General features: G+C 47.3%; 3 protein-coding genes across 9 annotated transcripts; 2 read left to right on the top strand and 1 right to left on the bottom strand.

The window, feature by feature from the left end:
* Window positions 1-59,238: 59,238 nt before the first annotated feature.
* On the bottom strand, window positions 59,239-83,227 carry Urb2 (URB2 ribosome biogenesis homolog). 2 transcript variants are annotated; one of them, XM_048367835.1, is made up of 10 exons: window positions 83,099-83,227; window positions 81,514-81,652; window positions 80,027-80,203; window positions 74,657-77,984; window positions 70,972-71,132; window positions 68,952-69,062; window positions 67,907-68,149; window positions 66,610-66,697; window positions 62,799-62,938; window positions 59,239-59,591 (listed from the first exon to the last, which is right to left on the bottom strand). In XM_048367835.1, exons 2-10 carry the CDS (start codon window positions 81,637-81,639, stop codon window positions 59,394-59,396), a joined length of 4,572 nt encoding a protein of 1,523 aa, XP_048223792.1. In that variant the 5' UTR covers window positions 81,640-81,652; window positions 83,099-83,227; the 3' UTR covers window positions 59,239-59,393. The 2 variants fall into 2 exon arrangements, with proteins under 2 accessions (XP_048223792.1, XP_048223793.1); XM_048367836.1 differs by lacking the exon at window positions 83,099-83,227 and adding an exon at window positions 82,660-82,842.
* A 47-nt stretch (window positions 83,228-83,274) lies between these two features.
* On the top strand, window positions 83,275-108,783 carry Taf5l (TATA-box binding protein associated factor 5 like). Of its 3 annotated transcripts, none has more exons than XM_048367843.1 (5): window positions 83,275-83,431; window positions 93,089-93,233; window positions 95,784-95,888; window positions 99,202-99,926; window positions 106,683-108,778. In XM_048367843.1, the coding sequence occupies exons 2-5, from the start codon at window positions 93,092-93,094 to the stop codon at window positions 107,478-107,480; spliced, it is 1,770 nt and encodes a 589-aa protein (XP_048223800.1). In that variant the 5' UTR covers window positions 83,275-83,431; window positions 93,089-93,091; the 3' UTR covers window positions 107,481-108,778. The 3 variants fall into 3 exon arrangements, with proteins under 3 accessions (XP_048223800.1, XP_048223801.1, XP_048223802.1); XM_048367844.1 differs by lacking the exon at window positions 83,275-83,431 and adding an exon at window positions 83,662-83,824 and having other exon boundaries at window positions 106,683-108,780; XM_048367845.1 differs by lacking the exons at window positions 83,275-83,431; window positions 93,089-93,233 and having other exon boundaries at window positions 99,068-99,926; window positions 106,683-108,783.
* Window positions 105,806-139,649, top strand: Abcb10 (ATP binding cassette subfamily B member 10). 4 transcript variants are annotated; one of them, XM_048367841.1, is made up of 14 exons: window positions 105,806-105,817; window positions 112,117-112,121; window positions 114,909-115,160; window positions 115,930-116,132; window positions 119,645-119,779; window positions 120,916-121,062; window positions 122,173-122,308; window positions 131,525-131,620; window positions 132,630-132,839; window positions 134,198-134,277; window positions 136,060-136,240; window positions 137,684-137,727; window positions 138,688-138,722; window positions 139,317-139,649. In XM_048367841.1, the coding sequence occupies exons 3-14, from the start codon at window positions 114,935-114,937 to the stop codon at window positions 139,546-139,548; spliced, it is 1,725 nt and encodes a 574-aa protein (XP_048223798.1). In that variant the 5' UTR covers window positions 105,806-105,817; window positions 112,117-112,121; window positions 114,909-114,934; the 3' UTR covers window positions 139,549-139,649. The 4 variants fall into 4 exon arrangements, with proteins under 4 accessions (XP_048223798.1, XP_048223797.1, XP_048223796.1 ...); XM_048367840.1 differs by lacking the exons at window positions 105,806-105,817; window positions 112,117-112,121 and adding exons at window positions 110,048-110,165; window positions 110,208-110,509 and having other exon boundaries at window positions 114,960-115,160; XM_048367839.1 differs by lacking the exons at window positions 105,806-105,817; window positions 112,117-112,121 and adding an exon at window positions 110,048-110,509 and having other exon boundaries at window positions 114,960-115,160; window positions 132,633-132,839.
* Window positions 139,650-141,850: the final 2,201 nt, after the last annotated feature.

Below are 141,850 nucleotides of genomic sequence, written 5' to 3'. Positions count from 1 at the left end.
CTCCCCGTCACTCCATCTTAACAGTCATATATCAGGGAGATTATGACCCTTTGTTTTCTGTGTTCTAGGCTTGTCTCGCTCAACATTATTTGTTCAAGTTCTGACCATTTAGCAGGAACAATTCTAATCACAGAATAGAATATAAGAGGGCCAAATAGAGTATCAAGAAAGGAACAATATAACTGATTTTAGAAACTCAGTGTGAATGGGTTAAATAACAGGTCAGATGGAAGTGGACCTGTGGCTCAAGTGGTAGAGCACTAGCCTTGAGAAAATACAGCGGAGCAAGAGTGGATCCCAGCTCCCCACCTCCCAGGCCCGAGCGCTGTGCCACCTGTGACTCTCAGAGGGTGCCATCCCCAGGGGCTGTGACAGGGACCCCATACCACAGAGCCACAGGCCACACCTGTCATGCCATCTGTCTATGGGTTCAACTTGGCCCCTTTTAGAGAATCTGTGCAAGCATAGCAAAGCATATCAGCCAGTAAGGTTTAAAGTGAACACAAAATTCTGCTATAAACTTCACATGTAGGAAGCTGTTGCATACTGGCTCGGGGGGTGGCACTTGGGGATGGTGACTCATCCACCCAGGGCCGTGGCATCTAGACAGACAGCAGGCCACGCAGCAGTAACCCACTTCCTCTTTTTGTTGTTGTTCAAGAACAGCGAAGGAAGCAGGCAGCCGCGTCCTCCCCAACGCTGGTCTTCTCTCAAGGCTGTGGCTAGCTGGGCTGTGTGCGCTCCGCCATGGACAGCTGCACCAGGCGATGCCAACAGAACCTCTGCCCACCGGCCCCACCCCTGTGGAGACCAGGGGTGACCTCCACGCAGATCAACCTTGTCCTTTGCTTCCCCTGAGCCCTGTGACCAGCTACTGTGCTGATCTGCACACGCTGGGGCTTCTCGTGCAGGGGTGAAATAAGAAGAGAGACAAAGACTTTACCTCATTCCGCAAGGAGATGTTTAAGGAAGCTATGTTCAGTGCAAGGAAGGAAAGCCTGGCTTTTTCACAGAATGCCTTGGGAAATAGCGGTACCTGTCATCCAATGGGATGGCACAGACTTTTTTCATACTATATTCATAATGAATTTGTTTATTTAGGCAAAATCCACAAGGTGCTAACTAAAACATGGAAAGAAAATCAGAATGAGAGGAGGAGGGAGATGGCAAGACAGAAAAAGAAGAGGTGAAATGGGCAGCTGAGTGCTTGTTATCATGATAGGTTATTGAAGACCTGTGGGGGGCTGGGCCTCCGGAGGGCTCAGCCCGTGGCTGCCTGTGTCGTTACAGCTGGGGACGCCTGGCTCTGGGACCAGCTGCCTCAGACCTTGGTCCCCACAAAGACAGGAATGCTGAGGGATGTCAACTAACTTCATGGAGCTGAGGAGCTATGGGTGTCTTCTGCAGCAGTTCTCCACAGTCTCTCCCAGGGCCACTGGCTCCCCGCCCCCCTCACTGAACCCCCTCACATGTTGGCTCTATTGGGTTCCATGGCAAGGATCCCAACCTTGACACCATCTCGACAACCTCCCCTGTTCTTGACCCCAGTCAGTCCTGCTTTCGTGTTCTCTGAGTGTGAGTCACCACCATCCTCGGTACATGCGCATCTCTTCTGGGCCTAGTGTTTTATAGCTCAAAGGGGACACGGACCATGGTTTGCTTTGTCCACGGAGCCCCACTGCTCAGAACAGAGCTGGCCTCACGGAGATCATCGTCCAGACACACTATCCAGGCAGGAAGCGAAACGGATCTCAAAAATAACCAGTACAAAAATAAGCCACTATCATAAGTTGCAGTCAACAAGCTACTTTGAGAATTAGCAGAAACAAAAGTCTATAAATACCACCACAAAAATGCAGATATGACAACCAGGAAACGCAGAAACCAAAATAAGTATTAATATACTTAGTATTTCACATCTAAATGTAGTCATCTACATTTAAAGAAATAAGGAACACCAGGAATATCAGGAACAATTCTAATCACAGAATAGAATATAAGAGGACCAAATAGAGTATCTAGAAAGGAACAATATAACTGATTTTAGAAACTCAGTGTGAATGGGTTAAATAACAGGTCCAGATGGAAGTGGACCTGTGGCTCAAGTGGTAGAGCACTCGCCTTGAGAAAAGAAGCTCAGGGACAGTGCCCAGGCTCTGAGTTCAAGCACCAGGACCAGATTAAAAAAAAAATCTGACAGAGCCAAAAAGAGAATTTGCTAAGAAAACAAAAAAGGCAGGGGCTGGGAATATGGCCTAGTGGCAAGAGTGCTTGCCTCGTATACATGAGGCCCTGGGTTTGATTCCTCAGCACCACATATACAGAAAATGGCCAGAAGTGTCGCTGTGGCTCAAGTGGCAGAGTGCCAGCCTTGAGCAAAAAAGAAGCCAGGGACAGTGTTCAGGCCCTGAGTTCACGGCCTAGGACTGGCCAAAAAAAAAAAAAAGGCAGAAACTCAGACAAAGAGAGGAAACAGCTATCAGGACCAATGATAAAGAAGATGCAAAAATGTTATCTTTTTAGAACATACAAAGAAAATAATAGAAATAGAAGAGAAACCCCATATTTGTAGAAACAACAACCAAGAATTCTCCGGAACCCATATAGAACACTAATCCTCAGATTCTGCAATTCCCATAAAACTCATCAGAACTCTACACAAAGCCTTGTGGAGTAGAGCACCATGCACCAGTCCTGGCACTGCACTGTTTGCCAATCCTTATAGAGAACCAGAGACTTGGTGCCCTTGTCAAAGCCCCCAGCTCTCCGGAGGACACTCTTTGCACCCTCACCCAATGGGGCAGCAGTTCAGTGGTAGTATTTGCCCAGGTTTCCACCGTCAGTACTGAGTCAGAGAGGAGAATGTGACCAGAAAGAGGGAGGAAGGCAGGGAGGGAGTAAAGGAGAGAAAGAGAAGAGCTGAATACAAGATTTAACCATTTCAAACTTAACAAAATAGTTCCAAAATACATAAAATAAAAATGGGCAAACTACAAAGGCGATAGGTAAGTATGCCACTGTCAGTGAGATACCTCAGTTTTGCTCTCAAGAGACAGAGAAGCAGGAACAATATGGAATATTAGCACATCTCTGTCTTTGGGAGTCATGTGGAACACAGAACCCATCATTTCAAGAGCACTCATGCTCCTCCACGTTCTGGTGTGGGGCCCATCTGGCAGAGACCCAGGCATCATTCATGAACATGGACCCTATGTTGTACCTGTACAACACAACAGACAGACTTCAAAGAACCTTCCCCCACTTCCATTCTGAGCATGGTTAATAGCTCCAGTGGCTGGCGAGTGACTGAGTCGTGAACAGGAGGGGAGCGCCTTCAGCACCCACCTGGGGAAGGGCAATTCACCAGGCATGGAGCCGATTCCAGAGGGGATGGCTTTGAGGGATGGATGTCCGTCTGCATGGATCTCTGTCTAAGAACTGTAACAAGGAGGGATATGGAGGAGGTGAGGAGCTGAGGAAGGAGGCACGGGTGTGTCTCAGTGGGAATGCCTTAGGTGAGTCAGAAGGAACATAGCTGTGAACACAGACAAGCCCTGAGTTCATCCTGTGAGTCACCTTCAGCCCTGCTCCACCTCAGAACCCCGGGCCACTCATGTTAAAATACACAGCAGCTTGCTAGAACACAGAAAACAAAGGGGCATGATCTCCCTGATATATGACGGTTAAGATGGGGTGACGGGGAGACAGTAGAGACCAGGTCAGTGAAACCAAAAACTGCTTGTCAAATGGTATTTCCCACAGGATTGGGTCAGCGACCCTACATTATGTAACTAAAACCAAACAACTAATCAACATATAAGGGTCAAAAATTGACCTCTCAGTGGAAAACAATAGCTCAAAAGCTATGTATGTACGTTCATATAAGACTACTGTTGACATATTGTCTAATGTCGACATTACATTTAAAGCCCTAGGCGAATTTTCTTGGGCGTAGGCCATGTGGCTACTGTATATGTTCTTGGTACATTGTGTATTGTATGTCTACCTGATCTAGGGAAAGGAAAGAAAAACAGAGTGTAAGATATCACAAGAAATGTACACACTGCCCTACTATGTAACTGTACCCTTTTTGCACAACACCTTGTCAAAAAATTTGTGTTTAATTAATAAATAAATTACAAAAAAATACACAGCAGCTTGGAATGGAGCTGTGTCAGGGCCATGTGTAGGTCAGGGCTGAAGTTAAGGTGCATACATTAGCATTCCTATTATGCAGTTGCAGGGTGTCAGGGGGAAGTACAATGCAATGGAAGATAATGAAACCACAGCGAGCAAAAGAAGAACCTAAAATTGTTATAATTATCCCTTTGATTGTTAGCCAACCTCCTAAAGCAGACACACAATGGAACTCAATTATGCTACCTTAGCGTGGGGCTCAGACGCCTTCCGCATCCATTCCTTTGTCCCATTGTCTCCTCCCATTCCCGCTGTGTCCTCCCGGCCTTGCCTCTGTCAGAGCTTGTTCACAGACTATTCGAATACATTTTTCTTATTAATATTTAATATATGTGCATTGTGCACTATATAAAGTATGTTCATTGTGGCAAAGTAAAAGGAAGAAAATAACAATCGTCTGTAATCCTCACCATCCAGAGAAACCCACTGAAGGTTAACATTTGTGTGAACACAATTCCCTGTCTACATGAATGCTATACCTAGAACTTTATTAACCTAGTAGCTGGCATGAGCATGGCTCTCAGGAGGATGACTGGCTTTGTTAGAAAAGACAGGAATACACGCTCCGCTCCAAGTTGATAGCAGTCGAGAGCCCCAAGCTCCCCTGACACCTGGAGCTGGGGGGAGGGGGGCGGGGTGACCCGCTGGGCAATTCCAGGCAAGCAACCCTCATTCTGGGAGAGGGATCCAGAGCAGAGAGAGGGGGGATTCTGGGGTCCTGTGGGAGGAGGACAGGTTGGGTACCCCTCTTTGACTTCTTCATGACCCCCAAATCCTCGACAACATTAGTTGAGCTCAATAAAGCTTGATGTGGCTTGTGTGGGCTCAATGAAGGAACACAAGCTTGGCATCTGGTTCCATCCCCAGCACACACACACACACACACACACACACACACACACACACACACACACACACCTCTTATTATTAATCTTTTGCAAAAGTAGAAGCATATTACTTACAGTTACAGTTGTGATGATGGTCTCTTCTCAGCTGTGCACGTCCACCCTAGGACCCAGGTATACACAGGAGGACCATGCTTTGCACAGGGGTACCAAGCCATAAATGTGCATGGCCATGTAAGCTAAAATGGCAAATCATCAGAGGGAAAAATTACGTCTATTTCATGACCCTAAAATTCTCTCTAGTTGGGGAGAGAAGCTTCTAATTGTCAGTCATAAATATATAGGGAGATGGTGGAAAGCTGGTAAAACATCTAGTTGTCACCTTGATCCCTAGGGCTGCAGGGCCTCTCTGGGGTGGGGGCCCAGTGCTGCAGGGACTGGCAGTGGGGGGGGAGAAGGCCTGGGTGCCCAGTGCTGCAGGGCCTGGCCCCGGGGGGGGGAGGAGGGCCTGGGGGCCCAGTGCTGCAGGGCCTGGCGGGGGGGGGGGGGAGGGCCTGGGCGCCCAGTGCTGCAGGGCCTGGCCCCAGGGGGGGGGAGGGCCTGGGGGCCCAGTGCTGCAGGGCCTGGGGGGGGTGGGAGGGGGAGGGCCTGGGGGCCCAGTGCTGCAGGGCCTGGCCCCAGGGGGGGAGAGGGCCTGGGGGCCCAGTGCTGCAGGGCCTGGGGGGGGGTGGGAGGGGGGAGGGCCTGGGGGCCCAGTGCTGCAGGGCCTGGGGGGGGGGGTGGGAGGGGGGAGGGCCTGGGGGGCCCAGTGCTGCAGGGCCTGGCGGGGGGGGGGGGAGGGCCTGGGCGCCCAGTGCTGCAGGGCCTGGCGGGGGGGGGGGGGGAGGGCCTGGGCGCCCAATGCTGCAGGGCCTGGCCCCAGGGCGGGGGAGGGCCTGGGGGCCCAGTGCTGCAGGGCCTGGCGGGGGGGGGGGGTGGTCGGGCCTGGGCGCCCAGTGCTGCAGTGCCTGTGAGGGGGGGGAGGGGGGAGGGCCTGGGGGCCCAGTGCTGCAGGGCCTCCGGGGTGGGGGCCTGGGAAAGGACACTCACTGTTCACAGCAGGACACAGACACTGTGCCATTGTCTATAAAATGGAGAAAAAAATCCCAAGCAGAGTTCACCAATTAGCATCTCCAAGGCTCTGGGGTCAGGGGAGCCATTTAACCTAGGAGAGGCTCTGCCACAGGAAAAGCAGCCCAAAGGCTACCTGAAGCCCAGAGAATCTCAAATGTTCCCTGTGAGTCAACCCAGTGGGCTGGAGGCAGAAGGGGTTTGTGTTGCTCTGATAACAGGTTTCCCCAGCAAATGCTTCATGTCTGCTTCAGGGAGCTTGAGGAGCAGATGCAGAAGCCCAGCTTCTGGGAAGAATTCAAGGAGATTTGAAAAAGGAACGCAAATGTATGAAATCTCCCCACTGCCTCATTTGGGGTCATTAGGGCTCTGCCTCCACCTACTTCTAATGGTCTCTTCTTAGGGAGCAGGGCATCAGAGGCAACTGAGGCTGTGGAAGCAACTGAGGAGATGCGTGCCTACACCACACTCGGCAATTCACTTAATGGCTGCCCTCTAGCCCCCATCAGGAGGGAGTGGCCAGGAAGGCCCCAGTGCAGTGACTTTTCCATGTGCTGCAGGAGGAGCCGCTGACTGGAGCTGCCACAGACACAGCCCTGCTTCTCTGAGAGGGTCAAAATTGGAGGACTTGAGGTACAGCTCCCAAAGTGGCTGGGTACTTTCCCAGAATGCATGTGTGTGAGGCCCTGAGTTCCATCCCAACAGCCAAAGGAGGAGGCAGGGAATTTTAAAAAGTTTGGTAATAAATGGAGTCTTATGAATATGTTCCTGTGGGGGTGGGGGTGGGGGGAGGCACAAAATTTAAAAGACACCTGAGTTGAATGGCTACAATTAAGTTAGATTAAATAAACGACTCCATTCCAGAAGAGCATATGGGATTACTACAGATACGTGGTGACTGCAGAAACATTCGGTCCTTTCCCCCCACTGGTTATAAGTTGTGGCTCTTCAGTCACAGACCACAGACCCTCACCAGTAATGGCAGGTTTTAGCTTTACCCCAGATGCAGAGATTGGAATCCAGGGAGACAGGCTGGCCAGAGGGCTCATGCCTGTACCCTAGCTACTCAGAAAGCAGAGATTGGGAGGTTCATGGCCCATAGCCAATCCATGTGTAGTGACAACTGGATTTGTAACAAAGTGCCTATACCCACAGACAATGAGAAGGAAGAGTTGCGTGCAGGTGCAATTGTGAAGGGTGACATGGGACCACATTCTTATACAGTATATAAAAATCAGTGCAGAGTGGGTTTTTACCTAAATAAAGTTGAAGCACAACCATAAAGTTCTCAGATGAAACTAGAAGTCTCTGCCTTTGGTTGAGCAACCGTTTCTATGGAGCTGGAGTTCTCTGACAAAGCTTCATCATCATGAAAGCTCTGCAGGCTGACCCTGCAGGCTGAGGAGAAGGCCAGCTCCAGTTCTAACAGTGGAGATACTAACTACCAAAATCACTTCTGCTATCTTAGTGCCCTTCATAGCCACTTGCTTTCCACCTGTTTCAGACCTGAACTCCGTGACCATGAGCAAATTCCCATGTTGTCAAGCCTAGCAGACCTCCCATCTCCTCTCCCTTCTGTGGCGAAATGCATCCTTCAGGCCAACCAGAATCCACATTCCCCCTGCCACATCACTTGCTTGGTTCAATTCTCTAATCTTGAAAACAGATTCTTAGATAAGACACCAAAGGTACAAGCAACCAAAGGAGAAGCAGGTGAGCTGGACTTGGTCCAGATGGAGCCCTTCACACTGGGGAGGGTATCTAGAAAGTGGACAGGTGGCCCCAGGGGGGAGGAAAATAGTTGCTGGTGGGGGAAGGGACAGGAATATGTGTCTGAAATACATAAAGAACTCTTGAAGCTCAATAAGAAAAAGATGTTCCAAATTAAAACAACAACAAAACTGGTAAAGAATCTGAATTCTCCAGAAAGGGCATGCTACTGTCCAATGCACATAAAGGAAGATGCTTGACATCATGAGTACTTAGGAAATGTACATCAAAAGCACAAGGAGGGCTGGGGATATAGCCTAGTGGCAAGAGTGCCTGCCTCGGATACACGAGGCCCTAGGTTCGATTCCCCAGCACCACATATACGGAAAACGGCCAGAAGCGGCGCTGTGGCTCAAGTGGCGGAGTGCTAGCCTTGAGCGGGTAGAAGCCAGGGACGGTGCTCAGGCCCTGAGTCCAAGGCCCAGGACTGGCCAAAAAAAAAAAAAAAAAAAAAAAAAAAAAAAAGCACAAGGAGCTACTGCTCCACAATCATGGAATGACTGTAACAGAAGAAAAAAATACAGATTTGGTCTTTATGCCAGGCTTAAAATACAGAACTCGTAAGACCCCGGGGAACTTCTTTTTTTTTTTTTTTTTTGCCAGTCCTGGGGTTTGAACTCCTGGCCTGAGCACTCACTGTCCCTGGCTTCTCTTTGCTCAAGGCTAGCACTCTGCCACTTGAGCCACAGTGCCACCTCTGGCCGTTTTCTATACATGTGGTGCTGGGGAATCAAACCCAGGGCTTCATGTATATGAGTCAAACACTCTCACCACTAGGCCATATTCCCAGCCCCACTGGGTGACCTCTGAGATGGAGCCATGTCTTTTTTTTTTTTTTTTTTTTTTTTTTTTTTTGGCCAGTCCTGGGGCTTGGACTCAGGGCCTGAGCACTGTCCCTGGCTTCTTTTTGCTCAAGGCTAGCACTCTGCCACTTGAGCCACAGCACCCCTTCTGGCCATTTTCTGTATATGTGGTGCTGGGGAATTGAACCCAGGGCCTCATGTATACGAGGCAAGCACTCTTGCCACTAGGCCATATCCCCAGCCCTGGAGCCATGTCTTTTGTTGTTGGAGGCAGCCCACTGTCGCTGAGGCCCTAGGGAGCCTCAGGACAACAGTTGTATAGCCAGGGAACCAACCATGTGATCAGAGGATTGAAGATGTCCACTTTACGTTCCCAGAGAGATTGCATTCAATCAACAATGACCAACAGCTTAATCTATAATACCTACTTAATTAAACTTCAATTAAAAAAATCTCTGAAACAAACCACTGAGAGAGCCTCTGGATTGCTGAACACACAGCTAGGTTGGGAAGCTGTGGTACCCAGAATCCACCAGGAGAAGGCTCAGACTCTCTGCCCTCCCAACCCCATGCATTTTTTTTTTCCATTTGGCTAATTCAATTAGTCTCCTTCATTATAAACTGCCATGACAGGTAGGGTGTCACTTTGAGTCTCATGAGTGGTTCTGGGGAATTATAAACTGAAGCAAAGCTTGTGAGCTCCCCCCATACTTATAGCCCTTCAAAAGTGTGATTGGGCTGGGAACCCCATTCCAGTTACTGTCTGAAGTAAAAGCAATCTTGTGGAGCTGAGCCTTGAATCTTGGAGTCTGGGGCTAACACTGGGCCATTAGTATCAGCAGTGAATTGGATTGAAGACACTCAGTAGTGTCAGGAGATTGGAGAACTGGCTGCTGTTTTGCAAACACAGAAGTCTGGTGAGGATGGGGTATAAATAGAATGGGAGCTGTGGGAAAGTCTTACAGCTCCTCTAAAGGTGATGGAGTTACTGCAGGACACCTAGGTGCACATTCCAGAGAGAAAAGCACACAACCACACAAATCTTAAACATCAACATTCACAGCACTGAAACATGGAACAGGCCCAAGTGTTCACTTGGTGACTGGATGCATGAACCATGGCATGATAATGGAACAAATATAACTTAGCAATGAGAGGGGTGCAGTCCTGATTCCTGCCACACGCAGGAGCCCCTCAAAGACACCCACCGGCATGAAAGAACTTCATCTATGTGGGAGGATTTCTTATAGAAATGTCCACTGCAGGCAAACATCCAGCTACAGAAAGCAGATTAGTGGTTCCAGGACTGGGGGAGTGTGGGGTGGGTACTAGGAACTGGATGATAGTAAGTGGAGTTTCTTTTAGGTGGTGAAAATCGTGTTCTAAAATTAAATTAGTCTGGGAATGTACTCAGAACCACTAAGCTGCACACACTAAATGAGTGAATCGCATGGTGTGTAAATTATATCTCAATGAAGCTATCTCTGAAAAGTTGTTGGCAAGCCATAGCATTTTTTCCCTAGCATTAGTGTGAGTAGTAAAACAGAACTGAGGATTAGAAATCTGTTTCGTCACGATTCTCAACAATTAATTAATAATCACAACTACAGAGCATTTATGTCTCAGTTGACCTGTAAGTTGCTGTTTAGAAACCCCATCTCCCAGCAGGCCCCAGATGCTCAGCCGTGCTGGAGCTGCCTGATCACTAAGATGGGGCATGCTGGTGTCTCTGGTCACACAAGACTCTCTGCATGAGCCATGCCTGGTGCTGCTAGTGGTCCAAGAAAGTCGTGTGCTGCACAGAACACGGACTTCTTATCTCAGAAATCAGAGGTTCAACTTCCACTAAAAAACTCTGTCCACAAAGTAACAATGAGGTTCTCTTCTATATAACTAATGTAAAATATGTATTTTTAACTCTGCCCACATAGCCATCTGGCAATTGTCAGAGCCACGTGATGGAGAAAAATCCCTGTTTATCCAGTCCACCAGTGGCTAGTCAGAAGCCCTGCTACTTCTAAGCCCACGATGGCTAGACTCTAGGTACCTGGCAGCTGGCTCTCCTCCCAGTGGTTAAAGTTTGCTTGAGTCTGAAGTTGGACTGGGAGGAGGAAAGGAGAGGGTCCCTGTTGGGGTTCAGCTTTGGCCTTGAGGGGGAAGGGCAGAGGAGAGCGCTCCCCAGACGCCGCCCTTCCCCCAGCCCTGGGGGAATGCGGAAGCAGGCCACGATTCTCTGGGTCCGGAACCAGAAGAACTGGCTTTGCGACCAGCCCCCCAACTTTCTCGCCAGCCCATGTGCTCCCCATTCTCGCGGGCTTTTGCCCCTGGGGTGGTGCTATCCAAGTGACGTTAGCTCATGAGGGGGTCCTATGACAAGCTCGCCAGCCTATCGCCAGCTCTTTGGTCGATCACCCCTTTTCTCGTCACCCCCTACTATATCAACTGTTAGCCACTTCCTTATTAAATCAGATTTGCTCTTGAAGCTGTCTCTGAGATCCGTGTGCGCCTGGCTTTCTTCAAGGGTAAGGAGGGAGGACAAGGGATCTCGTAAGGCCGCGTGCACCTGAGGTCTTTCCTGAGCCCCCCACTCCACTCTGGCCTTACCTGTGGGTCGGGTGACCAGGGGAGAGGGTGAGAAAGGGAGCGATTGGAGTAGAGCCTGACGCCCCGTGCCAGGGGAGGTGACCCGAGCCTGGCAGGTCCTCAGCCTGGACCACCCCTCCCTGCAGAAATACAATCCTAGCTCCGTGGAGGCTGCACATGGGAGGATTTCAGTCCCACCATCTCCCTGGGTACTGGTGAGGAGGGCACCGAGGGCTTGTGGGTGGACCTCCCCAGGAGGGCCTGGCCCAGGCGGGGCCATGGTGGGAGGTGTCCTTCAGGGAACGATGTCCCTAGGAAGTTGGGATATCTGATCTCTGAGCCCAGGTCACACTACCAGGACTGCACACAGCCCTTAGGCTCCCCAACCTTGTTCTTCCAGACATGGGCAAAGGCAGTGACCATGCTGACTAAATTGCTTTGAAAGTACATGGTGTGTGTTGATAACCCCTGGTGCTATATAAATGCTAAATAGGACAGAAATTACTCTGCTGTGTTTTCTCACCCAAGCCATCTCCCAGATTTAGCTGCTTTTAGTAAGTCCTCAATACAATTTTTCAAAAACGTAGACTCAGCCTTTGAGTCCTAACCAAAAAGCAACATGCACAGAGCCAAAGGTTAATTCGTTGATTCAGGACTTTCTCTGGCCTTTTCCTCTTGTGGATGCTCAGGTGGAGCCCAGGGAGCCCTGGCCCAGCGGCTGAGGCTCTGGTGGAGCCCAGGACCCAGGACACCCTGGCCACAGTGGCTACTGACACCAGTATTGAACTGAACAATGGTGAGTAGAACACAACTCACCCGGCTTGCCTCTCAGAACCATCAGGCACAGATGGGAGGACGCAGTCTGATTTCTAATGATCTTATGTAAGTCCTCCTACCTTCCATCCCCACCTCCTCCCCTCACTTCCCATCCCCACCTCCTCCCCTCACTTCCCATCCTCACCTCCTCTCCTCACTTCCCATCCTTACTTCCTTTCACTTTCCTGCCATGCTCATCCTGCTTCACCCACTTCTCAGGTTTCCAGACCTCTCCTGATGTCCCTGGGATGGCACAGTGGAAGCCTGGCTCTGAGGCTGGAGCTTTCCTGTTCCTCCAGCTCTTCCTAACAGCCCTTCCCGCCCCTCCTGGCTCACTGTCCCAGTGCTCCTGCCAGCCCTTGTGGCAGGAATGTCCTTTTGTCTCCTTTCCTTTCACTCACGCTCCCACACATCTGTTTTGAATGATGTCATTGAGATTTGTCTGTTTAGAAGAAGGCTTTCGGGAACCTGGAGAGATCTGCATCCTTAACCCATCCACGAGAAACAGGTGGACAAGGTGGAGGTGGCAGGAGTCTCACCCATCACCTCAGTGATGGTCAGAAGAGTGCCCATTCCTTTTATTAAAGAAGCTTTGAGTTGTTATTATGTATCCAAACAATAGAGAAAAGTAGAAAAAGCAAATAGCAGATCACTCAAAATCCTAACTCCCAGCAATAACCAGCCGTAACAACCCACACATTTCTCTCTTCACTGCCTGTGTCAGGGAAAGGTCAGGTGGCGGTGTCCTTGTTGAGCGTCCCCGGAGGCCTGTTCATTGTGGGCTCAGTCCCTGAGGAGGTGCTGTCAGGTGTGGACACAGTCCCTGAGGTGCTGCTATCAGGTGTGGGGCCTGTTAGAGGGGCCATCATGGGGGGGGGGGGTCCTTGGGTCTTTAGAGGTCTGATTTGAAGGGATCAGGGCCTCGACCAACCATGGACTAAAACTGAAACTGGGTGCCAAAATACACCTTTGTCTTTCTCAATTAGCTCACAGAAAGCTGTCCAGTGCCAACGGGGAAATAGGCAGGTAGATAGATGGTGAGAAAAGTGCTACCTCCAAGATATCCATTCCCTTTAGAGCAAGAAAATAGGCATTTAAGCCTCATGGGCTCCCAATGATCTCATGATAGAAGGCTGTATAACTGCTGAAGGAGACATGTAATTCCACCCACTGTGCCATGGGAAGAAAGTAAATGCTTCCTGCTCTTCCAGACACGACACTCCAACTTCAGCCCAGTTCCTGTGCCTTCCCACAGAACAAAACACTGTGTGTACGCGGGTCAGCAATCCTAGGCATGTTTGGAGAAGTTATACTGACCAATCTTCTAATGGGGTTATCAGATTTACAAAAGAACGAGAAAGAAGGGAGGGAGAGGAAAGGAAGGAAGGAAGGAAGCAAGCAAGGAACTGCAAATGTGTTGGGCATGGCTTGGCGGTGAGGGGCGGTCCCGAGAGGCCGCCTCTTCTCCCGCCCTGGGGCTGGGGCTGTTAGCCACGCCTACCTTTCCCCCGGGTCCGGAACCGGAAAGGCGGCTCTAACCAGCCCCACCTCCCGGCTCGGAGCCCACGTGTGTCAGAACGGCACCGGCGGAACCCCGGGGGCGGTCCCGTGGGCGGGGATCGCCGCCTCTGGGGGAAGTTCCGGGACGTCACTGTGACGGACGGCCCAGGCCAGCCTGTCACTAGCGTCGCGCTAGCCACTCCAGATCCCGCCCCTTCCTGCCGCCATTACCGTCCTAGAAACCCCGCCCCTGATGACATCGGCGGAATTCCGCGAGGCTTGCCCCGAGAACGCCCGTGTGTCCTGCGTCCTCGTTTAAGCGTAAGACGGTGGGCGGGCATCTTGGCGTCTACGCACAGTCCAGGGCTTTCACGCGGGGCCGCACCCCAGCTGTTCCACCCACGCGCGAGGGTGAAAGGGCCCCACACAAGTGCACCAGTGGAGTCAGGGCCAGCTCGGTGTCTTTCAAGGGCAGGCACGGAGAGCCTCTTGGAACCTTCACGCACCGCCCACGTGAAGCCTCTCTGCAAGGACCTCCCACCAACTCTAGGAGCAAGTCCTGGAAGCTTCTGACAGCGGGTCGCTGCCATCACCCCAGGGTGACTCCTTGCATGAGGTTATTTGTGGCAGCTGATGAGAGGAATTACATTTGACTGGTGCTGTGGCTTGGATAGGAAGTGCCCTGCCAGAGGCTCACCTGTTCAAGGCCTGGTCCCCAGGCAGTGTTCCAAGGTGAGGCTGTGGGGCAGCGTCTCTGATCGCATCCACAGATGCATACGTAATCGGATGCATTGTTAGGAGGTGGGCTTAGCTTGAGTGTGTTTGGAATGATATGTCTCCTCCCTGGCCACCCTCCTGCCCCCACCCCCCACTGCTGCTTCATGGCTGCCACAAAGTGAGGAGCTCTGTTCCACACAGCCCCTGCCACGATGTCCTCCCTATAATGCACCATAGCCTGGAAACGACACCTCTGAAATCAGAAGCCCAAATGAATCCTCTTCAAGTGGTTTTCTCGGGTATTTTGTGTCAGCAATGAAGAGTGATTAACACAAATAGCCATAGCTCCTACATAGCTTCTCAACATCCGAGGGAGAGCTTTAGTGGAGATAGAGGAAACCCCCAATTAAACAACACTCAAGAGCTTTTCAGAATGAAGTTAGGCCTCTGCAGACCCCAGGCCCTGTCTGGCCCTGAGTCCCAGTCACTGCTGTCAAGCAAGGCAAGGCCAGACCATACACAGTACCAAGAGACTCAATGCACGGGGCAAGAGGTTATCTGGCTCTGGTTTTATGGGCATTTTTTTTCTAAGCATGCATGTTCTTTTCTTCCTTGTCACATTCCCTGTCACACAGCACCTGCTCCAAGTCTAACAGAAGTTCCCCACAGACGATTGTTTTCTGCTTCATAGTAATCAACACTGTTTTCTCAATATAAGTTCTAATCCCCTGGAAAACTGAGAACCATTTGGGTCTGCGTTTCCCTACTTACAATTCCTAAAACTTGTTGTAAAATCCCTTGCCCTTTTGTGGTTCCTGAGTCTGGGTTGCTCTTCTCAGGATTTCCGGTCTGTGGAGAGTGGAGCAGAAGCTCACCAGCCACTAGAGGGGAAGAGAGGGGAGGGGAGGGGAAGGGAGGAGAGGGACAGGAAGGGGAGGGACAGGAAGGGGAGGGGAGGGAAGGGGAGTAGAGGGAGGGGAGGAAAGGGGGCAGGAGGGGTAGGGAGGGGAGAAGTGCTGTCTCTACAGCAAAAGGGCTCACTGGAAGCCTGTGAGTGTCAAGAGATGGCGGCCCTGTGGGGACGGGTAGCAGCACTCTGGCCAATGGCAGCATGTGTTCATTTGTTTGTTCATTCATTCGTTAGCTTGGTGTGGAGGGAGCCACACTGCATTCCTTTCCATGACTCCCTGAGACCTTGGGCCTCCATGGTGGAAACAGGCAGAGAGGGTAAGAACTGGTGAGTTTGCTGTGGAAACTTGAACTTCCCATCCTTGAGTGGAGGAAAGCTCTGTCATTGGTTTCTTAACATAAAAATAAAACCTCTCCCTGTACCCGTAATTTTAAAGAGGTGACCTCCAAACGCAAAAGACAGCTAATACTGCCAGAATTAAGTCTGCCTTTCAATTTAATCAGTGAGCACAGGAGAGGCGGTTCAGAGGCATCCAAACTCAATTTCCCCCTGACTCCCAGGTCTAGGGATTAAATAGAAATAGAGGAGACTTCAGATTCAGACAAGACCTTCTGGCTAATCTGTCATTCCAAAAGCAATTTATTATCAAGTGGATGGAACTACATGTGTTTCTGGATAGGAACTTAAATATTCAAATTCTCTTCTAATTCAAACATGCAGTCGCTACTTCAATGACCACATTCCACACATTTCCAATGTCCTGTCCCCTTGTCCACATAGGAATACAGAACGTATGTAAATGATATTCTGAAAAGAACTCATCTTTCATGCAGCCAGTGGTTCAATGCTGCCTTCTCCAAGGTGAGCCATGGCTGGTTCCCCAAGGGGCACTTAAGGGCATTGCCTCTGACCTCTTTGCTTCCTTTCCTTGAAGTGAAATGACAAGCTTGGGATTGATGATGGACACAGGCTCTGCCCACTACTGCTTGAGCCAGGGAGGAGAGGCTTCGTGGCACTGGATCTAAGCATCTCCTCCTCAGGTCTCTTCCCTCAAGGCACGTCTTCAAACACAGGCTTTTCATAAAGCCCTCATCTTCTCAACACCAGCTGTGTCTTCATTCTACCCTGTCAGACTTCTGCTGAGCAACTTCTGCACACACTGTGCCCCTGGCCGCCTCCCCAGCCCTCCTCACTGCCCTGCCCTGCCCTTCCGTGGCCGCCTCCCCAGCCCTCCTCACTGCCCTGCCCTGCCCTTCCCACAGCTCTGCACTGTGTCCCGTGCACCTCTGTGTCTGCGGCCTCCTCATCTTCCCAGCCACTCCTTCTGCAATGGCCGCCCACAAACCTGAAATCCAAAACCATTCGACATGAGAGCGCAACTAGAAAACCCCACACCTGGCCTCAGGGGACCGCTGTAGTCAAAACAGGTTCATGAAAAATGTGGTGTAAAGCCACCTGAAGGCAATGTGGATAAGGTGTGCATGAAAAACAAATGACTTTGAGTTTAGATTTTGGTAGAACTGGGTCTGAGGCTGACCTTGGGCAGAAGTGTGACACCCTGCCTAACAAATAACTAAAGGAAAATGCTGAGTTCAAACCTTAGTATCATCCATTTAATGCAAGAAGACAACCAGACACAAGTGGGTCTGGTGTCAGATGAGCCCATTCCTGGCTCATGCCCAGTGTGGCTCCTGCCTGGTGTGTCTTTTGTGCCTGGTGTGTCTTTTGTGCCTGGTGTGGCTTGTGCCTGGTGTGGCTCCTGCCTGGTGTGTCTTTTGTGCCTGGTGTGTCTTTTGTGCCTGGTGTGGCCGTGCCTGGTGTGGCTCCTGCCTGGTGTGTCTTTTGTGCCTGGTGTGTCTTTTGTGCCTGGTGTGTCTTTTGTGCCTGGTGTGGCTTGTGCCTGGTGTGGCTTGTGCCTGGCATGCCCTCCGTATGCTCAAGCAGGGACTGGTGGGAGGGGGTCTTAGGGTCTTTTACAAGGACACAAACCGCACTCATGACTTCACCACAAGGCCCCACTCAGCTCAGGAGGGTTGAGATTCCTACAGTTTGGGAACTATAGCATGGCCATGAGCATCCAGCCACAGCACCCAGTGGCCCACATTTCCCGCCCATGGTTCCCTTTCAGCACCTGTCTGCACCTGGTGAGGCCCAAGGCCCAGGGCACTGTCACTCAGACCCCTCACCCTCCCATAACCCCGGGGCTCCATTTCCAGTTCAGATTGGATTGACGGAAGCATGCCGGGGGACCTCTTGAAGGGCTCCTTAGGAAGCAGATGGGATGGCAGAAGCCCAGCATCCAACCTGGGCTGCAGACAACCCTAGGCATGGAGGCCCTGCAGAGATGGTGGGGATACAGGTAGGAGGTTCCTGGAGGACCAGGTAGTCTCCACTGTGCTTACCCAGCTGTGTGGAGCTTACTCCACACAAGTTCATTTGAGTCTTCTCTTAACCATAGGATGGACAGTCCTAGCAGTGTGCAGTGTTGAGCCCTGGTATGTGCGCTGTCCGGTCTCTTGCCACTGAGCAAACCAGGCTGGTAGCCCGGGCCCTGGCATCACTGCAAGTAGCTCTGAGGCAGCCGATCCTGCCGAGCTGTGGTCAGCAGAGATGGAGCCAGCTTTTCACTGTTTTAATTTGTGTTCTCAGGAGGGCTGAGGGGTAGCTTTGTGAGCCGCTCCATGTGGGTGACAAGAAGAGCAAGGGCATCGAGCAACACAGGTAGGAAAGGCGGTTGGGCTGGAGTAGCAGTGATGAGTGTAAACAGAGAGGACCTGCAGGAAGCACAGCTCATCCACCAGGCAGCCCCCAGCGTCACCATGGTGATGGGACCGTTGCCATGACGATGCTGGCGTCTGGAGCACCTGAACCCCAGCAGATGCACCTGCCGTGCTCGGCCTCAGCCAGCGACAGGCACTCTGAAAGCTTCTGTTTAATCTGGAAAACTCACCAACATTCCCTCTAGGTTGTTAGTATATTTGGTTTCATCTAAAAATGCATGGCTGTTAACTCCACAAGTAAAACGGCCACCTGTTTGAACCACGAGCACTCACCCTCCCCAGGCAGGGACGGCAGCGCAGGGCCTCGTGCTCTTCAGCAGCACCTGGCACACCGTTCCCACCCGGAGGGGCACAGCACCAGGCCAGGAGGCAGGCAGGGGTCAGAGTGCCCCCGGGGCAGGTCAGGGTGAGGGCCCCCACCAACAGCACCTGGGGTCCTCCTGTCCCCAGTGATGCCTCCTTGAGCTCCCTGGGTGTTGGGGACGGCTGCACCTTTAAGAAGGGACAGCTGGCTTTAGCCCGTCCCCCCTCCCGCCTTCAACCGGAAGAGAAGCCCCCGCCCCTGGGGGCGAGCACGTGTGTAATGGCGGGGACCCCAGAAACCCAGTCCTTGGGGGGCTGTGGTCTCTGCCCATAGAGGAAGTTCCGTGACATCACCTGAGGGACAGTTCTTTTAGCCAATCGTTAAGATCCAGTACCCCCTCTCCTGCATGCAACTCTGGGGGTATAAATTGTTGGCCTCTCCGTTTATTAAACCAGAACGCCCCTGAGGCTTTCTCCGGGACACCCACGCGCCCGTGTCTTTCTTGGGCTGGCGGGCATGGGATCCTGCGACCACAAGCGAACTAAGGCTACTTGGGGTCCCCGCTCCCGCGATTAATCCCTACTGGCCAGGGGACGTGAGAGAGCGAGGAAGGACCACACACGGAAGAGGCAGACAAGCCCAGGAACCCCCCACACATGGATGGGGGGGGGTAGAGCGAAGCCCAGCACCTGGGCACTGCTAGGTCATCTCTTACTTGTGGATGACACACAGTTCCCCAAGGTTGTGCGTTTTTAACGAGGATGAAAAACATTTATCTAGAAGGTCAGTGGATGACAGACATCTCCAAACTGCTGTTGCATGGATCATTCCAGAGCTGGTAAAGGGTAGAAGACCCCCAGAGGGAGGCTCCGAGGGGAGGCCATGTCTGCCGAGCTCCCGTGCTGATTGAACCTGCCAGTCTGCACATGGAGGCCTGAGGGAGGCCTTTCCACTTCACCAAGATTTGTTCAGGATTTCCTGAACAAAGTGAATGAGGGACACTTGTTTCTTGGCTCACCTTGGAGCTCACCTGCATTACCTGCTCACAGATGAACAGGTCCATGCCTACCGGCCAGGAGAAGGCCCTCAGCTGGCGGTCGCTTCCCCAAAGCCTTCACTGCTCAGAGCACGGGTGAGAAGCCAAGGGTTTCCGCATCTCATGCCCTGCTGGCATTCTGCTTGCAGTTGCTGGCTTGGATCAACGGTCTGGATTTCTCTCTGCAAAGCAAGGACAGCCGTGTTTTCCGCATAGCAACACTATGGAAATGACTTGTATTTTAGGGAGCAGAGGGCTGGTTGTTAATCAAAGAAGAAACTTAGCGTCTGGGAGCAGGGGAGACTCATCTCACTTTGTATTCTGGCTCAGGCTTGGATTGAGATGTAGAATGTTAAAATGTGTGAGGACTGGATTTTAAATTATGTAAATTATATGAATATGAAAGTTAAACTTGTGATTAGCAGAGGAGAAAAAGGAAGCTGAAAGGAAGTAAATGAAAAAGAGGCAACTGGAGATGTAGCAGGAGTCAAAGGCCATGATCAAAGGTTATGCTTCAGGGGTGGCCTTGCCATGGGCAGCAGGGCCCCACCTTCTTCCCGGAGGTGTCAAGGAAAGGTCTGGCTTGTGATGCTTCAAGAGAGAGCCTTTCCAGCCCTGTCAGCAGAGCCCTGCCTCAGGTCAGGAGCAGGAAGCTGGGAAAGTGCCCCACCGTGCGGGCCGCAGGCAGCCGGCAGCCACGGGAGGCAGAGGCTTGAGGGGAGGCACAGAGGGACAAGGGGAGGGTGCAGAGGTGTGGGTGCCCCAGAACCTGGTCTCCGCCCTGATTTCGAGGAGAGAAAGTAAAGCTCTGAGTCGTTAAACTTAGGATAGATGTGTTTGCCCTTCAGCCATTTCAGATACTCTTAAAAGTCAAAGGCCAGGGATAAATAATGAATAACAGAAACACTGCCTGGTGCTAATGGGTCCAAGGCCTCTGAGTCCGGGGCCGCCAGGGTCCCGCTGACTGTCCCCTCCCAGCTCTGCTGCGCGAGGAGCTTTCACACCTACCACAGCAAGACGGCAGAGCAGCGGCTTTCTGCCTTAGACTCCGTGAATGAGAAGAGTCTGAGAAACAAAGAAAAGATTAGACTTGGAAAAGCAAAATAAAGGAAGAGCACAGAGAACCGTATGGAGGAACAGGACAGCTGGAAAATGTGGTGAAACAGGGAGGTAACAGTAAATGGTTTGCAGGTCCATCCCACCCTCCCTGGGGCCAGAGAGGCTGGAACCCCACCACAAGGTCTGTGGGCAACCTCCACAGAAGGAAGCAGACCTGACTGCAAGACAGATCCACACCTGCACAGCATCAAACCCTAGTAGAAGGCAGTGACTTCCCCAGTGTCTGATGGGACCATTGTTCACACCCCATGTCTCAGAGATGGGCAGCCTGGGGCCGTCTTGTGGGTCCTCCTGTCTGGGACACATACCCAGGTATCAGATCTCATTCATAGCTCTCCAACTGCCTGCAGTCAGCCACCTGTGGAGACAGGGACACAAAGAAATGGACAGTGGATGATCAACATGCTCTAGTGCACCCAGCCAGTGCCCAGCTAGTAGACTGCCATCAGAGATGGACAGAAAGGAGGAGTTCAAGTGAGGGCAACCCCACAGCCTGCAGCTAGCCATTCTTTTATCCAGAAGCCTGCACATAGAGCACTGGTGATGACTGAGAGACCAGAGACACAAACCAGTAGGAAATGTCTCTGGAAATTAAGGAACCTTTGGTGATTGGGAAAGCTAAGTCACAGGATCTCCACAACCCCCTGTACTACACACATAGATACGCACAAAGTATGAAGTCTTTATTACCAATTTGTTTTGTTTTGATCTTTCCTTCATTTAACCATCTGTTTTTTTTCTTTCTTTCTTTCTTTCTTTTTTTTTTTTTTTTGCCAGTCCTGGGCCTTGGACTCAGGGCCTGAGCACTGTCCCTGGCTTCTTCCCGCTCAAGGCTAGCACTCTGCCACTTGAGCCACAGCGCCGCTTCTGGCCGTTTTCTGTATATGTGGTGCTGGGAAATCGAACCTAGGACCTCGTGTATCCGAGGCAGGCACTCTTGCCGCTAGGCTATATCCCCAGCCCCCCATCTGTTTTTTTTCTGTTCTGGCATAAGCCATTTAGTTTTTACCTTTTATTTATTAATTTTTTTTTGCCAGTCCTGGGCCTTGAACTCATGGCCTGAGCACTGTCCCTGGCTTCTCTTTGCTCAAGGCTAGCACTCTGCCACTTGAGCCACAGCGCCACCTCTGGCATTTTCTATATATGTGGTGCTGAGGAATCGAACTCAGGGCTTCATGTATATGAGGCAAGCACTCTTGCCAGTAGGCCATATTCCCAGCCCCCACAAGATACAGTTTTATTTGGCTTTGCCCACCCCCTCCTTTACTGTGAAAGACATCATGTCTGAATCGCAACACCTGCCTTTCAGTATTGAATTTTAAAGCATATTTTCATCCCTTTTCTTTAGCCTCTGTGTGTACTTTCAGGCTATCTACAAGTGGAACTATTCTTCTATTCCTGTTTTCTTCTGTCTCCACTCTAAAGTCTCACCTAGCAACTAGATTGTCCAAATACCGTATTTTGCTTTGTTTTTGTTTCCTGTTGCTTTGAGTTTTGTTTGGAGGGTATTTTTTGTCTTTGGCATTCTTTTGTTCTGTTTGTGTGTGGGGGGGGGTGTCTATCCATTCAATTCTCCATTTCACTTCTCCTGTCTGCTCCTCAACACAACACTTAGCTAGGTCTTCCTTCTCCTTGTGTCACTCCACTTTCTCTTTAACCTCTTCCACTTCTTCTCTCCCGGTATGACTAAACTGTTATTCATTAGCATTCCCCTCCATGTCTTGTTCCCAGTCACCATCCTGATTAGCTCAGGTCTTCCTAGAGGTTGAAGATGCATTCTGTGCTTATCTAAACACTGGAGAGGTAGTGGTGACTGGTGCTTGCTAGGGTTTGCCACAGACACAAGGTGTGATTTATCAATGGCAATAGCTCTGAAGCTGAGCATTCTTACCTGGAGTGGAGAAGGGCTCTGTACACAGAGTCTGGGTTGATTATTTGATGATGGAGGCACACCCCTCTGATCTAGCAAAGGAAAACCCAGCACAGCTCAGCCACTGCCAAGTCTTCAGTAATCTGTGAGAAATCATCAACTAGGACAGAGGAGAATGACATCTCTACCAAAAACTTAATCGTTGCATAAATACCAGCAATAAATCACTAAATTCATGAATAAACAAGGCAACATGTCTCTCCAAAAGCCAACAATTCCAAAATAGAAGACTTAAATAAAAGAGGTAAGGATAAACACCTGAACAAATTCAAAGAGGATTCGAACAAACAACTGCACTAATCAAAATACCCGAATGAAATAAAGAAAACAATGCAGGATATGAAAGAGGAATTCAATAACCATGAGTATAGAAGGAGGAGATACACTCCCAGACAGAATAAACAAAACAAACAAAACCAGAAAAGTCTCATACTACCCAGGAAACTAGAGACTGGGGAATGGGTGAGCAGGGACCACCTACCTCCTCTCAGCCCACTGCACAAGGAACATGGCACCAGAATGTGGACTGCTGGGGCCACGCTACTTAAACCATGCCCAGATCACAGCCTGGCTTCTAGCATGGCTCCCAGAATTGGGACAGGACCACTTCCATGCACAGCTGATGGCACATGTCCCACAGGGGTTCTGGGGCCTTGGGGTGATGCTGGAGCCACTGGACCAAGAGACCACATTGTTCCTTCTGTAAATGGCCATGGAGACAAGGGTCTGAGAGCTGTGATTCTGAGATGTGAAGCTGCAGCAAGCATTGGCCTGAACAAAGAAACGAAACCACTGAGAGACACATTCAGTGGTTCAACTGTATTGGTTTAGTCTTATCAGTATTCCTAAGTACTAACAGTATTCCCAGGATGGTCCATGGCAGTGAGGCAGAGCGGCTCAAGCCTCAACCTTAGGCTGCCTGGGAGGCAGAGATTGAGGGATCACAGTTCAAGGCCAACCTCACATAAAAGTTCATGAGACGCCCTCTCACCCCATGACTGAGCCCTGAGCTGCACACCTGTTGTCCTGGCAACCAGGGAAGCATGATAGCTGGACTCAGAGCACACTCCTGACTTCCCTCCTGACATAGCTGCATAAGCAAGAGCACCAGATCTCAGACCACGTGGGCACAAAACAAAACACTACCTCAAAAATAACCAATGCAGAAAGGGGCTGGGCCGTCGCTTATGTGGTAAAGTACTTGCCCAGCAAACACATGGCCCTTAGTTCATTCTCCAGTACTGACACCCACAAAATATTAAAGAATTGCCCAAGGCATAATAATCATCCCCTCTGTTCCAGAAAAAGAAGTATGAATCATTGGCATTAATCCCAATGGAGTCAAATCACAATGTTCAGGTTTTCTGAGGCACACACAACCATCTATTTCCACTTGTCTTAAAGTCCTAACCTGGATGTACTGTGCGAATTATCTCTACTTCACAGACAGGGAGCTGGGAGCAAGGAGATATGGCATGAATTGCCCTGAGTCACATGAGTTAGGAATCGTGATTATCATGGCAATTATAAAGTTATTATCATTGGCAATTATAAAGTTATTTTTCTACCTGGAGAAAGAAAAAAAGCTCTTAGCAATATATGGCTTAATTCATTGTTTCAACAACAAGTGAACATTTTAAGATATAGTTATTTGGTAGCTAATTTTATAACCATCCAGCTAGATTGGATGAAACGTTGTATTTAGCATTACATTAGAAAATGGGCTTCTGAGATCTCAGCATGAGTTCCGGGCAAATAAGTCAGGTCACAACTGTCTTGGCTGAATCTCTGCCTCCCTTCCCCCAAGTTTAACCAGAGCAGAGCAGTAGATTGTTGGGGTCTGGCTATACCTAAAAGGCAGGCCCCTTCTCCCGCCCTGGGGCTACTTGGCTGTTAGCCACTCCTACCTCCTCCCCGGGTCTGGAACCTCCCCTGGAAGAGGGAGCTAAGCCAGCCCTACCCTCTGTCTGTAAACACGTGTGCCACCATGGCGCCAGCCGAGCTCAGGGGAGGCAGTTCTGTGGGCCATGGTCTCCGCCCATAGAGGAAATCCTGTGACATCACTATGATGAGCAGTTTGTTAGCCAATCGCTAGTACCTCGGTAGGCAATCCAAGCCCCTCCCCTTCCCGCCTTCATCACTGTAATAAATGCAATTGCCCTCCCCCTGAATAAACGGAAGTCCACCAGACGGCTCCCCAAAATCTCTGTGTCCAGAGTCTGCTTTAATGTAAGGGGGGCTTTGGGATGGGTGGTTTCACCGGCTCGACCCCATCTTGGCTTAGTCCCAATTGGGACACGCTCTGCCCTCCTGCTGGCGGGAGTAGCGCACAGAGCTGAGTGTCCCCCACAATTAGTGAAGCCCACAGTAGATAAGAACTTAAGTGAATGAGTCGAGTTTATAGCAAATCAAGAACAGTTCTTACTACAGTTAGCTCCATAACCTGAAGTAAAAAATCTGAATAATCCTGTTTGTTCATTATAGAATAGTGCTGGCTCCCACAAGCAGATTCCAGGGTGACGGATGAAGACATGTCCATGCTGTGGTAGTTCATATTTAATATTTTTGTATTAAATAATTAACATTCCAATACTACAATGAGGCAAGTAATGTGTTAACCAACAAATGGTTAAACTGAAGATTCTCTCTTAACCTCTGCTTTTCTAAGTTCAGATTGGCCCAGGGCCTTCTTCAGGGAGTTACAGGAAAATAAGCAAAAGGGCAGCCAGCGGGTAGATAGGAGAAATCAGAAAACACTGAGGTGACTCACACAGGGCCTCCTCTCTTCTGACAAGATTGCTGCAGATGGTCAGATACATTAAACTGGCTTCACTGGGACACGCCGGTAGGTGTTGTTCAAACAGCAGTCGTGTCTTCTGAAGTGGCACAGTCCCCACGGGGTGCTAAGATTCCTGCAGCCTAGGAAGAAAAACTCAACGGTTCAGGCTTGTGCTAGAGATCAGGGGTCCAGCATGGTGTCTGACCAAATACCTACTTAATGAATGGCGATGTTAGCATTTATACCTATTGTAAAGAGAGCGGCGGATAAATGTCCAGTTACTTAAGCAAGAAATTGAGGTAGCAAATGAAAGGAAAGGTCAGTACAGGCTGGCCAGCCAGGTTCACCCTCTCCTGAGGGTCCCCAGGTGGCACCCACAGGCGGGCAGCTCCTAGTCCAGCACCACAGTATGCCAGCCTAGCGAAGGTAAAGAGGGCTTTCCCCAGGTTGGACCTCAGGGGTGGGGCCAATGTGGAGAAAGATGGGAGCTGGGAGAACTTTTCCACCAGCCCAAAGACTAAAGAAGGAAAGTGAGCATGCAGCACACTAGAAGCCCTGGGCACCCACACGGGGAGGGCAGGTGGGAGGGGCCTGGGCCAGAAGGGAAGAAGCAGAAGGAAAATGTTCTAAGAGACGTCTCCTCTGGCTCGTGGGGCTGGAGGATGGAGCCAGGAGCACGGCCTGTGAGTGATTTCTTTTGATGGAGAGACTGCCTGGGCGCCATGGCCACTGGCATCTGGAGAGAGAACCACAGAGAACATGGCCAGCCTTCAGAAGATCATAGTTTCTACTTGATGCACACAGCTTTAATTTCTTCTAAAGTGAAAAAAACATTTCTCCTCCTCTCTTCTCCTCCTCCTCCTCCTCCTTTTCCCTTTGAGACAGAATCTCTAAGTAGCTCAGGACAACCTTGAACTTCAAGAACCTTGGTCTCCCAAGTGCTGGGATCACAAGTGTGCACCACCATGCTCAGCAGAAGCCCAAAAATCTTCAGTCAAATATTCCAGGTTGGGAAACCATCTACATAGGATTCCTGTGCTGGAAACTCGAAATGCCAGCAAAAGAAATCTAAATGAGTCTGGCTTGTGCCTGTCATTCCTGGTAGTGATGGTTCCTTCACTGGCCCTCGCCCTCTGTTGGTCACAAGGACAGCCCATTCCACCCACTCACACATCAAGAAGTAGGCATCAGGAAGGAGAAGCCTGAAGGTCCCCTGCCCAGAGGCCTGACTGGACAGCTGTACTGAGCTACAAGCACTGAAGGTATTGGAAAATTAGACACAAAGAAACAGAGAAGAAACTGGCCCCCAGGAGAGAGGTCAGCAGCTGGAGCCCCCAGGACCCCAGGAGAGGGGTCAGCAGCCACCTGCAGCTGGCCACCTGCTCTTCAGATGGCTGTGTGTGTGTGTGTGTGTGTGTGTGTGTGTGTGTGTGTGTGTGAACCTGACTATGTGAATGTGCTATGGTATGCAGTGTGTATGGGTGTTGTGTGTGTGTGTGTGTGTGTGTGTGTGTGCTGTGTAGGAGGGTGTAGGAGTCTGTGTGTGTGATGTGTAAATGTTTGTGAGCGAGTGTTGTGTGAGTGTGTGGCAAGCATCCCCTCCCCTCCCCTGAGCCCTTGGTTTCCTCGGGGAGCCTCCTTTCCTCCCTCCAGGGCCCCAGGTGAGGCTGTGGCCCACGGGCCCCCTGCGTCTGTGCTCCCTGTGGTCTCTGCTCCTGCCCTCTGTGTGCAGAGGCATTCCAAGCATCCGTGTGGGTGATGGCAGAGCTCTGCATTGCAGCATGGTACTGAGGGGCTATTGCCTTTCAGAGAGACCCTCACAGGAGCAGAGACCACTGAGGAGTAAGGGCAAATGTAACATGGTGCCGACCTGTACGCACTGAGGAGGAAGGGGCCAGTTTCCAGCCAGGAGGGTTGACAGGTCACAGCCCCAGGTGCCCAGGGCAGTGTGCAGTGCCCACAGGTGGGACCCTGGCAGTGTGAGTCCCTCAAGCACAGAAGCCTTTCCAACATTTCCACTGCTGTCAGCACAGAGCAGTCTGCAGACATACAGTGAGGCTGAGGACCCAGTTCTGGCCGTGGCTCTTATCAGAGGCAGCCAGGCTGTCCCAGGCCAGCTCTCGGTGGAAGAAAACCGCATCCCTGTAAGGCAATCACACTCGGCAATGCGAGTGCAGCAGCTGTGCCGGCATTTAAGTTACTATGCTATAGCCCACTCGCATCATCTTGAAATGACAGAACCACAGACTTGAACTAATGAAGAAGCTGAGCATACACCTTGATATGTGGTGAATGCTGGCGTGGGGGCCTCTGGGCAGGGCTGGGGACCTCCAGGCATTGCAGAAGGGGACCTTCGGGCAGTGCTGAGAGCCTCCAGGCAGTGCTGGGGTCCTCCGGGCAGTGCTGGGGTCCTCCGGGCAGTGCTGGGGTCCTCCGGGCAGTGCTGGGGACCTCTGGGCAGTGCTGAGGTCCCCCAGGCAGTGCTGGGGTCCTCCGGGCAGTGCTGGGGACCTCTGGGCATTGCAGGAAGGGACCCCCGGGCAGTGCTTGTCACTGGCAGTACTGGGGACTTCCGGGCAGTGCTGAGCACAGTGCTATACCAGTGCCACAGTGGCTGGCACCAGGCATTTAAGGTTGAATAGGCATAGTTTCATGGGAAGAAGATGAGTCTTTGCTCACAGTTTTCCTGTCCAGGCCACAGGGGGGAGCCTTGAGACATGGGCCCATCTTTCTTCCCTGCTAGTGGCCAAAGAGGCACAAAGACCTACTGGTCTTGGTCCTAAATTTGCAGGATGAGGACAAGAGATGGTGGAGTAAGAGCGGAAGCTGATGAAGGTGAATACAGCCGACATCGGTCCTTCTTGGGGGCGAGGGCTGGATTTTGCCTGATGTCTGCTTGGCAAAGAGGAAGATGAGTGCAATAGTGAGCAGATCTCACAGCCAGGATGCAGATTCCTGTTCCTCTCACTCTACCCTCTCTGTCCATCCTCACCACACTATCTTTGCTCTGCCCCCTCTGTCCTTCCTTTTCACCACACTGTCTGTCTGTCACAGACCCACCCATACAGGTTTACTCACTCTCAGGAGTTGAAGTGTTTGGACTCCATGCTCACCAGCTGGTTGTGTGCAGTCACAGAGTCAGTATCCTTGTCCACCACACAACCCACAACCCTGAAACCATATCACTTGCTCTGGCCCCTCATCCCTCCCTCCTCTCACTCTCCCCTCCTGCCCCAGAGGAGCCAACACAGGCTGCTCACTTGGTTCCATCCTCCTGTCTCACCCAGCCTGCAGCCACATTGTTGGGAAACCCTGGTTCTGAGTATTGCTCCATTCTCAGCCCTGCTGGCAGGTGTTCATTGTGAATGGTGAGCCCTCCACACTGCTCCGGCCAGGAGGAATCACAGTTACAACCCCATGGCCAGGGGAGGTCTGGCTGATTGCAGATCTGGCTGAAAATGGTGCAAATCCATGGAGGGCTGCACTGCTGTTTCCCCCACTATTGGTACTGGTGATGGCAGATACATTTTCCTGTGCTTGGGGTTTTAATAGGGTCCCTAATCAAAACCCTTGCCACCCATTCATCCAACCAGTGGATTAACTCTTACATAGCCAACAAGCCAGGGCCAGCTCACGAGGTACAGTTTTGGATGTACACACACTTCCATACCACATGGTGGGAGGGGAAGATAAATGGCCCCTAACAGGAAATGAAGAAGAATCGCCATGGACTTGCCTGCTGTCACACACCAGGCCATCAGAGGCAGTGAGGGAAAGGCAGCTCTGAGAGGCCCAATTTTCAGCATGCACCTATTTTTCATGTGTTTTTATTATTCTGTAGCTTTACATTCCACCGTTGTGACTCTGTTGGTCACCCGGCTCCTCCTACACATCCTCCATTCAAGACCAAGAGCAGTTTGTGAAGAATGCCCAGAAAAGCTGAGAAGGTGGTCTCCCCCATGACACCCTGGGTGGCGGCCTCTCAGGGACCTTCCGGAGAGCCACAGGGATGCAAAGGCATAGAACTGAACGTCACAAGAACTTACTGGAGACTCTCAGTAGACCTTTCACCAGGACCCTGGCAGCACTTAGGATCTCTACGTGACTCAGGTGCTCAGCCTCCCTTGTGTTGAGCCCTGTGTTCAGACTTACCATGCATTTATTTGTTTGTTCATTCCTCCATCCATCCAACAAGTGTTTGTTAAGCTTCCACTATTTTTCAATTGAATAAGGAAAGACAGAGTTGTTACAGTTCAACATGCAAAATTATCAGCCAGTCTGCAAGTTCTTGGCAATTCCCAGTAAAGCTGAGAATATTCATGTACAAGTTTTTGTGTGAACTTAAGTTTTTATTTTTGTAGTAAAAACTACCTTGACACAGATTTTCTGGGAGCTACCGCATGAGCGAGCAAGTGTAATGTTTAGTGAGCGAGCGAGTGTAATGTTTTGAGAACACGCCGAGCTGCCTTCCAGATGGCTGTTATTTTACACTCCTGCCAGCATGTCTGAGAGTCTTGTGACGCCTCACATTTGTTTTCTGATATGGGGAATTATCGATTTGCAATACTCCAGCCATCTCAGTAGGTGTGTGATATTTCATCGTGACCGCAGCCTTGAGTGCTGGGAGTGAGTTTTGCAGGTAAGTTTCCATACAGCAGTGCTTCTCAGTCTTGGATTCAGGAAGCTTAACAACACCTATGGGCAGAAGACACACAGTGAAGACACTTGGCGGCACACTGCAGCCAAGGTGCCGAAAGCCCAGGACGAGGAGGGAAATCATGGCAAAGAACGGCATGCACTTCACAGGGAAATAAAAACAAGAATGATGGCAGACTTTTTGTCAGAGGGAGGCAAGCCTCATGACAGTCAGGCAGCATCTCTTATAGGCTGAAAAGAAAATCTGTCAACCAACCTTGAGTGCCGCACCCAGTGCAATGATAAAGACTTCTGGGTGAGCTGCAGCTGAAAGATTTCCTCAGCAGTAGACTTCTGCTACAAAAAAGAAAAAATATTCTTCTTAGAATTCTCCAGACAGAAGGAAACCTCAAGAAATAAAAATACCATATATGGTGAACACTTGAGTTAGTAGTAGACGTTTTTTTTTTGGCCAGTCCTGGGCCTTGGACTCAGGGCCTGAGCACTGTCCCTGGCTTCTTTTTGCTCAAGGCTAGCACTCTGCCACTTGAGCCACAGCACCACTTCTGGCCGTTTTCTATATATGTGGTGCTGGGGAATCGAACTGAGAGCTTCATGTGTAGGAGGCAAGCACTCTTGCCACTAGGCCATATTCCCAGCCCTAGACTTTTTTTATTTTTAAATTCCTTAAAGTTGACCATTTCAGACACATTAAAGACTACACAGTAGAGGATTTACACCATGTATAAAGGTAAGATTAAAACAATAACATAAAAATAGAAATGGGACAATAGAGATATTTTGTTGTAAGTTCTTATAACAGCTTGAAGTAGAATATTTGAAAGAAATTCTGATGAGTTAAAATTCATATTTTAAGTCTTAGGGCAACAACTAAAAAATTTTAAAAGCCAATAGTAGAAATATACATGGAGCACTAAAATGTATCCAATTAATCCAAAGAAGGTAGGAAAATAAAACATGAAGACAAATAAAAAGCTAATGAAAACACTGTAGACCTAATTCTAGCCACATTAGTAACTATACTAAAAAAAACAAACAAACAAACAAAACAAATACTGGGGCTGAGAATATGGCCTAGTGGTAGAGTGCTTGCCTTGTATACATGAAGCCCTGGGTTTGATTCCTCAGCACCACATATATAGAAAAAGCCAGAAGTGGAGCTGTAACTCAAGTGGCAGAGTGCTAGTCTTGAGCAAAAAGAAGCCAGGGACAGTGCTCAGGCCAGGAGTTCAAGCCTCAGGACTGGCAAAAATAAACCAAAACAACAAAAACCCAACCAACTAAAACATCAAGCCCCTCAAAACAACAAGAAAACCCCCCAAATACTACTCTCTAAAGTCAGATACCTCCAGGCTAGTGTAAACATTGAGCCCCAATTATTCACAGCCTAGCAGTATTCACATTATATCATAACACAGGTAATTTAGAAGTGAAATAATGCAAAAATATATGCTACAATCAGGTGCCAGTGGCTCAGGCCTGTAATCCTAGCTACGAAGGAAGCTGAGATCTAAGGATCATGGCTCGAAGCTAGCCCCGGCAGAAAAGTCCTGGTGAGATTCTTATCTCCAACTAACCACTCAAAAACATGAAGTTTAGCTACAGCTCAAAGTGGTAGAGTGCTAGCCTTGAGCAGAAAAGCTCAGGGACAGTGCCCAGGACCTGAGTTCAAGCCCCATAACTAGCACCCCCCCCCAAAAGAAAAGAAGTTATATGGCAGGAAACAGATGCTCCCTAGCAGGACCATAAAGGACAGAGTCTGGAGGCCTCCTCCAAGGTCAAGAGGCCCTGTGGGCAGTGGGAAGCTCTGAGTGCTCAGAGGGCCCCTGGGTGGGACAGCTGCGGCCAGCAAGGAAATGGGGGAGCTTTCCGCATGCGTGAGTGGAAGCTCCAGGAAGGCAGGGGGCCTGGCTGCATCCACCACGCATCACCAGACCCTGGCACCTAGCAAAGCCTCCACTCCCACCTGCTGCATGAATGAATGAGTCAATCAGTCAATCAACAAATCCTAGAGAGCAGTGGCTCTTATCTGCATCACATGTCTGGTGTTGGAATGTATCCACTTGGTATCAGAATTTCAGGAACAGCCTCCAAGTCCCGACGGAACCTTCCCTCAGCTCCTGATCAGTAGTCACTGAGCCTCTGTGTTCCTGGTGCTGCTGGCCAGAACCACACTCAGAACACAGATGGAGAAGAAGGAAGAGCCAAGCTCCTGCTTAGATCTCCAACGAAACGTGCAAACTCGGTGTTCTTTCAAAAATCCTAGGCTGAGAGCCCCAGGTAGGTTAAAGTGGAATTTCTTGTCACCTCGAGGGGGAGAGAGGGCTTAACAATGGATTTACTTTGATCTAAGGAAAAGCAACACATTTTTTCTTTTATGTGATGTTGGGGTTCAGCTTTGGCCTTGAGGGGGAAGGGCAGAGGAGAGCGCTCCCGAGACGACGCCCTTCCCCCAGCCCTGGGGGAATGCGGAAGCAGGCCATGATTCTCTGGGTCCGGAACCAGAAGAACTGGCTTTGCGACCAGCCCCCCAACTTTCTTGCCAGCCCATGTGCTCCCCATTCTCGCTGGCTTTGCCCCTGGGGTGGTGCTATCCAGATGACATTAGCTCATGAGGGGGTCTTATGACAAGCTCGCCAGCCTATCGCCAGCTCTTGGTCAATCACCCCTTTTCTCATCACCCCTACTATATCAACTGTTAGCCACTCCCTTATTAAATCAGATTTGCTCTTGAAGCGTCTCCGAGATCCGCGTATGCCTGGCTTTCTTCAAGGGTAAGGAGGGAGGTAAAGCGATCTCGTACGGCCGCGTGCACCTGAGGTCTTTCCTGAGCCCCCCACTCCACTCTGGCCTTACCTGCAGGTCGGGTGACCAGGGGAGAGGGTGAGAAAGGGAGCGATTAGAGTAGAGTAGAGCCTGACCCCACATGCCAGGGGAGGCAACCCGAGCCCGGCATTTTGGCGGCCCAACGTGGGGAACAGAACCCACTCAAGGAAGTCAGTGGCTCCCATTAGACCCTCAGGGAAATTGGAGTGGAAACTCCGGGACGCGCGGTCTCCTATCCAGGTCAACAAAGATGATGGGACAAGGTCAAAGTAGGCGAAGTAATTCGCCCCTTGAAATCCTGAGGTTAACCCTCTGAAACGCGGGGACAAATATCTCAGAACCCTGAGCCATGCTTATTTGGCAGGAGCTAAATCTCAGGGTCCCGTGGCTAACTGGAACCAAGCCACTTTCGTGGAAAACTTGGGACCGGCTAGAGCAGGAGCTAGAGGAGACGGAATGGGTAGAAGAACTCCCACCTGTGGCCCTGTAAGCTATTAAGACCCTCAAGGCTTGCTTCTCCTCAGACCCAGGGGAGAGTCCCTGGACTCAGGAGAGGGCAGCCGGAGGGAATTTTGGTCCGGAGGGGGCCCCGACGCCCTGCTCCGAGAGGCCCAGGGACGAGCGCGAGCTTAATTCCCAGGACCCCAATCCAGACGCCATTTCCGAGAGGTGGGCAATGCTGCCGGCTCGCTACCCTCCCCCTCCGGAGGCCCAACTCGGCTCCATACATATGCAGATTCCGGGAGCCCCGCTGAGTGGCTGCTTCACAGCTGTGGCAGTGGTGGCAGCGGCGCTCTGCCACCGAGCACAAACGGCCCTGCCGGTTTTAAACTCGGAGCCCTTACCACTTCGTGGGAGTTGCAGGAAACTAAAGATTTCCATGAGTTCAGGAGGGTGGTCCTTGAGAGAGGCGGGCCGAACACGCCCTGGGTGGAGCATCTGCTTTACGGCCTGACTTACCGATTCTCCACCGACCAACGGACCATATTAAAGAAGGAACTAGTGCCTCCGTGGTGGGACCTAATCCCCGGCCCCCAGATCTCGGGGGTGGAAGGCACAGCTGAGAGTGAGACAACCAGGGACTGGCTCCCCTGGGATGACATGAACGGTGGTAAGGGAATAGTGCATCCCCTGATAATAACAGACTCACCAGATAACTTGCTAGGATGGGATATCTTGGGAAAGATTAAGGCCGCGGTCATCACAGGCCAGGACCTGTCAGGTGGCCCTAGTGGCTGCTAAAAAGCTCCTCCCTCTGAGGCCTCGGGGCAGTAGGCTCCTGATTCTTCTACAGGGCCTCACCCCCAATCCTAAGGGCCACTGTTCCTACCATCCCCGCCATTCGATGGCACCGGGCGCCCCAATTTGGGTGGAACAGTGGCCTATTCCCTCAAACAAATTAGAAAAGTTAAAGGAAATACTATCAGAACAACTGTCCCTAGGGCATATTATACCCTCGCTGAGCCCTTGGAACAGCCCTGTATTTGTTGTACAAAAGGCCTCAGGTAAATGGAGGATGGTACAGGACCTAAGAAAGATTAATGAGTGGATAATTCCCGCTGGCACTCCTTTACGGGGGCTGCCATGGATCCCCTCTATTCCTCGGGATCTTAATTTCATTATAATTGACATCAAGGACTGTTTGTTTTCCATTCCCCTTGACCCCCAGGATTGTGAGAAGTTTGCTTTCTCTGTGCCCTTGGTTAACTATCAGGGGCCAGACCAGAGGTATGAGTGGGTAGTCTTACCTCAGGGCATGGTTAATAGTCCTGCCTTCTGCCAACATTATGTGTCACAAGTTCTTCAACCTCTTAGGAGCCAGTCAGTTATTATTTTATATGTTTATATGGATGACATCATTATTGGAGCAGCAGATGTCCATATACTAAACTCTGCCTATAACAAGGTGCAAACTCTCCTACAAGGAGGAGGACTGCATATCGCCAGTGACAAGGTTCAGAAAGTATACCCCTTTATGATCTTGGGGGCAGAACTTAAACTAGACTCTGTGTGCCCCCTTAAGCCCTTCCAGTCATCTTATGCTCTGCCCTTATGCATCTTATGCTCTGGTGGAGATGCAAAGACTGTTGGGGGAGATTAACTGGCTAAGACCCTGGCTTCACCTGCCTACAGAGGAGCTGCTTCCGCTCCATGACTCTTTGAAGGGCAAAGCGCCCACTGATGTTATTACAATAACTCCATCACTTCAGACAGCCTTCCAGAAAATCCAAATGGCCCTAAATATGGCACAGCTGGCACACTACAAGCCTGAATGTCCTCTTTGCCTTTGGATCCTCCCTGGATCCGAACTTTCCGCAGCCGCTATTACCCAGTCAGGAGAGCCCCTTCAGTGGGTGCATGCCTCAGTGGGGGGGAGCTCCCAGAGTTTTTTCCCAGCTAGACCAGCTAGCTGACTTGGTAATTAAGGGCAGGGATACTTCCCTGAGGCATTATGGGAGAGATCCCGATGTGCTAACCATTACCTACCGGCTGTCAGATTTTGAATGGGTCAGAAGGAATAATGCACGTGCGTTCAGTGCCCTGGAGGGCTTTATGGGAAAGGTAGATTGCCACTATGGCACCTCGAGGTGGGTGACCTCATTTTCCAGGCTACAATGGACACCTCCTGTACTTTTCTCTACCAGGCCTCTTGTCAAGGCTGCCAATGTTTTTACAGATGGGGGAAGAGCGGGGGTCTGCCATGGTGGTACGCTCTGCCTCGCCCCCTGCCGGTGGGAAAGAAAACACCCATTACTTTGAAGCAGTTACTGGATCTGCACAGTTTAAGGAACTGTACGCAGTTGCCCTGGCACTGACCCATGTCAAACAGCCAATGAACTTGTTTTCTGATTGTATGTGGTTAATTTGCTACCAAACCTGGTATTCTCATACATTAAATTAGATGAAAACCCAATCACCCCTCTGATGATCCAAGTCAGGTCTCTGTTAAAAGAGCGGGCTGAGCCTATATTTTTACAGCACCTTCGTGGACACCAAGGATTGCCTGGGGACCTGGCACAAGGTAATCATATGGCAGACCAGCTGGCCACTAATGGGACCATTATAGCTCTGGCCATTGTACAACCTCAAAACCTTCAAATGGCCCAAGGACTCCATGAGTGTACTCACTTAAATTGTAGAGGGTCACATCAGAGATTTCCTTCAATTCCTATAAAAGACTTTAAAAAGATTATAAGGACTTGCAAATCATGTATGCCCTTCCTACAAGTCCCTCCTCTGCAATCTCCTGGGGTTAACCCCAGAGGCCTAAAGCCCAATGTTATCTGGCAGACTGATGTAACCCACTACGCTCCTTTTGGAAGGCTAAAATACATATTTATGTCTATTGACACACATTCTCATGCCTGCTGGGCCTCCGTGCATGCAGGGGAAAGAGCACGGCATGCTGAAAGCCACTTCTTACAATGTTTTGCTATCCTAGGGCTTCCTTTACAGGTGAAGACAGATAATGGACCTTGCTTCACCAGTAAGCCTTTACAGGCCTTTTTCAAAATGTGGAATATTAAACATACCACTGGAATACCATACAACCCAAAGGGTCAGGCCATAATTGAGAGGCATAATAAGACCCTGAAGGATCAATTATTAAAACAAAAAGGGGGGGGAAGCCCCCATGACCAGCTGAGGGCAGCAATGTTTACATTGAATATTTTAAATTTCTCTAAGGACCAACCTCTGTCAGCTTTCCAGAGACACTGGTCAAGCCAAACACCCTACTTAAAGGTGGAAGTCCATTAGAAGGACCCCCTCACAGGGGCATGGCGAGGCCCAGACCCACTTATCAGTGTGGAAAGGGGCTTCGCATGTGTTTTCCCAACTGAGGAACTGAATCCAATCTGGATACCAGCTAGAGACTTAAAATATTGTTCATCAGAATAACCACCCAAGGGCACCTGCCCTTGAGGGATGTCTCTCCTTGTTTCCTCTCAGGAAAGCAAAAACCGTGGTGGGTTTTTCTATGGAGAAATGGGAAAGCCTGCCTGTACCGGCAATGGACCCAGTGTCGGCCCTGTTTCTTCCCTGGATCTTGCCTGGCGCCCTTTGGAGTAATGTTTGCTGTGGCAGCATGGCCCACAGCATTGCACAAGAACCAAAGGGAAATTTTGCACACTGTTGTTCCTCCCTTTGCTCCCCCCTTTGCTGCTTATCTTAGGGGCCCCCATTGGAGGGAAATAGGAGCTAAAGGATTTGGACACCTTAATGTTTTATGATAAATGTTTACAATAAGCAAGGGATTGGCACCTTGCTGCAATGTTTACTATAAAGTGTTTACTAACCTCAACCGTTAAGTTACCAGCACCCTGGCTGCCAAATCGCCAGGACCTGAACCTACCTCTACCTCACCATTGAGGAAAGGGAGAGCCATCTGCACTACCTTGAGTGACACCAGAATGGATCAGGATTCCTCTATTTCCTATGGACTAAGCCAGATAAGAGACCCTCCATTGCATTGTGCCTGTGTTGTAATAGCTCATGTGTTACCGTTGCTCATGTTTGCATTTCCCTTGTATGACGATTGCTTATGCTCATGTCTGCTTTATGCTCCCATTTACATTATGTTTACATTGTCCTGTGCTAGACACATGGGTCTCTTATATTGTAAGCGATGGGCCAGAGCTGTCTAGATAACAAGTGGCCTTTGGCCTTTTAGCCATCTAGGAACCCCATGAGGCTCGTCACTCGACCATTAGGACCTGCTGCTCACTGAGGTCCACTGGCATGAGAGAAAAATTATCAGGGCTTTCTTTCAAGTGCCAATCCCACTCTCCCGAGTCCTCTCATCGGGCTGGCTGGCCTGGCAGGGAGGTTAGCCTGAAGAGCAAGGCCCAGGACGGGTACAACTTCCCATGGGGGGTGGGCAACCTAAGACATGGTGCGCCCTTGAGTAGGGCGCCTCCTGCTGTTCAAAGAAAAAATAAAAAACAAAAGTAAAAGGGGCAGATGTTGGGGTTCAGCTTTGGCCTTGAGGGGGAAGGGCAGAGGAGAGCGCTCCGAGACGTCGCCCTTCCCCAGCCCTGGGAGAATGTGGAAGCAGGCCACGATTCTCTGGGTCTGGAACCAGAAGAACTGGCTTTGCGACCAGCCCCCCAACTTTCTCGTCAGCCCATGTGCTCCCCATTCTCGCGGGCTTTGCCCCTGGGGTGGTGCTATCCAGGTGACGTTAGCTCATGAGGGGGTCTTATGACAAGCTCACCAGCCTATCGCCAGCTGTTGGTCAATCACCCCTTTTCTTGTCACCCCTACTATATCAACTGTTAGCCACTCCCTTATTAAATCAGATTTGCTCTTGAAGCGTCTCTGAGATCCGCGTGCGCCTGGCTTCCTTCAAGGGTAAGGAGGGGGGTAAAGCGATCTCGTACGGCTGCGTGCACCTGAGGTCTTTCCTGAGCCCCCCACTCCACTCTGGCCTTACCTGCAGGTCGGGTGACCAGGGGAGAGGGTGAGAAAGGGAGCGATTAGAGTAGAGTAGAGCCTGACCCCCCGTGCCAGGGGAGGCGACCCGAGCCCAGCAATGTGACACTGAAAGATTTACTTCACGAAGCAGGTAAGGAAAGCAGTCCCTAAAAGATTGTCCTGGCAAGTCTGTGTGGGTGAAGACAGCCACATTGAAATCCCAGGCCTCCTGCTCACTGGCTGTGTGGTGCTGGGTAGACACATAGCCTCTCTGTGTTGGGGATTCATCTTGGGCTTAAGGGGGAAGGGCGAGGAAAGCGCTCCTGAGATGCCGCCCTTCCTCCAGCCCTGGGGCAGTGTGGAAGCGAGCCACACCTATCTCCTTCTGGGTCCAGAACCAGAAGGGGTAGCTTTGAGATCATCCCCCACCTTGCGCCAGTGAGCACGTGTGCTCCCCTTTCGCGCGCTTTGCCCAGAGGGTGGTACTATGGGAAGTGACGTTAGCCCATGAGGGAGGTCCTTGGGAGCTGCTCTTGGATGGACAAGCTCACCAGCCTATCGCCAGCTCCTGCTCAATCCTCGTCATCATTACTATATTACTGTGAGTCCCTCCCAATTAAATTGGATTGCTCTCCGAAGCATCCCTGAGATCCGTCTGCGCCTGGCTTCCTTGGTGGGTAAGGAGGGAGGAAAAGGGGATCTCGTTCGGCCATGTGCACCTTAGGCTAGCCCGTGTCCCTTGCTCCACCTTGGCCACCTGCTGGTCAGGTGCCCAGGGGAGAGGGTGAAAAGGGGAGCACTGATAAGGGAGTAAGTTTAGCATCCCTGCACCAGGGGAGGTAAATCTAGCCCGGCATCTCTGGACTTTGAGCACCAGACAATTGAGCTGGTAGCAAACCCACCAGTTGTCACATGGCCTGAATGAAATAAAGTAAACTATAGCAAAGCTCTCTTGCCCTCAGACCACCTTGCCCGCTGAGCTGTCCTTTCCACGTGCCCCATGCCATCTGCTAACTCTTAGCCATTTGCCTGTGCTAGCCTCACCTGCCCAGGTGAATTGTTCTAAAACCAGCTCACCTGACTACACACAGACATTGAATTAAATGGCTACCAGATTTGTTAAGTGGGGAGGTGAAAGTCCAGAGATATGCCCCTGCATATACACCCACACACAATTCCAACACCACTTAAAACCCCTGGACTGGAGCTCTCAGATGGTGGGCTACAGGCGTGGCTTACATGACTATGATTTGGAACACCAATTATGAACCCACTCTCCAAGATGGAGGCTTACCCTTTAAGAACGGTGAGAGAAACTGCTCTAGCTTGTGGCACTCTGCCTCTGCTGACTTTTCAGCAGACCGGCTCTGTTTGCTGTGGACAGAGAGCTGTCACAGGCCTTGGCACTTACTAAATGTTAACTCTCTCCCACCACCTCCTCCATCTTGGAAGTCTGGTTTAGTCTCACACCCAAATGCCATCGGCCCTCCGACATTTCCCTGGTGCACTGATGGAGCTGGAGCATCTGGTGCACCAACCCAGTGCTATTTGAAGAGAGCACTTGCTCAGTGGAGAGCCAGAGCTGAGGCCCAGCCCATTTCCAAAGTCCCTGGCCCGGCAAAACCCCAGCCCAGGGAAGGTGGAGGAGTTCATGAATAGTCATCCAGTGTTTAATAAAAATAACAGCAGCCTGGCACTCTGATGATGATGAGCCCTCTGAAGACAAGGTTAATCTCCTGGCACCCCTCTGTGCTGGATCTGCTTGTTCTTTTCCACTTAGAAGGTCAGGGAGTAAGAGAACAAAGGTTAATTGACTTGCTAGAGTCAGCACCACAAGTTAATAGAAAAGATGTGGGAGAGGAGAGGTGGCAGGGTTGTGCTGTATGCTCTGGCCTCAGGCCTGTTGCTTCAGCTCCTTCCTAAGATCTCATGTGGGTTACTGGCTGTGTGTGCTCATGTGTGTGCTAAGTGTGAGTGTGTATGTGCATAGGTGTGGGCCCGGTGTGTCTTTCTTCTGCAAGAAAGCCCAGAGAATAAATTGTTCCATGATGTTTATCTGCAACCCATTTCTCCCATCCCACTTCTGAAGCTGAGCCTGACCCTGTAGCCCTGATGGACAGCATGTGTTTCAAAAAAGCAGCAGCAGCGAAGGCCAACCATACACACCTGTCCTGCCCAGCCCCCCCCCCCAGTCGTGGAGAGGCCAGGGACACCACACACACCTGTCCTGTTCTCTCCTGACCCCAGGTATGGAGAGGCCTGGGACACTGCACACACTTGCCCTGTTCTGTCCTGTCCTGACCCTGGGCATGGAGAGGCCCCTGAGAGGATGACCAGTCATTTCTACACCTGTGTGGTATGTGTGTGTATGAGTGAGTGTGTCCAGCTGCCTCCTACACTGTGTGATGTGCACTGTGCATGTGCACCCATGTGTATGCTTGGATTCCAGAACAAGCCATGATATCCTGTATGTAGATGGCAATGAGACTGGGTCAGGCCGGCTAATTAAACTCGGCCACTGCCATCTCCTGAGATGGAAGCAACTGTGTGGCCAGCATGGGAAACAATTAGCCCCACTTGAGTTCAGAAGCTTGTGAGAACTCATTTCCCCGCTGGAGCCACTAATGATGATTCTATTGCTTTCCCCAAAAGGCACTCCCATCTTAGCTTCTTAAACCATCCACATCCATTTGTCAATCTGCACAGCGCCCTGACTGGCAGCCCAAATGCAAATTTGGAGAGCACACCAGAGGGCACGCCAAGCCTGGAATGCTCACATCTGTTTCTGTGGAGTTGCGCCTTATGCTGGAAAGATACCTCCGCCTAGCTAATGTGAAGAGCAGTACTAAGCACTGCCAGCAAGAAACCTACAGGCACCAAAAATCCTCACAGATGTAAATGAGTGTGGCTTGCTTGGCAGGGAGAGGGAGTGTGTTTTAATGAGAACACCTGGGGCGCAGTAGGTAAATGAGAGCCCGCCCCTTGTAGGTGTGCATTGGCACCTCAGACCTGGTGACCGATGCTGAGGGCTTGTAATTACCCCCATCCACAGCACTTCTGACTTGACCTGGCTAATCTATTGAATCTATATGTCCTAATATTGTTTCTAAATATCAGCCAAGCAACATTCATGTCCATCTGTCTTAGTCTGCTTTCTGTTACTATAGCTAACTACCTGAGGCTAGAAAAGTGTTTACTCAGCTCATGGTTTTAGAGATCCAAGGGCATGGCTCCAGCATCCTGACTCTGGTAAAGCTTTCTGGAGACATCACAACCTAGCATATGTTAGCTCATTGGTTCCAACTGCTCTAGAGGACTTCCCAGCATTCATCTTTTCCAAGAATGGCATCCCCTTGGCCTAATCACCTTCCAGACCACCTCTTAAAGGGCCACCTCCACCACTGGCCACTCACAACCAAGCTGCCAGCACGTGACCTTCTAGAGGACACATTCAAGCCATGTCCTCACCATTGCACCATTCTAACCTGTCTTAAGGACAATGTATGAGAAGCTGGGTGGCAGTGGCCCATGCCTGTTCTCCTATCTCAGGAAGCTGACATCTGGAATCGCAGTTCAAAGCCAGCCATGCAGAAAAGTCCAGGAGACAGTTATTTTCAATTAACCAACAGAAATCTGGAAATGTAGGCCTGGCTCAAGTGGTAGAATGCCAGCACTGAGCTAGAAAGCTAAGTGAAAGTGTTCAAGGATCTGAATTCAAGCCCCAGTACCAGCGAAACAAACAACAACAACAAACAAAACAAACCAAGAGTGGGGGAGGCAGAAGGATCATTGAGTTCCAGGCCAGCCCAGATAAAAACAAAAACATGTAAGCAGGCCATCTGGGTGGTGTAGTGCATGTCTGTGTTCCAGCAGTTTGGGAGGTGAAGGTAGTAAGACTGTTGTCCCAGGCCAGGTGTCAAGACACTATCTGAAACATAAACCAAAAGCTGGGGAGTGGCATAAACCATAGAGCACTTGCCTAAGCTCAAGGCCCCAAATCCAATCCCTAGTACCACCAAAAATACCAAAAGAATGGGCTGGGGCCACAGCTCAAGATCCTGGATTCAATTTCTATACCACGAAAAAAGAAAAAAATAGATAAAATTCAAATTTAGGTCACAATGTTATTTTGTTTTCTTTCAATTGTCTTGAAAATGAATATGGTGACTCTTATTGTTTAATAATAAATAGAAAATGGGGTTCATAAATTAACTGTCAGGGGGGCTGGGAATGTGGTTTAGTAGTAGAGTGCTTGTCTAGCATGTATGAAGCCCTGGGTTCGATTCCTCAGTACCACATACACAGAAAAAGCTAGAAGTGGTGCTGTGGTTTAAGTGGTTAAAGTGCTAGCCTTGAGCAAAAGAAGCCAGGGACAGTGCTCAGGCCCTGAGTCCAAGCCCCAGGACTGGCATAAATAAATAAATAACAGGAGAACAAAAAGAATCCAGAATGGGGTGAAGTTGGTGAGGAAGAGGTGCTAGTAGAACATACATCAAAATATATGAAGATGTCAAATGAAATATTACTTGGAATGTCAAACCAGGTGATAGCCATCGTGCACTTAATTTAAGGTATGGAACAAAATAGATGTTTCTATTTAAGTCAGAAACACAATGAAAAGTAATATGCTGGCTGCCAAAAAGTGATGAATTCATAAATTGATACATCAAGAAGTATTCATGGGTTTAAACATAAAAGCAAAACTATTAAATCCATTTGAGAATCATCGATGATGGTTTTTGCTTGTGAAATGTTTTTCATTATACAGGCTAGAATTCACAGTGGCTAAGATCCAAGGGCTGTGCAGAAGTGGAATGTGTTAAGTGCAAATCTTAATGATAAAGAAAGTGGGTGATGACTGGTGAGAAATGCTGGTGTCTTTAGAAGACTAATTATGGAAGCCAAAAAAAGTTCACTTAGAAAAATGGCATATGGTGAAGAAAGTATGTCATGTTTAAATTATGATGCAAATTCCTCAATTTTAGTTTTACCTGGAATAAAAACAATGTAGTTAATGATGCAAGGGGTGACACCAATCAAGATGTATTGTACTTATAAGCTGATTTGTTGAATGGTAACTTCTTTGTGCAACTACTTAAAGATAATAAAGATATAATTTAAAAAATAGTAATGTAAAAAAATAGTCATGTGAGTTGGGCACCAGTGGCCCATGTCTGTAATCCTAGCTACTGAGGAGGCTGATATCTGAGGGTCACAGTTTGAAGTCATCCCAGGCAGGAAAGCCCATGAGACTTTTATCTCCAATTAATCACCAGAAAACTGGAAGTGGAGCAGTGGCTTAAAGTGGTAGAGCAATAGCCTTGAGTGAAAAAGCTCAGGGACAGTGTCCAGGACCTAAGTTCAAGCTCCATGACTGACTCTCTCTCTCTCTCTCTACACACACACACACACACACACACACACACACACACACACACACACACACACACAGGTTAAAATACTCTCCTTTCAGCATCATTTGCATAAAACCCCAGGACTGGAACACAAAAGACAACATTTATCTGTAAAAAGAACCCAAAAGATTGAAGACTACTAAGTAGTAATCAGGACGTGGGGTGTAGTATCAGAGAGTCATGACATAAACATGGTCACAACCAAGAAAATCATTTTCCTAATTATTTTTACATGTTGCTAGGAAAACATATATAATTCAATGAGGATCTGTGAAACAGGAAATAGATTAAGGTTTTTAACTTTTCTGAATTCCATACTAGTAAAAAAAAATGAGTTCCATGAAGCAGAATTATTTGGGGGCTGAAATAGATGGATGCATAGAAGGACAGAGAGATGAATGGATGGGTGATTGGATACATGCATGGATGGATGGATAGATTGATGGATTGATGGATAAGTAAATGTATGAATGGGCAGGTAGGTGCAAAGATAGATGGGTAGGATGGTGGATGGAAAAACAGAGTAATTTAGGGATGGATGAGAAGTCCAGCCATTTATTTTTGTGTGGAAGAATTTGTTGGTGCTGATCCAGCATGATCCCAGAGAAAGAATCACTGGATATTGCAGAGGCATTCTGGTCACCAGAATGATATCTCTGTTTTGGGACAGAAATTATGTCACTCAGCTTTGTCACACATTAGTTCAGTTAACAGCAGTAATGGTTTGCAGAGTACTGACTACTGGATAGTGTCAACACTTGTGGGTATTTGTTGGGATACAGAATCAACTGTGATTAAAAGAACAAAATGAGTGTTGGCTTAAGAGGCATAGAATTGTCCTCCCCTGCTGTCCCAGACTGCTGTTGCTCCCTGCTTGGTGGTGATCTCCCTAGGCCAAGCTTCCTCAAGAACCCGGAGACCTCAGGGCTTCTTGGGAAATGAGATGCTTTGCCTCTTTCCCTCCCCTCCATGATGGTGGCTGCTGGTCTGACCATGCCCAGGGAAACATGTTCAGCGATAGCCAGGAATCTACACTGATTCTTTGTGCCGAGCATGAGCCAATATGAGGCACATGGCTTGACAAAGTCAGCCAGTAAAGTGACAACTAGTCCCTCTGCATTTAGACCATTACCACTTACACTGGCAGTAAAGGAAGCAGCATCACGGATGTCTGCTCCTGAGGTGCTTGTTCCACACACTGAAAGGAAGACTGGAACAAGAGGGGCCAGGGAGCAGCTCCTGGGCTGAGGCATCCCAGGTACCAGGAACCAACTCCCAATTTGATCCTGGGTCTGACAGGAAGCCCACATGTCCTCCAAGCCCCAGGGGCAACAGGAAACCACACAACAATGAGCAGAAAGAGAGGCTGTGCCATCTCCATGTCCTGCAGGCTCAAACTCATTGCAGTGCAACCCTCTCCACCTCAGCAATCACAGGGACGATGCAGGATCCTGAGTAGACACCTGAACTCTTGGCTTCACTTGCCTCCCACCTGCACTGGTGCGGAAGCAGCATGTGTGTCCTCAAGCCTCCAGCAATCGCAGTTCTGCACGACCTCGTCTGATGGCAGAAGGCAGGCACTTCCCACGTGCCGGGAACCGTGGTTGCAGCCTATCCTAGCAGGCACAACTCTCCAGGCTCAGAGCCTCTCTCTGGTCTCCACCATCCCCCAAGTTCATCTGTGTGGTCCAAGGTGGTGGTCCTGCAGAAAGAGGGCGTGACTTTGCCTCCCCTCCTCTGCCTCAGCTCCCTTCCTCTCCCCTTCCTGCTTCTCCCTTCCCCAGGAACCCCCAGCCACCAGGAGAAGAGGCTGATGTCATGTGGACTCCAGTCCTGCTGGCCACTAGGCTACCCACCTGCAAGGAGGACTGAGAAACTTCTTCATGGGCAGAAACACTGTCATTCACAAGGTGCTTCCCAGAGACTCTGGGTCCAATAAAAATTAAAACACCAAAGTTTGTGAATGCTTTGTTGTGGGTTGTGACATATACATTTCTCAGTCATTTAATTTTAACATGATTTTGAGGAGGAGGGGAGCTGCAAGTGGCACCCTGGGTGAAAGTCTCAAGGGCCCTGGGAACCATGAAGCTGCCCAGATGACACAGGTGGGTGAGTGGAATGTGTTACTCCATAAGGGGTTCCAGCCTGGCATCCTGGCCATCTGAGGTGAACCTCACCCTGGCAAGACTTTCTGATTGGTGATCATTATTCTGAGCTGGCCCTAAAGGCCTAGCTGGGCCAGGTCTACTGGGCCAGGACACAGCTTGCATGGGTGCTGTGTTGGGGACATGCTGCCTGTTGGTCCACAGCCCCTGTTGACATCTGCTCTCCTGGGTGTTTCACGTGGCCACAAGAGCTAGCTGGCCTACTGGCCTGCAAATGTGTGCATTGGCATGATGGTCAAGCACAAGTGCTTTAGGAGGGCGGAACATTCACGCAGCTTCCGTTTGGGGCAGGAAGACTGCTGAGGCCACCGATACACACCATGCACAGGAATCCCCAAGGGCCTTTCCTTAGCACTAAAAATAAATAAAATAATACAATAAAAACAGAGAACTACATTTTAGTATTTCTAATTTAACATCTCTGATCTGAGATCCATTTACTAAGAGAGAAAAAGATCACTTACCAGTACAATGCAAATAAAATAATGAAACTTCAGTTTTAAGAACCCAAATTAGAAATACATTGCAAATATAATAAAAGTCATAGAGCACCCTGACTGTCAATTTTCTTAAATGATCTTTTCATGTTCTGAGGAAATTACAGACATAGCTATTCTCAATAAATGTGTGATCTGGATGAAAGAAGCCTAGAAGAGCTGGCATCTCTACCAGCTGATTTTCAGAAGTTTCTAAAATGAAAAGCTCTGAAAAACTGAGCTGTTTTGAAGATGCAGCAAATAAACACGGAACACCTGCAAATCCTGCAGAGGGCTGGCACAGACAGCATCAGCATCAGTTGCATTTGTGATTTCACATCAGGAGCCCAAAAAGTCTTCCTTCCTTTCTGCCCAAACAACCTGTTTGTCTGGAGCTAAGGGAAGAATTGAAGCATGACATCCCAAGGGCAGAGACCATGAAAGGTCCGACACCCAAGGGGCTTCCGAAACTTCACTGTGTGTGTTATTACCATTCATTCTGACGTAACAACAACTTCTGACTTTGGAAAGTGACTTCTGTGTCTCCTAAAACACCCACAAACCCCATCTCTGAGCTCTCCTCACCTTGAGCTTCTGCTCAGCAGTAGATTGAATATGGCTGGCCTCCTGCCCTTGCTACCACCCAGTTCTCTGAATACCAGCACCCTGCTTCAGCCAAACCTCCTCCAGGACTGTTTCTACTAACTAGCTTTTACTGTCCTCCAATGATGGAGCCAGGAACCTGGCAAGCAGGTGTTAAAGCCTCAGCCATCTGACATCTGCCAGGTGAGGGATGGTAAGTCCATGAGCACCTGATGGCAGCCCTGAAACACCAGGCCAGGGTGTTAGCAGGGTCCTCAACAGAGACCCAAAGCTGCACAGAATGTCCACAGGAAACAGAAGAGGAGACTGGGTTCAGGTTCCAGTTACCACAGGCAGGAAGGAACCTCAGCCTAAGACACTTGTGAGTGAGAGAAGCCAGTGAGCAAGGACAGTCCAGACACGGGTGGTGACTACCTCAAAACAAGATGCCCGGGGCACCAGGTGCAACACAGGAGGAAACATGAGGAAATCAGGAAAGGGAAGATGAAAGCAAGACAGAAAGGAAGAGAAATCAGAAGATGCTTATCGGAATGAGCCAGTGGGAAGCAACACCATTGCCACCTCTCTAGTGGCTTTTACAAGATAGAGAGTGACCATGAGTGAGCATGCGAGAACATAGATGGGACTATGGCCTGACCTGTTGGCATGTAGAGTAGTCTTGTAATTATGTCAAAGATCAGAATGAGAATCAGAGAGATGAACACTCCACACAGCTTCCTGTCAGCATGCCTCCATGGTTTTCCTTCCCTGGGTTTTCACCTTGGTCCTTGGTATCCAGGAGTTTCTGAAGACCCCAAGCAGGAAGGTATGAGGGAAAGTCAAGGTTCTGTTGTCAGCCAAGGAAGCCACAGAGGACAGACTCCAAGGGACCCACCCCCTGTAGCCCATGGACTTGCCCACTTGCCCAAAGGCTGGGGGGAAGGGAGGTGGCAGCTGCAGCTGCTTTCTGAATGCTGCCCAACTGCCTAAGCACCATTGTATGGATGACTCAAGGCAGCACCTGTTAGGAAACAGCTAAGGGAGCAGGGAGAGCCTTCTCTGCCCCCCAACACTCCTCTCTTCTACCCTCCCTGAGAGTTAGCAACTTTCACCCGGTCGCTACTCCCAGGTCTGAGCTTTGCTGCTTTGTTCCCACCCAGCAATTCCTCCGGTGAGAGAGCAAGCTCCCCAAGGACCAGGGCTATATCCCCCTCTGCCCCTCCCACACTGGCCTGTGAAAGAGGCCACAGGTGACTGAGCACTGTTGGGTAATCAGGTTGGGGGTGGGGGGAGCCACAACAGGTGCACAATGAACTGTCTCTGTGCTCAGCTCTTCTCCATCCTCTTCACCTCTGCTCCTCTGCCCAGGCAGACTCCGTGGGGTCTCCTCTCAGGACAGGAATTAACACAGCACAGCTTCCATTAAGTGCCAGGAGGAAATGCTTCTTTTGCCCTACTAATCAGCAAAATGCAGTTAAAAATGATTTTTCTCTAAGGAAGGTTTAGAAACTACATAGAAATGATGGGAAGGAGCTGATGGCCACTGCCATAATGGGACCCCTGCAGAGTCCCAGACTTCAGCCAAATCCTGGGCCCCTTTTCCAAGGCCTAGTTCATCAGCTATGAGCTGCCTCCGTGGCCCCACAGCGCCACCGTCAGGTCACCTGAGGACCTGCAGCACATGCTGCACCTGCCCTCTCCCGAACACCAACAGAGATCAGAGATACCTGGACCCACAGCAGCAGCAGCTGGGGACTCTGCAGGCATTGCTCTGGGACCTTCCGGGGGGTCTGAACACCTGCATCAAGACGACCACAGCTCTTTAGTTCCCATTGCTCATAGTCTGGGTCCTTAAGATTGCCTGCTCACTACACAATCCAACCACCTCTGGGTGCACAAGTATCCCTTGAAGATTCTGCAGGAATTTAGACAGGAAAACCACCATTGATACAACAAGTTACCAAGCTACCAAACCATTTCTAGTTGCAAGACTCTTTTTTTTAAATTTGTTTATTAATTGAACACAAATTTTTTTACAAGGTGTTGTGCAAAAAGGGTACAGTTACATAGTAGGGCAGTGTGTACATTTCTTGTGATATCTTATGTCCTGTTTTTCTATCCCTTCTCTAGGACAGGTAGACATATATACAATATACAATGTATCAAGAACATATGTAGTATTCACAGACTTGGTCTCTACTGTCTCTCCGTCTCCCTTTCTTAACAGTCATATATCAGGGAGATCATGCCCCTTTGTTTTCTGTGTTCTAGGCTTGTCTCGCTCAACATTATTTGTTCGAGTTCTGACCATTTCCCTGCAAATAACAATATTTCATCATTCCTAATCGCTATGTAGTATTCCATTGTGTATAAGTACCATATTTTTTGGATCCATTCGTCTGTGGAGGGGCATCTGGGTTGTTTCCATATTTTGGCTATTGTGAATTGTGCCACGATAAACATGGAAGTACAAATGTCTTTTTTTTATTAATTGGACATAAATTTTTTTACAAGGTGTTGTGCAAAGAGGGTGCAGTTACATAGTAGGGCAGTGTGTACATTTCTTGTGATATCTTACGACCTGTTTTTCTATCCCTTGTCTAGGTCAGGTTGACATATATGCAATATACAATGTATCAAGAACATATATAGTATTCACAGACTTGGTCTCTACTGTCTCTCCGTCTCCCTTTGTTAACAGTCATATATCAGGGAGATCATGCCCCTTTGTTTCCTGTGTTCTAGGCTTGTCTCACTCAACATTATTTGTTCAAGTTCTGACCATTTCCCTGCGAATAACAGTATTTCACCATTCCTAATCGCTATGTAGTATTCCATTGTGTATAAGTACCATAGTTTTTTGGATCCATTCGTCTGTGGAGGGGCATCTGGGTTGTTTCCATATTTTGGCTATTGTGAATTGTGCCGCGATAAACATGGAAGTACAAATGCCTTTTTGATACCTTGGATTTTGCTGTTTAGGATAGATGCCTAGGAGTGGTATGGCTGGGTCATAGGGTAGGTCTATATTGAGCTTTTTGAGAAACCTCCATACTGTTCTCCAAAGTGGTTGTACTAATTTGCACTCCTACCAACAATGGAGAAGGGTTCCTCTTTCCCCACAGCCCCTCCAGCATTTGTTGTTTCCTGAGTTCAGAGTATAGGCCATTCTAACTGGGGTGAGGTGGTGTCTCAGGGTTGTTTTTATTTGCATTTCCTTTACTAGCAGGGATGTTGAGCATTTCCTCATATGTTTCTTTGCCATTTTTATATCTTCTCTTGTGAAGTCTCTCTTTAGCTCTTTTGCCCATTTCCTAATAGGTTTATTGGGCTTGGAGGGGCTTAGTTTTTTGAGTTCTCTGTAGATGACCGATATCAGGCCTTTGTCTGTTGCTGTGCTGGTAAATATCCTTTCCCATATGGTTGGCTGTCTTTCTATTTTGGTGGCTATGTCCTTAGCTGTGCAGAAACTTTTTAATTTGTAATAGTCCCATTTGTCGAGTCTTTCCCCTATTTGTTGTGCCCCTGGGACTCTATTCAGGAAGTTCCTTCCTGTGCCTATAAGTTCTAGTGTCTTTCCTACTCTGTCCTTCAGTAGTTTCAAGGATTCAGGTCTGATGTTGAGGTCCTTGATCCATTTTGAGTTGATCTTGGTGCATGGTGATAGGCTTGGGTCTACTTTGAGTTTTCTGCATATGGCTGCCCAGTTCTCCCAGCACCAGTAGTTGAAGAGGCTATGTTTATTCCATTGTATGTCTGGGTCTTCAGTTCTAATCCATTGGTCTTCCGATCTGTTTTTATACCAATACCATGCTGTTTTTGTTATGATGGCCTTGTAGTAGAGCTTGAAGTCTGGTATTGTGATACCTCCTGCACTGGTCATGATGTATAATTTTCTTGATCAGTTTCTGGATCCTGATAGCTAATATTTTATTGAGGAGCTTTGCGTCTGTGTTCATTAGTGATATTGGTCTGTAGTTCTCTTTTTTTGATGGGTCTTTGCCTGGTTTGGGAATGAGTATGATATTAGCTTTGTAGAATGAGTTTGGGATTTCTCCCTCTGTTTCTATTTCGCGGAAGAGCTTGAGGAGTATTGGTATTAGCTCCTCACTAAAGGTTTTGTAGAATTCGTTGGTGAATCCATCTGGGCCTGGGCTTTTCTTAGTAGGGAGGTTCTTGATTACCTCCTGTATCTCACTGTAAGTTATTGCTTTATTTAGTTGATTTATTTCTTCTTGGTTCAGTTTGGGCAGTTTATACTTCTCTAAGAATTGATCCATTTCTGTAAAATTATTGTTTTTTGCTGAGTAGAGGTTTTGGAAATAGCTCCTTATGATTGTTTGAATATCGTGTGTACTTGTTGTAATTTTTCCGGTGTAGTCCTTGATTTTACGTATGAGTCTCTTCTCTTCTTTTTTTTTTTTGTAAGTCTTGCAAGGGGTCTGTCAATTTTATTTATTTTCTCAAAGAACCAGCTTTTAGTCTTATTTATTTGTTGGTCTTCCTATTTTCAATCAGATTTATCTCTTCTTTAATCTTTGTGATCTCTCCCCTCCTAGTCGTTTTAGATTCTGTCATTTCTTGTTTCTCCAGTTCTTTTAGTTTCAATGTGAGGTTATTCACCTGCTCTGCTTCCATTCTTTTAATGTGAGTGCTGAGGGCGATGATCTTGCCCCTCAGTACTGCCTTAGCTGTGTCCCATAGGTTTCTTTGTGATGTATTTTCATTGTCATTGTGGCTTATGAATTTGTTGATTTCATCTTTAATTTGATCTGTGGCCCAAGTGTTGGATAGCAGTGTGGGGTTTAGCCTCCAGGAGTGTGTATAGCCTCTGTGGTATCCTTTGTTGTTGAGGGTTACGTTTAACCACTGTGATCAGATATAATACATGGGATGACGTCAATACTTTTGTATTTGCTGAGGTTCTTTGTGTGGGCTATGACGTGGTCTATTTTGGAATATGATCCATGGGCTGCTGAAAAGAAGGTGTATTGGGTCTCTGTAGGGTGAAAGGTTCTATATAGGTCTGTTAGATCCATTTGGGAAATTGTGTTATTTAGGTCCTCAGCTCCCTTACTAATCCTCTGGGTGTTGGATCTGTCTCTTGGGGAGAGAGGGGTATTAAAGTCACCCACTATAATTGTGTTTGCGTCTATCTTGTTCTGTAATTCAGTGAGAATTGGCTTGACATATGTAGGGCCTCTTTTGTTCGGTGAGTATACATTTATCACAGTGATGTCTTGATTCTGGATTTTTCCTTGTATTAATATGTAGTGTCCTTCTTTGTCTTTTTGAGTTGACTTTAATGAGAAGTCTAGCATGTCTGAGATCAGAATGGCTACACCTGCCGTTTTGGTGGGTGCATTTGCTTGGTAGATCTTGTTCCATCCTTTCATTCGAAGCCTGTTTTTGTCCCTTGCTGTAAGGTGGGTCTCTTGTAGACAGCAGATGTCAACTTTTTGTTTGCGAATCCATTCTGCCAGTCTGCTCCTCTTTATCAGGGAGTTTAAACCATTTATATTTAAAGAGATCAAGGATAGGGGTGTTTTTTCTCCTTCCATTTTCTTGTTGGGCTGTTTTTTATTCTTTTTTTTTCTTGTCTTTAGTGAGCTGTTCTTTCCGTTGGACTTTGGCTATTGAATTTTCTTTCTGATTCTGTCTGTGTGTCTTTTACGATCTCTGTTGGGTGGGGCTCCCCTCTTAGAATTCGCTATAGGGCTGGTTTTTTATTCACATACTCCTTTAGCTCTTCTTTGGTGTGGAAAGATCTGGTTTTCCCTTCGAATGTGAACTCCAATTTCGCTGGATATTTGATCCGAGGTTGCAAATTGTTAGCTTGAAGTACTTGGATGGTGTTCTTCCACTCACTTCGAGCTTGGTAAGTTTGTGTGGATAAGTCAGATGTTATTCGAATCCTCTTCCCATTGTAGAAAGTTTCCTTCTTCGCTTTGGCTGAATTCAGGATTTGCTCTTTTTAATCTTGAGGTCTGTAGTCTTGAATATTATGTGCCTTGGGGTGGCTTTCCTGGGGTCTGGCCTGCCAGGTGTCCTATAGGCTCCGGTTACCTGGATGGGGTCCCCTGTGAGATTGGGGAAGTTTTCTGCAATAACTTTATTGAGAACATGTTTAAGCCCTCTGCTCTGGTATTCAGCTCCTTCTTCTACTCCAATTGTGCACAGATTATATCTCTTGTCTTTGTCCATTAGTTCCTGGATTAGTCTTCCCTGAAGCTTCACCTTTTCTTGGAGTGTGGTCATTTTCTGGTTGTTGTCGGCTGCTTTATCGTCCAGGCGAGAGATTCTGGATTCCATATGGTCCACTCTTTGTGTTATGGTTTCAATTGCGGAGTTTATGGATGTCAGAGAGCTATTTATGGTTGTCATATCAGCTCTGATCATGGAAATTTCTTCCTTTAAAGAGTTATATTTTAAATCTATTTTTTCATGCATTTCAATTCTCAGGATGTGGAGATTTTCTTTAAAGGCAGCTTGCATTGTATCCATTTTTGCTTCCATTTCTTTAAAGGAGGTTTGCATTGTATCCATTTTTGCTTCCATTTCTTTCATGGCTTCCTGGATGTCCTTCCAGATTTCCGCTCTAAACTCCTGGAATTGTTTTCTGATTTCATTTCTGATGCTTTCCATCATTCCTGTTAACATGGCCTCATTTGCTTTTTTAGTCTCCATCTCGTCTTCAGTTGTGCTGCTTTTTGGAGCTGGTGAGTTGGCTTGCCCTTTGATGAACTGTGTTATGTTTCTTTGTGATTTGCGCATCTGGAGATCTGTGGATGGTTTCTCAGGTTTGATTTGTAGCTCTTCCCTCCCTCCTGTGTAGGCGTGTCTACGGCAGCAGGTGCTGCCTCTGTGGCCCCGCCCACCAGTGCAGGGTACGCCTACCAGAGCGGGGGCTGTCGCCGGGGGCCCCGCCCTCCTTTGCACTATGTGTCCACTGCAACAGGCACCTCGGCGGGATATGCCTCCCAGAGCAAGTCCCGGGTTGTTGGGTTGTGTTTGCGCCCTCCCACGAGTCCGTTGGGGGGGGCGGTATGTGTGGAGCCCCGTGGGATCGACTGTCCTGGTGTGGGTTAGCACCCTCAGACCTCGCCTCTGCTGGGAGGGGGGGACGTGACCAGGCCCAGGTGTCCCTGCTGTGCTGGTATTGCCCACCAGCACCTGTGATTTTAGTTGTAAGAGTCCGCGAGGTCCTGGTGCCTCGGGTGGGGCTTGCACTGCCGGCCATCTCCCGGCCCCTGTTGGGAAGGGAGCGGGGCTGGTTCTGCCAGTTCAGGAACCTGTGGGGCCTTGGGGCTGCTCCGCCCTTCCCCTGCTAAACTGACTTCCCAGCACCCGAAGGGAGCTTCCTGCCTGATTTGGGGGTTCTTTGTTCCCACAGGGTGGGGAGGGGGAGGGAGGGAGATCTAGCTTCTTTGTAGGGCTTGGGTTTCTGATATCTGGTCTCCCGTTGGGTGAGGGAGTAATGGGGGACTCACTGATCCTGCATTGTGTGTGTGTCCCGCACAGCCGTTGGTCCCTCAGGGGGTGGCGAAGTGTCGTGGTGGCTTCCCCGGTTCCCTCCTTCTGCCACGCTGGATTCCCCTGTCCGAACCCGGTGTGGACCCGAACTTCTCGTCACTGCTGTTGTGTGTCTTGGTCCGCACCCTCCCTAGACCGTGGGGTCTCCCGCTATCTGGATTCTGCACTCGCGGCAACCTGTCTGCCGATCGCCGGGTTCCCCTTTCCCAGCCTGGCCCTGTTTGGGCCAAGGTCGGCTGGTGGGGGGAGGGTGCCCCGGAGATTCTCCGGCTCCGTGTAGGTTTTCGGCTCTTCTTTTTTGCTTCTTTTTGTTTTCCTGCATTTCTCCACTGTTTCTGGGTGCTGGTTTTGCTGGGTTCTTGATGGGGTGTTGGGTGTTGGAGTTCCCAGCTCGCTATTCAGTTGGAGCGAGTCGGGGTGCCTCCCTACTCTGTCGGTGCCATCTTTCTCTCCTCAGTTGCAAGACTCTTAAGGCTTGTCTCAACAAAAAGGAAGGACAAGGACCATCTCTCTCCAAGTCAGCCAGTATAGGAAATAAAAATCAGATGAGACACAGGCTGGATTTCATAGAAACCCAAAATATCCCTTTTCATATTGTATTTTCCAAACATATTTTTTGGGGGGCTGATCCAGGGCTTGAATTCAGTCAGGGCCTGGGCTCTGTCCCTGAGCCTCTCTGTGCTCAAGGCTAAGGCTCTACTGGGCCACAGTGCCTCCCCGTCTGGCTTTGAACTGTGAAGCACACCTCCAGCTCTAGAGGCATCATCCCAGCCTCAGCTTGCAATAGACTTCTTAAATTACACTCTAGCAGCCATTTTCACCCAGGCCACTAGAGGAAAACTTCCTGATGGCCCAGCAGGAGGACCGCAACTGAATCATTCTAATAATTGGGGAAAATACCTCCGTGCTAGAGCAGAGGTAGGCTCATTTTTCTGAGTCAGCTGACCCTTGGTGTGGCAACATTAAGCCCAATAAAAGGTCTCTTGAGTGTTCTTTTCTTCACTACTTTAGCTCATCACCTGCACAACAGTTGAACTGGTAATCCAATGAGGTGTTAGCAACAGTAGCAGTAACACAGGTGTCAGGCAAGAACTTCAGGCCCCAGCTTCTACAAGAGTTCTAGAGAGCTGCTAAACCTTATGGGCCAAGGGTCTTGACACTGGGCTCAAGACCTGTGGCACTACTTAAGAATCAAATGTCCCAACATCAGTAGCCTGTTTGAGACTGTCTGCTGCTCATGCTTACTGCTGATGGAAGCAGCTGCCAAGTGCGGGGACCATGAGAAGTTGAAGCCCAGAGCAATAAGCCTCCAATCTGAGGCTTCTAAACACTGAAGCAATGGACTCCTAGCTCTCAGGGCTCAGGTAGTCAACGGTCCAGAGCTAGAAGAGCTTTTCCTTACCTGCTATGATTTCTTCTATCTGAGCAGACAGGATCCCAACCAGTTGACTGGTAAGGATTCACAAGGGAAAATAAGCTTAATGCATTATCTGGACGGCAGTTGATCAACCTTTAAGGAGGTCAGTTAAGACTACTATGGTTTTCTCATCCGGCTTGGTGGCACCCATCTGGAAAGCCAGCACTTGGAAGGCAGAGGCAGGAAGGTTATGAGTTCCAGGCCAATCTGGGCTACCTATCGAGACCCTGTCTCAAAAAAGGAAAAAGTGTTCCTGTTTTTTCTTTTTGTCTTGTTTATTCATCTGTCTTTAGGAGGGTAGGTAGGGGTGAAGGCACAGAAATGGAGGGACAAAAGCTGAACAAATGCAGCAGTGGTACGCATTGTACAGCTTGTGGGTGGAGATAGGAGAGAAAAGCTGGTAGATCATGAGGGAAGGGGTGACATTACCCCAAAAGCAATGTACTCATTACCTGACTTAGGTAACTGTAGCCCCCCCCCCCCCCCCCCCCCCGCTACATGACCTTTATAGTAACAATTCAAAGAAAACAAAGAAACTGGGTACAGTATTCCGGTGGTAAGAGTTCATGAGAATTCACCTATGGAAACAATCCAACCACAAGCCCCATTTCCAAAAGAAACTCGGTAAGATCCTTGTTACACTGTGGGGGACTTGTTATATAAACAGCCACACATATTCAGTGTACTATGCAGTATTTAGAAGAAAAAAAAAAACTACATCTAGGGTGAGTACCTGGCACCTGGGTTTGCTTTCCCTTTTCTGCCTCCTCCACTCATGGCTAGCACACCCACAGGACTTCTGCCACCCACAGGCAAGAGGGGGACAAAGCCTGAAGTGCTTCAGGATCAAGGTGAAAAGGAGAAGCCCATGTAGGAGCTTCAAATTTGCAAGCTCTGCCACACATTTGTGTAGGCAAGAGTGGAGACTGACCAGGGCAGCCCAGGTACAGGAGCAGCCTACAGGGCCAACCCCAGGATTTCCCAATGCTTAAAGACTACAAGACCCTTTAGCATCTGGAAAAAGGTTCGAAGGTGTGGGAATACCACTAAAAAACAACAACAAAAACCCCTAACTTCTCAGGTACTGGAGAAGGTACTGGCTTTACGATCCAGGAACACATCCATCTGGACATCAAATATGATCCAAGCATTTGGTATCTATACCTTGATGCTAGGTTTCAGCATCACAGACAAGCAGCGCAGGTTCCCACAGAAGTATGATATAATCATCCTGCAAAGAAATCCCCATTGCTTTCCAAAGGCCAATAAGATGTTCTCAGTAAAAAAAAAAAAAAAATTAAAATTAAAAAAATACATCAATATCTTTATTCAACCACTGAAATAATACACAGAAAAATGAGTTTGAATCAGTAAGAGGGGAAAGAGGTACAGGGGTGAAGGTTATAGAAATACGTTATACACAGGTACAACTATATATATGTATATAATCAGCACAGTTAGACATCAAGAAGTTAAAAATGAGGTGGTAGAGTGGTTAGGAAAAGTCACACAGATGGAGGAATCTGATCAAAGAACATATGCAAAAATATCATAATGAAATCTTTGTACAATTTATGCTAATAAAAATTTAAAATATAAACATGTCTATATACATAACAGCACAGGAACTAAAGACACTTTCAGACCATCCAAGTTGCCTAGATAGCTGATAACACAAATGAGTTTGTAAGTATTTTTCCCCTTCCCCTTCAAGTTTTTGGGTTGCTACAATGAAAATGTATTGTTTAGGTAATAAGAACAATTAAGATTCTTTTTTTTTTTTTTGCCAGTCTGGGACTTGAACTCAGGGCCTGAGCGCTGTCCCTGGCTTCTTTTTTCTCAAGCCTAGCACTCTACCACTTGAGCCACAGCTCCACTTCTGGCTTTTCCTATATACGTGGTGCTGAGGAATCAAACCCAGGGCTTCATGTATACGAGGCAAGCACTCTACTACTAGGCCACATTCCCAGCCCCTTAAGATTATTTCTTGCTGGGCACCAGTGGCTCATACCTATTATTCTAGCTACCTAGAAGGCTAAATCAGAAGGATCTCGGTTTGAAGCTAGTCCAAACACACACAGGATTATCACTTCTCAACCAACAGCTGAGCATGGTGGTACCTATCTACCACCCCAGTATAGTGGACAGCTGAGTTTGAGGATCACAATTCCAAGTCAGTCCAGGGCAGAAGAGTCCTTGTGAGTCCATCACAACAGAAGCTGGGTGTACTGGGGCATGCCTTTCACCCAGACACAACAGGAAACATAAAGTGGATCGTGGCCCAGCATGGGCCCAGGGGGAAAAATGAGACTAACTCAAAAAAAATAACCAGTGCAAAAAAGAGCTGAAGGTGTGACTCAGCAGGGGAAACCTTGCCTGGTAGATGCAAATCCCTTAATTCAAACACTAGCACCAAACTTATTTCTTCCTGTTTTTTGTTTGTTTGTTTTTTAAAGGACACTTCTTAAGCTAAAGAATTCTAGATGAGACTTCACTGAAACAGAAAAGTGCAAGCAGGAGCCAAGTGGGGCTCCCTACCTCAGTTAACAGGACTCGCTGTTTCTCCAGCACCATCAGTATTCAGAGAGGCACTGCCCTGGCAGCTTGAGAATACCTCCTGTGATAGGTGAAGAATTCAAAGAGCAGAATAAGGTAAACAGGGTTTAATTAGAGACCCAGTACTAAAAGTAAAACACCAAGGTCTGTATTGTTACTAGCTGGGAGAGGAAAGACAAGAGCTGCATATGACATAGTCACAAGATCAGCAATGTTTCCACTGAATGATCCTCACTCCAGGGACTACTTCCTTGATTCCCATGCAACAATTACACACAAACCTACATACCAGTGTACCCACTGGACAGGGTGGTGGTGAGACAGGAGGAGTCCAAGGCCAGCCTGACCTACACACAGCAAGACAATCTGGACACATACACATGCACGCACACATGCACACTGGGCCGGTGGCGGTGGCTCATGCCTGCCATCCTAGATACTCAGGGGGCTGAGGTCTGAAGATGAGTGTTCAAAGTCAGCCTGGGCAATAAAGTCTTTGAGACTTGTCACTAGTTAACTACCAAAAATCCAGAAATGGATCCTTGGATTAAGTGGAAGAGTGTTAGCCTTGAGCAAAAAAAACCAGGACAGCTCTCAAGGTTCCGAGTTCAAGCCCCAGGACTAACACATGGAAAAAAAAAAGCTAAAAAGCATTGGATTGGGGAGGTAGTTAACTAGAAGTGAGTGTTTATAATGGACAAGGCCCAAGGACAACAAAGAAGCCATTAAATGTATTAAAAATATATATATATTTTATACATACATACATACATACATACGTGTGTGTGTGTGTGTGTGTGTGTTTGCCAGTCATGGGGCTTGGACTCGGGGCCTAAGCACTGTCCTTGGCTTCTTTTTGCTCAAGGCTAGCGCTCCACCACTTGAGCCACAGTGCCTCTTTTGGCCTTTTCTATGTATGTGGTGCTGAGGAATCGAACCCAGGGCTTCATGTAGACGAGGCAAGCACTCTTGCCACTAGGCCATATTCCCAGTCCCTATGATATGAAAATATATGGCACAGCTCCCAAGGGTTTCACACAGAAGACATCAATCAACATTGTGATGAGAGCATCTGAAGTCTTTCACTCTGGAGGCTCAAGAGGGCAAGGCACAGCCCCTGCAAGGTGTCCTGCACAACCATGCTACAACGTGGCCTATGCAGTGTATCTCCTCTCTCCTTCTTGCTTAGACTTGTGGTACTTGAGGTAGTCACTGTACAGCTCCTTAAAGACATCGCGTGCTCCTGGCTGCAGTGAGGCCCGCAGGAACTGGACATTAGGCTCGGTGCAGAGGTCCAGGATGAGGTAGATACCCCCTTGCAGCAAGTCCTTTACACCTGGGTACAAGGTCACCTAGAAAGAAAGGCAGAGTTCTGAGCACAAATGGAACAGACCAGGAGTGTCACAGGGCAGAGTGTCACAGGAGTGTCACAGTGTCCAGAAGGGGCCTGTGGCATGAAGCCGGTGTTAGGTCTGCCCAGGAGAACAGCTCTCTTCCCCGCTTCTCCCCTTTCATGAAGGACAGCACATAACTTACTAGAAATCACCTGCCTGAAACTGGTAATCACCTACTGTGAGTCAGCAAAAGGACCCCAGGCTCTGAGGTCTCTTTTGCATTCACTATGGCCACACTTCCTCCTCGCCTTTCCCTATATAATCTCGCTCCACCATTAGCTCTCTGCTCTGCACACCTACATCTGGTGCAGGCTGGCGGTTTGGTAAACTCTCTTCTCCTTTTGCCAACCATTACAACTAACAATACTGTGAATCTCTGGGCTTCAGATGGCTTGCTTTTGTGCTGGCACTGGGGTTTGAACTAGGACCTTGTGCTCTCGGCTTGGCTTTTTCACTAAGGCTGGCACTTAACCACTTGAGACACATATCTACTTCTGGCTTTTTGCTGGTTAACTGGAGATAAGAGTCTCACTGACTTTCCTACCCAGGTTAGCTTTGACTCTTGATTATCAGATGTCAACCTTCTCAGCAGCTAGGATTACTGGCCTACACCACCAGCACCTGGCCTAGATGGCTTATTTCTAAGGCAGAGTTTCTCCCAACACTCAGACTGCTAGACAATGAATGAAAACTTCCTTCAACTTGAAATTTCCTTGGAGAAGATGTGTAGTATAAGCTTCCTACCCCAATTAGCAAGAGAATCACACTGGTAAATTTAATCTGGGGATAAAAGAAAAGATTAAGTCATTGCGAGTTTCTGCTTGGGCTCCTCACTATGTGTCTGCTAGTTGCCTTATTTATTTATTTTGGTCTCTTATAGCCCTATACCCCCCAGCTGAGGACCAAACTCAGGGCTTTGCACTTGCCAGGCACGTGCTCTTCTGCTGAGCTAAATCCCCAACCGTGCTCCTCACTATGTGAAGAGCATAAGACAATGGGCCTGGAGGCCCTAACCTATCCTCACAGGGTCTCACCAGGCTGCCTACCTGTGACTCAAAGGTTTGCCCAACACACCCACCTTGAAGAAGCATAAGGAAATGAATGGGGCTTGAACTCATTTTCACTCTTGCTAAGCAAGCACTCTTAACCACTGAGCTATGCCTCCAACCCTAGAAAGCAATGTAGATGTGTACCAACATGTACAAGTGGTTACACACAAATATGCTGTTATCTACCTGATATTCTGTCTTATATACTGCATCTAACACTGGCATTCAATTAAACTAAGGTCTCTTTTTTTTTTTGCCAGTCCTGGGGCTTGAACTCAGGGCCTGTGCATTGTTCCTGGCTTCCTTTTGCTCAGGGCTAGCACTCTACCACTTGAGCCACAGCACTTCCGGCCTTTTCTGTTTATGTGGTGCTGAGAATCGAACCCAGGGCTTTATGCATGCTAGGCAAGCACTTTGCCACTAAGCCCCTAAACTAAGGTTTCAATAGTCCCGTTTTGGGCTCTTTTTTTTTTTTTTTTTTGGCCAGTCTTGGGACTTGAACTCAGGGCCTGGCACTGTCCATGAACTTCTTTTGCTCAAGGCTAGCGCTCTACCATTTGAGCCACGGCACCATGTCCGGCCTTTTCTGTTTATGTGTACTGAGGAATCAAACCCAGGACTTCATGCATACTAGGCAAGCACTATCACTAAGCCACAGACCCAGCCTAAATAGTACAGTTTTTGTTGTTTCAGTTTTATGGAGGAGCACAGCATAAACAGGAACTTATACTCTTGCAGTTCTGGAGGTAAGAGGTCTAAGATCAAGTTGTGGTAAGACATGATGTGACCTCCCTCTGAAGGCCAGAGTAGGGACCTGTTCCTACCTCTCCTTGGCCTGTAGACATCTTTTCTGTTTTTCTTTACATTATCGTCCCGCAATGCATTATCTCTGTTTCCAAAATTTCCCTTACCACCACCCTTTCTTTTCTGCTGAATGATTTCCCTTTTTTGTTATTGTTGCTTTTGCTTTACTCTCTTGGTTTAAAGGGGCACATCCTTCAATCACATCAGTTCTGGAGGGGCCAAAGATGAGGTGCTGGCAGGCTTGGCTGTGTGGTGAGAGATGGTATCTCTGGGGAGGGGAGACAGGATGTCCTCCCCATAGCAGAGGACAGAAGTCGTCTGCAGTCCAGTGAGCTTGCCATGGACACCAGGTGTTTTAGGGAAGTTTGATATTCCAGAGTGAAGTAACATATTTTTTGGCAGTAGAAGGTGTCAACTCAGGGTTTCCTACTTGCCAAGGAGCTATGGTCTCAACCACTCTGCTTTAGTTTTATTGCATGTGTGTGCTAGTTCTTGAACTTGATTCTTGTGCTCTTTGCTTAGTTTTTGTACTCAAGGCTGGCACTCAGGCCATACCTTCAGTTCCTGCTTTATTTTTCACAGGGTATCATGCTTTCTGCTCAGGTCAACCCAGATTGTGATACTCTTATGTTAAACCTCCCACAGCTGGGATTTCCAATGTGAATTGCCATATCTGCTTGTTTGTTGAGATGGGGGTCTTGCTAAAATTTTGCCCAAGTTGGTCTCAAACTGCAACCCTTCCATTCTCTGCCTCCTACTTTGCTGGGAATACAGACCTGAGCTAAGCATATCCCACCCAAAGCACAGTAACTCTTAGATGAATTCATAATCCAGAAGACTAGATTTGGACAAAATTTGTTGTGAAAAAAATCTCCCATTATGTTCACCTTACCATCTGCTTCAAGCATCTGAGTGCTACTGAGTCTGATGGATGACAAACCTAAGAAGTTCAGATTCATGAGATCCTGTAGCTAGGGGCCCAGGCCAGGGATTGGACCCCTCCTTCCTGCCTGCACTGTCTTAGTTCTTCCTTGTTCTTGGCCCTGGGTGACATTTTATTTCCCCATCAGATTCTAGGACACAGGTAAAAAGAAAAGGTTTCGTGTTTGTGGTGGAGCCAAACATATGATTGCCTTTAGCATGGGGGTCAACTGGGCCTTCACATGCGGTTCTGACCACCACTCCACAAGGAGGCTTCCCGCGACTACCCACACAGGACAGCAGGCCCGCTGCAGGCCCATTTGGGTAAGAAGCCATGCTTAAGACTGGGAATAGGAATTCCTGTTGGGAAGACATTCAACCTGGACTTTACCTTCTGTGCCTCCGTCACATACTCTGCCAATAGGAAGGGGGAAAACATGGCGAACTCCTCAGCACGTGCAGCAATGTGGCTGTACATCCGTTCTACCAGGCGTGCACACTCCAGGACCATTGGCAGATCAGCCATGCTTCCTACAGACAGCACACAACCCCAACTATTAGTTCAGAAATACCCCTTACATGTTTAATATACACAGAAATTGCCTCAAGCCTTCCACCATTTCTATATTAACTGGCTTCTTGGAAAAAAGATAGGCCAAATAAGTGTCCACATAACAAAAAGAACAAGATAGAATACTGAAGTCTATAAATTTTTCTAGGGATCTCACTAGAAAAAAATCAAGATTTTTTTTTCCCAGAATGAAATTTAGAATTGTTATTACTTTAAAATTAGAACTTCTATTACTTTAAAAAGATATTTTAGGGGCTGGGAATATGGCCTAGTGGTAGAGTGCTTGCCTTGCATACATGAAGCCCTGTGTTCGATTCCTCAGCATCACATATATACACAGAGAGAGAGAGAGAGACAGAGAGAGAGAGAGAGAGAGCGCGCGAGCATGAGCGAGCCAGAAGTGGCGCTGTGGCTCAAGTGGCAGAGTGCTAGCCTTGGGCAAAAAGAAGCCAGGGACAGTGCTCAGGCAGAGTCTAAGCCCCAGGACTGGCAAAAAAAAAAAAAGGTATTTTATAAAGCAGGTTAAATGGAAAATTATCATCAAGAAAGTGGCTTATGGGCTGGGGATATGGCCTAGTGGCAAGAGTGCCTGCCTCGGATACACGAGGCCCTGGGTTCGATTCCCCAGCACCACATATACAGAAAACGGCCAGAAGCGGCGCTGTGGCTCAAGTGGCAGAGTGCTAGCCTTGAGCGGGAAGAAGCCAGGGACAGTGCTCAGGCCCTGAGTCCAAGGCCCAGGACTGGCCAAAAAAAAAAAAAAAAAAAAAAAGAAAAAAAGAAAGTGGCTTACAATTCTAGGCAAAAAAAGCAGTGCAGGAGGTATCACAATACCAGACTTCAAGCTCTACTACAAGGCCATCATAACAAAAACAGCATGGTATTGGTATAAAAACAGATCGGAAGACCAATGGATTAGAACTGAAGACCCAGAAATAAAACCACACTCTTACAGCCAACTGATATTCGACAAAGGAGCTAGAGACATACAATGGAATAAACATAGCCTCTTCAACTACTGGTGCTGGGAAAACTGGGCAGCCATATGCAGAAAACTCAAAGTAGACCCAAGCCTATCACCATGCACCAAGATCAACTCAAAATGGATCAAGGACCTCAATATCAGACCTGAATCCTTGAAACTACTGAAGGACAGAGTAGGAAAGACGCTAGAACTTATAGGCACAGGAAGGAACTTCTTGAATAGAGTCCCAGAGGCACAACAAATAGGGGAAAGACTTGACAAATGGGACTACTACAAATTAAAGTTTCTGCACAGCTAAGGACATAGCCACCAAAATAGAAAGACAGCCAACCATATGGGAAAGGATATTTACCAGCACAGCAACAGACAAAGGCCTGATATCTGTCATCTACGGAGAACTAAAAAAACTAAGCCCCTCCAAGCCCAATAAACCTAATAGGTTTATTGGCCTATACTCTGAACTCAGGCAACAACAAATGCTGGAGGGGGTGCGGGGAAAGAGGAACCCTTCTCCATTGTTGGTGGGAGTGCAAATTAGTACAACCACTTTGGTGAACAGTATGGAGGTTTCTCAAAAAGCTCAATATAGACCTACCTTATGACCCAGCCATACCCCTCCTAGGCATCTATCCTAAACAGCAAAACCTAAGATATCAAAAAGACATTTGTACTTCCATGTTTATCGCGGCACAATTCACAATAGCCAAAATATGGAAACAACCCAGATGCCCCTCCACAGACGAATGGATCAAAAAACTATGGCACTTATACACAATGGAATACTACATAGCGATTAGGAATGATGAACTCGAACAAATAATGTTGAGCGAGACAAGCCTAGAACACAGAAAACAAAGGGGCATGATCTCCCTGATATATGACTGTTAACAAAGGGAGATGGAGAGACAGTAGAGACCAAGTCTGTGAATACTATATATGTTCTTGATACGTTGTATATTGTATATTGTATATATGTCTACCTGACCTAGAGAAGGGATAGAAAAACAGGACGTAAGATATCACAAGAAATGTACACACTGACCTACTATGTAACTGTACCCTTTTTGCACAACACCTTGTAAAAAAATTTGTGTTCAATTAATAAACAAAAAAACAAACAAACAAAAAAAGAAAGTGGCTTACTGCTGATGCCAATCATTTACAAAGCACCCAAATAATGTCTCTGATTCCCTAAATTCAGAAACTGTAATTTGTCTTTTATAGGAAGATGGACATGATGCACAATTACCATGGGTCCGTCTTCCATGATACCCTCCATCAATTGGTCTCTCATGGAACTCTTTTTTTTTTTTTTTTTTTTGGCCAGTCCTGGGCCTTGAACTCAGGGCCTGAGCACTGTCCCTGGCTTCTTCCCACTCAAGGCTAGCACTCTGCCACTTGAGCCACAGCACCGCTTCTGGCCGTTTTCTGTATATGTGGTGCTGGGGAATCGAACCTAGGGCCTGTGTATCCGAGGCAGGCACTCTTGCCACTAGGCTATAGCCCCAGCCCCCTCATGGAACTCTTTATTGTGCTTAATACTTGTGTAGCACAACTTCAAAACCATGCAACAGCTGGGCGCTGTGACTCATGCCTGTAAAACCAGCAACTCAAGTGGCTGAGATTTGAGGATCATAGTTAGAAGCCAGCCTGAGCAGGAAAACCCATGAAATCTTACCTCCAATTAACCACTAATAAAGCTGGAAGTGGACCTGGCACTGGTAGCTCACACCTCTAATGCTAGCTACTCTGGAGACTGAGATCTGAGGATCCCAGTTCCAAGGTAGCCTGGGCAAGAGAGGCAATGAGACTCTTACATACAATTAACCACTAGAAAATTGGCAGTGGGACTGTGGCTCAAAGTGGTAGAGTACTAGCTTGGAGCACAAAAGCTCAGGGACAGTGTCCAAGCCCCGAGTTCAAGCCTATGACCACCACTCCTCCCCCCAAAAAAGGAAGAAAAAATGAAAAAACAGCTGGAAGTGGAGCTATGGCTCAAGTGGTAGAGTATCAGCCTTCAGTGAAAATGCTTAGGGACAATGCCCAGGCCCTGACTGGAAAAGATGCCCAGTAATGGCATTAAAAAGAACAAACAAACAAACAACAACAAAAAACAATACATTTTAGTTTTCTAGTCATGAGAATCTCCCAAAACTCAGAGATGTAGCAAGAAATGATGCATGCACACAAACTGTGTGACAGTTTGTGACTGTCTGCTTGGCAAGTGTGACGGTGCCATGGCCAGGCTGGAAGGGCAGTGCAAGGCAGGGACATGCAGAGTCTCTGGTTGAAGTGAGAAAGTTCTGTGGCACCTCTTCCTTTGTCTTCCACTAAGCCATAAACCCCTTAAGGGCAGGAACATGACTGCTGTCATTTTAAAATCTCTTATATAAGCTATGTGTTCAATAAAAATTTTCTAAATTCTAGATATTTTTCTAGAAAACTATTTTAGAGAGAGATGCTACATGCACCTACAGTAAGTTTGAAATTTTTTTACGTTGATTTTGAATACTCATTTGATAATCTGAACAGCTCTTTCATTTGAACTCAATGGAGATAGTTTTGTTTTTAGAAATATTTGAAGCTGGTGATAACATATAAGAAATATACTTTAAACTGTGTACCTACAGTGTTAGCCTGGATTACCTTTGTCTTTCTGCCTTCCTTCATGCATAACTGAAAACAACAGCTTATTACAAGAGTTCAAGAAAGACGGGATGGCCTTCAGCATCACCTGCAAAGAACACAAAGGTGTTGTGACTCACCTGCTTGACTCCTTCACTTTGCCTAGCAGGACATAGAACATCCTGTGTGCTCAGCTACCAGGCAAGGGCATTTCACACCTCACTTGCTTGTGTGACTGCTCACCCACCCTGGGCTGACTCTTACAAAGTTTGAGGTACAAGTTCCATATGACATAGCTTCCAGAATACGTGGGGCAATCCAGCTCACAACATGCTGAGTTTACGCTTTCTCTAAACTGGTTCTAATCCATCCTGGGCACGTGCAGAAGTGAACCACAATTGAACAACAATTATTCAAGTAGAATTACTCACTTATTCAAGTAGAATCAATATGAGAGAAAAGTATTACATGAACAAATTCACTTAGATTGGGAACCAAAACTGCTAAATTAAGAGGGACGAAAAGGTCTGCTTGGGAATGTCTTGACAGTAAGACTAAAATGACAACAACAACAAATGCTGCTTTTGTATTCAACCATCTCACAATGTCAAACCCAACAGCCATGAGCCCATGTGGCTACCATTTAAACTAGCTGGAATACAATTAATTATTCAGGTCCTAATGTCTAAGATACCTGAGGCCAGTGGTAGCCATGCTGGCAAGTTAGGTACCTCTTGCTGCTCTAACCCACAGGACAAAAAGTAAAACAAATGTCAGAACAGTTCTCTCTGGTAGAATTAACCCAACAGAAGTCCTGGGTTTTGTTTGTTTGGGGTTTTCTTGTACCAGTGTGAAGGCTTAAACTCCGGGCCTGGATGGGCTCCTCTGCTCACAGCTGGTGCTCTACCACTGAGCCATACCTCCCCAGCAAAACTCTTCATGTCAAATGACTTTTTGCAGTATGCTGAGGAAGAAGTCATTTTTGCAAAAATTATTTCACATTCCCCAAGACATCTCCAAATCCTTGTTACTGTACAGATAAAACACACACACACACACACACACACACACACACACCACACACACTGAAACTCAGGCCAGACTATGTGGCTTCCATCTACCTCCTTCCCATCCTTTCTCCCCTCCCTCTCTCTCCTTTCCCCACTTCCCCACCCTCTTTTTCTTTTGTAGTGCTGGTGATGGGAGGGACCTGGACACTCATAAGTAGGTAGCACTCTGCCACTGAGCCCCACTGCTGCTTCTCTGGAGATGGTTGTCAAGGCTCATCCCCAGCAGCTGTCAGCACTCCTCCCCTCACCTTAGGGTGGCATTGCAGGATGGAGAAGAGCACATTGTGCATCTTCAGGAAGATGAGGCCGTGCTCTGGTGGCTTCAGGTGGTCCAGAGGAACTGTCAGCAGGATACTGAAGGCCAAGCTGACGTGGTGCGGGTTGCTGATGGCTTCCTCCCCCTGTCGCAACAGGGCAGCCAGGACATCTAGAATAGGCCCAACCACAGCAACAGCCACTGGCTGCTCCTGACAGGCCTCTCGGTGTTGCAGCTACAAGGAGAGTGAAGGAAAAAAAGTGAAGGCCATACTTCAATGAAATAACAAACACTGAAGCACCAGGTGACAGACTATTCACTCTTCAAAATTAGCTGCCGTGGCCAGTGCAAGTCTGAAGGGATTAAGAAGCCAGCTCCAGTCTCCAAGGGTGACCTACTATGGCCTTGGCTGCTTCAGTCCATACTTTTGTTGGTTCTTCTGGTATGAAGAGAAGCAATTACCTGTGAAGAGCTAATAGTGCTAATTTCTCATGAGAAAGCTGCATGTCAGAACGTATACTATTTTCTCAAGATTGAGAGCAGGAACACTGACAATGGCCACTGGAACCAGGCTTTGTTCTGGTGCAACAGAGTGACTGCTAGACACAAAACCCAATGCTTGGGTGGTATGGGATACTAGCCTGTCTGCAATGTCACCCTCCACAGAGTGCTTTCCCTCATTGTTATCACAAGCTACATACACACAAACCCCTCCAAACAGAGGCACCCTGACCTGACCACAGTATTTTGTTAGGATAAAGAAAGCCCTGGGATCCCCCTCACCTTCTCTCTCTAGTTGTACAGTCCCAAGTAACTTGTTATCACCAGCCTCCCTGTTTATCTGTTCCTCCTTGCCGTCACCATACCAGGTTGCTACTGTCAAGCAGTATGTGGATGGGACATAAACCAGGCACCCTGCTCATGGCTGCCTCCTGAGCCGGTCCTAGAACCAGCAGACAGAGAAGCCCAAAAAGCTACTTGTCATCTCACAGAGGAGGGGAGAGCTAGAGGTACATTTGCACAGGCTGGTCACTCACCGTCAGAGCAGTTACTATCTGGGGACTTGCACGCCACAGCAAACTTGCTTTCTCTCTGCTGAGTGGGCAGTTTAGCAGCAGTTTGAGCAATCTGACAGCAGACAACACAGCCTGAAACAAAAAGGGACTTTAGCATAGAAGCAGTTAGCCCTAGATGGCCTTGGGGTTGGGAATCAGACAGGGCCTGGGGCATGCAGAGGATGCACTGAAACTGCAGAGCTCTGGCAGAGCAGGGGCTTTCTGGAGTGTCTGTGTAAACCAGGTCTATAGATGGCTTGGGACAGTGACCTCAGGGAGAGACACAGAGGCCATGCAATCACACATGGTCACAGATAAAAGGGTTGGCAAATGGTCACAGGTGTGGTCACAGCTGACAGGTTAAAACCAGAGCATAAGTTGCTGGAACCTGCTTTTACTAAATGCTTATAGTAACCAACGCCTGAGTCAGGTGCCACATTTTACATCTTCACACCAATTTCTTCATCCTCTTTAACACGATGAAGCCCCACAGCCCAGACCCTAGTCCAGGCCCTGACCCTGGCCTTTACCCTGTGCCCTGTCTTGCCCTTCCCTTCTCTTCCCCTGACCATACATGTCTGCAAGCCTGTCTGTTCCTGCTCTCCCACTCGTTAGAATGTCTATATGGAAAACTCTGGGCCCATCTGTCTTCTCATACTTGTTTACCTTTCAACACAACCAGCATCCTCATATGCTGTGTGCCTTAATCCTTAATTCTCAACTCAAGCCTCTGTCTCTTTCTTAGTGAGGCTTCCTTGATTACTGTCTAAATAGAAACTTGGGACTTGCTAAAAAGAAGCCAAAAAACCCAGAATCTTTCTCAAAACTCAGGCCCAATCATGCAGGAAATACCAAGTCCAAAGAGATGGGCAAGTATGGCAGGCAGTGGGTAGGAGTGGCATAAATGCCCAGGCCTTTGTGCTTCCAGTTCAAAATAAATTCACAGGTATAAGCTGTGGCCAGGAACCTGTTTCTGTGGCCAGAAACCACTCTTAGGTAGAAAAAGCCTTGGTCAAAGTCTGAGGAGCCCATGTCCTCTAGTGTACTGGATCGATCAAATGCCTGAGACCATCCAAAGGAGCCAACTCTCAGCATGTGTGGGCCCTAGCTGAGGTGTCCCATAAAGGCATGAAGGGCCTCCTAAGAACTGTACAGAAGGGGCTGGGGTTATGGCCTAGTGGCAAGAGTGCTTGCCTCTTATACATGAGGCCCTGGGTTCAATTCCCCAGCACCATATATACAGAAAATGGCCAGAAGTGGCGCTGTGGCTCAAGTGGCAGAGTGCTAGCCTTGAGCAAAAAGAAGCCAGGGACAGTTCTCAGGCCCTGAGTCCAGGCCCCAGGACTGGCCAAAAAAAAAAAAAAAAAAAAAAGAACTGTACAGAAAATGTACCAAGCTCCTGAGTCCACAGGCTTCTTAACTGCTAGACCGTACTACGTGGACAAATCAAGAGTGACTCCTTAAACATACAGCGGATGAACAGAGAACTTGACTTTCTCTTGGGTCAATACTATAAATATGTAATATCCAGCATCTCAGGTTTGCAATCTCAAATTACCATTTTGTGTGTGTGTGTGTGTGTGTGTGTGTGTGTGTGTGTGTGCTGAGTCTCACACTCTTGTTGGCTTTTTTTACTCAAAGCTGGCATTCTATCACTTGAGTCACAGCTCTAGTCTTTTTGTTTTTTTGCTGCTTAATGGGAGACAAGTCTCACTAATTTTTTTGCCCAAGCTGGCTTCAAACTACAATCCTTCAGCTACTCAACCTCTTGAGAAGCTACTGTTATAGACATGAGCCACTGGTACCCAGCTTCCCTTCTGAATAAATAAAGCCAAGGTCAGGTAGCCAGCCTCATACCAGGCCCTTCCCTTAGGCCCTTGTTCTACCTTCACTCAGTGGGAATTTGTCTAGATTACTTTTAGGGATGGAATCCTAAATAAGCCTTATCATTGAAGCAGACCTCCTCTGGGTCTCTGTAAAAAGGGAGAGGGAGGTTACTGGCCTGTAGGTCTGCTCTCCATGCATGACTAACATCCAGCCCCTTGAGAATAGACTGCATCACCAGCCCAAAGTCCTCCATCGTCCCAGCCTCTAACATCTGGGTGAAAAGTGCTTCCAAGTGAGACTCAATATCCTGAGTAACCTGGGCAGAAGTGTCCGGATCTGTGAGAAAAGAAACCAAAAGCATAGCAGACAAGACACAGTGAGCCATAGTGAGCTGTATGATGAGAACAGCTATGCAGCCATTCAAAACCCTGATTTTAGGCTGGGACCCGGGATCATGTCTTATATCCTAGCTACTCAGGAGGGTGAGATCTGAGCAGAGACTGCTGTTTGAAGTCAGACCACGCAGGAAAGTGAGACTCCAATTAATCTCCAATTAGCCACCTAAAAACCAGAAGTGGAGTTGTGGCTCAATGTGACAGAGTACTAGCTTTGAGCAAAAAAAGCTCAGGAGCAGTGCCCAGGCTCTGAGTTCAAGCCCTATGATCCATCAAAAAACAAAGCCACTTTGAGGGGGATGGTCATATAGGCAACTGGGCAGACACTAATGGGTGGTGACCCTCTCATTCAAATCTATACCTATATACACAAACAGGACAACATGCTCAGGAACTGGTACTGCTTGACCATGCCAAACTGGTGACTGTTACTTTGTAACTTCCTTTTTTTCCCCCATTTCCTTATAAAGTCAGTTTCAATAGGAAGGGGTTATTTTTAAATAGGATACTAGGCTGGGGATATGGCCTAGTGGCAAGAGAGCTTGCCTCGTATACATGAGGTCCTGGGTTCGATTCCTCAGCACCACATATACAGAAAATGGCCAGAAGTGGTGCTGTGGCTCAAGTGGCAGAGTGCTAGCCTTGAGCAAAAAGGAAGCCAGGGACAGTGCTCAGGCCCTGAGTTCAAGACCCAGGACTGGCCAAAAATAAATAGGATACTAAAAAGATTTAAAACAACAACAAAAACGAAGCCTCTGAACTTCCTAGGACCGTTTGTTGAGTCACCCAGGTGTCTCAGGTGTTTCCTGGCATCCTCAGGGACCTCTGGCCCATGGTCTCACAGTAAAGCCTAAAGCATTCAAAACTCCTCCATTACTAACCTCAGACAACTCCACATTACCACAATAGCTTCTTTCACTTTCTGGCTTACACCTGGCAGGAGCCAGGAGCTCTGAGCAATTAAGTTGTAGGTCCCAGACTCCTACAAGCTCTAAGACTACATTCGTGGCCTCTTTTAGCCTCAATTCCCTCATCAGCGAAATGGATAAAGCAGAACCAACAAGACAAGGATGCAGCACCTACAGTAAGAGCCTCCCCTGGGAGGGTTCTCTACCTCCTCCTGCAAGAGCCTCCCCTGTGAGGGTTCTCCAACTCTACTTTTGCAGCCACTGATGTGGCCTGCACACACCATCTCAACCCAGTGTGTTCTGGTTGGGTTTTTAGCATTCTCACACACTCTTCCCTGTGATCCATACAGATTATTTGTTAATTCGGTCAAAACACCAGGGTTTTCCTCCACAGCAGGGGACAGTCCTATTCAGAGGACGAGATCTAAAGCATAGCACCCACAGTTGGCTGAAGCTGTATGTTCTACTGTCAGGAGTGCTCTGCCTGTTTAAAAGCTACCATTTAAAAGCCAAATTTCCCAAGGATGGGGGAAAACCACAGCACTGCATGGTGACCCACCCTCATACTCCCTCTCCTTCCCCAGCACCTTGGGGGTATCCTAGTGGCATTCCTTCCTACCCCTTACCACTCCACACTGTCAACTAGACAGTCTGATAGCTCATATGTGGGAATGGGTCCAGGCTGAGGCTGGCCTTACAGGGCTGAGGCCTGTTACTGGGGTCAGAGGATGTTAGAGCTCCAGGCTGAAGGCTCATCAGGACTAGGCAAGAAGGAGACATACTGTTCTGCTTAACAAAAGGGCAGTGGCCAGAGCTTCAGATGCCAGCTGCATCCCAGGATGTTCACAGAGAATGCTGCCACTAGCCTTAACAAAGGACTCAGTTTTAGCCCCACTAAGAACAGCAGTCCCTAAAAGAACCAGTGACAGAGTTAAGACAGAACAATGTCACGTCAGTTTTTTGGCTAATCCACACTTGAGCTCAAGATAGTAGGGTCATTGACAAGGAGACAACCACAGCACTGTTCAGGCTACACACCCAGGTCTGGCACGAGCAGCACACCAGGTGGCCTCACTTCCTAAAGGCCCCACTAGCCCTCCATATTGAGGTGTTATGGAAACACCTCAAAAGACCTTCCTATAACTCTTCAACAGCTGCCACAGCTAAAAAGAAACTCTGGAGCCTAGTACATGTTGTCTTAGAGCCAAGAAGACATTAATATTAACCTATCTGGTTCTGAGGAGAGTAAAGGTATGTTACATACAGTAACAAGAGTAACAGATCCTAATGGCCATTTACTATATTATCTAAATATAGCCATTTTTAGAGTAAACAGGCTCTCTACAAACATTAAAAGTATCAATCTAGCCATTCTTATAATAAGTTGAATTAAATCATGGAAAAGTGTTGCTTTATAATGATTAAAATACTTGGGAATATTAACCTTTAAAGATGAGGATGGCATAAGAACATAGCAACAATTATAAGACTGTAATGATTATCTTGATTTTTGTTCAGAACTCTTGAAAATATGCATGTGCATTTAATGACATTGTAATCACGGTGTTAACATTTTTACATTGTAGATTTGTTTGCTTAACACCATTTTTTTTGCATATTTCTAAACAGTGTTTATAACATTCAATAGCCCCATAACTTTTGACCTGGGGGATTTAGAGGTCAACTGTTCACAAACACACCAGCTCTTGCACTATGCTATCAGAGGTCCTCTTGTCTGGCTAAGAGGGTGACACCCAGTGGATACCACAATGAGACTGGGCAAAAATGCCCCCAACCATACCCTGCAGACAAGCACTACACTGAGTGTGAGCTGATTAAGGCTTAATAGAAAGAAAATTATTCAATTTTTTTTTTTTTTTTTTTTTGGCCAGTCCTGGGCCTTGGACTCAGGGCCTGAGCACTGTCCCTGGCTTCTTCCCGCTCAAGGCTAGCACTCTGCCACTTGAGCCACAGCGCCGCTTCTGGCCGTTTTCTGTATATGTGGTGCTGGGGAATCGAACCTAGGGCCTCGTGTATCCGAGGCAGGCACTCTTGCCACTAGGCTCTATCCCCAGCCCTCAATTTTTTTTTAAGTTGGCAGATTTTATGTCTTTTTAAAAGATGCCAAACTATGGCAAACAAGCCTGATGCCTAGAAGCCTCATAAGAATGGAATTATCCTCATGAATAATCCATGGACAAGGGTGAGTTTAAGGCCAACAACAAGAAGACTAAGTGTACAAACTTAAAACACACACAGGACAATCTCTAAAACAAGTGAGGACCCATGGACCAGAGGGGCATACCTATAAGACTGCCATGTGTACAGGGTAGGGAAAACAAAAAACTTACATGCACCATTGGAAGCAGAGAAAATGAAGTCCCAAGCTCTGGGACGGGGGACAGGATCCCACAGCCCCCATGGAACATCTTCTGAAGACACCAGGAATCACATACCCTTCTGTAAGTGAGGAGGAGGTCCAGCAACTCTGTGAGCAGCTGCTGGGCTCCCATTGACCTGGGCAGGTAGTACAGATTCAGCTCAAGAGGAAACTTACCTGCAAGAAGTTTTCTCACAGAATGAAACATGGAGGCGAAAACAGATCCCTTCTTGGGATGAAGGTCAGGAGCTGAAAAAAACAGAGTCAGAAACCGCAAGGCTGCCTGGAAAGATGGTATATTCCCTGCGAGGGCCACCAGCTCTGACAGCAGCTGAGTGTAGACATCCTGGTACAGGGCAGTACGTGAGGGAAGTGCTCTCTCTGCCATTTGTGCCATGTTGGGCCCTCCATCCCTAGGGCACTGGCTCAGGTCCACTTCCAAGACTGTGGCAATGGCAGAGAGAAGAGCTGAGGGCAGGTGGCAGCCCCCTGGTCCCGGCGTTGAGCAGAATTGCATCACAGTGCCTGTTTGTATCATGGCCTGCTGCAGCAGCTCAGGCAGTACTGCTGAGGCCTCCTGAGGCTGCCTCTGCTCACTGACAAAAGGCCCTAGAACTTGGCACAACTTGGTTAGAGATACCAGTAGCAGCTGGCTGCCCAGAGGGCTCTGGATTTTCAGCTGTTTGCTGGAAGCTGTCTCAGGGTACAATTTGCACCTTGAGAGGAATGCAGCAATTTTCCCAAAATTGAGCACCACGCTCAGCTTTAGCTGGATGAGCATCTGCATTAGCTGTTCCAAGAATGTCCCCACCTCTTGGAGGAGCTGCAACCAAGATGAGTCATCCACCTCAACAAGAAGCCCACTACTTGCCTGCAACAGTGAAGTCAACACAAGCTCAAAAATATCACTGACATACATAACTTTAAACACAGAGCGGGCACTCCTTTCCCTCTGTAGGCCACAAAGAAGTCGGTAGCAAGTAACTAAGAACTGGAGGGCCAAGGAGGAGTGAGAACACCTCAGTGTGGTGACAGCCATAGACAGTAGCAGAGTAAAATAGTGCACATGATAGAGTGGTGAGAAGCTATCCAAGTGCAGAGTGGAGATGACCTCCATGAGACCCAGAAGGCCTTCTAGTTGCCCTTCCTCCAGTTGGATGGGGAAGTCCCTCTTGACAAAGAATAGTAAGTTCTGGGCAACTTCTCCTCTTGGTTCTACACTTTCAGGCCCAACCTTTACAAATCTGGTTTCCCAATATGCTTCAATTGTGTGGTTGTCTTTTTCGAAAAGCCAAGGCAGCTGCTGACTGAGAAGATCCAGGTCACGGTGGGCACCAGAACACAGAATGCCAGAACATGTGGCAGCAATGCACATCAGGAAGGCAGAATGGAGAGACTGCATCTCAGGGAAGAGAGGGCTGTGAAGGAGGGCTGTGGATACTTTCTCAAGAGTAATAAGTGGTTCTTCATCTGCTAAGCATTCTTGGGCTTTGTTCCTTGGTAGAGTTCTTAACAGGACAGTGGCTAGGTATTTCACATCATCTGGACAAAGGCAGGGTATGAGAACTGTGAGATTTGATACAATCAAGTGCCAGTGTGCTATGGGGTATGTGGACACACTCACTGTCCCTATCTGCCCATCCCAGGAAGCTGTTGTCCCCTGATTTAAGCTATCTCTGCCTAAGCCAAGAATGTAGGCAGCATCATGCTTCAAAATTTGAAGAGTTTCTTCAGACCCAGAGCCAATCTTCAATAAAGTCCTTTTTATTTTCTGCAGGTAGAGCTGTTCTAAGCAATACCTACTGAGAGAGCTAGACTGTAACATGAACTTCTCTACTTTCTTCCAATGCTGTATTTCCACACCTGGGAGCAACAAAGGAAGATCTGAGACGTCCAGAGCAGCTCCAGTCAGGGGCCCAGCCACAGAGCAATACTGGCTACAGTTCAAACTGAAAGTGGCATCCACCTGGGCCCAGGTATAAGACAGGAGGAATGTGGAGTCACACACCTTCTGCCACAGCTCAGGCTCTCGGTTTGGGGGATCGAGGAGAAAGGCCAGCAGTGGCTTCACAAGCTCTCCAAGCATTTTCTCCATCATGCACTGTGTCCGTCTGATGACTGGAAGGGGCATGCTGCTGTCCAGGCTCCTCATGTTGAACATGATGCAGTGTAGCAGTGAGCTCAGGGACAGGGCCTTTAGGGCCATGTCAGTATCACTCTGCAAACCAGGCAGGACTAAAGACTGAAACTTCTCTAGCACAAGCAACCATGTGTCCAGGACCTGATTTGGTGGTAGCTCCAGGAGACATTCACAGAGGGCCATGGAGGGGCCCGAGGCTAGTATAGGCTGCCTCAATGCTTCAGCAGCGGGACGGCAGATCACTCCCAAAAGTTCCTCAAACAGCTGTGGCACCTGTCTGAGTTTGGCATATGTCTGGAAGAGGGTGTGAATAAGCATCTCCTGGGCTTTTTTGGTTCGAAACTCTGTTACTTCTGCATCGATCCAAGCAGAAGACAACAGGTCATCCAGGTCTGGCTCCAAAATCAAATGATTCAAACAAATCAAAATCTTGAGGCAGCGGAACCAGGCTGGCACAGGTGCTTGTGAGTGGTTTATCAGCAACTCAGCCACACGGCGATAGAAGTGGAACTGCACCTCCCCGTGCCGAATCCGGTCAGCAGCCACATTGTAGATATTATTGGTAGCCACCGAGTTTAGAAGCTGCTCTACAGTCAGAAGCTCTGTGGTCCAATCTGATGTAGACAGAGTTTCCATCTCCCCTTCTTGAAGGTGTGAGAGCTGCAAGCAGCCAAACAGCTTGGGAAGAGCCTGGAAGCAGAGAAACTGGTTTCCTTCCTTGAGGTATGAGTCCAGAAAGAGTCTATACAGCAAGGCCACTGAACTGGCCACAACAGAAGCATGAAGGTCTGGTTTACCGTCACCAATATCCATCAACCTAGTGATCACAGTGTCCATTGGAGTGAGAAGATTTTTCAGGGCTCCCATTTTTTTGTCACTTTGCTGCTGGTCCAAGAGCTCCTCTTTGTAAGATGAGAGCAGATCAAGCCGAAAAATTCCACCTTGAAGCAGAGCTTCAATTTGACTCCTGACATCCCGGCTTAGCACCTGCCACTGCTGGCCCTGACCAGCCCGTGTCCACACGCCCCCAGAGAGCAAATGCCTCAAAATGAGGCAAGGCTGGAGCAGGTGCCCTGTCATATCCCCAAAGACACGTCTGGAGTTGGCCTGCTGCTGCTGGAGCAAGAGGTAATGGCCAAGGGCCAGATGGATGACCTTGAACAGATGAGTTGTCACTGTTTCTTCTGGCTGCTGGCAGGCTGACCAGCAGAGTTGGCTCAGCAAGGTCACCATCAGCTCCTGTTTGGCTGTGTAGATGACAGCAAGGGCAGGTGTCGAGAGGATGCCCTCACAGCAGTGCAGGACAGCACAAATGTTTCCATGGTGTCCCGAAAGAGCAAAGTCAGTTATCCTCTCATTTATGATCTGAATATTAAGAAAGAAATAAGACACACAACTACTGTGAAGCAATATACACACAAAAAATATAGCACAATCAACTGCTCCTCTCTCCCATGTCAGTGAAAAAGTAAATCCCAGATCATCAAATCTGCAAGAATTTGACTTGGCTTACTGCATCAAGAAAGCGATGTCCCTGTTTTAATTTCTTCATACACCCATCACCTGACAATATCAGTTCTGAAAAGGACTAGTGCTTTTGAAGTTTAGTGACCATTTTTGTTTGTTTTGGTGTGTTTGTGTGCTGGTACTAGAGCTTGAAGTTATAGCATCAGTTACAGCTGATGCTTTAACACTTGAGCATACCTCCAGGTCTCCACTCAGTTTGTAAAGTTCAAATGTCAGTAGTCAGTACTTGGACCCCAAGTCTGTAACTCAGCTCAGCTGTTCCCATGTAGATGGATAGAGACACTAAGGCCATGCATGACTAAAGATACATTTTTACTTCAATTACACTTTTCCTATTAAAAAACAAAACCAAAGTAAAGACACTCTATAAAAAGGAAAGCAAATGTGGCCAGTTACTACTCATTTAATTTCCATCCAAGCCACTGTTCACTGTATTCAAGACTCCACAATTTAATGAGTTGGACACTGGTGGCTCACATCTGTAATCCAAGCTACTCAGGAGACTGAAATCTGGAAGAGCATAGCTAACCCAGGAAAAAGATGATTGGATTTCCCAAATAACCAGCAAAAAGTATGGCTGGAAGTGTGGATCAAGTGGAAGAGTGCCAGTCTATCAAGTGCAAGGCCCTGATACTGTACCTGAGAGTCAGCCAGATGCCTAAATTTCACTGATGGGCTATGTGACTTGCCCCTAGCCTAATGCCACTTAGGAATCAAATCTGTCCTGGATTCTAACCTATCATCAGCCCTGTTAAGACAATCATTACTATTTCCACTCAAGTGCTGGCTTAGAGCTTCAGAGCCTCACTAGAAAAGCTATGGCAAACACATCAGGTCCTCAGGTAGCAACACACCACCAGTAGGCTCTGTATTTTTTTTTTATTATACAGCTCTTTAATGGGAGTCTTCAAAATTTACACCCAGAAGTATAACTTGTTTATATGTCATACACCTGTTATTCCTTATGTTCTAAATCTTCCTGCAATGTTCTGAAGGACCAGTCAGAATGACCAATAATTTTTTAAATGACACAATGAAGTAGTCTCAAGAACCACCCACAGTTCACCTGCACCTTTGTCTCTGCAATCAGGTTTATCTAGGCTATCATCCATATGACAGAAGGCAAGCGACTTAGCATTTCTCAGGCCATCACACATTAAATGCTTCCAATAATGTTTTTAAAAATTGTGATTAGGGATTCTCATGATGACTCAAAATACAGTGAACGTCATACTTTCGGATCTGAAACTTTCTGCAAAGTCATTTTCAGACAAAAACCTTCTGAGAAAATTCCTGTTCAGACTTTGGCCTTTAATCTTGCTTAAGACCAAGAAAAAAGGTGTGGTAGAAAGGAAATCAGATAATTAGCCAAAAATTGCTGACAATCTTTTCTAAGTAAAAAAGTAGTAAAAGCCTGTTTATGAAATAGTTTTAAGCTTTTACCATCAAACAATATAAAGTGCTTATTACAATACAATTATACCATAGGCATTCAATTAATTTTTTTGTTTTTGGTCAGTCAGTCATGGGGCTTGTATTCAGGGCATGAGCACAGACCTTTTTCACTCAAGGCTAGCATTCTACCACTTTGAGCCACAGTACCACTTCCAGTTTTCTGGTAGTTAACTGGAGGTAAGAGTCTCACAGACTTTGCTGCCCACGCTGGCTTCAAACTGCAATCCTCAGATCCTAGCCTCACCTGGCTCTGAATTCAATAAGTTTATTATAATTCTGATAATATTTCTACTTCCTTTTCCTCGCCTTGAAATTCCTTCCATCTTCATACATCTGGTCCTGAATAAATAAGCTTAAGCATAAATCAAAAATTAACCGAAGTACACAAACAATTCAACAGAAGAACAGAAGAAACCACTAATTACCTTAATTAGGGAAACTTGAAGATTGACCGTCTTTCCTTTCTTGAGGAGACTCTGCAGTTTTCTGCTATGTACAATGTTATCCACATAGATCCAAAGCCTCTCAACAACATCCTCCTTCAGCTCAAGTTTTTTCTTATAAAATGTAACCAACGACTGGCTTGCCCAATCAAGTAAAACCTGAATTTGGAGCAAAGATATTGTAAAAACAGATGAGCTTCTTTTACAGGAAAGATGCTGGAGAGTATGGGGTCACTCAGCCATGGCAAGGGAAAAAGTTTGACTTTAAAGGTCACCCATGTGATAGATGAGGAATGAATGATGAAAAGAATGACAGTGATCAAGATGCATTCTACTCATAAACTGACATGTTGAATTGAACCGTCTGTGCAACTATTTACACAATAAACAAATATTTAAAATGAAACAAATTCACCTGGGACAATATTAAAAAAAAGTTTTAGAATCTTAAAATGCTTATTGTTAAAGAATAGGAAGGAGAAAACATTAGTTTTGTCTTCCTAGCGTCAGGTGAAAAATCTTGTTCCCTTTCCTCTGAGTTAGAAACACAACAAATGCTCAGAGTGATTACAGAATGGTCTACAACAAAGCAAAAAGGCAGTCAGAGTGCTGGAATTTAGATGATGGCTTCCCAGGTTAGAGGCAGTTTAACCTCTAAACTCCCTCATTAAGGAGATAGGAGTTAAGGCAAACTGATACACAAGTACTGCATTAGAGAGTTGTACACGTTATTGTGACATTTCTAGGGCACAAACACTGAGGAGAGATGATGAGCCCTCAGTCATCCGCATAGCTTGCATGTGTGTGAGTGTGCTGATAGAAACCAAAGCCTCAAACACACTAGGCAAGTACTCTACCAAGCCATACCTCCGACCCATGACCTACAACTGTCAATGACAGTATGAAGAGTGACTAATGCTAACAGGAAAAACTCTCAGGATAGGAACAGCAGAAATATGGTTCAAATTGCCAGCCAGGTCACCATCTCACCCATCTTATGTCATTCCAGGCATATGCACCACATGCTAGGAATTAAGCAAGCTACAGGATAACTCCCATATGCAGGCAACAGATGTGGGCACTAGTAGGTATAAAAACAACACTACATACTATGCCTTATAGTCCATCACTAACACAACTAATGCTTCCTTTCTTAACATCAACCTTGAGATGTATATCAATTCAATCTCATGAAGCTATCATTCTAGTATTTCCTGAATTAACTACTTCTTAGCAAAATAAGCTTAAGAAACATTAATAAAGAGTAATCCTCCTTCCTGGAGTCCACTTAAATTTCCAGCATGGCTTAATACAAACTCTGCACTTCCCAACCTTCAATCTATTACTATTACTTTTAACTTCCAATGAACCTTCCTTTCCAACTTAGGTTTCTAGTCTTTTAACTGTCAATGTGTGATTTGTGCACATGAATTTAGATAATAAAATTTTCAGTTTCACACTAAACTTACTTGTTCTTTATTTGGTAGAAAGCACTGATGGGAAATCCAAGCAAAATGAGCCAGCTTTAGTTTATCTTCCCAAGCCGTTGTCTTGCTCTTAAGCTTAAGGGAAATGCCAGAATAAACAGCAGCCATTGCTACACTTTATCTACAAGTAAAACAACAACAACAATAAAACAATGGGAAACAATATTATAATAAGGTCTAGCTGAATAGGAACAAGAAAATGACCAGTGTGTATGTTATTTATAACTAAATTTTTAGTGAATTAAAACGTCAGTAAACTGTTGGGGATAAAGTGTAAGATGCTTGCCCCATGGATTTTTTAGGGAGGAATTCTGACAAAAGCAGACAGAAGACAGATAATAAGTATTACTGTTATGACCAGATGCAGGAATTAAGGCAAAATCAAAATGTTCAAAGGCAATTTAGGTGAAAAGTTTCTGTATAGTTTCTACAATATATTTACATATTAGAACCAACACCACTAAATTAGGAAATCGGCAATACAGTGCTTGGAGAAAGTAATGTTTCTCCAAGGGTTTGGTTTTTTTTTAAATGAAGTGTTAACTAAATCCCAATTGAAATATTGTTATTTCTCCAACAGTAACTTTTTTTTTTTTGGGGGGGGGGCCAGTCCTGGGGCTTGGACTCAAGGCCTGAGCACTGTCCCTGGCTTCCTTATTGCTCAAGGCCAGCACTCTGCCACTTGAGCCACAGCGCCACTTCTGGCCGTTTTCTAGATATGTGGTGCTGGAGAATCGAACCCAGGGCTTCATGAAGTATACGAGGCGAGCTCTCTTGCCACTAGGCCATATTCCCAGCCCCTCCACCAGTAACTTCTGGCTGTAACTTTAACTCATTCACTCATGTGCATGTTTATCAGCCACATACACTGCTTCTGAAAAGGCTGCAGGAAATATTCAGTGTACAAACAAAATACAAACATACCAACACCTTAAAAAAAACCAGAAGCAAAACTTTGGGTTTAAGTCATAATACAAAGGTTCGGTCTACAGAGCAAAAAGTTCACAATACTCAATATAGAAATAAAGTTAAAATAAAAGAATGCAGTATCTGAAAAAAATCGCAGTCTCATGATTCCTCTACACTCCGTAAGACTAAAAAGAATGCGCTGTCCGGAGAGCTCATCACCTGCTTTTTCCCAGATCCTTCTAGAACTCAGCTCCTCAGAGGAACGCGCGCCCAGGGAGAAGATCCCTTCTTCCCAGCTCCCAAAACGCCGCCGAGCGGCCACGCAGTCAAGACGCCCGGGCTCCCAGAGAACCCGGGCTGGGCGCTGGGCCCCGCGGACGGCGCGAATCCGCCCGCCGCCCGGCATGCGCAGGCTCAAGAATTCTTGGCCGAGAGCAGAGGGCCGAGGACCGGGACCCGGAGGCGGGGAGCCCGGCTGCGGGCCGAGTGGAGTGAGGTGCCGGGAGGCCGGGCCAGTTCCGCCCCGGACTCCAGCTCTTTATCGGTGCGAGTCCCGGCAGGGGTGCACTGCGCGGCCCCCCCCCCCCGCCCCCAGGCCCGGGCCTTAGCCTCCCGGGACTTGCAGCCCTCAGCCCGCCGGCGATGGGACGGCGCTCACCTGGCCGCTCCGCGATCCGCGCCGCACGTGAAGGCGGCGCTTCCGGCAGACGCCGACGCCGACGCCGACGGCGCGAGGCGGGGCGGGGCGGGGCGGCGCAGGCAGCGCCAGCTGAGCGCCGAGTGCGCTCCGGCGCGGCGTTGCGCGTCGGCGGCCCAGCCCGGCGCGCCCGCTCCCTCAGGCCGTCATGGGGCGGCCGCCCAGAGCCGCGGGGTCCCGGGGTCGGGGCCTCGGCTAGTCGGCCACGAAGCGAAGCCCGGCCGCAGGCGACGGAGGCGGGAGACGCGGGTACCGTGGCGTTGGCGAGGCCGCGGGAGCCGCCTGGGATGTTCAGTGAGCGCGGGCGGGCGGGCGGGGCGGGAGGGCGGGTGGAGAAGGGGGAGAGCCGCCGGGCGGGGAGGGCGGGCGGGGGCCGGAGGGAGCCGGAGCGAGCGGGCGGGGAGGGAGGGACGCAGGGGCGGGGCCTCGGCGGCCAGCGACCCCGAGCGCCGCTCCGCCCGCCCCTCCGCTCCCTCCCGCTCGGGCACCTGCACACGCCCGGCCTTCCTCCCGTGGGCCGGGGCGACCCGCACGTGGCGGCGCCGGCCGGGAGCTCGCGCGGAAGCGGGGCGCGCTCTCGGCGGCGCTCGACTCGGCGGAAGTGGGCTGCGGCACCGCGCGCGGCGCGGCCAGCCGTGAGTCGCGGCCCCGCGGACCTCCCGGCGGTTGTGGTTCCGGCGCCGAGAGGTGAGTCCGCCGGCCGGCGGCCGCGCCCGCACCGCCGGGACCCGCCGGCAGGGGGAGCGTCGCGCGTCGGGGAACCCCGCCGGGCAGGGCAGGGCAGGGCGGGGCCGGGCGGGGGCGGCCGGGCGCGGCGCGGCGCGCCTCCGCCCTGGGGTCGCACGTGCGCGGCCCCGCCGAGCCGGCCTGGGCTCCCCGCCGTCCCTCCGAGCGGAGTCGCTGACGCCGTCGGAGGGGAGAGGCTGCGCCCTGGTGGAGCCAGGAGACCGCCGGTCAGGACGGCCACCACTAGCCAGCCTCCCGTGGGACCTTTCTGAGTCTCAGTCTCTGCTCCTGGAAACGGGAGCAGAGCTTAAAACGACCCTTGCCGAGGACCCAGAAAGACCTGCGTATAAAATTGCCTTATGTTGGGAAACAATGTGTCACTAGCAGTTGTAACTGCTTTGGGGGGGAAATGCTTTCTCGGTTCATTATAAGCCTAAACTTGTGGGCTAACTATAATGTGTGCTAACTTTTTGTTTTCTTGGTGCCGAAACTGGGGCTTGAACTCAGGGCCCCCTTGCTCTAGTGGCCTTTTCTGCTTAAGGCTAGCGCCTTAAGGATTGAGCCACACTTCACCTTTTTTTTTTTTTTCCTGAATAATTGGAAATAAGAATATTACAGACTTCTGCCTGGGTTAACTTCAAACTGTGATCCTCAGATCTCAACCTTCTGAGTAGCTAGGATTTCAGGCCTGAGCTCCGGGTATCAGGTGCTAATTTTCATTATGAATCATAAGTCCTTCCTGCCATAAAAATGAGTAGCCAGAAAAGTCAAAAGACGAGTCTGCCTTGAGCATTTTTCTTTTCTATTTTCCCCCCAGGTCCAGGGGCATGAACTCAGGGCCTGGACACCGTCCTTGGGTTTTTTTGCACAATAAGGCTAGCACTCTAACACTTGGACCTCAGCTCTACTTCTGGCCTTTCGGTGATTGAATTGGAGATTGAATTGGAGATGAGAATCCCGTGGACTTTCCTGTCCTGGCAGGCTTGGAACCATGATCCTCAGATCTCAGCTTACTGAATAGTTAGGATTGTAGGCATGAACCACAGGCTCCGGGCTGCGGTTGGGCATTTTTGCTTATCAACCATAAATTAGGTTAGTGTATCTTCCTCCATCGATAAGGTTTGTATATTCTTTGATCCCTGTGAATACCTGGGGCCTACTAGGTGACTTTATTTTTTTGTTTCTGCAGTTAGTCTGTTAACATCTGTGAAAAACGTGTGTTGTTGTTTTTCTGAATTGTTTTAGTTGGAAAGGGCTCTTGGGGATGTGTATTAGGCCAGTATTATTCAGTAGATTTTACTAGAATTCACCATTCTCTCCCATGTAGCCATCACCATCTCAGATGCTGCTGTTCTCTTTTTCAACAAGTATCTGGTGAACACCCACCACTTTTTTTCCCCAGGAAGCCCATGGTCCAGTGTTGGGTCTGCAGGGTACTGTTGAGAATATAAACTCAGACCCTGAAGCCTAGTGGCTGAGTTCCCATCCTGGAAATACATAACTTTGGAGGAGTTGTCTGACTCCTTTGACCTCAGCTTTCCCATGTGAGTAATGTTACCTCCGACTTCCACTTAAGAGCATAAAGGAGATATAACCTACATGAAGCAGCTAAGTGTCTTACCTACCAGTGGTGCAGGTTCTGAAGACCTAAGGTGTTAGTGGTAGTTGACACTGTGTTGGTTAGGTGGAGGATGGGGGAGCAGGAACACAGGTAATTTGTGGGAGGGGAGGTGACTGGGCAGGGCTGTAAAGCATCAGGATTTAACCAAGCCAGATTGGAATGACACGGTGAAGGTGCCTGTACCCAATGGAGTGGACAGACCAAAGCCCCTGGGATGAAGAGGCTGATGGGACACCTTCCCCCCCAAAGTAAACAGTACTGAGGATTGGCGAGGTAGGTAAACAAAGATCAAAGCACTCAAAATGCTAACATGGAGGAATTTTATCCTCCATGCTAGTAAAGGTAGTAAGTTTTTAAAGGTGAGCCACAGGGGTGTAGTTGAGATTTTTGGAACCATGCCTCCTCCTAAGTGGCATTGGTGAAGTGGGGAAGGCTATCCAGTTGCACTGGCAGCTTTATGTCTATCTGTGACTTCAAAGGAAAATAACAGCTTAGCAGTAATGGAATTTGAATCTGAATCTGGAAGCTTAGCACTTGGGAAAATCATGAAGAAATCCCTACATCATTGCAGGTAACCTTCTTTACTAAAAACGACATTCTGCTGTCGTTTGTACCTGATTATGGGGTAAGGCTCCCCCAGGAGTCTCCCTCTGTCACCTCATGTTGAGGACATGCTGCCAAGTACTCTCAGTCACTTCTCCCAAGGAAAAATATACCAAACAGAAGCAAGCTCAGCCAATGCTGTTTTGGCGGTTTTGTTCAATCCTACCAAGTCAGTTATAAACAAAAAAAAAAAGGGGGGCTGGGGATATGGCCTAGTGGCAAGAGTGCTTGCCTCATATACATGAGGCCCTAGGTTCGATTCCCCAGCACCACATATACAGAAAATGGCCAGAAGTGGCGCTGTGGCTCAAGTGGCAGAGTGCTAGCCTTGAGCAAGAAGAAGCCAGGGACAGTGCTCAGGCCCTGAGTCCAAGCCCCAGGACTGGCAAAAAAAAAAAAAAAAAAAAAAAAAAAAAAACAAGGAAAGATTTAGTGATTGTTGGAATCGTGCCTCACCGAGTCAAATATAGATGGCATTAGAAACAGGTTTTACAGATAGCTCTTGCACACACCCCATTGTGATCAACAATACATAAAACAGTTCTCTCTGCTTGTGTGTATTCAGATGGTATAGTCTGAGACTTCCAGTGAGAGCCCCATGTGTGCCCTAGATAAGCAAAATATGCTCTGTGACTCACTTGGTAGATGTAAAGGTGAAATGCTTCAGAAAGCAAATTGACAGTTGGTAGTGGCTTCATCACAGAAGTCAAGTTTTCTCTTGTGTATAGATAATTGGAGCAAAATTGTTTGTGAATTAGTATTTTGCTGTATTAACTATATATGTATATTCTCCAGTTTTAAGGGCATATGTGTATGTATTGGCTAAAATTTTTGTTAATTTGTTTTGTTTTTGTTGCCAGTCCTGGGGCGTGGACTCGGCCTGAACACTGTCTCTGGCTTCTTTTTGCTTAAGGCTAGCACTCTTAACTCTTGAGCCACAGCGCCACTTCCAGTTTTTTTCCATATATGTGGTGCTGAGGAATTGAACCCAAGGCTTCATGTATAAGAGGCAAGCACTTTACCACTAGGCCATATTCCCAGCTCCCTAAAATTTTTCTTATTGCAAGAATAAGGTTTCTTAAATTTGAGCCTAACTTCTAGTTGGATGCTTTCTAGAAATTATCTGCTGCTCCCTTTCTGTGTTGAAATAAATTCCCTTTCATAGATGTTATGTACTAGCAGGGTTTAGAGAACAGTATAACAAACTTCTCTTCATATTTTTGTGTGTAGCATACTTTTGATGAGACATGTTGAAGTGTTAATCTTGCTAACCTTACAGTATTTGGCAACGATAAAGATGCCTCTGTGGGCTTGTTTTGATGGTGGCCTGCCAGGCCTCTAGCCTGGGATACTTCTGTTTTTGAGGAGCGTTTGTAATTAGCAGATGAATTATGCAAACCTTCATGAGTTGACATTTTTAAGCTACCTAATACATTTATTTCACAGAGTAATATCACAATTTAGAAATGGTACAGTAACCATTGGCCACATGCAGTTACAATTAATTAAAATTGCTGCCAGCCCAGTTCCTCATTTGTACTACCTAGAAGCCATATGTGGCTGATGGCTATTAAACCAAACCAGACCATTCTAGGATATGTCTATCCTTGCTGAAGACCATCCCACCCTAAAATACAAATGCACTCACACATGTTGGAATGTTAGCATATCTTGGAGACCTCACTTTGCTGCATTCAAATTTCATTTCAGAATAGTGATAGACATAGGAAGACCCATGTTCCCTTATACCCATCAGAGCCTTTATTTCTTCTGTGTACACTGGTAAATGAGAATGCATAAAAGTTTTTGTGTGCTCAACCATAGTTAACAGTGTACCAGTCCCTTATACAGATGGTGCCTTGCTCTGCCATGTTAATGAGGTTTGTCTGTGTTCAGCAAACATTATTAAAGTTAGAATCAAGTATTGTGGCTTTTTTTGGTTCATAGAAATTCAAAACATTCACAAGCCCAACTATCAGGAATTCCAAGCAGAAACTAGATGGCAAAGATGAAAAAAGCCACCACCCAAGGGGACTCCCACTTTTTTTTCTTTTATTTTTTTTTGGGGGGGGTTCTCCTGAGGGGAAAAGTTATGGTGAGAGTGGACAGCTTTCTAGAGAGAAGAGGGCTTAGGGCACTACTCAGCTTTGTCATTTATCTGGCTGCATTTGAAGGGGTGATTTGAGGAGAGTGTTGAAGTAATCCAGTTGAGAAGCAGTTTGTACTGTCAGCAGGGAGGATGGGGAAGCAGGAATTATTCCGTTGCACTAACCACCTTTTTTTTTTTTTAAGTTGAGAAAGAACCCATATTTACAAGAGGAGTTGGTGGTGCCTTAGAAGTCCAGGAGAATGCTAGGTGCTGGTGGCCCATTACTTATAATCTTAGCTACTCAGGGGGCTGAGATTTGAGCATCAAAGTTCAAAACCAGCCCAGGCAGAAAAGTCCACAAGCTGGACTGAAGCTGTGACTCAAGTCGTAGAGCATTAGCCTTGAGGAAAAAAACAAACCTCAAGGCCCTGAGTTCAAGCCCCAGGCCTCCCCCACCCCCACCCCAAGTACAGGAGAGTGAAGAGAATTTTAAGATCATGATGATTGGGTTTCTTGCTTTAATGGTGGATAATCATACCATGAACCTGAGGAAGAAAACCAAGAAGACAGAGGTGCCAAAGGGAAGATTGAGTTGTGAGCACCTGTTTTGAGTGTTTGCATGTCCAGGTGAAATGTCAACCTGTGGAGCTCAAGAAAGTGATATGATGGGAGACTGTGGGTTTTGTGTGAGAATAATGATGCAAGGAATGTGAGCAACGAGAGGCTGGGGAGCCGGGAGAGAGGCTCCAAAGGGGAGGGACCATAGGCAAAGATTTCAGGGAGGAGTATTCAGCAGCAGCCGTGCCTGATTCAGCCACAGAACCATGAGGGAAGGTGCTGAGAAGTGATATTGGCTAGGACGGAGTGGAGAAGTCACAGGTGTGGCTCAATAGCATGCTGAGGTTGGGCAGGGCCAGCCAGCTAGATGAAGAGTCTGAGGAAGGTCTTTGGGGAGGCTGGTGTGATGTTATAGGGAAGGCTGTTTGACCAGAAACTACTTGTGGGAACATTTTAAAGGTTCCAGCTGATACTGGAGAAAATCAGTGTCTGATAGCATCTGTCTTTCTTCGGTCCCATGTGCTCCCTGCAACTGGCACCAAAACTTCAGGTCTTGTGTTTCCGGCCCCAGCTCAAGGTGTCATGGGCATGCTGTTTTAAGAGGACAGCATCTGGTTCAAGTGTATATGTTACTGTTCATCTAAGCAAGGACTGACTAGGAAAGGCCAGCATAAGTTTGAAATTATGTGAGGCATGACTGAAACTGACTATTCTGGGTCATTTATCTCTCAGCTTTGATTTTTATTTATTTATTTTTATTTATTTATTTATTTATTTATTTATTTGCCAGTCCTGGGCCTTGTACTCAGGGCCTGAGCACTGTCCCTGGCTTCTTTTTGCTCAAGGCTAGTGCTCTTCCACTTGAGCCACACAGCCACTTCTGGTCTTTTCTATATATGTGGTGCTGAAGAATCGAACACAGGGCTTCATGTATACGAGGCAAGCATTCTTGCCACTAGGCCATATTCCCAGCCCCTCAGCTTTGATTTATATTTTTATAAACCTGATTGGGTATTTATCATGATGGTAATGCAAAAGTAATTTTTTTAGACTTGACTTAGAATGACTTGTTGACAGACTATATAAGAAGAGAAAGTAGGCACTTGTCATGATATCTCATTAAACAAAAATGCAAAATGGGTTTTTAAACATTTTGGTTTTTCTTTTGTTTGTTTTAATTCTCTATTGCTGGGATTGAACCCAGGGCTTACCTGATGCTTGCTTAGGCAAGTGCTCCATACACAAAGCTACATCCCCTGCCTTTAACATATTTTTTTAATTAAAATTTGTGCTGGCCAGGGGGCATGAACTTGGGATACTGCCTCTGAGCTCTTTTGCTCAAGGCTAACACTCTACCACTTGAGCCACAGCTTCATTCCTGGCATTTTGTGGTTAGTTGGAAATAGGAATCTTGGACTTTTCCTGCCACTATCTTCAGATCTCAGCCTCCTGAGTATCTAGGATTACTGGCATGAGCCACTGGCACCTGGCTTAAAATAGCATGCATTTACGATAGGAAAAGATATTTTATACACACACACACAGAGCCAACAGTCACAGGCCCTTGGAGAGCTTTTAGGATTTCATGTTGGGTTCATCTGGACTTAGCACCCTACTCAGAGGTACCATGCTAAGGGGGTGGGAAGGGCTGATGTAGTGGTATTTTGGCTTTTCACAGAACTGTGTAGTTCTTGGCTTGCATAGTAGGCTGGGGCACCTTTCTGACACCCTGTACCACCAGCTGAGTGGTTAAGGTGGGGTTACCATACTCTCCCCCCTCCTCATAGCACCTGTGGTCTTTCTTTCAGTTACTTTGGATGATTGTGTAGGCAACACTGTTGAAGTTAACTGCACAATAGACACCTGTTGAGAAATGACAAATACTATTTGGTTAGAATCTTAATTTCCAATATTTATAGTATTGCAAGGGAAAGCTTTTGATATCTTTACCTTTAAAGGTTAAAGTACCTTGTATGAATTGAAAATTACGGGAAATCTTTTTTTTTTTTTTAAACACGTATGGCAGGTAGAAGGGTTCTAATCTCCCTTAGGAACTCTGTTTGTTTATTCATTCATTTTTAGGGCTGTTGAATCCATCAGATTGTAAATGAGGCCCGATGTCTTCAGTTTGGCTGACTCAGTGATTTATTTATTCACTTAATTTTTGTTGTTATAAAGTTTACATACAGAGGATTTAGTTACATAAGTCAACTAATAAGTAGATTTTCTTTTTCTCTTTTTGCTGGTTGTGGGGCTTGAACTCAGGGTCTGGGCACTGTCCCGAGCATCTTGTGCTCAAGGCTAACACTCTACCACTTGAGCCACAGTACCCTTTCCAGTTTTTTCTGTTTATGTGCTACTGAGTATTCTCACAGGGGATTCTTTGTTGTTGTTGTTGTTAATATATATATTTTTTATTATTAATTGAACATAAATTTTTTTTACAAGGTGTTGTGCAAAGAGGGTGAAGTTACATAGTAGGGCAGTGTGTACATTTCTTGTGATATCTTACAACCTGTTTTTCCATCCTTTGTCTAGGTCAGGTAGACCCATATGCAATATACAATGTATCAAGCACATATACAGTGTTCACAGACTTGGTCTCTACTGTCTCTCCGTCTCCCTTTGTTAACAGTCATATATCAGGGACAGGGGATTCTTGAGTAACCAGGTTAAAGAATCACGAGTGACTGGTACAGAATAGTCATCCTGACCACTGAAACAATTGTCTTATCCTCAGTAATGGATGAGTGATGCTGAGAACAGGGACAGTACTTTCTACATACCAGAACCTTGTGCTAGCAATGAAAAAGAAGCTGAAAATAGGACATGACCACCAGACAACTAATGCACTGTCATGAAGAAAGGAAAATTTCATAGTGAGAAAGTAGTTCAGTGCTTGGAATTTATGATGTTTCATTGTGTCGCTGAATCACAGCCTCATTATACTAGTGCCCTCTTCCTGGCAAGTATTTTGCATTCTTCCCGGTAACCTGGAAAAGAAATACATAAATAGTTATGTCTGTGTCATTAAGTTAAGATGATGGCTGTGATCACCTAACCATTTATTTGTAATGTACAGTGTTTTTGTGTGCCCCTTCTCTGTTTTCTGTTTGTGTGCTTTTGGGGGACTTGAAAGGTAGCCTTCAGTTGAGAAGAAGAATATTTACAGGTGGTCTGGGAACAGGGCATTTGTTTGTTGTTGTTTTTTTAATAGTTGGAACACTCACTTTATTATTGATTGATTGAAATTTATTGGTGCTTAAGGTGCTGAAAATCGGAGGTGCTAATTAGGAACCTTGGTAATATGTGTCAGACCTGACTAGCTAATTTGCAAGAAGATTTGATGTTACCTCTCGCTATTTTGCCCAAGTCACTCATGATAGGTGGCTTTAGCTGATGGGTGCCAGGCATGTGAGCACAGCAGGAGATCTGGCTCCTTGGTCTGGTGTATTCATATATAACAAATTGGAAAGCTCATCAAGGCATTTCATTCACTAAGCCTTAAAACCACTGAAACCAAATCTATGCCAAAGTTCGGGACAGGGCATTTGTAAGGAGCTGAGTAAAATGAGGGCTTGGTTACTCACTTATACACCATACATGAAAAGAAATTGTGAACAGGTAAGAATTAGATACAAATAAACATGAAGCCAGACACTGGTAGCTCAAGCCTATAATCCTAGCTACTTAAGAGGCTGAGACCTGAAGATGGGAGGATTAGAGCCAGCCCAGGTAGACAAATCTAAGAGACACTAATCTTCAATTAGCCAGCAGAATGATGAAAGCAGAGGTAGGTATAGCTCAAGTAGAAGAATGCCAGCCTTAAGTGAAAAAGCTAAGCAAAGAGTTGTGAGGACCATTGTTCAAACCCAGTACTGATAGCAAAAAGGCAAAAGAAAAAAAGTTTGGTATATACTTAGATAACAGAATAGATTATGTCCCCCTACCTATTGGAGCGCTGAGATGAAAAGGGTTACAGCTCAAGCCAGCTCAGGCAAAAAAGTTTTTAAGATCCCATCTAAATCAATAGCTGGGTATGTTGTCATCCCAACTATGTGGGAAATGTAAGGAAGATTACAGTCAAGGCTGGTTTGGACATAAGTACCAGACCCTATCCCCAAAAAATAACTAAAGCAAAAAGGCCTGTGGATGGAGCTTAGCAAGTGCAAAGCCCTGAATTCCCCTGTCCCTGAAAACAGTGTCATGGCCTCTGAAAACAGAGATAATGAAAGTGCCACACTGGTATTGGGGAACTTGAATTTGCACTTTGGTCAGTGCTGGTGACTTGTCTCACCCTGTGATTCACATGTCCCCTCTGCTGCTTACAGTGTTCTTCTGAATCCTCCTGCAGGTCATGAAACGGGTGCGTACGGAGCAAGTCCAGGTGGCAGTGTCCTGCTACCTCAAACGCCGGCAGTACGTGGACTCAGACGGTCCCCTGAAGCAAGGTCTGCGCCTCTCACAGACTGCTGAGGAGATGGCTGCCAACCTCACAGGTAACAGGCTTCATGTGGATATTAGGGCCAGGAGCTGCTAGCCCTCAGACACACTGGTCCTCAGCTGTGTCCTTCAAAGCTGTGCTCACTGCCATTTCCAAGTCTCCTGTGGCCTCAGGCTAGAGTCATAATTCCTTCCTTAGAAGGTCTAGATTATTCTGTGTGTGATGGCATATACAACTCTTATTCAACAAGACCCCTGGCCCAGCATCAGGACAGGGCCCCTCTGCTGGCATGGAGCCTCACCTGTGGCTGAATGTGTACTTTGTGATCAGTTGATTGGAAATACTGGCATTGCACATGCAGCCTGACCTTTTTTTTTTTTTTTTTTTTTTTTTTTTTTTTTTTGCCAGTCCTGGGCCTTGTACTCAGGGCCTGAGCACTGCCCCTGGCTTCTTTTTGCTCAAGGCTAGCACTCTGCCACTTGAGCCATAGCCCCACCTCTGGCCGTTTTCTATATATGTGGTGCTAAGGAATCGAACCCAGGGCTTCATGTATACAAAGCAAGCACTCTTGCCACTAGGCCATATCCCTAGCCCTTGCAGCCTGATGTTTTTGTTGTTGTTTTATTTTTTAAGACAAGATCTCACTATGTTGCCCAGAATGCCCTAAACCTCTGATCTTCCCCCTGCCTTAGCCTCCCAAATACTAGGATAACTTGTGACCTATTGCACCCAGCTCAGCAGTTTTTTAAATTTCTCTTGTTATTGTTTGGAAATCAGATTCTATAGGAAACCTAATTGTGCCTCCAACTGCAGTAGCAAGTAATTATTCCTAAAGTGCTTTATGAGTTCATGTTTTTATGTGATGTGATATTCTTGTGCCATGCCACGATAATAAAATACATTAATTTTGGATGGGGTTGAAATTAGTGTTTTCAGGATCCTGCCCTGGCTCCCCCTCTTACATGCTCATACTGGATCCTTCTTTTTTTTTTTTTCCTGTACTTCCACTCTTCCACTACTGTTTCTACTTGTTCCAACCCTCTGTCCTAGTGGCATTGGTCAGCTGCAGCCCTTCTTCACTCTAGTGGTTCATTGCCACCTCCTCTTCCTCTTCTTTTTCCTCTTCCTCTTCCTCCTCCTCCCTCTCCTCTTCCATCCCCTGAAAATGATAGAAGGAATGAGCTGAGTACAAAAGAAACCATGCAGAGTTTACTTATCCAGTGTCAGGTTGAAGGAGGGTTGTTCAGGTTATGAAATGGCACCGAGACCCTCAGTTTGGAATCAGGCCAGGTAAAAGCACAGTCCAGTGAGAGGTGAGGTCAGGAGGGGGCAGTGGAAGGAGAGGAGAAGATAACGTATGAAGCTGTAGGATTCATGGCTGAGGAGGGAGCAGAGCAAACCCATTCTCTCCTGTTTGGCCTTCCAGCAGATTGCAGGTTCTCCTTTACCTGAATCCTGATGAAGTGCACTTATTTCTTTTGTTTCCTTTCTATACACTTGTGTGGTCTCTCAGCCCTACTGTGTGTGTTGCCATTCCTTTATCCATATTCCAGTATCTGGCTGTGTTCGGGTTCTGTTTACTCACTATGAAAGTGGCTTTCCCCCACTGTCCTTTTGCCCCCTACAAAAAGGATGAGAGAATTTGAATCTTCTTTGTATGAAGCATAAGCTCACAGAATGGAAGTTAAGTGCACATTCTCATGCTGAATGTTGACACTCCAGCCTTTATTCTCCACTCAGCTCCCAGAAGACTATTTTTATTCTCTGGGAATTATGGCCTGCTGAGGTCAAAAGACCAAACAGCACTGTTTTTTTGGTTTGTAGGGTTTTTTTGTTTTTGTTTTTTTTGCCAGTCCTGGGGCTTGAACTCAGGACCTAGGCACTGTCCCTGAGCTTCTTTTGCTCAAGGCTAATGCTCTACCACTTGAGTCACAGAGGCACTTCTGGCCTTTTCTGTGTGTGGTGCTGAGGAATCAAACCCAGGGCTTCATGTATGCTAGGCAGACACCCTACCATTGAGCCACATTCCTAGCCCATGACACTTGTTTTAAGAAACTCCGTATAGGGTGTCATGGGTGATGAGCCACCACACGCGTTCACACCATTACACAAAAGACCTGGGAGAAGTGTTTCTTGTTTGTAAAACAGATGGGGGGAAAGTGATTTTTTTTTTCCCAATACCAGGGCTTGAACTTACAGCCTTATATTCTCACTAGGCTTTTTCTGCTCATAGCTGGTATTCTACCACTTGAGCTACACCTCTAGTTCAGGATTTTTGCTGGTCAATTGAAGGAGGAGTCTTTTGGGCTTTTCTGCCTGGGCTGGTCCATGCTACACATTGAAACATGTCAAGACACAGGCCAGATATTTCCAGATAAATCTCAAGAACACACTGTCCTCTGTCCTGTGCTTTCTGCTTTTCTATTCTTTGTCTACATTTTATGGAGTGTCAGGAGAGATGGGAGACACAGGTGTTATCAATCTTCCCCCAGTTAATCAGGACCCCCACTGCCTAGGAGGGTCAGATGCCATTGGTGCTACAAACCTTCCATACTGCCACTTTCTAGATATTAATCACCTTTTTTCTTCTGTCTTTTTTCCTCAGTCCAGTCAGAATCTGGTTGTGCCAATGTGGTATCTGCAGCCCCATGTCAGGCAGAACCCCAGCAATATGAAATACAGTTTGGACGATTGCGGAGTTTTCTCACGGGTAAGTCCTTGGCACAGGAGGTTGTTTGTTTTTTTTTTAAAGAAATAGAACAATGCAGATGTCACTTGGAACCTACATTATGTTAGGTAAGAGGGAGTCAGAGGTATTGCATGCATCCAAACTTGGAATTCCTGAGAATTAAATCACGAGGTTGAAGTATACAAAAATGAGATGAGAGGGAATGTGGGAATGTGGCCTAGCATACATGAAGCCCTGGGTTTGATTCCTCAGCGCCACATATACAGAAAAAACCAGAAGTGGTGCTGTGGCTCAAATGGTAGAGTACTATCCTTGAGCAAAAAGAAACCAGGGACAGTGCTCAGGCATTGAGTTCAAGCCCCAGGACTAGCAAAAAAAGGGAAAAGAAATGAGAAGAGGTCTCTGGGTGTTGATTAACTGCTTTTCCGTGGCTGTCAGCGTAGTGAGTTTGTGACCTGCATTGAATTAAGGAAAACTAAATGCAGTGGTTTGAAATGTACACTGGAATCTCTGATAACAAGACTATGTGGTCTTGGCCCTTCATTTCCCAAAGTACAAGACAGGAGATGAAGGAATTCAGAGAGTTGTTTAGACCAGTTCATGGGTGACACACAATCAGCAGAGTGCATTCCAAACATCTCTCCTAACTCACTCTGGTTTTGAAAATGAATCACATGAAAAAAAATGATTCTTGGAACCTCTCTGGGATCCCACTTTCCTCTCAAACTAGGTAAAGAAACCATTTGGAAAACCAGATCACCTTTTTTGGTTCTGTGATAACTAATCACAAAGCTGGCAGTCACATTAAGAGAAACATGTTGATTCTGGTTACTAATGAGGATGTTTTACTGAATCTCTTTGTACACAGAACACCTGAAAGAAATGGAAATCTTCCTCTGCCTTCAAAGTATTTAGAGTTACTAGGCATTAGTGAGTGTCAAATCTAGTTTTCTTTTTTTTTTTCTTTTGCCAGTCCTGGGGCTTAGATGTAGGACCTGCGCACTGTCCCTGGCTTCTTTTCACTCAAGGCTAGCACTCTACCCCTTGAGCCACAGCGCCACTTCTGGCTTTTTCTGTTCATGTGATACTAAGGAGTTGAACCCAGGGCTTCATGCATGCTAGGTAAGCACTCTACCACTAGACCACATTCCCCGCCCAATTAGCAGATTTTTGACATAATTACATTTGTCATTCCATAAAAGTGTTCTCTTGCTTTCATGGCAGAGTCCTCACAGCCTGCTCTGAGTTGATGCAGCCTGTATGTACCCAGGTGATGTTACCATGAATTCTACTGACATAGTTGTACTCACATGGTCTGGTGAAGATGCCAGGTACTGTGCAACAGCACCATGTGTCCTGTTAGAACAGGAGACATGCTCGTCCTGGCATGGTCTGTGCCATTGGATGGTGCTGAGGTGACCCAGTGCTTTATGGGGGGTTTGTAGTTTTTAATCACTGAAGTGCAGCTGGAGACTGATTGGAATGTTTTGTTATTACAGATTGAAGTGAGTGGTTTTTCAACTGCAGTCTAAGTTCAAACCTCATTATCCCAAGAAAGAAAAGTCTAGGTTCTCCACTTCTGTGTTCCTGAGTCCTGCATTAATTTCTTCTTGTGGTTTAAAAAAATAAATAAAAAATTCCAAGCTGGATGCTGGTGTCTCATGCCTGTGATCCTAGCTACTTGAAGGCTGAGATCTATGGACCATGGTTCAAAGCCAGCCCGAGCAGGAAAGGCTGTGAGCATCTTATCTCCAGTTAACCACCAGAAAACTGGAAGTAGTGTTGTAGCTCAAGTAAGTAGTAGAGCTTTAGCATTGAGCTGAACAGCTCAGGGACAATGCCCAGGCCTAGAGTTTAAGTCCCACAACCACAAAAAAAAAGAAATTCAGAATGTGAAAGCTGGTTTAAAGTTTTAATTTATTTAAGTACAAACATTACACTAAATAGCCTTGGTATTTCTGTACCCCCCCCCAAAAAAAAACCCTCAAACTCATTATAAACAAAAATCAAAACCACAAAAGCAGTGACATGCAAGAGGACAAAACCCTTGAGTTTTAGTAGAGCTAACCAGCCACTGCCAACAGGTGTAGGTGGCATTGGGGTCATGCAGTGGACTGGTGCTGACTGCTGAGTGGCCAAGCAGCTGCTGGCCCTGGCTCAGCATCAGCTGGTGCTAGTGTCCCACCTTGCTACCCACTCCCATTGTTGGAACTACCTTGGGGCCTGTTCCTGTCCTCACTGGCATAATTACTTCTCTGCTATGTGTATCTCTTCCTGCTAACCTATGACAGTTACAGCTGGCCGTTATTAAACATTCATTGTTACACAATTCTGTGGCATTAAAGTCTCATATTAGTAGAATCTTTTTATCCTTTTTGCAATGTTAGGAATTGAACCAAAGGCCCTGCACTTGTCTAGCATGACATTTGAACTACACTACCAGCCCTGGTTTGTGCAAGCTGACCAAGAACTGAAAGTCCTCAGTCCCCCACTGCCACTAGGCCATATTCCCAGCCCTAAATGTCTCTTAATGACCCAGAAAATGTCTAATTTGTAACTTGCCACTGCAAAAGAGAAATGTTTTGCTTTTAACACCAAGTCAGAATGAGAGGGGATTGGGAAAATGGCCTAGTGGCAAGAGTGTTGGCTCATATACATGAAGCCCTGGGTTCGATTCCTCAGCACCACATATGTAGAAAACAGCCAGAAGTGGCGCTGTGGCTCAAGTGACAGAGTGCTAGCCTTGAGCAAAGAGAAGCCAGGGACAGTGCTCAGGCCCTGAGTCCAAGGCCCAGGACTGGCAAAAAAGAAAAAAAAAAAAGAATGAGAACACTAGCAAGACAACTTGAGATGAACATTGTCATCTCACTAGGGCATACCAGCATGGACAGCTGATGTCAGTGAACCCATGTATATGCTCTGATTTTACAGGCTAAGATCTCTAGTCAAACTTCCTTGTTAAGTGTGATATCCATATCATTTTGAATATACTCTTTATTGCTTTTAAAGTCATAATCAAGTTAGAAAGTTACTGCAAGGAGTTCACAATCTCCTGAGAGCATGTCTAAGGGCCATCAGAAGTGTGGGGTTTCTGATTTGAGAACTGCTCACATATTGGGGAGCCGCTAAGCTCTTGCAGGGTCCTCTACCCCCTTGGACTGGACCTCAGAATATGTTCTTCTCCTTCCTCTATCCTGCAGAATTCCTTGAGAGCTGGTATTTTGATGAGTTTACAGAAAAGGGTCCTGACCAGAAGGAGTTAGGGGATGGAGCTCCCAGGAGGGCACCTGTGTTTCATAGGTCGGCTGAATGTCAGCCTTTTTTCTCATTGCAGATTCTGACTCCCAGCACAGCCATGAAGTGATGCCTCTCCTCTACCCCCTCTTTGTCTACCTCCATTTCAACCTGGTCCAGAGCGGCCCAAAGAGCACCATTGAAAGCTTCTACAGCCGCTTCCATGGGATGTTCCTGCAGAACGCAAGCCAGAAGGATGTTATCGAGCAGCTGCAGACCACGCAGACCTTCCAGGACATCCTGTCCAACTTCAAGCTCCGAGCATTCCTAGACAACAAGTACGTGGTCCGTCTCCAAGAAGACAGCTACAACTACCTGATCCGCTACCTCCAGAGTGACAACAACACTGCCCTGTGCAAAGTCCTCACTGTGCACATTCACCTGGATGTGCAGCCTGCCAAGAGGACAGACTACCAGCTCTATGCCAGTGGCAGCTCCTCCCGCAACGAGAGCAGTGGCCTGGAGCCCCCAGAGGTGCCCAGCCCTATTCTGCAGAACGAGGCTGCCTTGGAGGTCTTACAGGAGAGCATCAAGCGTGTCAAGGATGGGCCTCCCTCTCTCACTACCATCTGCTTCTATGCCTTCTATAACACAGAACAGCTGCTGAATACAGCAGAAATCTCTCCTGATAGCAAGCTGCTTGCAGCTGGTTTTGACAGCTCCTGCATCAAGCTATGGAGCTTGCAGTCCAAGAAATTGAAGTCAGAGCCCCACCGTGTAGACACCTCCCGTATCCGCCTGGCCTGTGACACTCTGGAGGAAGAGGTAAGGTTCTACTTTGTCTTCCCACTCCTGACAGGCCTCGTGGAGAATGCACATCCATATCTTCCTCCACATGCAAGTACTGTACACAGGTCAGCTGTTGAGTCCTACTGCTACCTAACTGGGTGGTAAAACTGTTCTTCACAGCAGTCAGTATTTACTGCTTTTGGGAAAGCAGGTTCCATTGTGGAGCCTCATTAAAAGACCTCCATCTGATGTTGACTTTGTTTAGGTCAGGTTTGTGTTTGTGTACCAGCTCATGTGGTACACTGATGTATGTGCACTGTACAAGTGCAGCAGTCATAAGCAGGACTTCTGGATCACTGTCTGCACTTAAACTAGTAAGTAGTGTCTTCACTGAAGAAAGCCTATGGTTTCATAGCCACATCAGCAGTTAGGACTCTGGGATTGGCCATCTGAGGCCAGTGCCATCGAGGCCAGTACCATCTGAGGCCACTGCCATCCTCTTGTTCCATGTGCACAGATTACATCTGCAATCCTAGTTACTTTGAAGGCTGAGATCTGAGGATTGCCCTTCAAAGCCAGATGGGGCTCCAGTTAACCATCAGAAAGGCCAGAAGTGGAGTTCTGGCTCAAGGGGTAGAGCACTAAACTTGAGCAGAAAAGCTCAGAGCACCCAGGCCCTCAGTTCAAAATAGCCCCAGGACTGGCACCAAAAAAGGGAGGAGGGCAAGCCAGTCACTGATGTCACACACCTTTAATCCTCACTACTCAGGAGGCTTTGATCTGAGAATCACAGTTCAAAGCCAGCCTGGGCAAGAAAGTCTGGAGGGCTCTTATCTCCAATTAAACACCAAAAGATGGGCCTGTTGCTCAAGTGGTAGAACATTAGCTTTGAGCAAAAGAGCTTAGGGACAGCCTCCATGGTTGGTTCAAGCCTTAACATAGGTGTGCACGCACGCACGCACGTGTGTACACACACACACAGTGACAAAAGGAGCTCAAATGATAGGGCACCCACCAACAGGGGCAAGATTCTTGTGTTCATATCCAAGTGTGCACACACGTGCATGCAGAGTGGAGGTGGTGTGCTTTGGGGAATACCACATGGGGTTGAGGTGGGCGTGGAAAGGGTAAGCAGCTTACCCAGGTGTCATTTACCAGAATCATCACTGCAGAACACAGGCTGAAGGAGACAGGTTTCCTGATGGATGTGTCCTATGCAGCCACAAAGGCTGAGTCCAATACATTTTTGTCCTTTCTCCACTGAAATTCAGGTAGCTGTGCATGTAAATGCACTAGAGTGAAAATCACTGTAGGGAGATTGAAGCCAATGAGGATCTCAGGGAGTTTGTAGATACCTGAGAGCCATAATCTGATCTTTCTTGTTCTGAGTTATGTGGCCTTTGAACTTTGGTTTGGCAACTGAGGCAGTATAGTGAGGGTTCTTATGTGAGTAGCCTAGATTCCCGTGCACAGCTCTGACTTCTAGGTTTCTAAAGAAACCCTCCAAAATATTTACTCTTGCTCTTCTCTGAATTTGTTCAGACTGTACTGGAGACCATTATTGTAGCTGTTGCTTCGGGTACCATTGAGGGATATTGCCCTTGTTAATTTTTTAAAAACACCTTTTTCTACTAACCTCATAATTCAGACTTGGAGATTACTTAGAGCATTAATGTAAAGGAATCTTGGGTTTCAAAGGAAGTGTAAAGACTCAGATTTAAGTAGTGTGAGGGACTCGAGAGTGAAGAAATTAAATTTGACTAGAGCTGAGGAGTGAGGCAGAAAGTGATATGCTGTCTCTGTCTCAAAATTTTGGTAGCATGAGCTGGAGTCACAGCAGTAGGAAAAGAAACAGTGGAAACAGAACCTAATTGCTGGGTTGGAAGGAAATAGGAAATCTTTCTTGGGCCTGAGCAGAAGGTGGTAGCACGGAAAGGCTGTCACTTTCCTCTGGTTTATTCATACCTGTATTGAAATACTGCAGACTCTGGCCTCTGCCTCACAAAGAACAAACAAACATTCTGACTTCAGCACTGTTGCTGAGGGTTTCCTGCTTGGGGCATCTGCACTTTTAGCAGTTTTCTGACAAGGATCATTTTGGAAGGAAGCAATGTTTTATATTAGCTCAGGTAGTTAATCCAGTAAGAGTTTGGACTTTTTTTTTTAAGTATTTATAACCAAAATCAAGACTTTTAATGCAAGGATTAAAAATAAATATTGAGGGCTGGGAATATGGTATAATGGTACAGTACTTGCCTCATATACATGAAGCCCTGGGTTCCATTCCTCAGAACCACATATATAGAAAAAGCCATAAGTGGCACTGTGGCTCAAGTGGTAGAGTGCTAGCCTTGAGCAAAAAGAAGCCAGGGACATTGAGGCAGGAGGTAACAAGTTGGATAAGAAATGTATGCACTGCCTTATGAGTGAAACTGTAACCCCTCTGTACATCACTTTGACAATTAAAAAAGAAGCCAGGGACAGTGCTCAGGCCCTGAGTTCAAGCCCCAGGACTGGCAAAAATAAAAAACATTGAAGCCACTGGGATTGCAGAGATTATAGGAAGCAAGAAAGGCCCATGGGACTGTATCAAAGAAGTGGACAAAGTATCAGCCATGAGCAAAAGACCTGAGCAAGAGTGAGAGGCCCTTGAGTTAAACCCTGAGTACTGGCACATACACATGTGTACACACACACACACACACACACCCTCCCTTAGTTTGCAATCTCTTTTCTAGTCCTTCAAAGCAATAATTATTTATGAGAATTAAATTTCATTATTATTGGCTCATGCCTGTAGTCTAGGCTACTCAGGAGGCTGAGATCTGAGTATCACAATTTGAATCTAAAATGAAAAGTCCCTGAAACTCTTATCTCCTAATTACTTCTCAAGAAAGCTGGATTGAGTCAGACATTAGTGGCTCACACCTATAAACCCAGCTACTCAAGTGGGTGAGATCTAAGGATATGGTTCAAAGCCAAACCATGCACAGAAGTCTGTGAGACTCTGTTTCCAATTACGTATCAAAAAACTGTGGCTCTGGTGGTGGAGTGCTAGCCTTGAACACAAAGCTCAGGGACAGCACCCAGGCCCTGGGTTCAAACTCCAGGAACAGCATCAAAAGGAAAAAGCCTGAGTGAGGTGTGGCTCTCAAGTGGTAGATTACCAGCTGTGAGCAGGAAGCCCAGAGAGAGCTTGAGACCATGCATTTGAGTCCCAAAATAGGCAAAGGGTGGCAGGGAGAAGGAATTAAAAGCATGAGTCTGTACCAAAAAATTGTATACTAATATTCATAGCACTACCAGTAGAAATAGCCTAACTGTTTACCAGTAGATGAATAAACAAAGTATGATCTCTCCTAACAGCAGAATATTATTCAGCTGTAAAAAGGATTGGAATGCTGGCACATACATCAACCATGAAAATTCTTTGCCACTGGAAAGATCCAGAAATAAAAGAGGCCACGGTGTTGCCTCATTTTATTCCTGGGAAACATCTGGGTGAGACTCACCCATGGCAGATGTGGGGTTGCCAGGATCTATGTACAGGAAATCAAGAGTGGCTGCTGATAGGTGTGGGGTTAGACAGTGGTGATGGTTACAGCTCTGTGTACTGGGTTGTATACTTAAATTTGGAACTTTATAGTATGTGAATTCTGTCTCTGTTTAAAGAAAAGCAGAGCTGAGGATGCAGCTCAGTGGTAGAGTGCTTGCCTTACAGCCTGAAAGGGCCTGGGACTTCCACAGTCTGCTGTGCTGTAATTTTGAGAAATAAAATCCATGGTTTCAGCCCTGTCATTTCCATAATTCATATGTGAAATTCATAGAAGTCAGTGCTATCTCTGGCCAATAATGTGAACTATGTATGCCATTTAATTTAGAATTGTCAAGTTTGTTTTAATGGTTTTATTATCATTTCTGTTCTGCACTGCAAGTGTTTGAACTCCAGGCTTCACGATTGCTAGGCAGGTATTCCAACACGTGTACATGACCAGTAGCCCTTAGTGTATTTTTTTAATCCAATATGGACAATTTTTTCTCAGCATGCAAGCAGTATTGCCAATTGTGAAATCTAGCACATACATGTCTTTGTTCTAAGTCTTAGAAATCTGATGGAGAAATATGTGTCAACACACACTGGCTAGCAGTCACATTTTCTAGTCTTAATTCAAGTTGGCTGTCATCTCTTACATGTTTATCAGCGACTTCACTGTGTTTTGAAAGCCTACCCAAAGGTATCCTCACTTCCTGATAGTTCTGAAGAGGTGCTCAAAACTAAAGTCAGACCCAGAAGTTTGTCTGGTGCCGGGGGTGCTGTGAAAGTCAGGGTGCTGAGATGTCTTAGAATGGAGCACACAGCCAAAACATTGGTGACTCAGCAAACCATACTACAAAGGGCTGTACAGCGATCTCTGAAGTTAGGTTTATACTTAATCTTTAAATTTTTATGTATGTTCCATAGTTGCATAGTGGAGTTTATTATATGACTATACTTCACAAATCGAAGTTTCACGTTTGGACCTTGTGCTTAGTTTCTGCGGGGCAGAACTGTCCATAGGAGAGACAGGAGCCAGGATCCCTAGGTTGGGGCTATGTGTAGTGGCTTCAGAATGGTGCTAAGGCTCCTGTGAGACTGGGTTGAGCCATGCTAACAAACACAACTTGTTTATTTTAGGCTGTAGTCATGGCAGGGATCCAGCAGTGACAACCAGCAGGAGCAGAAGGTCTAGTGTCTCCATTTCTTGGTTTCTGCAGTCTACTGGGCACTGTTCTGGCCTGGGCCCAGCTGGCTGGAGTTAGGGTACATCCACTCCATTTCCAGGCAGATGCCCCCAGGACTGAAGGCTTGCTTCCGCAGCTGCCAGTTCCACGTGGAAATCATTCACCCTCAGACAGTGCCATGCCTTCCAGTCCACAGTGCACTACCAGAGACCTTTGTGTAATTCACCTAGGACCACTCTCCCTCTCTCACGGCCCTAATATAAGCTTCCTGAGAGCAGAGCAGTGAGTTGTATGAGATTTCAAAGAATTACTGTAATCTCTGGAAGGTTTAGTGCTTAGTGGAGCCCTGAGTTCCAGATGCTTATGTATTGCTAATGGGGGCAGTGAATAGCCATTGTGAGAATTCACAGATACCAGCATTTATTTGGTGCCCTCAAATGTGTGCACCCTGGAGCTCTTTGTACTTTAGTAATTTCCCAAGTGAAATAAAAGGTGCCCTTTTCCTGTATGTAGCGCCAAGGTGGGGGGGCATTTGGCACATGATGGGACAGACAGACAGGTATATTCTTGTCCGGGTTTTTAGCCGCACCCTCCCCCCCCCTCCGCTCTCCTGACCTGTGGGAGTGATGGGGAAAGCACACCCCCACCAGATGAGCCAAGAAAAGAGAGGGTCAACAGACCGCCCGCAGCCAGCCCTCCCTCACCAGAGGACAATCAGACGTGTCTGGGAGTCAAGTCAGTGCAAGATCTCGTTTATTGAGGGGAACACATCTAACTTATAAGGCACAGAGCCAGTCAGATAAGGGGCGGCATGAGCTGTCCGTAAGAGCGGAAGAGCCGGGGACCAATCATCATCAGGAACCATCTTAGCCACACGTGGCCCCAGGACTGAGAAACAGGCAGGGCCAGCTAGTTGACTTCCTCTTTCTGATCCAGGTGTGTCCCACATATTCTATGATTTTTGTATGACCTGCAAATGATGTTACAAATGTCCAAATGGCCTGTGGCAGAAACAAGGTCCCCACCTCTACTAGAGGAAAGCCATAGGCCACAAGCCATGTGGCCTGTGAGTCTTTGCCTTACTCTGGGTTCAAGTAAAACCTATCACAGATAGAACTCCAGGATGGGTACCACTGTAGTTGTAAGGGAAGTGGAGTTAAAGCAAGCAGCAGTGTTCTTGTGGGCAGGCTGTGGATGTGTGCTCTGTTCCCAAGTACCATTAGTGGCAATCTCATGAGTCACTTGCACTGTTAAAGCAGGTCTACATCTATATACCTTATTTTGTTACTTTGGAGAAACTTTTGGGACTTCCAGCTTCATTTCTTCTGAGTTACGAGCAGTTTGTGGCTGGTGATGAAGTGGAGGGATATCCTGTGGCCTTACCTATGCCCTCATCATTAGCCCCATCATGGGAGTCATGAACCTGGCCAGGTTTTTTTTTTTTTTCCAGTCCTTACATTTGAACCTAGACTTGTAGTGTTAGTGAAGCATTCCATCACTGACCTATACCCCAATCCTTGTTTTTGAGTCAAAGTCTCATTATGTAGCCCAAGCTGACCTCAAATTCTAAATCCTCCTGCCTTAGCCTCCCAAGTGCTAGAATTAGAGATGTGCGACACCATGCCTGGCTCCGGACTTCTTTTCATGTCATAAGAACCGGAAGCAACAAAGGCTTACAAAGACAGCACCATACAAAAGACAGTATCATAGAGAGTAATCTAGAAACTGGAGTAGTTCTTTTCAAATGATACCCATCAAAGTATACAACAGTAGTTCCCTTGGGCTGCCTTCACTCAGATTTGACATGTTATCCTCAATCTGGGAATCAGGATTTACACACATTTATAGCCAGAATTTAAAATGGACGGTGTGTGTGTGTCTTTGAAATGATGTTGCTGCAAAGCACATTCAAGGACAGCAAGTTTTAGGTTATAAAGAGCTTGCTTTCTGCTTTATCTCTAGACTGACCTCAAAGGGCCAGACAGCCATCATTTGATGAACAGTCTTACCCTGTTGTAGACACATTTTCCCTGTGCTTGCTAAATCACTTCTTTTATGTGTTATGTCTAGGAGGATGAGGATGATAGCGTGGGCACAGAGATGAAGATACTGCGGGGTCATTGTGGACCAGTGTACAGCACACGGTTCCTCGCAGACAGCTCTGGGTTGCTATCTTGCTCTGAAGACATGTCCATCAGATATTGGGACCTCGGTAGTTTCACCAACACTGTGCTGTACCAAGGACACGCCTACCCTGTGTGGGACCTGGACATAAGCCCATACAGCCTGTACTTCGCCAGCGGCTCCCATGACCGAACCGCCAGGCTGTGGTCCTTTGATCGGACGTACCCGCTGAGGATATATGCAGGGCACCTGGCAGATGTGGACTGTGTCAAATTCCACCCTAACTCAAACTACTTAGCCACAGGCTCAACTGACAAGACTGTCCGGCTGTGGAGTGCCCAGCAGGGGAACTCAGTGCGGCTCTTCACAGGACACCGTGGCCCTGTGCTCTCCCTTGCCTTTTCCCCCAATGGTAAGTATTTAGCCTCTGCAGGTGAGGACCAGCGGTTGAAGCTGTGGGACCTAGCCTCTGGGACCCTTTTTAAAGAATTGAGAGGCCACACGGACAGCATCACCAGCCTGGCCTTCAGCCCAGACAGCGGCCTGGTCGCCTCTGCCTCCATGGACAACTCTGTACGTGTCTGGGACATCAGGAACACCTGCTGCAGTGCCCCCGCTGATGGCTCCTCTAGCGAGCTTGTGGGTGTGTACACAGGGCAGATGAGCAATGTCCTGAGTGTGCAGTTCATGGCCTGCAACCTACTTCTGGTGACTGGAATCACACAAGAAAATCAAGAACATTGATATTCTGTATCTTGGTGGTTGTGGGCTGGCAGGGCTAGGAGAGAGACCTCTGGCCACAGTCCTGAATGTGCTGAGACTGGATCCCTGATGGTGGGAGAACCAACCCTTCCCCTCCTCCTGGGCACCACTGCTCAGCTCTTGCACACAGCCAAGTGTCCCAGGACGATGGGGCGGGTGACATTTAGACTCTGGGTGAGAGCTAGAAGTCAGTTGCAGGTTCTCAGAGAACCTGCCTGCCCTCCTGTGCGCAGCACTTTCTCATCTTCTCCCCAGTGGGTTTGGCTGGGGCAGCTGCACAGGGCTCCCTGGAGCCACTGAGGGGAGGTGTCACTGCTTCCCTCGGGGAAGGAAGTGGGGACAGCAAATAGAAAAAGAAGGCATGATCTTGGCAAATTGTTTCCGTTTCCATATGACAAGGTAAATAGGATTTTTTTTTATCATTGTTACTATATTATAGAGAAGAGGAAACCTAGCACTGGCAGAGAGGACAGGACCTTCTCTTACCTTTCAGGTTTGACTCCTGGCACTGGCAATGATACTTGGAATTTTGAGGTTCAGGGAATTCAGATAATTTGGTGGCCCTGTGTATCAGGAGAAAGGGAGGTCTTGGGGATACTCCTGCCAGATGACATGTTTCTAGAAGTCGGTGGGTGAGTTGGAATTGGGCAGTTGCAGTGGTGGTGGGAAAGATTGTTTGCATAGCTGCACATCTTGTCAATTCTCTCCCCTGAAGAAAAAATTATGATGGGCTGGGATGTAGCTCAGTGGTACAGCGCTTGCCTAGCATGCATGAGGCTGTGGTTCATCCCTGGCACCAAAAAGAGATAATGCTAAAGAATAAAATAATTTGGAATTAATCACAGATAGCTTTAGGAAATGTTGAGTTTCTAAATGACTTTATTCAGAAGTGTGGCTTTCCACATCTTTTTCTCCTGTGATCATTTGCTCCCACTCTGCACTGCAGTACCTGTCTGATGAACAGGTTGTGAATGAATCATGCACACACATGCATATCAAATGTGCTCTGAGGACAAAACAAGTTCCAATGTGTGGGAAAAGGATTGGACATTTCTGTTTTCTGAAAGAGTTATTTTGTATTTTGTTTTCTATTAAAATGTATTTAGTTTCAAAAAAAAACACAAAAGATGTGTTAGCCTTTCATTTCTATTCTTGGACAGGCCTGGGAGTGTGCCATCCTGGGGCCTCTTCAGAGAAGCAGCCAGCACACCAGACCAGCCCCAAGGCATATATTTCTGTCCAGTTTATTTCACAATTCCTCCTGGTGTGCACTGGGGTACTGGTGGCAGTAATTCAGTTTTTACATTCAGGAATTGTTAGCTTCTGACTGGAGATATCACATATTTTTACTGTTTAGCTACTGTCCCTGAGTTCTTTTTCTCAAGGCTAGCACTCTACCACTTTGAGCCACAGTTCCACTTCCACGTGGTTAATTGGAGGTAAGACCTTCCTGTCCCACTGGCTTCATGCAGGAGCCCCCAGCCTAATTGCCTGTTTTTATAAATGACCTTTCCTGGGCTGGGACCTGGGTTAAGAATAGAGGTACAGGGCTGGGAATATGCTCTAGTGGCAAGAGTGCTTGCCTCCTATACATGAAGCCCTGGGTTCGATTCCCCAGCACCACATATAACAGAAAATGGCCAGAAGTGACATTGTGGCTCAAGTGGCAGAGTGCTAGCCTTGAGCAAAAAGAAGCCAGGCACAGTGCTCAGGCCCTGAGTCCAAGCCCCAGGACTGGCAAAAAAAAAAAAAAAAAAAAAAAAATAGAGGTACAGAGTAGGACAAACTGGGGGAATCATCATTTGCAATTCTGGTTTGTTCCTTGTTGATAGTTGTCATTCATTTTGATTCAGGTGAGGTGGCTGGTACTTGGGCAGTAGAGACAGGGGTATCAAGCACCATCCTGCCCTGAAGGCAGAGGTGGTAGGACCAGCCGCTGGCAGTCTGGGCAAAAGCCAGATACTTTTAAGTGAAAAGTAAGCCAAGGGACTGGAGGTGTAGTTCAAGTGTCAGGGTGCCTAAAATGTTGTTGACGTGTTTTTGTGACCCCTGTGAGGCATTCCGGGCCAGTGCCTCTTTCTCCTACACCTCTTCTGGGTTCCGTCAAAACAGGAGTCCGCAGGGCGCCGTACCTGCTGCTGCCAGGGAGACCAGGCTCCCGCCGTGGGCCTGGGCCCGGCCGCCGGCGCCCTCCGAGGCTCCGGGTGTGGGGAGCCCGAGGGGGACCGCCAGGCCCTCCCCTCCTTTTCTGTCCCCTTCCGAGCCAAGGCCGCGCTGTCGGGCCACCGTCCCATCCTGGTCCGGGCCCGGAGCGCCGCCCGCCGCGCGTCCTCCGGGCGCACCGGGAGGCGCGCAGGCGCCCTGGACCCAGACGCGGCGGCCTCGAGCCAGGTTCCGGCGCCACCCGGGGTGGGGCCGCGCTGGGCCGAGGGCGCGGCCCAGGGCGCCCGCCCGATGGGCGGGCGGCGAGGGGCGGTCCGCGCAGCGTCCCCGCCCCGTGCCGGGGCTCGGCCGGGAGGGTCCTCGGAGCGCGGCCCTCCTGAAGGGAGAGGCACACGGGGTAGGACGCGGCGCCATGCGCGGCCCCGCAGCCTGGGCGCCGGCACGGCTGCTGCTCAGGGGGCCGGGCCCTGCCGCCCGCCCATGGGCCCCGGCCGCCCGCGCTTGGTCCCCGGCCGCCCGCCCTTGGGCCCCGGCCGCACGCGCTAGGACCCCGCTGGTCCGTGAGACGCCGGCCGCTCGCGTCCCGGGCACCTCGCCGCCGCGGCTGCCAGGCGGCTGGGGCCTAGCGCGGGCACTGGGACAGTGGGCTGGGGCCTCCGGCTTCCACCGGAGCGCCGCGCTGGTCCCACGTCCGGCCCCGCGCCCTCCGCGCGCCCGACTACAGACGGGCCCGGTGGCTGAGGCCAGAGACGCCGGGGACGACTCGCAGAGGCGCCCCGCGGCAGCCAGGCGCTCCGAGGCCCAGAGGCTCCTGGGGCTGGTGGGCCCTGAGCGCGGAAGGCTGTCAGGTAAGTAGGAGCCGCTGAAGGCGCGCGGGCCGGCTGGCCGGCGGCCTATCGGTGCGTGGGGGGGGGGGGGGGGGGCGGTGAGTGAGCGCTGTCACCGCCACCTGCGGCCCGTGCCTGGAGGCAGAGGCGGGGGAGGGGGGACGGGGGCGGGGGTCTTGGGGGGGGCAGAGGGGTCATTACTGGAATTTTGGGGTCAGGTCTCCAGCTTTGTGGAAGCATCTGCCTGAGGGCATTTTCAGAAGAAGCTGGGAGTTCCCACTTTTTAAAGAAATTCTACCAAAAACTTGCCTACCTACTTTGTGTTCTTGGTTTATACTGCTGCAAAAACCAAAAACCCATAGCCAGGTGCCATTAGTTCACTTCTGCAATCCTAGCAACTCAAATAGGTAAAATCAGAGGATCAAGGTTCAAAACCAGCCCCCGCGGGAAAGACCTGAAGATTCCTGTTTCCAGTTAACGAACAAATGCAGGAAGTTGGTCTGTAGCTCAAGTGGTATAGAGTGCAAGCCCTCAGCACAGAAAAGCTCAGAGACAGCGCCTAGGCCCTGAGTTTGAGCCCCAGGGTGGGTGCCATTAGGGTTAGGAAAGCTTATTTAGCAGCCAACAATATTTCACCCAGTGATCTGAACCCTAATTGGATGGATGCTTACATGTAAGGGCCTAGAACCCAGAGCTAGAGAGTTTTGAGACTCCTAAATATTCATGAAGATGTGTTGCACTCTGCTCTGTGGCTACACTGGCAAGCAGAACCCCTGGGAGGAGGAAGTTATGCCCATGCTTAGTGTGAAGGAAAACCAAGGAAGTCCTAAGTGGAGAGAGAAAACCCAGAATCCTGATGAGAACTTTGAAAGAGGGCCTGCTGAGGTTGTCAGGTCACACTTAGCTGTGAGAGAACCCACTCTTTGTACAAAACATTTTCCTCACATCTCAGCATCTCATCTACTCTGGCTGGATAGCTTGGGGGAACTCTGTGTATTTAGGGGTAAGGGAGTCAGTAACCTTACCAATCAGGTTGCCTTTGCAGATTTTGATGGGAAAAGTCCCCCTTTTCCTCTGCTGTCTTTAAAAGACAATTTTGAGATTGTCATTCTCATTGTACTGGGCTGCTGAGGCAAGCTGCATCTGATTATCATCCTGGACTCCTTCCTTTGGGGGGGCGGTGTTTATGTGTGTGTCGCAAAGTCTGGCGTACCTGAGGGGGAGGAGCAAATGGCATTCTTCCAGATACAGGTACAGTCTAAACACTAGGTGCCCAGATTGAGGGAAGTCCGTGGGGAAAGTCAAACTTCTGTTTTTGAAGCTTCAGATGTGGAGGTTTTCAGGTATTGGGCTTTGCTGGCTCCACCTCTGCCTAGCCTGGCTTATCCCATGACCTTTGTCCCTGTGACCTGTTACCTGTCCCTACATGTCTTGCCAGCCAGTATGCTGTAAAGCTTGCTTTCAGGCCTCTGCTTCATCATCAGAACCATGTTGGTCTGTACTGGTGTAATATTGAACTTAAGATCTGAAAAACAAGCTGGGTACTGGGTGGCTCTCACCTGTAATCTTAGCTGCTAAGGAGGCTGAGATCTGAGGATTGTGGTTCAAAGACAACCTGGGCAGAAAAGTCCCAGTGACTTATATTCCTAAAGCCACTACATTAATTTCTTACTTTTTTTTCTGAGATGTAATCCAAGCTAGCCTTGAACTTTTTTTTTTTTTTTTGCCAGTCCTGGGCCTTGGATTTGGGGCCTGAGCACTGTCCCTGGCTTCTTTTAGCTCAAGGCTAGCACTCTGCCAACTTGAGCCACAATGCCACTTCTGGCCTTTTCTATATATGTGGTGCTGAGGAATCAAACCTAGGGCTCCATGTATACGAGGCAAACACTCTTGCCACTAGGCCATATTCCTAGCCCCTAGCCTGGAACTTGATTGAGATCATCTTGCCCATGTGCTAGGATTCTTATTTTTAAACAGTATGTTGTATTTTTAGGATATCTGATGAGAAATCAGATCAATCATGGGGCTTGAACTCAGGCCCTGGGCGCTGACCCTGAGCTTTTTCGTTCATGGCTGGCATAGATCCACAGCACCCCAAGTACCAGTTTTCTGGTGGTAAATTGGAGATAAGAATCTCATGGACTTTCCTGCCTGGGCTGGCTTCGAACCATGATCCTCAGATCTCAGTCTCCTGAGTAGTTATGATAACAGGTGTGAGCCACCAGCACCCAGCTGAGAAATTCTTTCTGAAGTTATGTTTTCCTCAGAACTCAAATTTATGCCTAATCTTTAAGTCACTCTGAATGAGGGACTTAGGGAAAATGGATGTCACCATGTCTAAAAGATTTTAAGTGAAGCAAATTCTTTTTTGCTGGTACTGGAGTTTGAACTCAGAGCCAGCATTGTGCTTGCTAAGCAGGTGCTCCTACCACTAAGCCATGTCTTCCAGGTAGATGTATTTGTGCATTCTGTAATACATAGATTTTAATATTTTTATTTTATTTGTTATGGCACTGGGGATTGAACTGGGGCTTTGGAAACATGCTACCACTTAAGCTCCCAACACTATGACTATAATCAATCACTTGAAAACAGGGGCACCAGCAAGCCTCTGAAATGGGGCAGATGTCCAGCATCTGTGTGACAGCAGGTGTTTTCCTTTGTGTCTTTGAGTACTCCCCAAAACAAAAAAGACAAATTTCATCAGTGGTTTGTGAGTTTTTAGAGAACCCACAAATCCTTTTCTAAAAATGTGGGTTTGTATTTGAGTAATGACCATTCCATCCAACTTCAGCCATTGGCTGGGTATGCTACCTGAACAGTATGGTAAGGAAACTTTTATGCTAAGTAATTTGTGTCAGAAATTAGAAAAACAGAGCCTGTTGTTTGAAATGTCTACAGAAGAGGGTGGGCATGATTTCCATTCCTCCCCAGAACCTGTTTGAAATAATCTGCAGAAGAGGGTGGGCATGATTTCCATCTCTCCCCAGAGGGCCTGCTGCTGCCTCTTCCCCACTCCTTGAATTGTACCTATCTGCTTATCCTTGGCCCGCAGAGACACTCTGCAGAGCCCGTTTGCACTGATAACTCTTCCTCTTATCGCTTTGGCCACTGTGAACCTTGGGAGGAGCGGGGTGTGCACTAACCAGACAGGAGGCTTTTAGTAAGGCCTGCCTCTGTGCCTGGCTGATAGGAGGCCAGGGTGCAGTCCTCTGAGTGAGCAGTGGGCCTCTGAATGCTATGCCACAAGAAGGTGCTACCCGCAAGGAGGTCTTTTGTGTGCTGGGTCTCCTTCCCAAGAGGCTACTTCTCCCTTGAATTACTCACAAGGGTTGTGTGGTCTGAGATCTGACCATTCTTGGAAGCTACTGCCTTTCTGCGCTATTTCTCAGAGTTTGTGGCTTTCACAAAGACCCATGTGAACAGAGCAAGGAAAGGAAGGAGAGTGCCTGGAGTTGCTGCTGCCCAAGGCCCAGCCAGGCCAGAGGTCCAACCAGCACAGAGAATAAGGGATAGGGAGGAGAAGGCTTTGAAATGGGAGCTCTTCCAGGGGGCCCATTCTACCCATGTGCTACAGATATACCCTATTTCAGAGAAAACAGTAACACTCTGTAGCTGAGCTGTCAATTGTGACTGGTTGAAATTGACCACTTCAGAACATAGAAGAAACAAGATGTGAAATAAGTAAATGTGAGGGGATATCTCAGGATGAAAATTTGTTTATCTTGGGGCTTGAACTCAGGGCCTAGGCTCTCTGTCTCTGAGCTTTTTCACTCAAGGCTAGCTCCCTACCACTTGTGGTATACTTCTACTTCTTATTTTTTGGTAGTCAATTGGAGATGAGTCTCATGGACTTCCCTGCCCAAGCTGGCTCTAAAACCAGGATCCTCAGATCTTAGCTATATGAGTAGCTAGGATTATAGACATGAGCCATTGGCACTGGGTCCTTGGTCTGTGGTTTAGGTACATCAGCAATTAATGTTGCTATTTATTTTCATAATGTACTGTTTCCTAGTGCTTTTATCCCTCAGAGCAATGATAGTAAGAAAGGACCATCTATACACATCATATATCCCTGAACCTCCCTCTGAAGGTCATTTCAAGGGCTTTAAAGTTCCAGACATAGTCAAGAACCTTCCCTGGAAGTCTAATATACGGTTATACACCAAGCAGTAAGAGTGTATGGCTGGATTCAGGACAAGACTAATCTGAGATAAATGCCAAAGTCAAGAGGCAGGGGAGGCAGAACACACAGCCATGGTTGGCTCTCAGTTATTCCTGGAGAGTAAAAAATGATCAGATCAAGAAGTCCTCTTGTCTAGCTTAGGGTGCCCCCTCCACTTCCTGCTTTTGCTCAGCCTGGAGCCCTCTGGTCTTTCCTTTAGTCCAGTCCAGAAGGAGGAAAGCATTGGCCACTGAGGCACCTTCCCTCTGCTGCGAGTGTGAATGCACACCCACTCCTGTCTTCCAGCTGCTGTTGGGTTTTTGGCTGTGTCCAGCGCGGTCACCATGTCTGCACCTTTCTTCTTGGGGAGGATCATCGATGTCATCTACACCAACGCCGCTGTGGAGTACAGCCATAGCCTGACCCGCCTCTGCATGGGCCTCACCGGGGTGTTTCTGTGTGGTGCTACCGCCAATGCCATCCGCATCTACCTCATGCAGTCATCAGGTCAGTCTCCCTGGGGGACAAGTTACCCCAAACATGTGAAGGACCCTGAGAGTCTGGTGGGACCTCACATCTCACTGCTCTGGGACCCAGTTTCTCCTCCTCTTCTGGCATCCAATGTTTGGCCCAGAGGGTAAGGATAACCTTTGTTGATCATGCTTCTCAATTCTTTTGTAAAAATGGGGTTAACCCATGGAGAAGACACTACGTCTGCCTTACAAGAGGTTTCACAGGCCCTATCCATGGGTTCAAGTCCTGGGTTTATCCCAGGACACACTCATCTGTCCCATACTGTGTAGCCACCAGGTGGGCTGCAGTGTTTCTCTGGGGAGGCCTAGTTAGCAGGCAGGTCGCTCTCTATGTGGAAGAGGCCAGGACACCCCATCCAAGCACACCTGGCTCAGCCAGTACAGAACAGGGTTGCTGAGGTTGAATAGAGCAGCTCTTGGAAATTAACATAATAAAAGTTTTTGGTAGGTAATACTCTGTAAATATCTCTGAGTCATGATGTGTTGGTTTTATCACCATCTCCTCTCCTCAGCATCCACGGTCTATAACTTGGCTGACTATACTTTCCAGTGAGAGGTCAGTGCTGACAGGATGAGGCTGCTAGCATGCAGCCGTCTGCCCTGCTGTTGACCCTTGCAGCAGACACACCAACCAAGGGCTCCAGTCCCAGGCTGAGTGGCTGGTCTGCTAGCTGCCACCCCGCTGGGTCCCCCTGGGAGTAGGACTGCCACATGCATCAGGACCTATCTTGTGTGTTTTTTAGGTCAGCGCATTGTGAACAGGCTGCGCATGTTGCTCTTCTCCTCCATTCTGAGGCAGGAGGTTGCTTTCTTTGACAAGACACGCACTGGAGAGTTGATTAACCGCCTCTCCTCAGATACCGCGTTGTTGGGGCGCTCGGTGACAGAAAACCTCTCAGATGGGCTCAGGGCCGGGGCCCAGGCCTCCATCGGCATCAGCATGATGGTATGTCTGCCTCCTTCCTCCGTGCTCTATGGTTGGGTTGTCTGGGCCAGGACTTTGAAGTGCAAAAAGACTCATGGCAAGCTGTTTTTGTCTTTCTGTAAGTTCTGGAGGCTGTGGGGGTATAAGGACTGCCTTTCCTGTCTGGCCTCCTGGCCTGTATCTTTCTATAATGGCCTCAACTTGGTCCTAGGATTTCTGAGGATTGTGGGCCCAGGGTGTTTAGGTATCAAGAGCCAAGAGCATCATGGTTCAGGCCTGGAGATCTCCAGCTGCAGCCCCCGCTACTCAAGAGGCAGAACAAACCAGTCAGATGTGGTGGTTCACACCTCTGATCCTAACTACCCTAAGAGATGTAGATAGGAGGATCATTTTCTGAAGCTGTCTTCCAAGACATAAGCCCTTCTCTGAGACATAACCTAAAGCCAAAAAGACCTAGGGCAAGATGAAGAGAAGAGAAGAGAAGAGAAGAGAAGAGAAGAGAAGAGAAGAGAAGAGAAGAGAAGAGAAGAGAAGAGAAGATGCATCAAGTCAAACAGAGGAGCTCTGTGGGAGCCCAGCAGTGGGACAGAGGAGCAGAGATCTGTCTCCTGCATGCATAGGCTGTCCTCTTCAAGGGGGACCATGGGGGGGAGGGTCTCTGAGCCACCACAGTCTTCTTCCCCTTCACCAAGTGGCCCACTGTCTCCTCTGCTTGCCTCATTGTGTTAAGACCACAGGGCCTCTGGCCTGTGGAAAAGCACAGGAACAGCACAGCTGGGAATGTAATCTAATCTTCACTGATCATATTTGAAAGGGAAAAGGAAGAAGACAGGATTAATTTGGATATTTTATTTGACCCAGTATAAGCAAAATATTTCAGCATGTAATTGATTAAAATGAGTCATGAGTCAGATTTTGTGTCACACTAGAGAGGCTGAGGCAGGAAAAGAGGGTTCAAGACCAGTGTGGGCCACATAGTGAGACTCCGATTAAAAAATAATCACTAGAGCAGCATTTTTTAGTGACCTCTTCATATTATGATGTCAAAGCCTGGTGTATATTTTACACCTGCAGACCTCTCAAGCTAGATACACAATTTTGTTAGAAATCCCTGATTTGCCAATGTTTGCAAGTGTAAAACAGTTTGATATACCTGAGTTTTCAGGCAAAGTTAAGTTTGCCAGTAAATGAATGGAGTATTGGTTTAAAAGCAAGTAAAAATTCAGCTTGTTTATCAGACCCTACACATTTCAGGTACCGGTGTAGGGCTATACTGGTGGGCTGAGGGCTGCATCTCCTGTAACCATTCATGAATAAGAAAGCAGGAGTCTTGTGTGGCAGAAAGCTATGGCAGAAGGGCATGCTGATGGTCAATCTGCTAGGGATGGAAGGCAGCTTTGAAATCTCATTTTCCCAGCTAGGAGGGAAAGAAACCTGTGGAAGACTCTCTCCGAACTCAACCCTTTTTTCCCCAACATGAACAGTTCTAGATGTCAGGGAAGCCTACACAGGAGAACTTTTCATAGCAGTGAGAGATAATTCAGTATATACTCCAATGTCTTATTCGAAGGACCTTGTTACAGCCAGCTTGGTTGCCAGAGCCAGGCACCACAGACAGGGAACTCAAAGAACAGACCTTTGTTTCTCAGAGGCAGGAATCCAAGGCTGTTCTGAGGCCTCTTCTCTTGGCTTATAAATGGCTGGCATCTTGCTATATGTTTGGGTAATGAAGAGAATGTTCGGTTGTTTCTCTTCATGGGGACACCACAACAGACCAGGACCCATTTAACTTCATTTCTGTAAGGCCTGTGTCTGTACGTGTAGCCTCGGTAGCCATCAGTGTCAGCATGTAAATTTGGGGGATATCCAGGCACTCAGTCCATACTAAGCCCCAGTGGCGACATCACCAAGGTAGGCGCCTTGATCTGGGAGGAACAGAAGACAGCTTCTCTGTTCCCTGGGCCTGACTTACTACAGTCATCCAGATCACAAGACCCTGTTGCTGCCTACACCACACTGGCAGTTCATGGACACACAGTGTGTCCCTATCTCCCTCCCTCCTCAGGAAGGCCTATATTTGTTGTTGCAGATGCCTCTTTCCATTCCAGTCTAGGGCACTGCATGAGCAACCAGATTCTTCACTGAACAGAGTAGAAGGCCAGGGCTGCCTGGAGAAGCTCACCATGACCAGTGGTGATCCTTCGGGCTACCTGCCCTAATGTGCAGTACACAGCATATGACATCTCCTTGGGGGTCCTGGCAGTGTCCTGGAGACAGTGTTCTGGTGGCTCATTCCTGTCCACACTTGCTGCTCCTGGGAAGAGTCCAGCACTTTCCTGCCTCAAGGCCTCTGTTCATCTGCTCTTTCCTCTTGGTGGAGAGGCCTATGAGATTCTGGCAACCTGAAGTTGTTTTCTCTTTTCCTTGTGTATTATCTTACACTTGAATCATGGACCAGTTGTTTCTCCAGTGCCTGTGCAGTGCTTGCTATATGCTGGTACTCAAATTATATGTAGCACTTGCCTAACATGCATAGAGTTCTGGGTTCAATCTCTAGCACCAAGAAAAAAAAAGACAAAAAGAGGCTGGGAACTGATGGCTTATGCCTGGAAACCCACCCATTCAGGAGCCTAAGATCTGAGGATTAGTTCAAAGAAGATCCCAGGAAGTAAAGTCCATGAGACACTTTATCTCCAGTTAATTAGACTAAAGCCCAATGCTGTCCTTGAGTGAAAACTCCTATGTGGCAGAGCAAGTCCCTGAGTTCAAGCCTAGGTATCGGCACAAGGGAAGGAAAGAAGGAAGGAAGGAAAGAGGGAGGGGGGAACAAATAGATAAATATTTGGTTTATCAGTTTGTACTGCAATCTGCAGTTTTCTCAGCATTTTAGGAGGCATTGTACCAGTTGTTACTTTAATAATGTGCTGAAGAATTCCTGTGCCATTTGAAATAGTTGCCAAATTGGCAGAAACACTCTGTTACTTCTAGAAGCTGGTTCTTGTTTGATGTCACTGCAGTTGTTAGAAGCTCTGAAGAGGACTCAGACCCACAAGCTCCAGGCTGCTGAGCCAAGGAAGCCGCCCCCTCTCCGTCCAGACTGTCTCTGGCTACCCTCTGAGCTAGCTTTGATGAGTCCTCAGAGTCAGTCATTTTGGTGGTCATTAGGAGCATGAGGTACTCCAGACTTGAGTTTAGAATTCCCGATAGGGTCTGGCCAGTGTGGTCCAGAATGGGCCCCGGTGCTTGTCTTTCACCCTATGCTGTTGAACAGTGTGGTTTGGCAGGTAGAGTTGATTTGAAGATGAATCATCTCCACCTTGTCTTCAGCAGCTCGCTGCTGTGCTGCTTCTCTATAGCATACTATGTATTCCTGAGGCCTTAAGATGATCAAAGCTAATCTGAAAAGTTCTGCCCAAACAGGAGGTGTGCAGCTTCGAGTCAGCCTTCCAGCCTGCCTCTGCATATGCCCAGTAGGTGGTGAGAATGGCATGCCTCTCCACACAACTTTCTTGTCTTTTCTTTTCTTTTGGCAGTTTTTTGTCTCACCTAGTCTGGCTACCTTTGTTCTGAGTGTGGTGCCGCCAATGTCCATCCTGGCTGTGATTTATGGACGATACCTACGGAAGCTGTCCAAAGCCACACAGGACTCGCTGGCACAAGCCACACAGGTAATGGCTTATCTGAACACATTCCTCCTGGGCTCAGCACAGAAGCCACAGGGCAGAATATGGGATGTGTGGCTGCTAAGAAAAAGTGCCTTCTTTTCAAACCCCAGAGCCAGAAAAGAAAAACCAAAGCAGTGCCTTCCTTTCTTCATGTTAGACCCATGGTGCAGATAGGAAGTGCTTCACTCTGAATATGGTTGGAAAATTGTTTCTAGATGACCATCTCCTTCATTGATTCAATATAGGTAGCTTTGCAGGACCATTCAATTCTATCTCTTTAAACACTAATGGTAACATTTTTATGTTGCAGAATCTAAACTTGTTTACCATTGAAAAATGTGCACATAAGCTGAGCATATCTGTAATCACAGCTCCTCAGGAGGCTGAGGCAGGAGGACCATTGAGCACGGAAGTTCTATACCAATCTGGGAAGCCCAATGAGACATCATTTCAAAAAGACAAAAAAAAAGTGAAAAGACAAAACCATGATCTATTTTTTGCTGTATAAACATTCCTCTTTGTTTTTGTTTTATTTTTAGCAGTATTGGGATTTGAAGTAAGGGCCTTGTGCTTGCTAGGCAGGTGTTCTTCCACACCCTCAGTCCTCATATAAACATTTCTATCTCTGCTGCCCTGCTCATAACTATGCATCTATCTTTCTGCCTACTTGCCTATCTTATCTGCCACTTATATCTACTCACCTGTCTATCCTTATCACCCACCATCTATTCTACTATCTATATCTTATCTACTGTCATCAATTATTTATTCAAATCTGTCTTCTCTACCTATCTGTCTGCTCTTACCTATCATCTATAGCATTTATATCTATATCTATATATATCTACTTTCCTATCATTGGTAACTTCTTATATCTATCCTCTGTCTATAATCTATTAGGTCTGTCCCCCATCACCATCAGTTCTGTCTATAAACTGTCATTTTTTCTAGGTGTGCAGACATAAATCATTTTTGGCTAATAGAATTTTTGGTGCATTCTTCTTTGTAGCCTTCTTCTGATTTAGTTGTGTTTTTTGAGTAGTTTTCTATAGATAGTGCATTAAATGGCAGTCAAATTTTAATTTTGCTTGTAGATTGAAATATGACTCTTTTCTTCCATGTATTTGCCCTCCTCACAGCTAGCTGAGGAACGCATTGGAAACATAAGAACTGTCCGGGCATTTGGGAAAGAGATGACAGAAGTTGAGAAGTATGCCAGTGGAGTAGATCATGTGCTGCAGCTAGCAAGGAAGGAGGCCTTTGCTCGGGCTGGCTTCTTTGGAGCAGTAAGTAGATAATTCTGGACAGTGTAGATAGTATGGTTGTGAGAAGAACTGGAAAAAAGTACTTATGGTTAGGGAAAAAGCAGTATGTGGTAAGTGAAGACACTGGTCTTTAGGGAGGGTCTAGGCCGCTGTGCAAGCTCCTTCTGCTTCAGGACAGCCACTCAGGTTCTCAGCTCCTTCTGCTTCAGGACAGCCACTCAGGTTCTCAGCTCCTGCTTCTGCAGGATAGCCATGTGGGTTCTCAACTCTACATAGACCTCAGAGGCTGAGGCGGCATCAGGGTTGGATAGGCCTTCTGATATAAGCCAACTTAACACTTATGGAGGAGTAAGCAACTTCAGTACCTTTCAAGAAGGAAATACCACTTGGGTATTGTTGCCACTCACTTGTAACCCTAGCTACTCAGGAGGCTGAGATCTGAGGATCGTGGTTCAAAGCCAGACTGGGCAGGAAAATACATAAAACTTATCTCCAGTTTACCACCAAAAAGCCAAAAATGGAATTGTGGCCCAAGTGGTAGAGCTCTAGCCTTGAGCAAAAAAGCTCAGGGGAAGCATCTGGGCCCCAAGTTCAAGCTCCAAGACTAGCAGTTAAACAAAAACAAAAAGAAAAGAAAATTTAAAAAATGGTCACAAAGTATTCAGCAAGGGCCCTGAAATAAAAAAATGCCCATGTAGACAAGTTCACCATGTGTCCAAACTGGAAAGAACCTTTGAGATGACTGGGTCATAGCCATGATCAACAGCCCCAGGAAAGGCACTGGCCAAACACTGGGGAGTACGACACAGAGGCAGGCCTCAGGCCTCAGTGTGGAGAATGCTCCACTAGGACAAGCAAACACAGCAGGCTTGTTCATTTCCTCTAGTTAGGGAAGAACTCTGTGTTACTTTTTTCCCTTTGCAGGCTGAGCCAATTGGGTAAAATAGGCTATGAGTGGCTGAGTAGCTAGATTTTTATGGTATGAGATTATTCCCTTTGGTATTGCAAATATTTCAAAACTTTTTTTGATGTGCAGATGAACTTTAATATCTCACAAAAGAATCCAGAGGCCTCACACTCACTGGAGAGGCCTCTGTTGTACTTGATTCTCATGTTGTTTTCACCCGACAGGCTGGCCTCTCCGGGAACCTGATTGTGCTCTTGGTCCTGTACAAGGGAGGTCTGCTGATGGGCACCGCCCACATGACAGTGGGTGAACTCTCTTCCTTCCTAATGTATGCTTTCTGGGTTGGATTAAGCATTGGAGGTATATAATTTAAGTAGGGTTGGGATACATATTAAAAATCAGGTTTTCAACTGAACAAATGTTTCGTACATTGTTGTTGCTGGACTATTGAAAAAAAAAAAAAGATACCAGGCACCAGTGGCTCATGACTGTATCCTAGCTATTTTGGAGATTGAGATCTGAAGATCATGGTACAAAGCCATCCTAGGCAGGAAAGTCCATGAAACTCTTACCTCCAGTTAAGTACCAAAAAAAACAGAAGTGGAGCTGTCGTTCAAGAGGTACAGTATTAACCTTGAGCAGAAAAGCTCAGGTTCAGGGTCCAGGTCTCTTGCAGCTCAGTGTTGCTTGGAAACTGCATTTCCCTTGCCTGATCATAGAGTGAGGAGGAGGAGGAAGGAGGTTGGTCAAGGTGGTCACAGACTCGGTCCTGTGGTGGTGATGGTTTCATGATTAGCAAGTCACCAGAGAATAAAATTTCTCTCATATGAAGTCAAACTACTGAAATCTAATGAGCAATACAAAATTGATAAATTGTGAAGTCCATGCAACAGAACTGCTTGCTTTTCTTTAAAGCCTTATTGTGTGTATGCTGGTCCTGAGGCTTCATACATAGAATGGCATTTTTTCTGAGGGAAGATGTTACGTGTAAGTTCTCATATTTCATATGGACCATTATACTGATACTCCTAAGTATTTATTAAATTATAATTCAATGGCAACTAAAAATGAGGTTGGCATAATTTCTCTCTTTTTTTTTTTTTTTTTTTTTTTTTTTACAAGGTGCTGTGCAAAGAGGGTGCATTTACATAGTAGGGCATTGTGTACATTTCTTGTGATATCTTACAACCTGTTTTCCCATCCCTTGTCTAGGTCAGGTAGACCCATATGCAGTATACAATGTATCAAGCACATATACAGTGTTCACAGACTTGGTCTCTACTGTCTCTCCATCTCCCTTTGTTAACAGTCATATATCAGGGAGATCATGCCCCTTTGTTTTCTGTGTTCTAGGCTTGTCTCACTCAACATTATTTGTTCTAGTTCTGACCATTTCCCTGCGAATAACAATATTTCACCATTCCTAATCGCTATGTAGTATTCCATTGTGTATAAGTACCATATTTTTTGGATCCATTCATCTGTGGAGGGGCATCTGGGTTGTTTCCAAATTTTGGCTATTGTGAATTGTGCTGCGATAAACATGGAAGTACAAATGTCCTTTTGATATCTTGGGTTTTGCTGTTTAGGATAGATGCCTAGGAGTGGTATGGCTGGGTCATAGGGTAGGTCTATATTGAGCTTTTTGAGAAACCTCCATACTGTTCTCCAAAGTGGCTGTACTAATTTGCACTCCCACCAACAATGGAGAAGGGTTCCTCTTTCCCCACAGCCCCTCCAGCATTTGTTGTTTCCTGAGTTCAGAGTATAGGCCATTCTAACTGGGGTGAGGTGGTATCTCAGGGTTGTTTTTATTTGCATTTCCTTTACTAGCAGGGATGTTGAGCATTTCCTCATGTGTTTCTTTGCCATTTTTATATCTTCTCTTGTGAAGTCTCTCTTTAGCTCTTTTGCCCATTTCCTAATAGGTTTATTGGGCTTGGAGGGGCTTAGTTTTTTGAGTTCTCTGTAGATGACAGATATCAGGCCTTTGTCTGTTGCTGTGCTGGTAAATATCCTTTCCCATATCGTTGGCTGTCTTTCTATTTTGGTGGCTATGACCTTAGCTGTGCAGAAACTTTTTAATTTGTAGTAGTCCCATTTGTTGAGTCTTTCCCCTATTTGTTGTGCGCCTGGGACTCTATTCAGGAAGTTCCTTCCTGTGCCTATAAGTTCTAGTGTCTTTCCTACTCTGTCCTTCAGTAGTTTCAAGGATTCCGGTCTGATGTTGAGGTCCTTGATCCATTTTGAGTTGATCTTGGTGCATGGTGATAGGCTTGGGTCTACTTTGAGTTTTCTGCATATGGCTGCCCAGTTCTCCCAGCACCAGTAGTTGAAGAGGCTATGTTTATTCCATTGTATGTCTTTAGCTCCTTTGTCGAATATCAGTTGGCTGTAAGAGTGCGGTTTTATTTCTGGGTCTTCAATTCTAATCCACTGGTCTTCCGATCTGTTTTTATACCAATACCATGCTGTTTTTGTTATGATGGCCTTGTAGTAGAGCTTGAAGTCTGGTATGGTGATACCTCCTGCACTATGTTTTTTGCCTAGAATTGCTTTGGCTATTCTAGGTTTTTTGCTGTTCCATATGAATTTATGGATTGGTTTCTCTATTTCAGTGAAGAATGTGGCTGGGATTTTGATAGGTATTGCATTGAATTTGTATAACAATTTGGGCAGTATGGCCATTTTCACTATATTGATTCTGCCTACCCATGAGCATGGGAGGTCTTTCCATCTCCTTGTGTCTTCTTTGATTTCCCTTATTAGATTTTTGTAGTTTTCATTGAATAGGTCCGTCACGTCCTTGGTTAAGTTGATCCCTAGGTACTTTATTCTTTTTTTGGCTACTGTAAATGGAATCGTTTCCATAATTTCCTTTTCTGTTTGTCTATTGCTGGTGTACAGAAAAGCTGCTGACTTTTGTGGATTGATTTTGTATCCTGCTACTTTGCCAAATTGGTTTATTAGATGTAGGAGTTTGGGTACTGAGTTTTTTGGGTCCTTGAGATATAAGATCATGTCGTCTGCGAATAGGGATAACTTGATTTCTTCCTTGCCGATGTGGATCCCTTTGATGTCCTCCTCTTGCCTTATTGCTATGGCTAGGGATTCCAGCACTATGTTGAACAGAAGTGGGGAGAGTGGGCATCCTTGTCTTGTTCCTGTGTTTAGGGGGAATGATTTAAGTTTCTCTCCATTTAATATGATATTAGCAGTTGGTCTGTTGTATATGGCTTTTATTGTTTTGAGGAATGTTCCATCTATTCCTGTTCTCTCCAAAGCTTTTAATAGGTATGGATGTTGTATTTTGTCAAAGGCTTTTTGGGCATCGACTGAGATAACAATGTGATTCTTTATTTTAGTTCTGTTTATGTGGTGAATTACATTGATTGATTTACGGATGTTGAACCATCCTTGTGACTGAGGGATGAAGCCTACTTGGTCATGATGTATGATATTCTTGATCACTTTCTGGATCCTGTTAGCTAATATTTTATTGAGGAGCTTTGCATCTGTGTTCATTAGTGATATTGGTCTGTAGTTCTCTTTTTTTGTTGGATCTTTGCCTGGTTTGGGGATGAGTATGATATTAGCTTCGTAGAATGAGTTCGGGATTTTTCCCTCCGTTTCTATTTCGCGGAAGAGTTTGAGGAGTATTGGAATTAGCTCCTCACTAAAGGTTTTGTAGAATTCATTGGTGAATCCATCTGGGCCTGGGCTTTTCTTAGTAGGGAGGTTCTTGATTACCTCCTGTATCTCACCGTAAGTTATTGGTTTATTTAGTTGATTTATTTCTTCTTGGTTCAGTTTGGGCAGTTTGTACTTCTCTAAGAATTGATCCATTTCTGTAAAATTATTGTTTTTTGTTGAGTAGAGGTTTTGGAAATAGCTCCTTATGATTGTTTGAATATCGTGTGTATTTGTTGTAATTTTTCCTGTGGAGTCCCTGATTTTACGAATATGAGTCTCTTCTCTTCTTTTTTTTGTGAGTCTTGCAAGGGGTCTGTCAATTTTGTTTATTTTCTCAAAGAACCAGCTTTTAGTCTTATTTATTTGTTGAATGGTCTTTCTATTTTCAATCAGATTTATCTCTTCTTTAATCTTTGTAATCTCTCCCCTCCTAGTCGTTTTAGATTCTGTCATTTCTTGTTTCTCCAGTTGTTTTAGTTTCATCGTGAGGGTATTCACCTGCTCTGCTTCCATTCTTTTAATGTGGGTACTGAGTGCAATGATCTTGCCCCTCAGTACTGCCTTAGCTGTGTCCCATAGGTTTCTTTGTGATGTGTTTTCTTTGTCATTGTGGCTTATGAATTCGTTGATTTCATCTTTAATTTGATCTGTGGCCCAAGTGTTGGATAGCAGCGTGGGGTTTAGCCTCCAAGAGTGTGTATAGGCTCTGTGGTATCCTTTGTTGTTGAGGGTTACCTTTAATCCACTGTGATCAGATATAATACATGGGATGATGTCAATTCTTTTGTATTTGCTGAGGTTCTTTGTGTGGGCTATGACGTGGTCTATTTTGGAATATGATCCATGGGCTGCTGAAAAGAAGGTGTATTGGGTCTCTGTAGGGTGGAAGGTTCTATATAGGTCTGTTAGATCCATTTGGGCAATGGTGTTATTTAGGTCCTCAGCTCCCTTACTAATCCTCTGGGTGTTGGATCTGTCTCTTGGAGAGAGAGGAGTATTAAAGTCACCCACTATGATTGTGTTTGCATCTATCTTGCTCTGTAATTCTGTGAGAATTTGCTTGACATATGTCGGGCCTCTTTTGTTCGGTGAGTATACATTTATCACCGTGATGTCTTGATTCTGGATTTTTCCTTGTATCAATATGTAGTGTCCTTCTTTGTCTTTTTGAGTGGACTTTAAAGAGAAATCCAGCTTGTCTGAGATCAGGATGGCTACACCTGCCGTTTTGGTGGGTGCATTTGCTTGGTAGATCTTGCTCCATCCTTTCATTCGAAGCCTGTTTTTGTCCCTTGCTGTAAGGTGGGTCTCTTGTAGACAACAGATGTCAACTTTTTGCTTGCGGATCCATTCTGCCAGTCTGCTCCTCTTGATCGGGGAGTTTAAGCCATTTATATTTAAAGAGATCAAGGATAAGGGTGTTTTTTCTCCTTCCATTTTCTTGTTGGGCTGTTTTTTCCTGTTGTTTTTTTTTTTCTTCTTGTCTTTAGTGAGCTTGTGTTTCTGCTGGACTTTGGCTATTGAAGTTTCTTTCTGAATCTGTCTGTGTGTCTTTTACGATCTCTGTTGGGTGGGCTTCCCCTCTTAATATTCGCTGTAGGGCTGGTTTTTTATTCACATACTCCTTTAGCTCCTCTTTGGTGTGGAAAGATCTGGTTCTCCCTTCGAATGTGAACTCCAGTTTCGCTGGATATTTGATCCGAGGTTGTAAATTGTTATTCTGAAGTACTTGGATGGTGTTCTTCCACTCACTTCGAGCTTGGTAAGTTTGTGTGGATAAGTCGGATGTTATTCGAATCCTCTTCCCATTGAAAAAAGTTTCCTTCTTCGCTTTGGCTGAATTCAGAATTTGCTCTTTAATCTTGAGGTCTGTAGTCTTGAATATTATGTGCCTTGGGGTGGTTTTCCTGGGGTCTGGCCTGCCAGGTGTCCTATAGGCTTCGGTTACCTGGATGGGGTCCCCTGTGAGATTGGGGAAGTTTTCTGCAATAACTTTATTGAGAACATGATTAAGCCCTCTGCTCTGATATTCGGCTCCTTCTTCTATTCCAATTATGCGCAGATTATATCTCTTGTCTTTGTCCATTAGTTCCTGGAGTAATCTTCCCTGAAGCTTCACCTTTTCTTGGAGTGTGGTCATTTTCTGGTTGTTGTCAGCTGCTTCATCGTCCAGGCGAGAGATTCTGGATTCCATATGGTCCACTCTTTGTGTTATGGTTTCAATTGCGGAGTTTATGGATGTCAGAGAGCTATTCATGGTTGTCATATCAGCTCTGATCGTGGAAATTTCTTCCTTTAAAGAGTTGTATTTTAAATCTATTTTTTCATGCATTTCAATTCTCAGGGTGTGGAGATTTTCTTTAAAGGCGGCTTGCATTGTATCCATTTTTGCTTCCATTTCTTTAAACGAGGCTTGCATTGTATCCAGTTTTGCTTCCATTTCTTTCTTGGCTTCCTGGGTGTCCTTCCAGATTTCCGCTCTAAACTCCTGGAATTGTTTTCTGATTTCATTTCTGACAGTTTCGATCATTCCTGTTAACATGTCCTCATTTGCTTTTTTATTCTCCATCTCCTCTCCAGTCGTGCTGCTTTTTGGAGCTGGCGAGTTGGCTTGTCCTTTGATGAACTGAGTTATGTTTCTTTGTGATTTGCGCATCTGGAAGTCTGTGTAGATCTTCCCTCCCTTCTGTGTAGGCGTGTCTGCGTCAGCAGGTGCTGTCGCTGTGGCCCCGCCCACCAGTGCAGGGCACGCCTATCAGAGCGGGCGCTTTCGCCGGGGCCCCGCCCTCCTGTGCACTGTGAGTCCCCTACAACAGGCACTTAAGTGGGGTCTGCCTCCCAGAGCGAGCCCTGGGTTGTTGGGTTGTGCTTGCGCCCTCCCGCGAGTCCGTTGGGGGGGGGGAGGCAGTATGTGTGGGGCCCAGTGGGATCGACTGTCCGGGTGTGGCTTGGCACTCTCAGACCTCGCCTCCGCTTCGAGGAGGGGGAACGAGATCAGGCTCAGGTGACCCTGCTGGGCTGGTATTGCCCACCAGCGCCTGTGATTTTAGTTGTAAGAGTCCGCAAGGTCTAGGCGCCTCGGGTGGGGCTTGCCCTGCCGGCCGTCCCCGGCCCCTGTTGGGAAGGGGACGGGGCCGGTTCTGCCAGTTCAGGAACCTTTGGGGGCTTGGGGCTGTTCCGCCCTTCCCCTGCTAGACTGGCTTCCCAGCGCCTGATGGGAGCTTCCCGCCTGATTTGGGGGACCTTTGTTCCCACGGGAGTGGGGAGGGGGAGGGAGGGAGCTATAGCTTCTTTGTCGGGCTTGGGTCTCCCGTTGGGGGAAGGGATTATGGGGGACTCACTTTTGCTGCTTTGTGTGTGTGTCCCGCACCGCCGTTGGCCCTTCAGGGGTTGGCGAAGTGTCGTGGTGGCTCCCCCGTTCCCTCTTTCTGCCGCGCTGGGTTCCCTTGTCCGAATCCGGTGTGGACCCGAACTTCTCGTCGCTGCCGGGTGTGTCTTGGTCCGCACCCTGCTTTGTGTCCGTGGGGTCTCCCGCTATATGGATTCTGCGCTCCTGGCAACCTGTCTGCCGATCGCCGGGTTTCCCTTTCCCAGCCTGACCCTGTTTGGGCCAGGGCCGGCTGGTGGGGGGAGGGTGCCCCGATTAATCTCCGGCTCCGTGTAGGTTTTCGGTTCTTCTTTTTTGCTCCTTTTTGTTTTCCTGCGTTTCTCCACTGCTTCTGGATGCTGGTTTTGCTGGGTTCTTGGTGGAGTGTTGGGTGTTGGAGTTCCCAGCTCGCTATTCAGTTGGTGCGAGTCGGGGTGCCTCCCTATTGTTTCGGCGCCATCTTTCTCCTCCATAATTTCTCTCTTAAGAGTCAACTTTTTTGTATTTGTGTGTTTTTTTGTATTTGAAGTTCTCTCTGAGGGCATCCTCGGTCTAGGACTCTTTGCCATAGGCACTAACCCCTGCACAACTGCAATGGCATTACTGGTTTGCCCTCTTGATCACTTTGACAGAGGCCTTCCAGCTCACTTAGTTGTTCACTGTCATCCTCTTTAATGAGGATGATTTGGTGCCTAGCACAAAGGGCCTCTGCCACAGGCTCCTCACTCACAGGCTCTGTGCAGCTGCGCATGTCCCACGTGTTAGGACCCTGTGGGTGAGGGTGGTCTTCAACACCTCTTGACAAGCAGGATTAGCATCCATCATACCTCCAGCAGCAACGCTTTGCTTAACCATGGAGGGGGATGACAGGTGGAGCTGAATCTTGAGCATATCTGAGCTTCTGCCACAGACTGACATCATGTCATATTTAACATGAATGAAATTCCTATTTGTACTTTAGCCTATATGAAAGTTGTACACATTGAGTGCATAAAGGACATAGTTTATTTTATGTATTTGTCTTTTTAAGAAGTTAATGGTTGGGCTGGGGATATAGCCTAGTGGCAAGAGCGCCTGCCTCGGATACACGAGGCCCTAGGTTCGATTCCCCAGCACCACATATACAGAAGCAGCGCGCTGTGGCTCAAGTGGCAGAGTGCTAGCCTTGAGCGGGAAGAAGCCAGGGACAGTGCTCAGGCCCTGAGTCCAAGGCCCAGGACTGGCCAAAAAAAAAAAAAAAAGAAGTTAATGGTTCTTTTTTCTTTTATTAATTTTCTTTTATCTTTTTGCTTATGTAGTACCAAGGAATTGAACCCAGGGCCTCATATATGCTAGCACCCAGCCACATTCCATGCCCTTAGATTTGTCTTCTTTTTTTTTGCCAGTCCTGGAGCTTCTTTTTGCTCAAGGCTAGCACTCCACCACTTGAGCCACAACACTAGTTGCAGCTTTTTCTGTTTATGTAGTGCTGAGGAATTGAACCCAAGGCTTCATGCATGCTAGGCAAGCAATCTACAAGTAGGCCACATTCCCATCCCAGATTTGCCCTTTAAATAAGACTTGAGCCAGGTGCTGGTGCCTCATGCCTGTCACTCTAGCTACTTAGAAGGCTGACATATGAGGATCATGGTGCAAAGACAGTTTGAGCAGAAAGTCCATGAAACTCTCTCCAACTAACCAGCCTAAAGCCAGAAGTACAACTGTGGCTCACATTATCAATAGAGTACCAGCCTTGAGCAAAAAATCTAAGGGATAGGGCTGGGAAGCCAGGGACAGTACTCAGACCCTGAGTCCAAGCTCCAGGACTGGCCAAAAAATAAATAAATAAATAAAACTAAGGGACAGCCCCCAAGCCCTGAGTAGCAGCACAATAAAATAAAATAGTATTGAAATACTTTTTATCCCTAGTTGTGATGGATAAGGGTACCTTTCACTTATAATGTTATGTTTTTCATGGTGGACTTTATAGTATCTAACTCATTCACTGGTGCTTAGTTAACTAGATCTTTTGTAAATTCTCCTACTAGACAGGAAACTCATTAGAAATCTACAACACTGGAGGAGAAGCTAAAGGAAAATTAGAGGCATAAGGATGAAATGTGAGGGCTGGGAATAAGGCCTAGTGGCAAGAGTGCTTGCCTCCTCGTATACATGAAGCCCTGGGTTCGATTCCCCAGCACCACATATATAGAAAATGGCTAGAAGTGGTGCTGTGGCTCAAGTAGCAGAGTGCTAGCCTTGAGCTAAAAGAAGCCAGGGACAGTACTCAGGCCCTGAGTTCAAGGCCCAGGACTGGCAATAATAATAAATAAATAAAATTTTTTAAAAAAGAAGGAAATGTGAGGGTAAAAGACAAAGGGAAAAGCAAATATCAATTCCTGGGCATCTGCCTCAACTCGTTCCTGAAAATAGTAGATTTCACGTGGAGAACGCATTGCTGTCCCCCCTCCTCGGGGGTGGGGCAATCATGGTCTTTCCTGGTTCTGCTAATGGATGCCAAATCTTCTCATCCTCAGGTCTGAGCTCTTTTTACTCAGAGCTGATGAAAGGTCTGGGTGCCGGCGGGAGGCTCTGGGAACTGCTAGAGAGAGAGCCACAGCTACCTTTTAATGGTGAGTCTAAGACAGGAATGTTTTTTGATGGGAGTGAACAATGCTGGCCTTCAACAGTCAGACCAGCACCCTGGCCTGCCCCTGAGGGACGAGCTGTATGATTGGAGTCCATGCATATCATAGGGGAAGAGGCAGGTTGCCTACGAGAAAGAAGCAAGCCATAATGGCTACTGGAGCACTACTTACTATAGGCCTGTGTCCTGCAAGCATGGTGCTGACCATATGTGTTTGCTGGTAAGGCCCCTTTAGCCAGTGGTTGCCAAGCAGGGAAGGACAGAAGCAAGAACATGGCAGGGTACAAATGGAAGGCCCATCCAGACAGATCAAAATGATTTACATCTATGTGGAAGGCAGGACTCTACTATAGACAAGGCTCTCAGGGGATCACAGACACTGACACTAAGTGGCTATCGTCTGGCCAGTGACCTCTGGGGCTGTGGGTCGGGGCATCAGCACTCCCTGTGCTCACTGCCCCTCACTGTAGCAGCAGTCAGGAGCCCCATGTTCTCCTACATGATAGAAGTCAGGGCACAGAGCCCAGCAAGGAGATGGGCATGCCTCCTGTGGCAGGGCCCAGAGCAGACCTCTGGCCTCGTGACTGTCATACAGTGCTCCCCTGTGTTTATTTGGAATAGATAAGATCATCCCTGAACAGAAGCTACTCGAGAGGAATGGCACCCGGAAAGGCTGCGCAATGCAGCCAGGCTGCCTGGCAGTGGGTCTTAACTCCCCGCTGGTCCACAGGAGCAGGCTATGGTTTGTGGCTTGTAATGTCTTCAGAAAAGTTCCAATCCTGAGATCCGGATTGGAAGATTAGGACTGCACACAGCATGTCCTGCACATGGCAGATGGAGGGTTCGTACATACCTGCTTCCTGGGGTGCCATATGGGGAGTGCTTCCTTGGCTTGTCCTCAGTGATCAGGGCTCTCCCTGCTCCCAGGGAGCTGGGGCACTGCATATGGTTGAGTGTGATGTTTGTCTTAATTTGTCTTCTCTCCTATGCCTCAGAGGGAGTCACATTAAGTGAGAAGAGTTTCCAGGGTGCCTTGGAGTTTAAGAATGTACACTTCGCCTACCCAGCTCGCCCAGAGTTGCCTGTGTTTCAAGATTTCAGCCTCTCCATCCCAGCAGGATCTGTCACAGCGCTGGTTGGCTCCAGTGGTTCTGGCAAATCCTCTGTCGTCTCGCTCTTGCTGAGGCTATATGACCCTGTTTCTGGTAAGTGGTTCTGTGCCCTGTGGGCTGGGTGTTCTACGAGTCCATCTTGCCTGTCTGGGAAGACTTCCTTCCAGCAACAAGTGTGATTCCTTTTGTAGTGGTCCTAGGTTTTGAACTCAGGGCCTGGCAGCTGTCCCTAAGCTTTTTTGTTCAAAATTGGAGCTCTACTTCTTGTCTACCTCTTGAGCCACAGCTCCATTTCTGGCTTTTTGGTGGTTAATTGGAGATAAGAGTCTTATTGACTTACCTGCCTGGACTGGCTTTGAACTGGAATCCTCAGATCTCAGCCTCTTCAGTAGCTAGGATTACAAGCATGAGCCACCAGCACCAGGTGTGTGATTCATTCTTAAGCAGAGCAGCTTTCATGGATTTTTGGGGAGCTTTGTGTGGCTTAAATCCTGCCTCTTCAAGTCTAGAACTCTGCCTCTTCTCTTGCATGTTCACAGCTCCTCCATAGGTGTTTCCCTGCTGGGAGGAGGGTGGCAAGGTTGTGCCCAGAGTGCCCATCCATGCTCAGCAAAGCCCAGCTCTGCCCAGAGTGCCTGTCCTTGCTCAGCAATGCCCAGCTGTGCCCAGCGTGCCCATCTGTACTCAGCAATGTCCAACTGTGCCCAGAGTGCCCACCCGTGCTCAGCAATGCCCAGTTGTGTCCCACAAGAGTGCCCGTCCGTGCTCAGCAATGCCCAGCTGTGTTCCACAATGCCCAGCTGTGCTCAGAGTGCCCGTCCATGCTCAGCAGTGCCCAGCTGTGCTCAGAGTGCTCAGCAGCCAAGAGAAGGTACCAGTGTGTTGTGCAGCAGCTCCTGCGCAGCACAGCTGATTGGATTGGACTTGACTCGACTCAAATGCTGTTCTCTGTCCAGGTGCTCAGTATAGGAGCCTGGGAGACAGCACTTGACACTTCTGAACTGAGAAGATTTTCTTAATGGATTTTTCTCTTCTTGGTTTGTGTTTAACGGATTATGCTATCTTTAAGACTGTAACAAGGTTTTTTTAACATCTTACCCAGAGTAGAGCCAAACCATTCAGAGGTCCCTCTTAGCTCTTAAAGTAACAACATATTGGCCTTAGAGTCCACTTGGAGATTTGGAGAAAGATCTCTTTCCCTCTTTCCCTTTTCCACTCCTGCCTCCCTTAGTTCCTGCCCTTCTCATTCTTTCTCTTTCTTCTGGCTTGAACCTAGGATCTCAAATCCAGGGCTTCACATGTTAGGCAGGTACTTTACCACTGAGCCACATCCCCAGCCCTGATATTTTCAGTCTTTGAAACCAAGTGCTTGGAATTGCCTCCCTTGGGCCTTTCTGTGTTCACTTGAGTCACTGACCCAGACAGTGAGTGACCTTTTCTTCCCTCCACAGGAACAGTCAGTCTTGATGGCCATGATATCCGCCAGCTAAACCCAGTCTGGCTGAGATCCAAGATTGGGACAGTAAGCCAGGTAACAGGAGAGGATTCCATCTTCATCTCACCTTCCCTTCAAGCTACTTTCTTTTGCTTGTTTGTTTGTTTTGTTAGTGCTGAGGTTTTAATTCAGAGCTCTGTCCTTGCTAGGCAGGTGTACTACTACTTTAGTCATGCTCCCGGCCCTATTTGGATTTTTCTTGATCCTCACACTTTTCAATTGAGAGGGATGAAGTTTATCAGATGTGGTAAGCTTTTCTTACATAAGTCATTTTCCATTTTTTGTTTATTTGTTTTGTTTTCGTTGCCAGTCCTGGGGCGTGGACTCAGGGCCTGAGCACTGTCCCTGGCTTCTTTTTACTCAAGGCTAGCTCTCTGCCACTTGAGCCACAGCGCCACTTCTGGCCATTTTCTATATATGTGGTGCTGGGGAATTGAACCCAGGGCTTCACGTATACGAGTCAAGCACTCTTGCCACTAGGCCATATTCCCAGCCTCATTTTCCATTTTTTGAGGATGGTCAGCACATTACCAGTTAAATCACTGGCGTTTTTCCCAAAGTGGAACTGGTGTTCCTTTGCAACACAGATAGTTGAATGTATGTAAAGAAAATAGATCTCCCTCACCCTTCTCTGATCTCTGTGTCCAGCACTGGCCACAGCTCCTGCTCCTACCCCACACGATGGCCTCAGGGACAGCAAGCAGACGTCACTTGGGAGCTAGGGCACCTTGCAAAGAAGATGCAGATTTCAAAGCAGAACCTTACTGCCATGGGGGGGAGTGCTCTCTCTCTCTCTCCTTTCTCTCTCTCTCCCCCTTTCCCCCTCCCTCCCTCCCCCTCTCTTTTCTTTGTCCTCTTTCTGTGTCTGTCTCTCTCCTCCTCTCTCCCCCCTCTCCTTTTTCTCCCACCTCTTTCTCTTTCCCCCTCTTCCCCTTCTCCTCTCTTTCTTCCCTCCCCCTCCCTTACTCTGCTTCTGTCTCTCTCCTGCCAATACTGGGGCTCAGACTCAGGGTCAGGGATATCTTCCATAACATTTTTGCTCAAGGTTTGCACTTTACCATTTGAGTCACACCCCCATTTCTGGCTTTTTCTTTTGCTGGATAATTGGATATTAAGGGTCTTAAGGATTTGTTCTGCTCAGGCTGACTTCAAACTCTGGTCCTCAGGTCTCAGCCTCCAGAGTAGCTAGGATTATGAGTGAGCCACCTGTTTCCAGCCATCCTTTTGATGATGCCATTCTCATGAAATTATAGGGGACAGGGAAACTTTGTCATAGCCAGGTTATCACATGGTAGGCTTAGCAGGCACATTGTATCTCACCTGCCTCTGACAAGTGTTCTCTCCTACATTGGTAGTACACTGAAAGGACCTGGCTGGACGTCAGCAAGTGGACACTGTTTGCTTGTCCTTTTCCATGTTCTTTCAGAATTTCATGGTTAGTCCCACCTGACTTGTGTATGTCTCGGGAAGTAGTAGGTGGAAGCTGATTCTTGGTAGAAGGCAGGCATCTGGACTTGAGCCCTCCAGGGTTTTGGAATTCTAAAGGAGGACCCAGGGGTTTGAGGTTCTTACATGGGCCAGTTCCTTCAGGGTTCTTCTGTGGCGTCTCCTTCTCCCAGGCATGGTGAGGAATATAGATGGCCAGATCAGCCCTGGTCATAGTAAAATAGGAATGTTTAGGCAGCTCTTGGGTAAGCTGATGTAGGAAGACACAGCCCAGCAAAGAGCCCCATTCTCAGTCCAAATTCTGCACATACCATGATTGCTTGAAATTGGCCCTGGAGTTTGTGACAAGCTTGTTTTATCTCCACCTTGTAGGAGCCAGTGTTGTTTTCCTGCTCCATTGCTGAGAACATCGCCTATGGTGCAGCTAACCCTTCTTCTGTCACAGTCGAGCAGGTGGAAAGGGTGGCGGAAGTGGCCAATGCAGCCTCCTTCATCCGGAGCTTCCCACAGGGCTTCCACACTGTGGTTGGGGAGAAGGGCGTGCTCCTCTCCGGTGCGTTGTTTTGTTTTGCCTGTTTTTGTCAGGTGAATGCTTGTTCCTGCTGTGTCTCCAAAGGGTTTTATTCCAGGGAGCTCTCCACACATTTCCAAAGTCTGTCATTCCCTATGGATACAGTTTTCATCCAGCATGGAAAGTAACTTCATCATGTTCTGACATCTCCTGTGATGTGCACAACACCTTCTTTTCTACCTAAAATTATTTCCAAAATTGCCTCTGACCCAGCAGGCATTTTTCTCACATCCAGAAACTCTAGAGGACTATAGAAAATGAAACAGATTAAAAAAAAAAAAAAAAGGTGGCCAGGTGCCTCTTTGCACCCGGTGTGTGCACTGCAAGATCAGGAGAAAGGCTTCTTTGCATCGTCCTAGTGATGATGCCTATGTGAGGCAGTGTCCAGCAGCACCTCCATGTTCACTGTGAATAGCTGGTTGTTGTAGGGATATTCTACAAGCAAACAGAAATGCTCTTCTCACAAACAGTGGGATTGGATTTCCAGTTGAGGAAGCGTGAGCCTTTGGCACTTCCAAGTGCCCCTGGCCTAGAGTCTCTGGAGGGAGAGAGTGGGAAATGAAGAGAACTGAAGAACTTGCAGGCCACAGCTCTGCATCTTCACACTCCACTCATTCCCTTGTTGTGAGTGGAAGTTGAGGTTAAGAGAAGGGAATAGTGTGGCCTCCAGCTTTGTGTGTGCATATGAGGGAGTGCTCCCAGGCTGGAGAAGAGGGCACCATGGGAAAGGAGGGAATGAGAACCAAAGTGGCCACATGAAGCACTGGAAGTGAGCATCCCAGCCTTGCCTGGAGCCCCTGGCTCCCAGACACTTCTTGTGCTGTGCAGAACCCCCGAAGTCTCCTCACGTGACTCCTTCCCTCACCCTGGACATTCTGTTAGGTGGTGCATAACTTACCTCAGGTGCATAACTTTTCAGTTTCTGGGTCATGCTGTGCTACTTATTACTAGCTAGGTAATCTGGGACATGCTGCCTTGTACTTCACTGTTCCATCTGTAAAATTGGAGTCATAGGGTCTGCCTTAAGGCATTTTTTTTAAAGATTGAAAAATGTAGTATGTATATTTACTTGGTCAAGCTTGGGATGTAGCTCAGTGGTAGAATCCTTGTCTGGCATGCACAAGGACCTAGGTTCAATCTCTAGTGCACACCCCCCAGAACCCCAAACACACACAAAAATGCGTTTACAAAATCCCTGGTGTATGGGAAGTCTCAATAAATGTTAGCTACCATAATAATTATTAATTTTGAGATTGATGGTAAAAAAGTTTGTAATGTTTCTCTTCTGCCATTCATAAGCCACCCATCACTAGCTAGAAGAAACTGTCATTGAATTATTGCATCTTATCAGAAAAGCCTCTCCTATCAGTAAAGCCTATCCCAGAGTGTTTTGTTTTCTTTTTAACTTTGCTTTATTTTTGTCAGGCGGACAGAAACAGAGGATCGCAATTGCCCGTGCTCTGCTTAAGGTAAGCCTGAAGCAATCCAGCTGATGTTTTTAACTGGGAACCTGTAATTTTTTTTTCTTTATTGTCAAAGTATGGTACAGAGGGGTTACAGATTCATATGAAAGGCAGTAAGTATATTTCTTGTTCTACTTGTTACCTTCTCCCTCATTTTTCCCCCTCCTCCCCCCTCCCCCTGGAACCCGTAAGGGTTCTTGTGGGAAGAGGTAAAGGATGGCATATGGATGGCAATCTGGTCAAAGATAAAGCAGGAGTGGAGTTCCACTGAAGACCTACTGTCCCCATTTAATGAGTATATCCTGGGTATTGAGAGCCCTATGTTGTTGTAGGGTTGTAATCAGAGGGAGGAAAGTTTTGACATATGGACCTTTTATCAAGAAACATATAGACTATTAACTCATACCATCAAAACAGTGCCACGTATGTGCATATTTGTCTAATCTGGCAATGCATATTTGAAGGACTCAGCAATTCTTTTTTGGTGCTAGTCCTGGAGCTTGAACTCAGAGCCTGAGCTCTGTCCCTTAGCTTCTTTTTGCTAATGACTGAAATTGTCTCCAACACTTCTACCATGTGCTTGTCCCAGGTATGCAAGAATTTGTGTTTTTCTTTGTTAGAACTGAGCTATAATTCACATGCTATGCTTTCCTCATCCACATGTTTCCCAGTGGACTGTGGTCTCTGTGGTGCATCTCTCATACCATGTGCTCTGGGGCACCCAGGCAGGGCTGCTCCTCTCTTATTCCACCTGTCAGTCCCAGGCCCTTCTGCCCTTTGCCCATGACTTGCCTGCTCCAGACATTTCATGCAGATGCCGCCCAGATATGGCCCCTTGTACTGGGCTTCTTTAACACAGCACAGTATTTGCCAGGCTCAGCAATTTGGTACCATGTGTCAGAATGTCATTGCTTATTGCAATTTATGTATCTCAAATAAGGTCATTTCTTTTTTCTCCTCCTTCAGAATCCAAAAATTCTACTCCTGGATGAAGCAACCAGGTAGGGAAGTTCCACTGACACATTTGTGTGAGCGTGTTAGAGGCCCCTCAGTGAGGACATTCCACTGACATGTCTGTGTGAGCATGTTAGAGGTGCCTCCATGATGTACAGTCAGTGATGTGTGTGGCCAGTCAGAGGGAATCTTTACCATGTGTGTGGCTGTTAGAGGATGTCTCAATAATGCTTGCAGTTATTCTAAGCAAGCTCTCCCTTTACCAGAACTGTAATCTGTCCTTCAACGTGGTACAGTAGAAAATGTTTTCCCCTGAATGTTACTAGTGACAGTCAGGCAGTGGCAGCCAGGTCATGAGGGGTTTCTAGCTCAGGTTCAGGCCTACTTGTGGTGGTTCCAGATTAGGCAGTAGTCAGCACTCATGTGAAGAGCCTTCCTGGCTCAATTTTAGCATAAATATATAGACGAAAGCGCTCCATGCTGCCTTTTCACAGCATCCATAGGTCCAGCAGTGGAATTTCACTCAGAGGAGACACTGCTGATGAAGGGCCACTCAGTGCAGACGAGAAGGCCTGTGAGCGGATGGTATGCACAACACTGACATCTTTGCTTCTTTTCACGTGTGACCCTGTCCATCATAGTGCATTGGATGCTGAGAATGAGTACTTGGTCCAGGAAGCTCTGGATCGACTGATGGAGGGAAGAACCGTGCTAATCATCGCCCATCGCCTATCCACCATTAAGAATGCTAACCTTGTTGCTGTTCTCAACCAAGGAAAAATCACTGAATGTGGGAAGCATGAAGAACTTCTTTCAAAGCCAGACGGAATTTACAGAAAACTAATGAACAAGCAGAGTTCTATATCAGTGTAAAGAAGCAGCTTAAGTCAGGCCTGGGGTGCACATGCCTGTCATTCCAGGGGGCTTGCAGTTTGAGGCCAGGCTGGGCTGCCAGAGCAAGACTCTAACTTAAAGATATGTGTGTGTGTATTGTATACATATATATATATATATATATATATATATCTTAGAGATTGTATGAAATCTGAGAAACATGCCTATTTTTCCAAAGAATGTAAAATATTGTTTCAAAATATACTGTCTTTAAGACATATTTTTAATTTTAGTTTTAATAATTCTAACTTTGTAAGTGTCTATAGCACTGAAGTAATTTTCAGGCCTTGTAGTTTTATCTTGGCACATTTAAATTAATACATCATGGCACCTCATTTTCTTATCTTTGCTGTAATAGATTCGAGCTATTGTTGGACAGCAACTTTTTTAATTTTTTTTTTTTTTTTTTTTGGCCAGTCCTGGGCCTTGGACTCAGGGCCTGAGCACTGTCCCTGGCTTCTTTTTGCTCAAGGCTAGCACTCTGCCACCTGAGCCACAGCGCCCCTTCTGGCCATTTTCTGTATATGTGGTGCTGGGGAATCGAACCCAGGGCCTCATGTATATGAGGCAGGCACTCTTGCCACTAGGCCATATCCCCAGCCCCAAGGACAGCAACTTTTAAAAAGGAATTATAAATAAAAGTCTAGTTATTTTAGGCTGGCTTACCTATCATGTGGCTCACCTTACCTAGGGCCTAATTTTTCTAGCAAAGTAATGAGAAAGAAAGATGTAAACCTGGATTGCATCCTGAGAAGCTCACAACAGGAACCCATCTAACATAACAGCAACAGTGAATTGGTCAGATGGAGAAAGGGCTGTCTGCCCTGTTTGTGTCCAGTGTCTTCAGAGTTGCAAGTTCAGGCACATGTGTTCCTCAGGGCTGTGGCCAAGTTTAAATATTTAGTACAGTTCCCTGTATTTCAGCCTGCGTTTACAAAGGGAAGAATCTCCACCCTTTGAATGGGAAAGCTGCTGTTTCCTTTATTCACGTATTTGTTTCTATGACTACTTTTGGGAAACAAGGCATAAATGAACAAGTATTATCAAGAAAGATGGATAAAAATGAAATTTTCAAAGTTGCCTGAGGCATGTATACTGAATTCTGCTTAAAAACTGTAATTCCCAGATGAATTGGACTAGTTTTTATAAATTTTTTTTGAAATTTCATTAGGCTGTATCTGAATACAAGGGCCAATTTTCAGCCTTAAGACACTGGAAGATAGCTATGCCCTTACTATGCCACAGACTACAAGGAACCTTAAGACTGTGGCTCTGACCTAAAAAAAGACAATAGAAACCTACCATTAGCTTCTACTTCACACTTCATAAAGGTCTGAGTGCTGCAGATTTGCTGTTGCCTCCAGAACAGCATTTCTCCTATACTGATGATGCCAGAGCCTTAGGGAGACTTAGGTTGACGCCTGTGCCATGCCCTTAGTTTCCCCTGGCCCTGACTACACTGGAAAAAATTACGATTTCATGGAACTCATGGAGTTTTACATTTCATTCTACATGAGGGAATGTATTAATGTGTTAAATGGATTCAGCGGATGAGTGGGTGTGATTGTGTGTGTGTGTGTCTCTGTACCTGTACTAGGGGTTGAACTCAGGGCTTGTGCTCTTACTCAGCTTAATCAGTCATGCCAGTTATCTACATCTTGAGCCACTCCTCTTGTCTGGCATTTTACTGATTAATTGGAGGTGTACTCCTCTGGTCTGGCATTTTACTGATTAATTGGAGGTGTAATATCAAGGAGTTTTCTGCCTGGGCTGGGCTCTGAACCTCCACCCTTCAAGTTTCAGCCTCCTGGGTACAGTTATAGGTGTGAGCCACTGTTGTCTAATGTGTAATGTTGAGTTAGTAAATACCACATCTGTGGCAAGCATTTTAAGAACGTGTGTGTGTACTGGGCTTGAACTCAGGTCCTGAGAACTTGAAGCTTGTGCTCTACCACTTGAGCCACAATTTCACTTCGGGCTTTTTAGTGGTTGGGTGGAAATATGAGTCTTACAGACTTTCCTGTCTGGGCTGGCTTTGAACTGCAGTCCTCAAATCTCAGCCTCCCGAATAGCTAAGATTATAGGCATAATCCATTGGCACCTGGATTTATATAGTTTTGTTGTTATAGTGTGGTTTTTGGAAGGCAAACAAAATACAGCTAGGTAAAGTCTGAGGGGAAACCCTTTGTTCCACAGAAGTATATAAAAATTGAATTTGATCACTATATTTTGTTTTCTAATGTCTTCATTTGTGTCAGACATTTTTATCAGATTAAAATTT

This window comes from Perognathus longimembris, chromosome 18 (genome assembly GCF_023159225.1).
Source record: "Perognathus longimembris pacificus isolate PPM17 chromosome 18, ASM2315922v1, whole genome shotgun sequence".
NCBI lineage: Eukaryota > Metazoa > Chordata > Mammalia > Rodentia > Heteromyidae > Perognathus > Perognathus longimembris.
Note: the sequence above shows the minus strand (reverse complement) of the source record. Positions and strands in the feature narration are given on the sequence as shown.

Bases quoted from the DNA above. Each gene is read 5' to 3' on its own strand.
- Urb2 (XM_048367835.1), bottom strand. From the start codon at position 81,639: ATGGCTGCTGTTTATTCTGGCATTTCCCTTAAGCTTAAGAGCAAGACA. The intron at 62,939-66,609 runs GTAATCCAGGCT...TGCTGTCTGTAG, and splicing joins AGGAAGGCAGAAAGACAAAG to GAAGCATGGCTGATCTGCCA. The intron at 59,592-62,798 runs GTAAAGTCCAGG...CTTTCTTTCTAG, and splicing joins ATGTGACGGAGGCACAGAAG to GTGACCTTGTACCCAGGTGT.
- Taf5l (XM_048367844.1), top strand. From the start codon at position 93,092: ATGAAACGGGTGCGTACGGAGCAAGTCCAGGTGGCAGTGTCCTGCTAC. The intron at 95,889-99,201 runs GTAAGTCCTTGG...TTCTCATTGCAG, and splicing joins ATTGCGGAGTTTTCTCACGG to ATTCTGACTCCCAGCACAGC. The intron at 99,927-106,682 runs GTAAGGTTCTAC...TGTTATGTCTAG, and splicing joins GTGACACTCTGGAGGAAGAG to GAGGATGAGGATGATAGCGT.
- Abcb10 (XM_048367838.1), top strand. From the start codon at position 110,074: ATGCGCGGCCCCGCAGCCTGGGCGCCGGCACGGCTGCTGCTCAGGGGG. The intron at 131,621-132,629 runs GTGAGTCTAAGA...CCTATGCCTCAG, and splicing joins GCCACAGCTACCTTTTAATG to AGGGAGTCACATTAAGTGAG. The intron at 138,723-139,316 runs GTAGGGAAGTTC...TGTCCATCATAG, and splicing joins CTCCTGGATGAAGCAACCAG to TGCATTGGATGCTGAGAATG.